At 40.9% G+C, this 121280-nt stretch overlaps 20 protein-coding genes, 1 long non-coding RNA gene and 2 pseudogenes across 33 annotated transcripts; 16 read left to right on the plus strand and 7 right to left on the minus strand.

Moving 5' to 3' along the window:
• Positions 1 to 2063: 2063 nt before the first annotated feature.
• On the plus strand, positions 2064 to 2876 carry LOC103991787 (early nodulin-like protein 17). Its single transcript, XM_009411332.3, has 2 exons — positions 2064 to 2353; positions 2429 to 2876. The coding sequence occupies exons 1-2, from the start codon at positions 2176 to 2178 to the stop codon at positions 2773 to 2775; spliced, it is 525 nt and encodes a 174-aa protein (XP_009409607.3). The 5' UTR covers positions 2064 to 2175; the 3' UTR covers positions 2776 to 2876.
• Positions 2877 to 2924: 48 nt separating this feature from the next.
• LOC135679887 (uncharacterized) lies at positions 2925 to 3780 on the minus strand. Its single transcript, XM_065193874.1, has one exon. It carries the CDS (start codon positions 3745 to 3747, stop codon positions 3169 to 3171), a length of 579 nt encoding a protein of 192 aa, XP_065049946.1. The 5' UTR covers positions 3748 to 3780; the 3' UTR covers positions 2925 to 3168.
• A 3418-nt stretch (positions 3781 to 7198) lies between these two features.
• LOC135679888 (uncharacterized) lies at positions 7199 to 8167 on the plus strand. The gene has a single exon (XM_065193875.1). The coding sequence runs from the start codon at positions 7338 to 7340 to the stop codon at positions 7995 to 7997; it is 660 nt and encodes a 219-aa protein (XP_065049947.1). The 5' UTR covers positions 7199 to 7337; the 3' UTR covers positions 7998 to 8167.
• Positions 8168 to 14283: 6116 nt separating this feature from the next.
• Positions 14284 to 16323, plus strand: LOC135680117 (receptor-like protein 52; the record flags this gene model as incomplete). The annotated part of the gene is made up of 2 exons (XM_065194102.1): positions 14284 to 15023; positions 15093 to 16323. Coding segments are annotated over exons 1-2 (1971 nt in total), but the record flags the coding sequence as incomplete, so codon positions are not given.
• LOC135680118 (receptor-like protein kinase 5) lies at positions 16324 to 17481 on the plus strand. The gene has a single exon (XM_065194103.1). It carries the CDS (start codon positions 16396 to 16398, stop codon positions 17479 to 17481), a length of 1086 nt encoding a protein of 361 aa, XP_065050175.1. The 5' UTR covers positions 16324 to 16395.
• Positions 17482 to 19139: 1658 nt separating this feature from the next.
• On the minus strand, positions 19140 to 23248 carry LOC135582795 (NAC domain-containing protein 75-like). 3 transcript variants are annotated; one of them, XM_065191462.1, is made up of 7 exons: positions 23001 to 23248; positions 22059 to 22261; positions 21775 to 21952; positions 21099 to 21637; positions 20523 to 20783; positions 20365 to 20451; positions 19140 to 19616 (listed from the first exon to the last, which is right to left on the minus strand). In XM_065191462.1, the coding sequence occupies exons 2-7, from the start codon at positions 22173 to 22175 to the stop codon at positions 19533 to 19535; spliced, it is 1266 nt and encodes a 421-aa protein (XP_065047534.1). In that variant the 5' UTR covers positions 22176 to 22261; positions 23001 to 23248; the 3' UTR covers positions 19140 to 19532. The 3 variants fall into 3 exon arrangements, with proteins under 3 accessions (XP_065047534.1, XP_065047536.1, XP_065047533.1); XM_065191464.1 differs by lacking the exon at positions 23001 to 23248 and adding an exon at positions 22372 to 22967; XM_065191461.1 differs by lacking the exon at positions 23001 to 23248 and adding an exon at positions 22360 to 22966.
• A 2656-nt stretch (positions 23249 to 25904) lies between these two features.
• Positions 25905 to 34126, plus strand: LOC135678540 (putative leucine-rich repeat receptor-like serine/threonine-protein kinase At2g19230). Its single transcript, XM_065191465.1, has 13 exons — positions 25905 to 26093; positions 26904 to 27447; positions 27711 to 28198; positions 29117 to 29255; positions 29344 to 29415; positions 30370 to 30441; positions 30526 to 30606; positions 31391 to 31545; positions 31922 to 32169; positions 32314 to 32440; positions 32646 to 32714; positions 32803 to 32989; positions 33246 to 34126. The coding sequence occupies exons 1-13, from the start codon at positions 26030 to 26032 to the stop codon at positions 33844 to 33846; spliced, it is 2847 nt and encodes a 948-aa protein (XP_065047537.1). The 5' UTR covers positions 25905 to 26029; the 3' UTR covers positions 33847 to 34126.
• Positions 34127 to 35917: 1791 nt separating this feature from the next.
• LOC135679889 (probable inositol oxygenase) lies at positions 35918 to 37982 on the plus strand. Its single transcript, XM_065193876.1, has 10 exons — positions 35918 to 36015; positions 36209 to 36290; positions 36377 to 36581; positions 36771 to 36830; positions 36904 to 36962; positions 37054 to 37176; positions 37285 to 37354; positions 37442 to 37520; positions 37637 to 37718; positions 37801 to 37982. Exons 1-10 carry the CDS (start codon positions 35963 to 35965, stop codon positions 37825 to 37827), a joined length of 840 nt encoding a protein of 279 aa, XP_065049948.1. The 5' UTR covers positions 35918 to 35962; the 3' UTR covers positions 37828 to 37982.
• A 1539-nt stretch (positions 37983 to 39521) lies between these two features.
• On the plus strand, positions 39522 to 40766 carry LOC135680119 (probable F-box protein At4g22030). The gene has a single exon (XM_065194105.1). The coding sequence runs from the start codon at positions 39522 to 39524 to the stop codon at positions 40764 to 40766; it is 1245 nt and encodes a 414-aa protein (XP_065050177.1).
• A 4558-nt stretch (positions 40767 to 45324) lies between these two features.
• Positions 45325 to 46569, plus strand: LOC135680120 (probable F-box protein At4g22030). Its single transcript, XM_065194106.1, has one exon. It carries the CDS (start codon positions 45325 to 45327, stop codon positions 46567 to 46569), a length of 1245 nt encoding a protein of 414 aa, XP_065050178.1.
• Positions 46570 to 49134: 2565 nt separating this feature from the next.
• Positions 49135 to 50514, plus strand: LOC135679890 (probable inositol oxygenase; annotated as a pseudogene).
• Positions 50515 to 51809: 1295 nt separating this feature from the next.
• LOC135679891 (probable F-box protein At4g22030) lies at positions 51810 to 53215 on the plus strand. Its single transcript, XM_065193877.1, has one exon. It carries the CDS (start codon positions 51895 to 51897, stop codon positions 53137 to 53139), a length of 1245 nt encoding a protein of 414 aa, XP_065049949.1. The 5' UTR covers positions 51810 to 51894; the 3' UTR covers positions 53140 to 53215.
• A 2230-nt stretch (positions 53216 to 55445) lies between these two features.
• LOC135678541 (protein NDL3-like) lies at positions 55446 to 59793 on the plus strand. Of its 2 annotated transcripts, none has more exons than XM_065191466.1 (11): positions 55446 to 55601; positions 57293 to 57392; positions 57835 to 57932; positions 58062 to 58150; positions 58268 to 58328; positions 58441 to 58527; positions 58609 to 58686; positions 58767 to 58823; positions 58934 to 58989; positions 59084 to 59230; positions 59323 to 59793. In XM_065191466.1, exons 1-11 carry the CDS (start codon positions 55575 to 55577, stop codon positions 59426 to 59428), a joined length of 906 nt encoding a protein of 301 aa, XP_065047538.1. In that variant the 5' UTR covers positions 55446 to 55574; the 3' UTR covers positions 59429 to 59793. The 2 variants fall into 2 exon arrangements, with proteins under 2 accessions (XP_065047538.1, XP_065047539.1); XM_065191467.1 differs by having other exon boundaries at positions 55548 to 55601; positions 59084 to 59219; positions 59323 to 59792.
• Positions 59794 to 61854: 2061 nt separating this feature from the next.
• LOC135678542 (serine/threonine protein phosphatase 2A 55 kDa regulatory subunit B beta isoform-like) lies at positions 61855 to 76370 on the minus strand. 2 transcript variants are annotated; one of them, XM_065191469.1, is made up of 15 exons: positions 76063 to 76370; positions 72769 to 72872; positions 72579 to 72674; positions 72368 to 72487; positions 71017 to 71220; positions 70636 to 70727; positions 67582 to 67700; positions 66154 to 66277; positions 65919 to 66042; positions 63792 to 63860; positions 63598 to 63689; positions 63429 to 63506; positions 62767 to 62834; positions 62512 to 62653; positions 61855 to 62434 (listed from the first exon to the last, which is right to left on the minus strand). In XM_065191469.1, the coding sequence occupies exons 1-14, from the start codon at positions 76187 to 76189 to the stop codon at positions 62517 to 62519; spliced, it is 1554 nt and encodes a 517-aa protein (XP_065047541.1). In that variant the 5' UTR covers positions 76190 to 76370; the 3' UTR covers positions 61855 to 62434; positions 62512 to 62516. The 2 variants fall into 2 exon arrangements, with proteins under 2 accessions (XP_065047541.1, XP_065047540.1); XM_065191468.1 differs by having other exon boundaries at positions 71014 to 71220.
• Positions 76371 to 78752: 2382 nt separating this feature from the next.
• LOC103991790 (dof zinc finger protein DOF3.1-like) lies at positions 78753 to 80027 on the plus strand. Its single transcript, XM_018828927.2, has one exon. The coding sequence runs from the start codon at positions 79234 to 79236 to the stop codon at positions 79822 to 79824; it is 591 nt and encodes a 196-aa protein (XP_018684472.2). The 5' UTR covers positions 78753 to 79233; the 3' UTR covers positions 79825 to 80027.
• Positions 80028 to 81896: 1869 nt separating this feature from the next.
• Positions 81897 to 86725, minus strand: LOC103991258 (uncharacterized). Of its 5 annotated transcripts, none has more exons than XR_001978913.2 (4): positions 85191 to 86725; positions 84510 to 84617; positions 84261 to 84429; positions 81897 to 84121 (listed from the first exon to the last, which is right to left on the minus strand). XR_001978913.2 is itself a non-coding variant. In XM_065191470.1 (2 exons), exon 1 carries the CDS (start codon positions 86634 to 86636, stop codon positions 85191 to 85193), a length of 1446 nt encoding a protein of 481 aa, XP_065047542.1. In that variant the 5' UTR covers positions 86637 to 86725; the 3' UTR covers positions 81897 to 84617. The 5 variants fall into 5 exon arrangements, 1 of the variants encoding a protein (XP_065047542.1); XR_010514998.1 differs by having other exon boundaries at positions 81897 to 83374; positions 83513 to 84121; positions 84261 to 84617; XR_010514997.1 differs by lacking the exon at positions 84510 to 84617.
• Positions 82460 to 84267, plus strand: LOC135678543 (protein CHUP1, chloroplastic-like; annotated as a pseudogene).
• Positions 86726 to 86834: 109 nt separating the features above from the next.
• On the minus strand, positions 86835 to 92165 carry LOC135678544 (uncharacterized). Its single transcript, XM_065191473.1, has 6 exons — positions 91517 to 92165; positions 87786 to 87838; positions 87623 to 87710; positions 87437 to 87535; positions 87259 to 87371; positions 86835 to 87183 (listed from the first exon to the last, which is right to left on the minus strand). The coding sequence occupies exons 1-6, from the start codon at positions 92003 to 92005 to the stop codon at positions 87159 to 87161; spliced, it is 867 nt and encodes a 288-aa protein (XP_065047545.1). The 5' UTR covers positions 92006 to 92165; the 3' UTR covers positions 86835 to 87158.
• Positions 92166 to 93974: 1809 nt separating this feature from the next.
• Positions 93975 to 96381, plus strand: LOC135678545 (uncharacterized). Of its 2 annotated transcripts, XR_010514999.1 has the most exons (3): positions 93975 to 94656; positions 95274 to 95389; positions 95821 to 96381. It is a non-coding gene; the product is annotated as an uncharacterized LOC135678545 (long non-coding RNA). The 2 variants fall into 2 exon arrangements; XR_010515000.1 differs by lacking the exon at positions 95274 to 95389.
• Positions 96382 to 97258: 877 nt separating this feature from the next.
• LOC103991264 (cytochrome P450 90D2) lies at positions 97259 to 100299 on the minus strand. 2 transcript variants are annotated; one of them, XM_009410646.3, is made up of 8 exons: positions 99966 to 100299; positions 99559 to 99883; positions 99213 to 99362; positions 98891 to 99136; positions 98707 to 98796; positions 98443 to 98628; positions 98121 to 98245; positions 97259 to 97958 (listed from the first exon to the last, which is right to left on the minus strand). In XM_009410646.3, exons 1-8 carry the CDS (start codon positions 100175 to 100177, stop codon positions 97871 to 97873), a joined length of 1422 nt encoding a protein of 473 aa, XP_009408921.2. In that variant the 5' UTR covers positions 100178 to 100299; the 3' UTR covers positions 97259 to 97870. The 2 variants fall into 2 exon arrangements, with proteins under 2 accessions (XP_009408921.2, XP_065047544.1); XM_065191472.1 differs by having other exon boundaries at positions 99962 to 100096.
• A 1562-nt stretch (positions 100300 to 101861) lies between these two features.
• On the plus strand, positions 101862 to 104511 carry LOC103991263 (protein IQ-DOMAIN 6-like). Of its 2 annotated transcripts, none has more exons than XM_018828990.2 (6): positions 101862 to 102300; positions 102381 to 102538; positions 102642 to 102908; positions 102996 to 103223; positions 103408 to 103521; positions 103598 to 104511. In XM_018828990.2, the coding sequence occupies exons 2-6, from the start codon at positions 102470 to 102472 to the stop codon at positions 104297 to 104299; spliced, it is 1380 nt and encodes a 459-aa protein (XP_018684535.2). In that variant the 5' UTR covers positions 101862 to 102300; positions 102381 to 102469; the 3' UTR covers positions 104300 to 104511. The 2 variants fall into 2 exon arrangements, with proteins under 2 accessions (XP_018684535.2, XP_009408919.2); XM_009410644.3 differs by having other exon boundaries at positions 102398 to 102538.
• A 1077-nt stretch (positions 104512 to 105588) lies between these two features.
• LOC103991261 (U-box domain-containing protein 34) lies at positions 105589 to 110098 on the minus strand. Of its 2 annotated transcripts, none has more exons than XM_009410642.3 (10): positions 109834 to 110098; positions 109628 to 109749; positions 109410 to 109522; positions 108560 to 108678; positions 108415 to 108471; positions 108158 to 108333; positions 107895 to 107996; positions 106942 to 107328; positions 106014 to 106763; positions 105589 to 105930 (listed from the first exon to the last, which is right to left on the minus strand). In XM_009410642.3, exons 1-10 carry the CDS (start codon positions 110015 to 110017, stop codon positions 105730 to 105732), a joined length of 2211 nt encoding a protein of 736 aa, XP_009408917.2. In that variant the 5' UTR covers positions 110018 to 110098; the 3' UTR covers positions 105589 to 105729. The 2 variants fall into 2 exon arrangements, with proteins under 2 accessions (XP_009408917.2, XP_009408916.2); XM_009410641.3 differs by having other exon boundaries at positions 107895 to 108005.
• Positions 110099 to 110992: 894 nt separating this feature from the next.
• Positions 110993 to 116507, plus strand: LOC135678547 (mitogen-activated protein kinase kinase SIPKK-like). Its single transcript, XM_065191474.1, has 8 exons — positions 110993 to 111300; positions 111414 to 111498; positions 113009 to 113143; positions 114441 to 114665; positions 114770 to 114952; positions 115101 to 115306; positions 116060 to 116105; positions 116189 to 116507. Exons 1-8 carry the CDS (start codon positions 111224 to 111226, stop codon positions 116276 to 116278), a joined length of 1047 nt encoding a protein of 348 aa, XP_065047546.1. The 5' UTR covers positions 110993 to 111223; the 3' UTR covers positions 116279 to 116507.
• Positions 116508 to 121280: the final 4773 nt, after the last annotated feature.

Consider the following 121280-nt stretch of genomic DNA (forward strand, 5'->3'; position numbering starts at 1 on the left):
TGAATAGATTTTTGGGTAAAACTTAAGAACATGCTCGGAGAAAGATCAAAAATAAAAATTCAAAAACTATATCTTAAGGAAGAGGTCAAAATGATAGATAAAGATAACAAATAAAAGTCGATCAAATAAAAGTCAAAGGAACTCCAATAAAGATAACAAAGAAATCTATCAATGTTTTTATTACAAAAAGATTAGACATATTTGAGAAAACCTACTAACACAAAAAAAAATCCAAATGTTCATCTATGTTCTCATTTTAAAATATATAGCCATGAAAAAGATTATTGGAATAAAAATCAAATATATTATCATGAAAAAAATAATAAAAAATAAAAATATTTTTTATAACATGTGATAAAAAATATTTTAGATTTGTTTGGTTTCTAGATAGTGAATATAGTAATCATATGATTTGGGATAAAATTTTATTTCAAAAGTTTGATAATTCGATCATATCTACCATGCATATGAGAAATGATAGTAGGTGTAAGAAAAATAAATAGTTATTGTGAACACCAAACATGGTAAAAAATTTATTGAAGATGTAATGTTTATTCTTAGTTTAAAATAAAATCTCATTAGTATTAAACAACTAATTATAAAAGGATATTATGTTATTTTTTAGATAAAAATAAAAATAATAGTAATTATGAGGATGATAAAAAAAAATAAATTTTTTAAATTATTTTTAAATTTCTCTTTATATGTATTTATTACTGTTGTTATTGATAAATAGATATTATGGTAAAGAAGATATGAAATTATGATGGACGTAGTATAAAACACTCATGCTCAGCCATTCGCCGCCACAATTGAGATCATGCATGTCCTTCCAACGCAACATCCAAATCGATCTCCACGTCAACATCTTGCATTAACATCGAATTAAGAAACCATCAAGGTTGGTTGGTGATGCTTCATTTCTAGAGGACCTACGTGTTCCCCGGTATCATCAAGCCGGCCCAGAGAGAGAGAGAGAGAGAGAGCAGTGAAAAGGACCCATGAGGTATGTGGAAAAAGATATATATAAGATGAATAATGACGACAAGTCATGGGACAATGCGTAAGAAAACGTCGGCAACGAGGGGGAGGTCGAAGGAAGGTTTCACAGAAAGGCCGAAACCCTAGAATGTGATCGGCCCTACCAAGATTTTGCCTAAATGTTCCCACTGATTGAGATGTTGACCTCTTGATTTGCTTGACATTGCTTAATAGGTGAAATAATTATGCGGTGGTTGTCAACATGTGTTCTCTCTCTCTCTTGAGAGAGAGAGAGAGAGAGAGAGAGAGAGAGAGAGAGAGAGAGAGAGGGAGAGAGGGAGAGGGAGAGAGAGAAGTGAAGTTTGTTCCTACCTGACCTAAGAAATAGAGGTACAGATGAGACTTTGTTTTGCGTTGGGAGCATTTCTTGATACAGGTCTTTTGTTCTGAGGTGTGGTCAAACTCGACATCGATATGATTGAAAGATCCAAATAGTAGTTGGATAAGATTCTGCAATCCAAGAGCCTACTCTAGTTGTTCGTCGATCTTTATCTGTCGAAGCTTGTTTACTATCAGTGGCACCTTCCTCTATTATTTTATGTGTCAGTTATATGTCATCTACAGCATTGCATTCCTGCATGATTTCAGCTTCGAGTATTATTTTCCATGCTTAATTCATGATTGATGTAGCTATTGCAGCAAGTTAACTGGACGACACTTGCATCGACACTGGCTTTGCATCAAAATCCGATGGTGACTACGAACACCCGAGATAAGCCTACCCCACTTCAGAGTTTGCATCGAAATCAAATCAGAAAACAAGGATGAGACGTTTCGATCCCTGAACGACGTCAGCAGATGTCCAGGTCATGAAGGGCGGACAAAATCAATAGATTTTGTCGGATGATGGATTCGTGCCACCTGTTACACGATCTATGGATGCTTGCGGGCCGTCCAACGTCCATTTTGGGCCGATCAGATTCGGCTTGCTTCGGAACGGTTATGATGATCAGACGCCACGTTCTCCGCTAATTAAGCCGCCAAAACGGAACGGAACGGACACGTCCCGTCGCTTCCCGTTATTTTCCTTCATGCTGTCGCTTCTCCGCCATCAAACCTTCTCGACTTCTCCCTCCCTGAAAACCTTCCCGAGTCTTTGTGCCGGTCACCGAAGAAAGGAGAAGAAGAGAGACGATGGCTTCGTCTTCCGCCCTGTGCATCATCATGATGACCACCATGTGCTCCCTCGTCGGAGCCACCAACCTTTACAGGGTTGGCGACGCCGAGGGATGGCGGGAGCCGGACAAGAACGACGCCGGCATGTACGACACTTGGGCTGGCAAGTACGCGTTCCGCGTCGGCGATTCGCTCGGTGAGTGCTTCGTGCGTGCTCTGCCAGTGCAGTAACAGTAAGTGACGGCGCTTGAATTGCTTGACTCACTTGCAGCGTTCGACTACAAGAACGACTCTGTCGTTAGGGTCAGTAAACGAGGATACTACCATTGCAATGAGACCGGAGGTGGGTCGGCGTCCAAGGACGGCAGCACAGTCTTTCTCCTGGACCAGCCCGGATTCTACTACTTCGTCAGCGGCGACGTCGACCACTGCAAGAGGGGACAGAGAGTGATGATAGAGGCATTGGATGCTCAGCGACCTCCTGCGGCTGCCGGGCCGGCGCCATCTCCGCTTCCGAGTTCTGCAGTCTCATGGACAGCAACAGCTGCGTCTCTTCGTGACATGGTGGCGCTTGGTTCCCTTCTATTCGTGGCTTCTTACTGCTCATATCTATCATAGATAGTGTCTCTGTTTCGTTTAGGCTTACCAAACGAGGGATTATAGTTGAGATCTTTGGTGTCTGCTATATTAGTCTGCAACTTCTTCAAGTGTTTTCTTAATCTTCGTGTTGAATGTGATGTTTGTAGTCAATGTTATGAAACCAGAAATGCTTCTACTTGTTCTTCATGTTGTAACTATATTCAGCCAACATTACAGAATGGACAGACAATGGCAGGGTTGAATACTAACCCCTGCACGAAAGTCAACTTTGATGATAGACAGAGAAGGTTCATTGACAAAGGAAGAAAAGTCAACAACCAAGGTCAAGGGTCACAATTACGAGAGATCACTCCCTGCACCAAAAAAAAACCCTCGAGCTAGGAACATAATCTGGCCATCCATGTAAAACACTCATGGCTTGAGTCGATCGGTCAGGGCTGTGCACTTGTTGATCTCCTTGGTTATGGCTGGAATGCAACTTGAGCTCCTCGTGATCCCCCCTTTCTTGACCCCTTCCCTGTCCCTGGGGCTGCTAGACTGCGCCCTTCCCGCTCTCGACGACTTCCTCAGGAGCTCTCTCATGGCGTCCGCCTGGTAGAGCACAGGGTGCGTCCGCCCGATCCTGTTGAACCTCACGCACACGCTCATGTGTGCCTCGAGAGCCTTCTGCTGCTTCCCTCCGTTCTTCACCATCTCCTCCTTAACCGCCTCCGAGCACAAGCCACATATCCACTTCCCGGAGAACTTCTCGCGCACGCGACCGATGTACTCGGGCGTACACTCCTCGGACATGCCGCAGCACTCGCACTTGGCGTCCTCCACCTCGGATATGGGCGGCAGTGCTGTTTCCACAGCCTCTTTGCCGAGCTGGAAGGAGAGGTCGGATATCGCCCTCTGAAGGCCCTCCATTGAGATCCTCCGAGGCCTCTGGGGAACGTCGGGCTTGTTTCTTGGGTAGGAAGCGATTAGCGTCTCTCCATTGGTTGCCATTGGTGAATGGTGGTATCTATCAGCATGACTTGGGGACTCCAACCTACACCTCTATTTATAGCAGTGGCTGAGACCAAGACCTGAAAGAGAAGGACCTGAAAACCCTAGACTTTTCGTGAACATACATAGCAGTAGTTTATGGCTATGAATGCATAAACAATTCTTTAATTCCTAACCTCAATCTTCTGAGTGGCTTTAAACCACTTTGGTAATCCTTTTTGTTTACTTACTCACATGAAAAATCTTTCGTTGGTTGGCTGTCATTAATTAAGAAAACCCATAATCTTCATCGTGACACGATTATTCGTCAAAGCAAGCAGACTTGTCGATGGAACAACTCGATTTCGAGTGGGTAATAATTACAGAAAAATGTTGATGCCAAAAAGCTTCACATGCAGATCAATCCCGGCCATGTATGCGACGCTGCATGACGGACATCATACGTAGCTAGATCAGCATGGTGACTTGGTTCCTTTCAGGCCATGGATTGGCACATCAGGCATTCACGAGAACCCTGGCGAAAGCGGGAAGATGAAGGAAGTCTCCAAGAAGTCACAGAAAGTTTGAGCAAGTGAGGTTTGTTTCCCTGCTGCGAACTTGGACTCCTTGGTCATCATCAGTGCTTTTAGATACTCATGGATGCATGCCACTTAGAAGGCTGTTTTAGGGTTAAGTTGACGAAGAGAACACGCTCCGCATGCTTGGCGAGGAGAAAGAAGGTTTTGAGTTCTTGTGTGGGCAAGATGGACAAGCTCCACTCCATGCTTATCTCAAGCTTGGTATGTACGAAAAGATTATCGTATAGATATGTTATCTCAACACTCTATGGTTGACACATAGTACTATAAAATTGATACTCTAGCATCATATGGTTGGCATCTCATCGTTACATGATCGACACTTTAACACTATGAGACTAATATCTTAGTATCACGTGATTGATACCTCGACTCAATGGACTAAATATTATCATATCTCGTATTTGGTGCACCACGATGGTAATTAATTTCAGATGAGACACATCATCTTCCTCGTACTCTATGTCTACTACAAGAGTAATAGTATTAGGAGTTCTCTATAAAATTATTCCTTTCGTACGTCTCGAGATACAAACCTCTCTATCAAAAATATAAATAAAAAATATAAGGTTCGATATAATCGGAATCGGGCAATGATTGTGTTGATTGAAATCAACTCAGGACAAGTATGAAAGGACCTTTGATTGACTCTCCGTTAGAGACTGACAATCAAAAATCAACTTAACAATACTTATATGGAGAAAAGCATGCAAATATTATTGTGGCAGATCTAACTATTACATGTACATGAGGATTCATATTCGGCATTTCGGGTCGGATTGGACATCTGGTTCGTGATATCTGATCCATTTATACGTATAGCATAATCACCGAGTTCATAAGATACCGTCTTTGGAAGCTACTTAGGAGAGTGCCATAGAGCACGAAAAGATCTTATCACCATTAATGGTGCGGACCTTAGCATATACACCAAAGAACAGCCAGTAGGTGATGGCAACGTCACAGTCACAATCACAATCTGTGGCTGGCAAATGTACCATCACCCAAATGGTCAGATGTCACCGTTTCAGCTTGCAAATGATTGCTTGTATGATATGATTGATTAATTATGTTGCATTTGTGTCTTATGGCTTAAACATTTCCTGATCATAGCTTTGTTCATCCTTGTCCTCCTCAAGCTCTGTGTTTTCTTGTTGAGAACTATAGAAATGGATATATGTCTACCATATGTCCATGTTAAGATGTGAGAAGGATTAGAAATATATCTGCAATAATTGAGCTATAAGCTCATGCATGCTCATTAATTTTGTTTTCTTCACTTGCCTAATTAATGATTAGGCCTTTCTCTGTCACACTATAACTTTTTCTTTTCTCGCTCTTATCTCCTCTTTTAGACCAGCCATTGCTGGATCTCAATCGTCTCCACCTCTACAAAGGCAAAGTTCACATACTTTAGGAAATGAATAATTGATTTGGGCCACTTTGTTTTATAATGTAATGTAGAAAAGTATATGGGTTAGATGGATATGCATGCAACTTTGCTTACACAGAAGACAGCATCTCCAACTTAACAAGTTGTACAGCTACAGTAAACATCTTTTAGTAAAGGCTTTGTGCAACTCTGAAGGAAATGGAAGAAGCTTTTGATTCAGACTACGTACTTTTTATGTATACCAAGCAAAGAGAATGTCATTTGCAGACCACAGTACGCATAGAAGCAATCCTCGGGTTTTGGCTAAAAGGAAAAGACGACAACAGTCACTACTTTTGTAAAGTTGGGTGAGTATGATCAATTCCTTAACATAGTCTACAGATGCTCATCAAGTTTAGCTCCTTAGTTTAGAGTGAACGATGAACTGCCTGACTTCCTAGTTTTGGCTCTTAGAAGCATTAAGGTTATCTATGATGGGTGTCCTGAAAAGGAGTAGAACTCTAATCCTCTAACATCATTCAAAGTTAGGACACAGGGCAATGTTCAGTTCTAAGAAATCCAGTTCAACAGAGCTAATTCTCTTTATTCAGATGGAGAATGTGTTCGACAACATGGAAAACTCCTTTGCCTATGCTTCCTTCTGCTTTCCCAGTGGATAAGATCTTGGAATACAGTAGATTCCTACCAGCACAGATTAGCATTAAGGTATGTTTGTGAGTAGCACATGAATCAGCAGCAGGCTCTACCAGTGCGGTGACTGTGACTCCTTGGTGCTGGGCTTCTGTGAGAGCTTCATGACAAGCAATTATTGGTGGCTCTACCAGTGTCATGAAAGTAGAAGAGTCTCGGTATACGTTGCTACTTCGTCCTGTCAGCTGTATCCTACTGTGATGGTTCACTGTACAGATGCACTTGTGTTCTTCAGACACAAGCTGTTAGGTTCCAAGCCTGCAGATCTCTTCCACAAAGAAACATGCAAGTTTCCACACATCACAATTAACATTCCATTACATTCTTCACTACTTCAGCTGTTGCTGCTTCAGCACACACACACGCACACAGTTCTTACAGTGAAGGCTAAACAGCAGTAACGCAGTAAGGCGACACTGTTTCGTTCGGAGACGGTGACCGGGAGACTGTGGCGTACACGCCAACATTTATGAGCAGGCCCACCTCGACGAGACGTGGCATGATAGGTGCCATCCATTTCCTTCTCGCCACCCATCCGGTGATGGAGGCTTTTCGCCCTTTACCATGCCAAATTACCATGAAGTCCTCACACCACCTTTTAATTTTCTCTGATTACCCCCCCCCCCCCAAACCCTTTAGAGACTTTGAGTACTTTCTAGTAATTTCCGCACCAATAATTGAAGAAAAACCCTCACCATCTGTTCTATGTATTGACACAATTCTTTATTGTTTATGATTTCATGATTTTTCTTCAGCCTTTAATTGCCCTTTAAATAGCCTCCCATGCTTCCACCACCCTCTCGCTCTCTCATTCCAAAGCCACTCCTCCCAATTCCCACCTTAGCTCGCGCTCTCTCTCTCTCTCTCTCTCTTTATTTGCATAAGGACCTTCCAAAAAGGGTAAACGGACATTGCCTGACAAGGTCCAAATGGAGTCGTCGAGCGCAGCCAAGAGGCTATGGCACATAGCGAGGGTGGTGTTCTACATGCTCCGGAAAGGCCTCGCCAAGGACAAACTCATGATGGATCTCCACCTCCTCCTCAAGCGCGGCAAGATCGCCGGAAAAGCCATCGGTAACCTCGTGACCTTCCACCACCACCACCACCATCATGGCGTCACCTCCATGAGCTCGGCCTTCTCGTGCCGGTCCATGGACCCCAACCGCTCCTTCTACAGCCCCAAGGCGGTGGAGTTCAGCTGCAGCAACACTCCCTCACGCCCGTCCTTCCATGCCATCAAGCGAAAGAACCGCCACCGCCGCTACGACTACGACTATGACGCCGTGGCGGTAGCGAAGGCGTTTGAGATACTCAACTCCCAAGTGTCCGATGCCGAGTCGGTCATGGCATCGCCATCTCCATCCCCGATGAACTGGAGCTTTGGGAAGAGCCCGGCTGGGGCGCGCCAGCTAAGGATCACGGACTCGCCCTTCCCATTGAACGAGGAGGGTGAGGAGGTGGGCACCCATATCGATCAGGAGGCGGAAGAGTTCATCAAGAGGTTCTACCAGCAGCTTCGTCTACAGCAGTGGACACCGATGACACCGGAATACAAACAGTACAGGAATGAGTTACTGGGACGAGCCTGAGATTGTCTTCTTACTTTATATAAAAGGTGAATCTATGCTGCTTACTTCTGCTTTGCTTTCGGTATATCCTTTGGCCATCATAAAGGGAGTGGTAATCTTCGTAGGCCTTACAGGATAAACTCTTTGTCACACCTCAACTATGGACGTTCTAAATGGTTTATCTTTTCATACTTCTCTTCCCTCTCTCTCTCTCTCTCTCTCTCTCTCTCTCTCTCTCTCTGTACTAAATCAAGGCATATGAGATTGACACAGCCCTGCAAATTTAAGATGACTCGGTAGAAATCAGTTTAAATTTGGAAACTAAAAGACCAATTCACCATGATGAAAATGGCTTAGTAATTACCGATTGTCATGTCAAAAATAATGTCATATAAAATGACACTCAATCGCAATATACTTTATGCCTTTATGATAGATATTGTTGTGAGCGATCTGAATACGTTAGAGTTGAGTTGTGTTGAAGATTGAAATAAGACCCATAAATGGTAAAGTAATCTATTGTACTATCAACAACAGCACCATATTTTGACTCGGGACTTAGAATAAGCAACAACACTTTGTTTCTTACTCCTCTAAAAAAATCAAAAATCCAAAAAAAATATAGTAGCAAAACATTTATTCGTGGGATAAAGAATTGAAGCCCATTAAAAATTATTCTGTTTATACAAAAGATTTAATTATTCTGTAGATAAAGAGTTATATATTTTAATGGATCTCTGTACATAATCTAATATTTGATTCAATACATGTAGATAATATTTGGCTCAAGTCATAAGTTCTGAGGCATATGTTAATCATAAGAAGAAGATACTTCAATCCCAAAAATATGTAAGAGAGTCAAGATCATTAATTTTAAATTATTAAGTAAAGAAGCTTTGATTAAATCATTAATTTTAAATATGTAAGGCATATTTTGCCGAGGAACGAAGCAATATCATAAACACTCAATTGAAAATTTGATGATAACAGAGCATAATTAAACTTGTTTGGCAATTGAGAAATATATTTTTGATATCCATTTGATAGAGTTTCCAATGACACATAGCTAAAAGAGCAATATGGGTTATAACTATAGTCAATCCCGCTGAAGTAAGTATTTCCTCATAATAAATATCATATTCTTGAATAAATCCCGTAGGACTTTGTTTATTATTACTATTATTCTCATAAGCATAATAAGTTACAATCTTCATCAAGATTGTGTTTTTTACAAGCATAATAAGTTATGAGACTCAATCGGTGAAGACTGAAGGTGGAGGGTGATTCGACGATGGTCTTCTTCCAAAAAGTAGTGGCATCGACCTATGGTGTGCAATGGAGTTAAACCTTTTGATATGACGATAGTGGAGGCATTAGGGCACTAGTCAATACACTAGTCAGAGTGGTGATAGCTCACCGAGGCTGACCTTTAGTTAGAGGAAGACTCGATGGTCACAAGGATGGTAGATGAAGATCAAAGTGATAGAAGATAAGATTTCTTCAACTATATGAGAAAATCTCTCTACTCTGTTGAGGAAATCCTCTATTCTGTTGAGGGATATGTTAATATATTCAAGCTAAAGTTATTTATCTATGTTCATGATATGTCATAGTGAAGTCTATGGAGAAGAATCCGAGGATAATTATAATGACAGGGGAATCACATGAGAAGAAGACTCACAATATAGATAGAAGTGAAACGAGAAAAACAAAAAACTTAAGAACTTTATTGTATATTTTGTATATGTCACAATCCTATTCGTAGGATTGAAGACAATCAAATCAATCACATACATAAGAAGAGATCCCTTTACCAACTTCAAAAACAAGTCCCATCAAAACTTATATATCAACAGCATGGGCAATACATAAAATCACAAAATCAGTATGATATGTAATTAATGATAGCATGATAATAAATTTGACTTCACTGTCAATGTATCACAGAACTAGCGCAACCTGATTCCGAATATAATAGATAAATGCTAATCATGCATATATCATTAAGTTAGATGTTGACTTTCCATTTAATTTCTTCCAAATGACTTGATTGTTGTTCAAACCCACCCACTCGTAGCACTGTAGAGAAAGCAAATCTTCACTTGTTTTCAGTCCATTTCTTACGGTCAACAAAAGTCTACTCTCACTATGGCCCACCGACCACTTTGACGTGTCTTCTCTAGCTAGCTCTTCGAGAACCCTAATTGCCATCTCAACATGTTTTAGAAGTTTCTTGTCATAAAACATAAGAAAGTCGTTCAAAACCAGCTCTTCATCAATCAATCATGGTGGTGTTCGAGGGGATTGTATGAGGGAGAATGCTAACACGACTCATTAGGTGCCAAGAAGGAAGAAGCTACAAGCACGAAGTCCCTGTTTCCACATTAAAACCTTGTGCCCCACCAAGAAAAAGACATGGTGTCCATCAATAACAATGATTGAGGGCAATGACTAGTGCTCTACTGGCTCCGATTTGATGCAATCTCTTTGAATAGCCTAAACATAATTGGAATCTGACCTGTAAAGTGCTTGCCAATGAGAAGTTAGATATCATCTTTGGAATCGCATGTCTTTGTACACCCATAACTAGGCCTTGTAGCCACACATGAAGATATGTAAGACCTTGGTGCAAATTGTGAGAGAAACGAATGCACGCCATATGCGACTGAATCATTCAACCATGTTTTGAGACCTAATGGTTTACATGGCCATCACTGCTTTATGGTATTATTATTGGTGTGGGTGATGGAACAGATAGGTGGGGAAGAGAGTGACCTCATTAAAGAGTGGTTTGGAAACTAAGGTGGCAACAATGGCGGTGTATTATTGGGAGGAGGTCTCCCTCAAAGCATTTAAGCCTGGTTGACGCAACCCCACAAGGGAATTTGATCGAACACCTAAAGCCTCCTTCGATGAGCTCAGTCTTCTCTCAGCATTTTCTCAAACAAACGACTCTTAATTGTGACTGAATTGATTATGCATTTCCTATTGACTTACGTAAGAAGTTGTGGCATAATGCCACAATTAATGAAGTCTCAATACGTTTTAATATGTCCTTTGGAAAATAATAAAAGAAGAAAAAATAACTCTGTCAGTAATTTGAAATCTTTATCCTAATTAATGTTTTCAACTCTAATACAATATAAGGTGTGATTTTCGATAGGAAATATTTTGACAATCAATCATATCCCTTGAGATATATTATCATTACAAAGGCATTAACATAAAAAAAATAAGAGCTTTGTCATCCTGATAGTCCATAGGGAGTTATTTGGGCTAACTCAGTTAGCCTATGTAGATAGTAATATACAGATCGTAGGAAATTTTGGGGTTGACATTAGTGGAAGAACATAAAAATAAATTTTTTTAAATTTTTCATAAAATTTGTTCATCATCATGCAAAGATTAGTACACAAAATCTGTAAAACAAAAAACTATGTATATGAAAGATTGTATTACCTAGGAAGATTGTATATCCCTAAATCCCTATAGATCCAAGGGTGAATGAGATCTATAGGAGAGGGTGAATAAGATTTATAAGAGAGGGTGAATGAGGTCAAATGTCCTCATTTCTAACGGTGATCCATGTAGTGATGATACTCCTCAAATCTCCAAGCCCGCTATCTAAGGAGAAAAACGAGAGAAGAGAATAGGAGATGACAACTAAAAACCTTTGGCCTATAAGCTTTTGGTTCCCTACTATTTATAGAGATCCCCTGTCAACTTAACCCTAATAGATCCTATCCTATTGGGTATTGAATCTTCATCCAACTACTAAAGCCTTTTAGATTAGTGGATCTCTATCTAATAATCTCTCATTGGCTCTTATTGGATCTCATAGGATCTCATCCATAGGATCCAATAATTCATGAGCTCATTAAATATCAAATAAGATAGGAGTATTGACGAATATCTCATATTCGAACCTTTACTCGTCGCAATGCTTACTATATGTGCGTGACCTTCTAGGCCCAATATCAAAGTTGTAAGTCATATCTGTCAAAACTCATTCTAACTCAGTGAATTATTATCTCTATAATAATTCACTCGATTTATCAATTACGAACGTATTAGGTCACTACGTCGTAGTCCCTAGATGATACAAGGGAATCCAATTCATCGGACTTATCTGTCTTCAGTTACTATATGGTTTCTACTCGAATCTCGCTCTAATCGGAGTCTCCCAGAGAACTCTTTCTCTCTCAATTCGAATGACCCTAACTAGGGATTTATTTGTGCAAGAACATATGAGATATTCTTCTCATAACACTGAGAGTGGATGATCCTCTATCAACACTCAATAATCCTCATAAGGTTGACTATCACTTCCGATAGCCAACTGTGCTAGATCTGAAACTTCTAAACTATAAGTTCGGTATCAAATAGTGGACTACTCATACAGGACATCCTTGGTGTCTCAAGTTTAAAGATAATGTACACCATTGCGACAATGGTATCGTTATATGTATCATTAACCATTTAGCATTCCGTGAGCATATCAATCTAAAAACTCATTCTCTAATGAGCACTTGCACTATAGCCCTAGTTTCCCCACATGAGCAGCTATGAGATTAACTGCCTCCATCATATGTACTGGTATATAATATACCAGTTTGTCCAGTTATCTCGATGTCTTTCTCGAGTAACCTATAACCAGGATTATTTATGACATGTTTTTAAAGGCGAATCAGTTTCATTATCATGATCTCATCACGATTCGATTCTCATTGCACAGATATATGGATATCACAATAATAACAATATAAAGTAATAAAATATTAAATAATAATAATAAGTAAAAAGACTGTGTGTCAAGTCACATGTGTCATCACTTATGTGATTAGCTTGTTGGGCACATGTGACTAGCATGAGTGACCAATTGGATCTACCCTCCTCAGATCGATCCCCGCGAGCAAAATGTTAGGGGAAAGATATTATGATCGTTACATGCTTGTTGCCCCCATGGACGAAATGCCAAAGTAGAGGCATTACGATCATTACAGACTTATTGCCTCATTGATAGTGTCAGAGGGAAGATGTTACGATCATTATAAATCTACCACCCCCTGTTAACGGAATTCTAAAGGGAAGACGTTATGGTTATTATAAGCCTACTACCCCTATTGATGGAACATCAGTGGGAAGCTATTACAATCATTATAAGTTATTCATCTGACTGAATAAGCGCAAAAGCTAACCTGTAACACTAGTTGAGGGAGTCAGATCCTTCTCCAATTGATCCTTTTTACATTATAAAACTATCATAAAGTTAATTTGGGAGTCCAAGAGGTTATATCGAGAAACACTCTTTTGTATAGAAAATCATCGATAAGTTGGAATCCACCTTAGTCCATTCTCGAGCCTACCTTAGATACTTCAACTACATTCGAAACACCATCTCGATATCACCTTATCTACTTTAAGGCTCGATCAATTACCACAAAGAACTATCACGTGAATTTCTCGAACGCCCTATGTCTTTAGATCCAAGCTGACTCACGATCGACAGTGTGAAACCATAACAATTGTAAACTTCTTAATATATTTAAAAAAAGTGATATATATGTAAACTATTTAATATATTTAAAAAATATATCGAATACAATTTTAGACCCTCGATCATTAGTAAATCCATATAGTGCATTACGATTATGATCATACCAACATCTTACATGTAAACTTTGTCGAACAAGACTTCTAAGTTAATTTGATAGATACACAAGTAAATGAACATATCATCCTATATACACTCAATTAAATATGTTACTTCGGCCATAATGTTTTATTTTTTGTCCGAGAAAACATGAGATGTCGGAGCTTTTAAGTCACGTAAGGCCCAATTTTACTGTGAGGACGGCCCAATTCTGTATTCGTTTCTCTTTTCCTGGGCTTTAAACCTTTCTCATGAATTGGGCTTAAGAAGATACCACACAATACTATATAATTAGCCGATCCTGAGAATTAGGCAAGATTAGGTCTAGCTTTACTTGATCCACTATATCTTGTATGAAGCTACGCTAAGATTTGATTCTCATTTACACTCGTAATGAATCGTAGACTGTTTATTAGTCTTAGTTCGGTGGGATTGTCAAAGATCCATAGCAATAGATTTGGGTGGTCTTTATAGGACACCTTCGTTAGATTAAACGTGACATGATCACCCGATTTCTTTTCCTGTGCTTTTTAGATTCGGGATCGAGTTTACTCAATAGTCAATTTTGTATATTCGGTTAGGTGTCTTTTTGTTGTTGACTCGAGGTCAAGTCGAGTCAACGATCCCCACAATTTGGGCCGTTCCTATGACAGCATGCGTGCGCCGCGTGGGAGTCATGTTGCTCGGGTCAACCACCCTTCCACCTATGCCATCATGAGATCCGTCTCAGGTACTTTATCCGTTACTGATTTAGTCGGATCAGTTCATGTCGCCATTGTCCCACGCAATCCATCGGTGCTCAAGAAGCTTCAGATGGGCGCAGAACCATACAAAGCTGCCTTCTTCTTCTTCTCTCCCTCGGCGCATCTCCTGCGCAGCTCGATTCTTCTATGGCTTCCCCTCCTCTTCATCTCCGAAGCCGCCGTAGCCCACGGCGATGACCAGGAGAGGCTCGTCCTCTTCGACATAAGAAGTCATTGGAGCAACGCTCCTGCGCTGAGCTCGTGGGACGTCTCCTCCCCCTACTGCAACTGGCCAGGAATCCGCTGCAGCAATGGCTCGGTCACTTCCATGTCTCTCCCCAATATAAACATCACTGAACCCATCCCACCCTTCTTCTGCAACCTCACCAGCCTCGCTCACCTCGACCTCTCTTACAATGAAATCCCTGGCGGCTTCCCGACTTGTCTCTACAGCTGCTCCAACCTCCAGTACCTCGACCTCTCTCAGAACTTTCTCGTTGGGGAGCTGCCTTCTGATATCCATAAGCTGTCGTCGCAGCTCCTTCACCTTGATCTCTCTTATAACAACTTCACCGGCGACATCCCTCCTTCCATCGGCCGGCTCCTCTCACTCCACACCCTCAATCTTCACTGCAATTTCTTCGATGGCTCGTTCCCGGCCGAGCTCGGTAACCTTTCCATGCTCGAAAGCCTCACTCTCGCTTACAATCCTTTCGCCAGTCAGCGCATCCCGGTCGAGTTCGGGAACATGACGAGACTGACGTACCTGTGGATGACCCATGCCAACCTGGTCGGCGAGATCCCGGAGGATCTCGGGCGGCTGGCAGAGCTTGACCACCTCGACCTCGCGCGGAACGGTTTAAGTGGCTCGATTCCTGCAGCCATATGGTCGCTGGAGAAGCTGACGACGCTCTACTTGTTCGATAACAAGCTGACGGGAGAGATTTCCGGCAAGATCGCGGCTTTGAACTTGGAGGAGATCGATGTCTCGATGAACCGGCTGACGGGATCGATACCGGAGGAATTCGTAAATCTCCGCAATCTCCGCATTCTGTTCATGTATAACAATAGCCTGTCCGGTGAGATCCCCAGAGGCATCGGCCTCCTTCGCGATCTCCGGGACATCAGGCTCTTCGACAACCATCTAGTCGGTGTCTTGCCGCCGGAGCTCGGGCAGCAGTCCCATCTGACCAATCTTGAGGTGTCCAACAACAGAATCTCCGGCAGCTTGCCCCAAGGCCTCTGTGCAAACAGAGCACTTAAGTCGGTGGTGGTCTTCAACAACAACCTCACCGGGGAGCTGCCGGCTTCTCTCGCCGACTGCTACGGGTTGAATGACATTCAGCTCTACAACAACAACTTCTCCGGCGAGTTCCCCCGACGAATTTGGTCGACATCAGTGAACTTGACCACCGTGCTGATCGACCGCAACCACTTCACCGGCGTTCTGCCGGACAAGTTGCAGCCGAACCTGACTCGGCTGGTGATGAACGACAATAGGTTTTCGGGAAGGATCCCCACACGGGCGTCGAGACTATTGGTGTTTCGGGGAAGCAACAACATGTTCTCCGGCGAAATTCCGGCGGAACTCACAGGAATGTCGAGGCTCCAGGTTCTTTTGCTCCAGGGAAATCGGATCTCTGGTTCGATACCGACAAGCATTTCCAATTTGAAGTTCCTCACCCAGCTTGATCTCAGCGACAACCACCTCTCAGGAGGTATCCCGGCCAAGCTGGGGTTGCTCGAGGTGCTCACCGAGCTCGACCTCTCGAACAACCGGCTGTCGGGATCGATACCGCCTGAAATCGGCAACCTTAAGCTCAACCTCCTTAACCTGACCTACAACAAGCTCACCGGAGAGGTACCTCTGCAGTTGCAGAACCGAGCTTACGAGCGGAGCTTTCTATCCAATCCTGGCCTCTGCTCATCCAAGCGTATAGAAAATCTCAATATCTGTGCACATGCCGGCCCAAACAAGCTATCAGGGAGACTGATCCCAATCTCTTTGGTGCTCGGTGGGGTTATGTTCTTGATGCTAGTTGTGACCGGAATGTTGATTTGCCGGCGAAGATCCGACGCCGCTGACCTTCCAGCATGCAAGCTGACTTCGTTTCATCAGCTGGACTTCACACAACGTCATATAATACGTGGACTCACAGAGGCAAGCCTCATCGGCAGCGGAGGATCAGGTCAGGTGTACAGGGTCAACCTCGAGAACCGCGCCGGCGACGCTGTGGTGGCCGTGAAGAAGATTCGGAATAGTGGACAGCTGGATTGGAAGATGGAGAAGGCCTTCGAGGCGGAGGTCAAGGTACTGAGCTCGATACGGCATTGCAGCATCGTGAAGCTCCTGTGTTGCATCTCGAGCGCAGACTCTAAGCTCCTGGTCTACGAGTACATGGAGAAGGGGAGTCTGGACCAGTGGCTTTACGGGAGGCGAAGGACAAGGACGGGTTCAGGGCATTTCCAGCCACCGCTGGATTGGCGGAAGAGGCTCGGGATCGCGATCGACGCCGCCAAGGGATTGTGCTACATGCACCACCACTGCACTCCGCCGGTCATCCATCGCGACGTGAAGTCCAGCAACATACTCCTGGACTCGAACTTCGGAGCAAAGATCGCCGACTTCGGCTTGGCACGGATGCTGATGAAGGCCAGCGAGCCGGAGTCTGCGTCGGCCATAGCAGGAACCTTTGGCTACATGGCTCCAGGTGAGGTCCTAATTGAGCACCTACTCCATCACCACTCCGGTTCATTGACAGAGGCCGTAATCGTGGTTGCAGAGTGTGGACACTCGAAGAAGATCAACGAGAAGGTGGACGTGTATAGCTTCGGGGTAGTGCTTCTGGAGTTGACCACAGGAAGGAAAGCGCAAGATGGTGGTGAGCACGAAGGCTTAGCAGGGTGGGCTGCTCGCCGCCTGAGAGAGAAGGGTGGCTTCATGGAGATGATAGATGAGGAGTTAAGTGACGAGGTCAACTATACGGATGACATCGGGACGGTGGTAAGACTGGGAATAGAGTGCACGAGGAGGAATGCTGTGGTGAGGCCATCCATGAAGGAGGTGCTGCGAAAGCTGACGGAGATAGTTGGACTGGGCCGTTATTAACGTGTGCGCCATGCAGACTCACACACGAGGATCCAATCACCAAACTATACATAGACTCACTCCAAGCAAATAGGTTGGAATTGGTGAGATACACAACCCACGGAGCTAAGACACAACACAGTTCGCCATAGTCAATCTTCATCTCAAAAGAAGCCATGCTTTAGACTTATAACCCTCTCGACAACATATGTACGATAATAATCTACAAGATGAGACTGATTCGATAAGTATGTTTCTTCAATATTGTGATACCTCCTTGAGAGTAAAGTCATTTGGAGTAGAAAAATCTTAAAAATTACATCGAGGCACATCCAATAAAATCTATTCGATACTTAAATTAGAAAAGAGCACAAATTATAATGGCTTTTGAAAGACTGGGTGGACAAGAATCCCCAGAATTCATCTTCCTCTATCTTGTTCCACCACTTCTTTTAATGCCTATATATTCCTTGGTGTAAAAGAAGGTGCCCATCATTAGCATTATCAAATCTTTATGCCTAAATCCTACAGGTATATGCATGTGTATGGTAGGTTGGAGTTGCACACAGGAGGCATCAAAGGAAAGAGAACCTTCCTAAAAAGCAGTTCATTTGGAGCATCCACAAAGGAACCCCATGTTCGAATAATTCTTCTTGCAATTTCTTTATGGGACCGAATCTGGCGAGCCCTGACATGGATAACCCCAGGCATGTCCTTTGTAGAGCATCCAACATCTCCCACAAAGAGAAAGAGATGAGCATTGCCTTTATGAGGGAGGCCAAGAAAAGGATACACACAGATGCATTCTCTCCTTCTTGGATCCAAATCTGCATGCACATACATATAAAGGCATCCATTGTCTCAGGACAAGAATTCTCCAAATGATTGCAACGATGATTCGGGATTAATTACTTTGATGAGCTCTTAGTTACTGCGTGGAGGACCGAGCAAGTTAATCCAACAAGCTGTTCATTTCAAGTGCTGCTGAGAAACTATGAAGAAGCTTCGACAAAGCTCTCTTCATGCACGTCCAAAGAAATAGAAATTTCTAGGAAAGAGACCACCATGCAACGTTACACACACACACACACACTCTCTCTCTCTCGTGAGGTAACAAAGCCATCGACTAAAGTTGGGCAGCAGCATCTCGGAGAACAAGCAGAATAGGATTCTGCTTAAAGCAGTCATTGAAGAGGCGCTTTTCTAAGCATAGAGAATTTGAGGAGGGTATTAGGGTTAGGTTTAGCTTATTTCTATCATCTCCTTATTACTACTTATAGTAAATATGCATTTAAGTTAATGCTGCATGATGTATTCTTTTACCTGAAAATAAAAAGAAATGAGTCATAAATATCTGGAAATTGGTATATATGTCAATGACTCACTTGTCAGCATTAAGTGCAGAGTATTAACTTCATAAAATATGAGTAGAAACAGGCCTTTGTCAGCTTTTATTTAACAAAGAAAAGAAAAAGATATATAAATATTTTCATATATAATGTCTCAAAAGAATCATACAGCACCAGTGGAAGCAGCACAGGTGTTGGGAGTGTGCAGGCACAAAATCTACCATCGGGGGGCAACAAACATCATATTTGTTTATGAGAAGTTCAGACTAAAAGAAATTGGAATATTTTAAAGACAGATTTAAAAAAAGTGATTTATATTTTCAGCACGCAAGTCAGTATTGATGAGCAACAATTACAAGAACAAGTAGTTCTTTCACATACCATAATTCTTGTTGTTTTCTGCCTTCTTCCCTTTTGATATACTAGGAAGAAGAAAAACACATGAACAACAAGGCAAAAGAAGAAGATATTAGTAATAGTTACACTTAAAACAATCAAAATAGTAACATTAGTTGAGATGAAATGGGTAGGATGGGAGGTGTTGAGTTTCTCTGGTCATTTTTACCCCTTCTGTCAGCTAGCAAACAGCATAAGCTTTCTCTTCTGTCTCTTTCTTCTCTTAATCTCTTCATTCTCTCTCTTTTATTCTCAACCTGGTTCTGCTCCTTGATATATAAGAACTGATACTGATGGTAGTAGTAAAGGATAATTTTCTCTTTTTCCTTATCCCCCATGATGATTTGGATTGTCAGATTGCCAGAAGGGAAAGTGCCATTCCGTCTCTTGGGAGTGTGGAATTGATGTTTCCTGCCAGAGAAAGATAGAGAGAATGCAAAGGTTAGAAGACATGCAAAATTTGATTTCCAATTTTCTATAAAAGATAAAAGCGAAGAAATACAATAGATAAGCATGAATTATTTGTCATAATCATATATTTTTATCTTATGAAAAGTTGCTACATTTTCTCATCTTCATTTTGGAAAAGGAAAAGAGAGAAGAAATAACAACAGACATAGAATACAATGTCTTGGATATTTCAGAACTATGAGAAGATGCACAGAAATGAAGTCGAGACACAAAAGAGTAGAAAAGAGTCTCTTGTTTCCTTTGCCTTTCTCTTTCTAAACTAAATGCAAAGAATAATATACTTTAAGACTATTAAGGGTCTAAGCAAGAAAGAAAGGCAGCCAACAAAACCAAGCTTGTCTTTTTGACCTGCATTGCACCAAAGCAAGCAAGGAAGTCTCTGTTTCTTATATGAAACCATATGATCCAAGTAAAAGAGAAATGATGCAACCTGCCATCTTCATATGAAACCATATGATCCCTATCCTTTGATTTTGTGTTGACTACAAGAACTAGAATTTGCTCCCAAAGGAGAAAAATATTTAGCACATCTCCATCTTCATTGTTAATGCTAGACTTTCTATCTTTGCATAGTGAATTGGCATTGACTTTGTTTTTAGCTGCAGGTAGTCATGATAGATCAACCTGAGAAGAAAACATGATACGGAAAAAAGAAAGGAAGTTTTAGGTGGTTGATGATTTCACTTACGTTAGTTCTAGCTGAAGTGCAACTCATGACCAGTTCTTCCAGGCCGGAAGTAGATCTATGGTCCAGCTTTTGTTGCAATTCCAGTTGCTGCTGTCTCACAATGAAGTTAATTTCCAACAAGATTAAACTATCGGTCTTTCCAAATTGCACTGCCGTACCTGAAATTTATCGGATTGAAGAAGTATCCTTGAGACTTGATATGGGTCTTCGAGAACCATTGACGTCTGCCGGTGTGGATGAGTCGAGACAATGGCCGGGATAGGGTGCATAGGCCTGGTAATGTGGAATGCTGCGGTCGGCACCACCTGCAGTTGCTGCAGCTGCTGATGCTCCTGAGCCACTTGATGATGTGGTGATCCAACGAGGTGCTCGTGCTCTGAGTGCTCATCTCGTGCCTTCGGTTCCTCTCCCACGGCCACCTGTTCAACACTCACAAAACAAGTTCCAACTCAAATCCTTCTCTTCTGCCCTAGATTCTCTTCCCCGGTTTTGGTAGGGAAGTTGCACCAAATGAAGCTACCATGCACTGTGCTGTAATAGTCGCAAGGGTTCTTAGGGTTGCTTGTGTTTTGTGCAAACTGATGTGACATTGCTTTCGTTTTTCATGCGCTATCGACTGAGAGTTGATTGCAGAAAGAATCTAGCTTGAACATGCATGCACTGAGACGCATTCAACATTCACGGATTGAAGAATTGGAAAGTAGGCAAGAATTTGAAGTCGAGAAATTAATTACCTCATTGAAGCTTTCTCTAAAAGGAGCAAAGCTAAAGTTGTCAGGCTTCATCAGGTGCTGATGCATCTCCATGCTACTGTAAGAATGCTCATCCCTCTTGCTAACTAAATCAGAGGAACTACTTGCACCGCCACTGTCCCTTCTTTGATCCATCCCCTCCGCAGTTGCTGCCGCTGTTGTGCTGCTCTTATCGGACCAAGTGCACTGCCTTGGCTGGGTCTGGAAGAAGATCTTGGACACCACAAGCTCACCTTCCTTCTCCTCCTCCGACTCCCCCAGGTGGTACTGGTGCATGACCCAGTTGGTCTTCTCGGGCTTCCTGTGCTTCCCAAAGTTGGTGTACAGGACTAGTATCTTCTTGCACCCCTTCTGCTTCCCATTGACCATCACAGGTCTCGTCTTCCCTGTCTTGTGCCACCTGGTTTCGCCTCTCTGAAGGTCGCACGTCGACTGGATTTTCCTTCTTTTCCTTGTGCCGGTGGTGTAGGCCTTGGATGGCCTGTGGAAGAAGTGCTTGCTCAGGCCATCCCTTCTCACACCTGCAGCCAAAGGCAGAGGTTTTTCTTTGCAGATCAGCTTCCTAGAGAGGTAATCCAACCGACTCACGAGAAGTAAACAAACTCAAGCATAGAATTCAGAGAATTAACGAGTCGAGGGTGGGTGTAACTCCTCTAACCTGGGAGCTTCTCAGGATGGGTGTAGCAGATGCCATCGTCGCCTTCGATCGTCGGGATGAACTCATCTATCAGAGGATGGGATCTCAAATCTTCTGCCTTTACCTTCGCTTCCAGGTGCTCTACCAATTCTTGATCTGTCGGATCGAACTTCACTCCTGCGGGCAACCCCACCCAATCCTGCAAGCATCAACCATTAACTACACCAAGTCTTGCTTTCGTCCGAGATTGGTCACTGCGACTTTGAAGAGAGTATCAGTAGTACAATTTGGTTGTGTTTCCTTACCGGCTTGCGATCGAGCTTGTGGCCACACCCAGGGCACTGTTTGGAAACACTCACACGATGCTGTACCAGCTTGGCGTCGATGAGAGACGAAGTGCTGACCTTGGGACTTGTGTTCATGGCTGCTTCATGGGCATCAAGATCTTAGGTTCGTAAACATATATGTTCACTTTGTGGCTACTCGATCTTGCTTTCAGAATGGAGAGCTGAAATCGGAACCAAAATTAGAGGAGGTCTCAGACAAACCAGCAAGAAAATAGGAATCGGCTAAACGACAACAACTACAAGTAATGCCATATCGAACCAATTCAGGAACCTCAGCTGAAGCATAATGCTGCAGATGGAACGGAGGAGAGAAAGAGTGGAAGAAGGAAGAAGGGGAGTTGAAAAAGGAGAAATTGAGAACGTGTTCTTGATCTATAAACAACCTCTTTGGGAGGACAATATACTGCGATACCTTCTACTTTAATTGAAGCCCGTGGCCATTAGAAAAAGGAAAAGGTTCTCAACATGAATACTCCTTCACTCACCAATACCTCCAAACCTACAGCTAAAACAAGCTGCCTCATACCCCGAAGAGAGAGAGCGAGAGAGAGAGAGAGAGAGGTTTTGGATTACAGCGGTCGAGTGACTAAAGCAAAAGCTGGGAACGGTGCCTTCACAGCTGTTACTGCACATCCCCAAGAACCCAACCTGAATACTAATAAACAAAATAAAAGCATTAACCATAGTACATGGAATTTAGTGATGCAGAAAGGAAAAGACAATTCTGATCTGTCCCCCCGAGAAAAGACCACCGACTCCATCAAGAACTAATATTGACATGCAGGTGTATACCGACTCCATTACCGAACATATATTCGCAGGAAATGATGAAACATGTTATTTTCCTTCCCCCGATAATTATGGAACACTAGAAGAGAGGAAAGAAATGAAGAGGCTCACTTGGATATTGGAGATGTGCTTCTGATATGATGATGATCTATTCCGTCATGAAGGAAGAAGTTGTGCACTTTGCAGAGAAGACGGGTGAGGAGGTGAATCTACAGGTTGCTTCACACCCAAGGCAAATGAGCAGTAGGACACTTGATGGACCCCCAATACAATAAAGCTATAGTACGCACCAGTAGCCCCAGCAGCAGCCTTCAACCACAAGCAGCTGGACCATATGTTACTATAGCACACTATTCCTATGTTACAGTATCATTTGGCAGTACAACTACAACTTCTGAAACATATATATAGAAGCATGGAGCATAAGAGCCACGCCTGTTTGGCTTTATCCTGTTAGGCATGACTCCGGCGTTCATGTTCCTTGCAAGAAATAGTGATGGAACTCCTCTTAAGTAGTATTGGGGGACCTGAAAGAAGAGAACATCCCATGGGGGGGAGGAGTGCAGGGGAAAGTAAAGGTTGGATGTAGGTTTGTCAATAGAAAACGTTCGTCATAGAGTGGGTATGACAGCTGAGGAAAGGATGATAATGGTAGGTTCATCTAAGTGGAAACGTTTGGTTTCATTCTAAGACACTCAATTCTTGAACGATCTTGACAGTTCTTCTCCCCTTCAAGAATAACACTCTCTTCTTGAAGGAACTTGATCGTTCTTCTCCCCTTCGTTTCTTGAAAGTTTGGTGTTGCCCAACATCTCCACTGACAGTTCCGCATTGCATGATATACTCATCATCTCATTTCCTATTTAGACGAGACGGAAACCTGTGGGATCTTCGTTTTTCTATAAAAGAATTATTTTTTTTAATTTTTTAAAAATAAAACTACTATCAGACTTAATTAATAATATTAAATTTTTATTCATAATAAAAAATAAATATATTCAGATATAAATAAAATCAAAATTATCATAACCCATCGGAAAAGATGCGGAGGAGAGGATGAGACGAGGTCACGAATTAGGCTACGTCGAATATAATAAGAAATCGAGGGTATTACGATGAAAGAAAAAATTAAGACGAAGAAGAGGGAGAAGAGAGTGTACGATGAAAAGAAGAGAAGAAGAAAGATAGAAGAATATCAAAATCATTGTCGTCATTCACATTTTACTCGTTATGAATCATTGAAGAAATTATCGTTTGTCGATGGAAAAAGAAGGAAGACAAAAAAAAAACAAAGTCAAACTGTTATGTCCGAATAAAAATATTTTATTTGATTCAATTGAACATTTTTAATTGAATTATGATCGATTCAATTAAGATTTAAAGTATAATAAGGGATAAATGTTTGGGATTTAACATCTCAGTCCAAATATTAATAAGCCGCCCATCACATTATATATATATATATATATATATATATATATATATATATATATATATATGCGAGTAATATAAAAATAATATGCCCCCTTCCCCGTATAGTTCATGGATCCTCAATGGATTCGGATTCCGTTATTGGGCACCCATCGGGTCCGGTTCATGGACTCGTATATTAATGGGTCATGGATTGTCATCTAGCCAAACCCACAAAAGTTAACGGGTTTAAATCCGATCCAGAAACAAAGCTCGACCCGGAGAACAGGTCCATCTCTTTCGCTATTGTCTTCTTCCGCGCGTACCCCCACCCGCCGTCCATCTCCGACCGAAAGCCTCCAATCGGGCGACGGGCGGCTCCGTGTATGCTCCATGGCCATCTAGTGAAGTCCGCGGAAGGCGGTCGCGGCCTGTTGCCGTCCTCTCCCGCCGTGGTTGGCGGCCACGGCAACGTCGTGCTTGTGCCGTGGAACAATTCAGAGCAGTCTATCGCAAATGTGAGAACCCTAAAGAAAGATAAGAATTTTCTTCTTGTGACACAACTACAACTTCTGGAATCATTGAATGCTCATGTAATGACATCAAGAGACGTAAAAAATTACCAGCAATATTTGTTACATTCTGCGCTTTTCTTTTAGAAACGATCAAATTCATGACCAATCGGTTAATGAGTGGTTTGATTTCAATTCATGTCGCTATTGGTTGTTGAGTTATTATCTCGGCCTCTGGACCACAAATGGACGTTTCTAAGGCTTCATCTTCGCCCCCTATGATTATGGATGTAAATCCTTCAGTTAATTTCACTTCAAGTCCCTGTCGGTAGTTTTACGTTTGACTTGTGCCAACTTTTCTGATCATCCAAGTGCAAACAAGAGGGTGTCATTATTTTGACGTTTGACTTTGTGCCAACTTTTAGAATGACCCATCTAATAAAATAGGGTATCAGTGTGTCAATGCTATATCCTATGCTATGCATGTGAAGGATAATGATACAGTTTTTAGCAGCGTGTCTAAAAATTATCTTCTACACTACATAGATAAAGGAAGACTTGATGTAGAAGAAGTGGGTATGTCTACATAAAAACAATTTGCAGGCCGAAAAATAATTAATGAACTTTTCAAAGGACAAATCACAAAGTCAACTATGGGAGATTAGTGTGAAATTAATGAATTTAGATGAAAAATGTTTACCTTTGTTGACTTTGTATCACATAATATAAAAGTACTTCTAGACAAAGTTGGTCATATCTTCTGCTTAGTTGCCATACCTTGTCCAAGTTATAGCTTTGTTTGGAAGGCTTCCATGTAATTTTCTGCTAATAACTGTTGAATTATATGATATCTCATATGACCCGAAATTGTGTCCAATCACACATTTGTTCCTTCTGGTTATAGTTTCAAAGAAGAGTCTCCTTCACTTATCCTTGTTCGTTGTACCATCAGAAATTGATACCTCCTTGAGAAAGCTTAACATAGAAAAGTAAACAAGCTGGTGATCTTTGACTTCAAACAAGACAAATAGGCCAACTTCTAATTAATCTTAACATGCACTATTTAGGGGGAAGATTTTCCTGTCAAAGTCAATCTTGATCTGCCCTCTTGCTTCTTGAAAACAAATGCACTTTAAGAGACGACTAATGCAATGCAGCAAAGAACGTATTACCATCTAAGGTTTCCTCTGATGAGAAGTCTGTGAATAAGCCAAGGCAATGACAATAATTTTCTATTTCTGGTGTATCTCTGCAGCAGCAATCTTCGTTCAAGGCCAACCAGGTATGACAGCTTCAGGAGTCCTTTTGAAACATTTTCTAGTAAGTTTTGGAGGATAATTCAGATATTTTTAAAGGCTTATATTTTAATGAAAGTTCTTGGCCTTCATGGATAGTTCCATGTAAGGAGAAGTCCTTTCTTTTGAGGATACTTGAGCATATTTGAAGTTGGAACTTTCAAGTTCTCATTTACAGCAACCTTGTGGCATGGATCGAGTGAAATTTTTTGACTGCTTCTTTAGTTTGGCCAGCTGATGCTCTGGCCTTGCCTAACACTGAGGTTGTTCTAGCAGAAATTTGGCTTTAGATTGAAGGTTGCACTTTATGCAATTAATATAAAGAGGTTATCAACAGTATCTTATCTTCTCTATCTGCTTCTCATATTTGGCACTAACCAGCTTAAGGTCTTGATATATCCAACGAACCTTGCTCCAAGGAGGATTTTTTAAACTTCTTGGATTAACAAACATACCTCTTATAATTTTGGATTTCTGTGGAATTGTTTTTACCTTTATGAATTATCTAGAGGAGTAATTGGGGAATCTTTAATCTTCAATAAGGTGGAAAGATGTATGGTCAGATGTGGGTAGTGATTCTCTGAGACCTTTATCCCTTTGACCAAATTCTTCTCTCCTTTGGTTCACTTGTTTTTCTGCTCTCCAATCTTTTTTGTCTGATAAGTGCTGCTCTGTTACTAGGAACAGATGCATGTAAACATAATCCCTCTTTTCTACGGAGATAGAAGATACAACTGCTGTCTCTGCATTGTTTTTCAGTGTTGCAGCAATAACACAATGACAAACCCTGGTTGCAGGTTTCATCAGCATTGACTGTGGACTTGCTGCAAATACCAGCTACAATAATCTCACAGGGATAGAGTACGCCTCCGATGCAAGATATGTCGATACTGGAGAGATTCACACTATCTCCAGTGCTTATCAGACCAGTTCACTAGCACCTCAAAACATACACCTGAGGAGCTTTCCTGATGGCAGTAGAAACTGCTATACTCTAAAACCTGTACAAAGGGGCAACAAGTATCTCATTAGAGCTGGTTTCTTGTATGGAAACTACGATGGCCGAAATCACATACCACGGTTCGACATATATATTGGGGTTAATCACTGGGATTCCTTCAAATTCTCGAACTCAGCATTTGTGTATGGGACAGAGACTATGATTGTTGCCTCAGCTGATTTCATATCAGTTTGTCTTGTCAACACTGGAGATGGAACACCATTCATATCATCAATGGAGCTAAGGCCTCTCACTGGACTGTACAGTGCCCTGAATGAATCAAATTATTTTCTCAACCTTCAACGGTATGACCTGGGGTCAACCAGCAATCGATCAACCAGGTAAGTGGTAGGTTTACTTTTTCACTTGCTGAAGAAATCATAGTCACAGGTCTAACACTTAAGTATATTCAGGTATAACATATTAAGCTACAAGCTTAACGAAAGAAAGAAAATTTATCAGTATTAGTTAATTGATTCAGAAAAAATTGAGTTTGCTCAAAACTTCAAATTAAAAAAAAGTTACAAAATATAAAAAATAACAATAATTTCATAGGTACATGATAAATAAACAATTATAAAGTGACAAGATTATGATCCATCAGGTTCCCATATGATGTCTACGATCGCATGTGGACTGCTGACAAGAACTTACCTCCAAATTCATTTGTTCCAATGAATACCTCCTTAAATATTAGTACTTCGTCAGACGATGACTTTAAAGTTTCATCAACCATCATGAGGACTTATGTCACTCCATCTGATGGCTCCAACATCAATTACAACTGGGAGATGCCTATGGAAACTCCAACTGTCCAACAACACATTGTTCTACACTTTGCAGAGATCGAATTGCTTTTGAGCAATGAGTCACGGATATTTGACATATATTTGAATGGAAAATTGTGGCATGAAGCATTCAGCCCTCGTTACTTGCAGACAGATCATGTATTCACTACAGAACTTTTGGATTCAGTTCCCAACAATATTAATATCTTGAAGGCAGCCAATTCCACCCATCCTCCGATTCTGAATGCAATAGAAGTCTTCAAAGTTAGGAGCCTCTTAGAGTTGTCTACAGATAGTGGAGATGGTATGTCGATGCCTATATCATTTTGATAAATTTCTTTCTTATGCTCATGTTTGGTGGCTGGTTTATCATATTATAACCTACAGAATACAAGGTTACTTTTGTTCAAGAAGATATATTAGCCTCCTACTTTGAATAACAAAGATCACATAGCTCTTGAGATGCAAAAATAATTTCTTTGGCATGGACTAATTTTAGTGAAGGTGCTCAAATATACCATCCCAAGATGTGAAGAACATGTATGAGTTATGACCTTCAAAATGTTAGTTTGTGTTGTCTACCTTTAAACTGCTTTGGAGTTCACAGTAGTATATATGTCAGCAAAGAAATGAACAGAATGCTCATCAACCTCTGTAAATCCAGTTTCGCATAGGATGACAGGTCAAAGCTAAGTCTCTATATGCAGCAGCAGATCATTGACGGTGTGGTGTAAGAGTTGGATGCTTGTGGCCTTTGAAATCAAATCTTTACCTTCTTTTGCAGTCATCTAAACCTTTTTTTTTCATAATAGTAATTAGTTGGCACATGATAAATATAGGACATGATGCCTGTACTGAACAAGCAACTGGGGTGATTCTTCTTAAACAATAGCAAATCAATAGTTCTAACTATTGGGGTTAGCTTACATGCAATCTTTCCAATCATTGAATTCTGTGAAGAATGATATCCTTAAAGTCTTAAGACCGCCATATCCTTGCTAACGTTTCTGGTAATGTCTGTTTGTTAACATCAAATCCTAATGAAGCTGAGTGGGTCATAAATGAATTAGTTGTGGCACCATAGTAAGAAAAAAATTTAGTGAAAATTGGGCTCTTTGTTTTATGAATGTATTTGTTGTTCCTACTAAAGCTCATTAGTTTTTGCATCCAGATTGAGAGTGTACTCATCATCATACAACTTTTTTTTTCCTTGTGGGATCAGTTGATGCAATCATGGGAGTGAAGGCAGCATACCGGATAAAGAGAAATTGGATAGGTGATCCCTGTAGTCCAAGAATTTACTCATGGGAAGGACTGCGTTGTAGTTCCAGTGGCTCCATGTCACAAAGAATCACATATCTGTATGTGCCACGGATGATAGTTATCACATATATGAGAAACTCCAAAGTATTACTTATGTATACGATACCTGCACTGAATGTTCTGCAGAAACCTAGCTGATGGTGGATTGTTTGGGGATATTGCTACCTCTTTTGCCAAGCTTGGTGCTCTGGAACACTTGTAAGTAGATAATGTTGTGATGGAACAAACAGAACAATATGTCTTTGCTCAAAGATGGCCTTTCTGCTATGAGCCTTTCATTAAGTTTATGATTTTGCCATTGACAATTTGTTGTTGCATGCTTAGCAGTCTGATATTGGATCTTATTGATGCTTCCTTTGCCATTACTGGGCAAAGGAACTTCTATGGATGTCACTGCTTTGTGTACTACTTAATTTCTATAGATTGATCTTTAATAATATTTCTTTTCTTTTATCTTCAAGAAACATATATTGCATGTGCCTCTCTCTTACATACATCACTAGTGGAGTTAGTTACTCACCTATTGACATGCATAAAAAATTGTTAAAGCAATTTACAAACTCCATACAAGGTGCTTTAAGTTGTTATTACACTGTAGTACTTAGAACTTAATTGACAATCTCATAATTTGGCTGAACAAATTTCAACTTTGTTCATGTGCCCTTGTAAAATTGCCAAATTACAGGAGCTATAAGCAATAAATTTAGACTTTAGAGGCCACTAATTCTTTAGATAAAAAATAAATGGCCTGGGAACCAGATTTAAAGCCTTATAATATGCATCTTTTCTTAGAACTGCCTGATTGGAAGAAAATATTCTATGCTCTAGGTTATGTGACATGCTTATCCTTTATTTACATTAAATAATGTCTCCATCCTCTGAGAAGGTAAATATGTAAATTTACGTTTGCTATTTATTACTCTAATGGAGTGGAGGTTTTTCTTTTGGCCTCCAAAGCATGACCAGAACTATCATGTCATTGAAATTAAGAGCTGATATAATTTCTCAGGCATAGGCTGATTGTATTATCTGGTTGCGTCTCACTGTAAAATTTTGAACTTCTTTCCTGATGCTGTAACAGTATGAAAAGTCAAGCTGCAGCTAGCATAAGCTGTGTAGACAAATATCATGATGTCTGAACTTCTTTTGCAGGAACTTATCAAGCAATAGTTTGTCAGGAGCTATACCTGATGCTCTCGGAGAACTACCTTTTCTACGATTACTGTAAGTGGTGAAAACTGGCTTTAAAATGCTAATAATCTGATAATCTAATCATCTTATGGTGCAACACTGTTTTGTTTTTACAAGGGACTTGTCGAACAACCAATTGCAAGGGTTGATTCCTACTCTTCTTCAAAAAAGATCAGAAAACCATTCTCTTACATTAAGGTTTGTTATCTTTTCTGGAACCTTGAACTTATTCTTAGATGTTACATTGATGAACACATTCACCATCAACTTTTAAGAGATTCTTTGTCATAATTTTGGGAGGGTACATCTCAAGTTTGCAATGTAAGAGGGCATTTCTAGTCTAACATTGGTAAAGTTTAGTCTGGCACAACTTTTAGTCTGTGTACGAGTAATCCCTATGCAAGAGGTTCTCTGTAAGTCCTGGCATCTTGGATAAGGTTTAAACTAAAGATGTAAATAAGGAAGGTATGTGTCTAGCAACCACAACCTGGCCTTTCCAAACATATCTAGGTTTGTGTGCTTATACTCCTGTTACTTTCTCCTACTGTGGCTCATGAGTAGATTGTAAAATCTGCTCGAATACTGAAAACTATTGCCAATTGAACGGTGCTTTAGAATCAGTTATCATAGGAGGGCCCATCACATCCTACTTTGTGGACTTTCTATGTACACTGCTGGGCTTAGTACATTGTTCTGCAACAAAAGATCCACTTTTCAGTGAACTGTTCATAGGATAAGCTATTGGAGCTCATGTTTGCATCTGCTTATAGACATTTGGATTTCTTTTGTGCTTTGACATGCAATGATCTAGCTCAAAGATTAAATCTGTGAAGCCTATTAAGGTGGAAAAAGTTAGTCCTCATAGTCTGCACTCTACTAAAATGTTGGTATGTTTATGTTGATATTCATTATTGATTACATGCCAAGCTCAACATTTTCTTTTCCAAATTTCATTTTAAGTTTGCAATTCTCGTAATGCTAGATATGAGGGCAATCCTGATCTTTGTTATGGAAGCAATTCATGTAAGCAGCGGAAGATGTCAATTGCCATCATCATAGTTATAGTAGCGATTGCAGCAGTATTTCTTCTAATGGTGGCAGCATGTATATGGAAAGTAAAGAGGTCAAAGCAAGCAGGTAGGTGACAATAGGTTATGCAACCATGGCATACATGCTAATTAACAGTTCACATGCATAAGATCAATTCTAGCACAGTCAGATATAACTTTCAAGTCCAAGCTCCAAGAACTTTCTATTCTTAACAGAGATTATAATTGACTCGAACTTGTTTGCGATGCTTTTTCCAATTTGTGGCATGTTTTGTATCCTGCATTTGTTTTGCTACACAGGCAATACAAGCTTCTTTTTTTTCCATTTAATTTTTGTCATGTCCAATTTGCACTATGCATTCTCAACCATAAAACACTAATAAGAGTCATTGCTAAAAATATCACTAATCAAGTTGAATTTATTAATTGCATTCTCCAATTTATCTTAGTTGTTATGACCTCAGGTTGTTTGAAGCCACAGAAAGAAGATGGCTTTTCAGGACATCGAAAAGATAAAAATAAGCAATTTCAATTGAAAAATCAAGAATTTACGCACGAAGATATTGTTTATATAACCAAAAATTTCCAGCACACCATTGGTAAAGGGGGATTTGGGACAGTTTACCTTGGTGAGTTACAAGATGGAACTCAAGTTGCTGTCAAGGTGAATTCTCAATCATCATCACAAGGGATAAATGAGTTTCAAGCGGAGGTTAACTTCTTCCCCCTGAAAATTCTACAGATTGATCACTGAGTCTGTAAAATACATGCAATTATTATGGGTAGTAACTGATAGGCTTTCTGGAATATAAAATTATAATCCTATATAACAATGTAAATTGATCGTGGTTTTCAGGCTGAGCTCTTGACAAAGATACATCATAAGAATCTGATGTCTTTGGTTGGATACTGTGAGGATGAGAATTTTCTAGCACTTGTGTACGAATATATGGCTCAAGGAAGTCTTGAGCAGCATCTTCGAGGTAACTTGAAATATTAATAATCCAAATGTTACTTTAGCAACCACTTTCAACTTGTGAAGCACAACTATTCAGTTATCTAATTTGCTGCTTGTTTAAGCACCGAGGACAGCTTTTGATGATTTGAGTTGGTTGATTGCAAACCTTGACCACCTCAAATGAATGTTATCTTTCTCATGCATCAACCTCTTTTCAATATTTCTTATAGGTAAGACTAGTTTCTCTAGAATTTTACAATGGATCGAGAGGCTCCAAATTGCAATTGAAGCTGCCCAAGGTTTGTTTTAGATGCACTCATATGGAGTATTCACTTCATATTGCCGATTTTTCTTTATCTTATTGATTTTGGAGCTTTTTTTTTACAGGCTTGGAGTATCTTCATAGTGGATGCAAGCCTCCTATAATCCATAGAGATGTGAAGCCTACCAACATCCTCCTAAACCACAAAGGAGAGGCCAAAATATCAGACTTTGGGGTTTCCAGGATTTTCCAAAATGACCAAACTCATGTATCTACTGCTGTTGTTGGCACTATGGGATACCTTGATCCAGAGTATGATTCTATTTCGCTTGACAAGTCTGAGCAGCTTGAATTGTGTAAACTGGATTCTTAATTTACAGGAACAATATTGTAGTAGTGGGATGAAGTACTAGTTGTTTCATGTCTTTTACAGTTATCAAGGATAGTGATGAATTCTGGAAACCTACCACACAAGTGGACACATGAATAGTCCAATTTCCTTAGTAATTCCATTTTATAAGCATTTTAAGCAATCAGAAAGAATCTCAATGTATTTTTGTTTTTGTAGGTACTTCTTCAGTTGCAAGCTGACTGAGAAAAGTGATGTCTATAGTTTTGGGGTTGTTCTCTTAGAATTGATCACCGGCCTTCCTGCTATATTGAGAAATCCAGACAGGGGAATATTAGTTCACTGGGTTTCTCCAATACTTGCAAGGGGAGACATAGATACTGTGACTGATGACAGGATGCAAAGGGAGAATGGCACTAGCTCAGTTTGGAAGGCTGCAGAAATCGCATTGAGGTGTGTTCTGCCTACCTCAATTGAGAGGCCAACCATGAGTGAAGTGGTGATCCAGTTGAAGGAGTGCATGGCACTGGAGGTTTCTTCTCGATCTTCTGGAAGGACCCAGATACAATACGCATCTGAAGTTGATATAGACAATTGTGATGCAATTGGGTTGTCCTCTGCAGGAACCACCGTTAACCATTATGAAGATCGCAGTTCAGTTGAATTTTCTTCTTCTGGAATGAGTACTGACCATCATCAAAATGAATTTGTTGTGTCCCCAAGTGCAGCTTTGCTTGGCTACATATCCAGTGACACTTCTCAATCACATGGCACCGAGAAGGAAGTGGAACCAAAGAGATGTACTTTTTCAGTGGCGTGACATGCATTGAGAGATCGGATGGCGGTCACATAACTTCCAACCGGAGCAGTGCTATTGGTGCAGTGAGTTCCTTTAATTGAACTGGTGGTTGTAGCTGCATTTGTTAGTTATTCTAGGTAAAAGTCACTGAGAAAAGTCAATTTTCTGTCTTCATGTGAATGTATAAGGATTCAGATTTTTTTGCCAATTTGCTTTTCTTCCATCATTCTTTTCAGTCCATAGTCTGCATGTTCAGATGATCAAGCCTTACATTTAGCCAATAAATGATCTTCTGTACAAACATGGCATTGCATATCCTAGCAGAGCTGAGTCAGGACTTCTGCCAACAAAACCCGAATAAGGTTTACCAGGTTCGAAGATCTCAGTTTACAAGTAATTCAACATTGAAACACAGGACCAATGTGGTGATCATCTGTGTATCCAGTCCTCCTTGTGTATGGATATAAATCACAATAGCATATATTCAATCACCGTTTGAATCTCTTGCAGCAGTAGTCCTTGGACTTGTGTGGTTCTATCTTTGGTGAGCTGCAGGTAGCTTCTGGGGTTGTAATTTTTGTTGTTCCTGCTGTTAACATCCAGTTCTGTACCAGGCAACTCAATGTGAATGAATCATGTGGTGGATGTATTGAATGTTTGTTGGTTCTTGGCTGTGTTGAACCTACTTATTATTCTTTCACGAAAAGAAACTTGTTAAGCATTTGACTTTGCCAGAAGCACATCTTGGAGTCTCAAGCACATTGCTGGAGGGTCTTACTATTCATCTCTCCATGGATTTCACATCTTTAGGAAATAATTATTGTACATGTAACCAGTTGCATTCATTATCCTGTGGTCTTATTGCAATTGTCGTTCCTGTAACAGGAGATCTATGAGCTGGCATGATGTGGCTTGTTCTAGAAAAATGTCACTAATTCAGAGAGAACTTGGTAGACCAAACAAACGTTGACTTTGATAGACGACCAAAAACAAGAATGTACATGCTGCGGTCTGATCTCAGGAGCTGGAATACTTTCTGGGGAAGATGATGGACATGATGCCTGTTCCTTCTCCTTTGGTATGTGTGGTGGACAGCAATCCTGTGCTACAACCTGCAAAGCTCCGCCCCGCTTGTCTTCTCACGCGTCGACAACCTAGAGAGCAAGAGCTTTAACTTTTGACTGTGTGAGGTATGTAGGGCCACATGGGTGAAACCAGGCCAGTTCAAACTAGTAGAGATACGATCGATGGATCGCTCTATGATCTGTGTCGGTTTGGATGATGAGCAACCCAATCACGATGATCGTTACCCACACCATCCACAACAAGCTTAAACTATGACATCTTTTGTATCATCTTCCTTTGCCATCGTAATTGCATAATGGTACTGACGTAGATGCATCATCTATAATATTGAAATTATCTTTTGCTTATCGTTTTTGTGTCATTCTTGTATTTGCATGGTTTTTATCTTTCGTCGACAAGATAACGACGTTATGATAAATATAATTAAATATTTTATTTTTATAATTAAAAACGTATAACTACCTCCTCCTGTAATCTTCGATGCAGTAATATGTGACAGACGTGCATCATCTTCCTCCGTGTTGTCGTCCAATCTCCATCTCCGACCGCCTCCCCTTAACTCGGTGCCTGTTCTCCAATGAATCCAACCACGTCTGTGGTTGTCGAACCATACACACTTCCCTCGCCATCGCTGACTCGTTCACGCACTTCCCTGCGGCTATCCTTCCGCCGCGGCCGCGGGCGTCGAGTTAATCACCCAATCCAAATACAGATGGCCTTTTCCCTCCATCCCTCCTTCCTATAAGTATCCCTCTTTTCTAACCCAGGCCTCGCAACGTTCCAACATCAGGCGAAGCCTGGCCAGAATACAACACTTGCTGTTGGAGTTCTTTGCATATCGTGTGTCGCGTTCCTGGAAAGTTGACTCTCGTCGTTGAGCAGCCTCGACCTGGTATGTTCTTCTGCTGATGGATTGGCTCGCTAGGGTTTTCATCCATTGTGGTATGCTGGTGTTGGATAGTCTTGTTGATTTATGTTGTGCTCTGTTCCTTTGGTGGCAGCAGTGACAGGAGAAGTCAAGAGGACTCAATCCGACCCAAAGGAGTTGTTGATGGATGGAGGATTTGTGGTTCCCGATGCCAATTCATTTGGTCATACTTTCAGGTGCAATCTTACCAAATCTAGAGAAACGAACATCTTTTTGGTACAGAATGTAGAATCTTTGCTGTAGATTTCCAGGTCTTTGGGTTCTATTGGCTCTTGCACAACAAGGATGAATAGTGAATACATTTGGAATTGTACTGTTTGCAAGGATTATAAATCACTAGAATGCTGAATTGTATTTGATTGTTTGCAGAGATTACAATGCAGAATCTGAGAGGCAGAAGACAGTGGAAGAGTTCTATCGAATGAATCATATTCACCAAACCTGTGATTTTGTATGTCTAGGTTCTGTTGTTTGGTTATAACAATTGCTTTCAAGTGTCGACCTTGGTACTGATCGAGCTGTGTTTTTGTTGTTTAGGTGAAGAGACTGAGAGAGGAGTATGGAAAGTTGGATAGGGTGGAGATGAGCATTTGGGAGTGCATTGAATTGCTCAATGAGTTCGTCGACGAGAGCGATCCCGATCTTGATGAACCCCAGATCGAGCACTTGTTGCAGACTGCTGAAGCGATTAGGAAGGACTACCCTGAAGAAGATTGGCTTCACTTGACAGGCTTAATTCATGGTTAGCTAAACTCATGAAGTTACAATCTTTCTACTGCTTGTGTCAAATTATTGCTTGCCACTTCCCCATTTGGCTCCCTTGATGAGTATATGCCTTTGAAATATTATTGCTTATGTGCATTTCCTTGATAAGATACAATTCCGGAATAAGAGCAGGATCTGATAAAAGGTATGTCTTAATGGTGATCAGATCTTGGGAAGGTGCTTCTCCATCCTAGCTTTGGGCAACTTCCACAATGGGCTGTTGTTGGTATGCATCATAAACCTTATTTACTCAAAATTACTTATATGATTATGAATACAAATAACAATACATCTTTCAGGTGACACATTTCCTGTTGGATGTGATTTCGATGAATGCAATGTTCACCACAAGGAATTGGCCTAAACTAAGCTACTCAAGTATTTTTCTTTGATTGGCTAAAAGAAGCTATTCAACTCTTCTTTTCTGAAAATTATACTGACTCCAACAGTATTTTGCGGAAAACCCTGATCACCTCAATCCTAAATACAATACCAAGCTCGGAGTTTATTCGGAGGGGTGTGGACTTGACAATGTACTGATGTCATGGGGGCATGATGATTTTATGTACTTGGTATGTTCTTGAGAATACTTGCCCTTCTTTTATAGATCACATAATTCAAGTAGAAGTTAAGAAGAAAAATGTATTATGGTCTTAAATTAATTAATTCATCAATTTCAGGTTGCTAAGGAGAACAAAACTTCATTGCCCTTGGCCGGTTTGTTTATAATCCGTTACCATTCATTTTACCGTAAGTTTATGAACTTTTGACTTGGTGTTTCACAACATGATTCTTCGGCTCGCTTATGTCGTGCCAAATTCTGAATTATTTTCTCAGCTCTGCACAAGCATGGTGCCTATCAGTACCTCATGAACGAGGAGGATAAAGAGAATCTCAAGTGGCTTCATGTGTTCAAGTAAGATTTAAGATTTGTCATCCTCAAGCAATCAATTGGATTAATTCTCATTCATCTTGATTTCTCATCGAGTTTCTGCAGCATTAGATGCTTATATTATCTCCACTCTGTTGCAGCAAATATGACCTTTATAGCAAGAGCAAGGTGAGAATAGATGTGGAGAAGGTGAAGCCATACTACCTTTCACTCATCGAAAAGGTTTGCATGTCCATCTAGCTTTCTTAGACCTCAACTTATCCTTTTATCTCTTCATACCAAGACATCCCAATGTCTGTTGCAGTACTTCCCTGCTAAGCTGAAATGGTGAGGTTTCTTGATGGTGATTCATTTCCTGTGGTCTTCATGGAGCAGCGAGCATGACAACCTATTCTTTTAAGCATACGATCGATCATATGAGAAGTTGTCTTGTTGTGTTATTGGATTCATGACACAGGTTTGCAGCTTGTTATGTAAAACTTACTGATGCAGTGCATAGTATACTGTCAATGAATGTTATTATGTAAAACTTATTGTGAAGTTCTACACATCCTTAGTTTAAGGTTAATCTGCAATGATTGATTGCAATATTGTCACCATGTTGACTTTGTTCTGATACAAGCAGGTAAAACCTACCAGAGCTGCTAGCATTTGAGCTTGAAATATGGCTTCTTAAAGAAAAATCTAATGGATATGTTATCATTAACTTAGAGTTTTAAGGGTTTTTTTATCAGTGGTTTAGGCTCAACTTAATGAGTTAGCTACTTATCATATTTGATCTAGCATTGAATATGGAGAGAGATGCTCAAGCAGAAACTGGCATGGATGGTGTAACAGTGACTTGATCTGTAGTGTTTAATGTAGTAATTTTGAGTAGATGTTGCTTTGAATATAGTGAGAGATCCAAGTAGAAAAACTCGATCTATGTGAATAACAAATGCGATTTCCTCAACTGCATAGCAGATGAGATTTTTCATTCTTCGTTCTATCATTATGGAGGTATCATTAACTTACACTTAAAAAAATATTTTTAGGCAATGGTGACAAGTGGAAAAGAATAACTCATTAACTTGTTAATTAGTTATCACTAAATTTAAAGAATCTTTATAAACAAGATTTATATGGGGATTCCAAAACTTTGGTATGAACTGTTAAACCAACATGGATGTTGACCGGGGATTGACATTTGAGGTCCTTTTTCTTAGAATTGTATGCCTCCATAGGTATATGGACGAGAGGTCAACGTAGACTCAACCATACTGACAATTCAATTCATTTGTCCATTAATTTCTATCTCAATTTTAAATATTTTTTTATTATTTTTTACATTAATCTCAATTTCAAGCATAGTCACAAAATACAAGAAATCTTCATTAATTACATCATTTGAGCCTTAAAAAGATCTGAATGCTCTCATTTTTAATTTATTATTAAATGTATTTGAATTCTGAGGGACATTTAAATCATTTTTAGAATATGATATTTTATTTATTATTTTTTCCTCCTCTCAGTATGTTTCTCTCCCACTATATTATAAAAAATATGTTATTATTAGTATAATTTATATTTGATAACATATGATTCAGTCTGCATACTCATTGGTTCAACCAATGACCAAATAAAGACTTGACTGAGTCAATACCCGACTAATAATTCTGTATTTATCGGACTGAATCACCCATGAAAAACTTGTCAGGGTGGCATAATTAATCCACCTAATTATACCTCTAAACTCACTAATCTTAATCATTCATTACCGATATGGCGACAAAGTCTACCATTTCAACTATTTGAAAGTCCAACGCACTGACATTGACGCCTTCTTCCATTATACTGATTCAAATAGCCTTACTTGGTCAACTATTCAACCTCCCACCACAACTATATATACAGACCACATAACACCCCTCCTCTTCATCTCATTACAATACCTTGAAAGACTCAGATTGATATAGCAGCTTAACTCCATCGCCTCTTCGGCAAGCGATCTGACAGAGCCAACAGAAGACAAGGATCTCTGTGATCATGGCAACTCTACAAGCCCAAAACCTCTTCTTTTCATCATCCTCTTCCTCCCCTTCGGGTCACCGGAAACTACGTGCCAGTCTCCATGTTCCTGCCAATCTGAGAACCAAGGGCGTCTCTCTTCCGAAGCTGAATTTGGGAGGGCTGAGCCTGAGACAAGATGACACAGCCACCAGCTTCACTCAACCTCCTCGGCCAACGACAGCTTCCGAGGACGAGCACTTGGTCTCCAAGATTCACGCGATTCTCGACGCCGTCGCCGATAGAGCGGAGATGCATGCCATCATCGGAGCTCAAAGGAACGACTGGAACCACCTCTTCACCAACTCCATCAACGCCATCTCTCTCACTGCCCCGCTGATGGCCGGCATCTCGTCCATCCCGGTGGGCGAAGCGGCACCGCACTTGCTGGCCTTCAAGCTGTCGTCCGTGATCTTGTTCACCGCGGCGACGGGGATGATGCTGATCACAAGCAAGATCCAGCCTTCTCAGCTGGCAGAAGAGCAAAGAAACGCGACCCGCTTGTGGAAGCAGCTCGGGAGATCGATCGAGACGACTCTCGTCCTCCGAGCCCCGACCCAGCGAGACGTCGACGAGGTCATGGAGAAGGTGCTCGCACTCGACAAGGCTTACCCGCTTCCCCTACTCCCGGGGATGCTCGAGAAGTTCCCCGAGATCGTGGAGCCTACTCGTTGGTGGCCTAAAAGTCAACCAAAGCAATCACCGCAGGCAGGAAGCAATGGTTGGAGCCACGAACTGGAAGAGGAGATGAGAGGGATCCTTAGAGCACTGAAAGCTAAAGATGAGCAGCAGTACATTACACTGGGGAAGTTGGTGCTCAACATGAACAAGACCTTAGCCATCTCAGGGCCTCTTCTCGCCGGCCTGGCTGCAATAAGCTCCGGTTTGATAGGCTCACCGGCTCTCGGTCCGATGCCGGCATTTCTCGGTGTCATCGGAGGCGTGCTTGCCACCGCAGTGCACACCTTGGAGCACGGTGGACAGGTCGGGATGGTGTTCGAGCTGTTCCGCAACTGCGCTGGGTACTACCGGCGGTTGCAAGAGGAGATCGAATCCAACTTGGGGGAGACGGATGTACAGAAGAGGGAGAACGGAGAGTTAATTGAGATGAAGGCGGCTTTGCAGCTTGGAAGAAGCCTTTCTGATCTCAAAGGTCTCGCGACGTATGCTTCTCCTTCGTGTGAAGATGAAGACATGAAGGAGTTCGCCGGGAAGCTCTTTTGATGGCACTAACCGACTGTTGATATCTTATAGAATCAGTAGAGTGTATAAACCTACTAACTATTCTTTTGTGGATTACATCAACGACAAAAAGAGATTTTTTTTTTCATTTATATCAAACTTTTTTGGTACCTCGCAATGCAACTTACAGGAATGAACAGATGTTGACTCTGCCTATATTATCTGTGTCCAAGGTGAACCATTCAACGATTCTGAAGTCAAAATCAGTGCCGTTGACACATTCGTCTTCCACGTTACTGATTCAAACAGCGTCCACTTCCTCGAACGATCTACATATACATTAGAAGCCAATATTGGAAATCATGGCAACTCTTCCAACTCAGAGTCTCTTCTTCTTCTCATCCTCTTCCTCCAATTCATATCACGCTCGAAAGCTTCGTGCCAGTCTCCATTTTCCCTCCAGCCTAAGAACAAAAGGCATATCCTTTCCCGAGGCTAGAAGAACTGAGTCTGAGAGAAGAGCTGAGACGAGCCCGAGAAGATAACATAGCCATTGCGCAAAGGATAGTGGAATGAAGCACCAGTTGTTTCATGTGTTCTACAGTAATCAGGGATAGTGATGAATTCTGGAAACCTGCCACACAAGTGGACACATGAATAGTCCAACTTCCTTAGTAATTTCGTTTTGTAAGCATTTTAAGCAATCAGAAAGAATACCAATGCAATTTTGTGTTTGTAGGTACTTCTTCAGTTGCAAGCTGACTGAGAAAAGTGATGACTATAGTTTTTGGGGTTGTTCTCTTAGAATTGATCACTGGCTTTCCTGCTGTATTGAGAAATCCATAGAAGAGTCGACACAAGCAACAGCTGTTCAATCGATATGCCTCCTTCAGGAATGACCGACGACGTCGGTCCATCAGCAAGATGAGCTTGCAATATTGTCCCCAAGTGATTGAGCTGACGCAGATCTCCATTCTACTAAGGAGGCTGGATCTTAATTATTATCACTAAGGGGATGGTTTGTAATCTGGTTTGTCATACTTTTCATCCTGTGTTGATGTTTATGTGAGGAGAATCTATTCCAATGTCCTATGAATGCTTCACTTGATTGTTCCCATAGTCGATGATGCTAGTTTTTAGACGAATAACAGCTACTGGAAATTTTTTTAGATGAGCATACAACAAAGCTGCACACCTCTCACTTAATTGAAGGACCAGCAAAAAAGCAAACCATGTCACTTTAATTACATATTACTCTTTATAGTTAGACTTATTTGATATTTTGATCCTAGATGTAAATTTTTTTTCTTGAAATCCTTATAATTATGAAAGTGAAATATTTAATTCTATTTATTTTAATACCGTCGACTTTATTGACAGAAGATGTAAAGACATTTGCATCAGCGTCGCTGTGCAACTACGTCGGCAAGAGGTGAGGCAAATGCCTTGCATCCCACTGACAAATGCAGAGCGACATGACGTCGATAGTGATGCCTCACCTTCCGTCGATGCTAACGGACGCAGATGCAGAGTTGCGCAGATGCAGAATGACACTGGAGAAGGAAGTTGAAGGAGAGCGACAACGAAATGTGTGACAAAAAAAGATAGCATTTATGCCGTCCCTCGGAGGGGCAAGGTCTGTATGCTATGCAACAATGGAGACGATGGCGGCGTGATGCGAGGGATACTCCCAGGAAAGGCCCTCCCATACCTCGAGCAGGCCCTTAGATCCAAGTCCGACAACCTCGACACCAGGGACTTTGACTACTTTAACGTTGTTATTGGCATTGGCGTTGGGGGTGTCTTCATGTCATGCTTTTCGCCACTTGTGATGGCACTCGCCTACTCTTTCGTCCTAATGACACCTGCTACTTCTTTGCCGATCACAACAAGAACCTCTTTCAAAAGGTGTATACTTCTTCTCTGTCCTCCCACATGCCGTCTCATGGGTTCTTGTGCTGAGTGTGAAGCCAGTGCTGATCCCGTGCTATGACTTACAAAGCTTCTTCCCACTCATCTTCTCATGTGCCAATGAATGAGAGCTTTGACTTTCGATTTTGGGAGGTATGCAGGGCCACATGGGCGAAACCAAGCCGAATCGAATTGACAAAAATATAATTGGTTGACCACTCCACGACTTATGCCGGCATGGACGACGGGCTAACTATGAGCAACCAAACCATGGCAGGCATCACCCATATCCTCTACAACAAGCTTAACTACTACATTTCTTTCATCTTCTTTCTTTCTCCATATAATTGCAGCGGTATCGATATGGTTACAGAGTAGCACCGACACATATGCTTCACCTGTGATGTTGAAATTATATTTGTGTTTATTGTTTTCGTGTTATTCCTATCATGTATTATATCTTCCGTCGGTAAAACTGATATTATGAAGGTAAATATTTTATTTTTATAATTATAAGGATTTTAATTTAAATTAGCCATATTCTATTATAATCTAGGGATCCATATGTTGCTAAAGATGTCTAAACGCTAATATGTAATTAGCCACATTCTACTCTAATCTTCGATGCAGTAATATGTGACGTACAGAGACGTGCATCATCTTCGTCCGTGTCGTCGTCGAATCTGCATCTCCGACCGCCTCCCATTAACTCGGTGCCCGTTCTCCCCTGAATCCAACCACGCCCTTTCAAATGTAGCTGTCGATGTCGAACCATACACACTTACCTCGCCATCGCTGACTCGTTGACGCACTTCCATGCGGCTATCCTTCCGCCGCGGCCGCTGGCGTCGAGTTATTCACCGAATCCAAATACAGAGAGCCTTTTCCCTCACTCCTTCCTTCCTGTAAATACCCGTCTTTTCTACCCCAAGCCTCGCAACGTTCCAACAGCAGGCGAAGCTTGGCCAGAATACAACCCTTTCTGTTGGAGTTCTTTGAGAAGGCCTCGACCTGATATGATCTTCTGCTGATGGATTGGCTGGCTAGGGTTTTCATCCATTGTGGTATGCTGGTGTTGGATGGTCTTGTTGATTGATGTTGTGCTCTGTTCCTTTGGTGGCAGTAGTGACAGGAGAAGTCGAGGACTCCATTCGACCTAAAGGAGTTGTTGATGGATGGAGGATTTGTGGTTCCCGATGCCAATTCATTTGGTCATACTTTCAGGTGCAATCTCACCAAATCTAGAGAAACGAACATCTTTTTGGTACAGAATGTAGAATCTTTGCTGTAGATTTCCAGGTCTTTGGGGTCTACTGGCTCTTGCACAACAAGGATGAATAGTGAATACATTTGGAATTGTACTGTTTGCCAGGATTATAAATCACTAGAATGCTGAGGGGTCATGAGAGTAGGGTGGAGCAGAAAGTAGACCCGACTGACGGCGATCCAAAGCTTTATCGTCCTAAGGTGCGCTCGCCAGGGAATGTTCTCGACCTGACATATCTAGTAGTAAAGTTAGTTGAAAAAAAATGATAGAACTCTCTTTCTTTTAAGGCTTTTGGAGGGTTGATTTTTATACCTTAATGATCGATAAAGTGAGACCGTCAAGGTGCCTCTTATGTCCTCCATGGGCTCATTTATGTCGACGGTTAGTGAGCACACCTCTCTGTTAATGGCGTTAGCGAAGGAGAGCTATGGGGGTGCCATTTGTTAGGGTTGGAGCCCGTTTGTTTATGAGCAAAGGATGATTCCCTGTGTCGGGCACCTAGAAAGAGAGAAAAAGATAATTGAGCCATGTCGCCTAAGATTAATGCCCTTTATCATTGGGCGTACAGGCCTTTCCGAAATCATGATTGACGAGGGGGGACATGTCACTTGCAATAGGAGACTCAAAAAGGTTAAACGATAGATGGGCCATGCTGTCGGGGATTACTGCACTCTGCGACCGACTTGTGTAACCCTCCCAAAGATCTTGATGGGTAGGGGTTAATAAGTCATGCTTCCGCCAACAATCACAAGAGAGCATGGGTTCTTCCGCTTACATAATCACCTAAGTGATAGTCCTTAGTTGGATAGATCGATAATGTAATGCATATGTCATTACTTTCCCTATCAATTTATAATTAAATATATCTAAATTCTAAGGAGTATTTAAATTATTTTTAGAATATGATGTATTATTTATTACCTTTTCCTCCTCTCAATGTGTTTCTCTCCCATTAATTATAAATAATAATAATATTATTAGCATATTATATATTTTTTAACATATGATTCAATCTGTATACTCATTGGTTCAACCAATGACCAAATGAAGACCTGACCGAGCCAATATCCGACAAATAATTCAGTATTTATCGGACTGAATCACCCATAAAAACTGTCAGGGTGACATAATTAATCCACCTAATAATTCATTACCGATATGGCGACAAAGTCTACCATTTCAACTATTTGAAAGTCCAACGCACTGACATTGACGCCTTCTTCCATTATACCGATTCAAAAAGCCTTACTTGGTCAACTATTCAACCTCCCACCACAACTATATATACAGACCACATAACTCCGATCCTCTTCATCTCATTACAATACCTTGCAAGACTCGGATACATATAGCAGCTTAACTCCATCGCCTCTTCGGCAAGCGATCTGACAGAGCCAACAGAATACAAGGATATCTGTGATCATGGCAACTCTACAAGCCCAAAACCTCTTCTTTTCATCATCCTCTTCCTCCCCTTCGGGTCACCGGAAACTACGTGCCAGTCTCCATGTTCCTGCCAATCTGAGAACCAAGGGCGTCTCTCTTCCGAAGCTAAATTTGGGAGGGCTGAGCCTGAGACAAGATGACACAGCCACCAGCATCACTCAACCTCCTCGGCCAACGACAGCTTCCGAGGACGAGCACTTGGTCTCCAAGATTCACGCGATTCTCGACGCCGTCGCCGATAGAGCGGAGATTCATGCCATCATCGGAGCTCAAAGGAACGACTGGAACCACCTCTTCACCAACTCCATCAACGCCATCTCTCTCACTGCCTCGCTGATGGCCGGCATCTCGTCCATCCCGGTGGGCGAAGCGGCACCGCACTTGCTGGCCTTCAAGCTGTCGTCCGTGATCTTGTTCACCGCGGCGACGGGGATGATGCTGATCACAAGCAAGATCCAGCCTTCTCAGCTGGCAGAAGAGCAAAGAAACGCGACCCGCTTGTGGAAGCAGCTCGGGAGATCGATCGAGACGACTCTCGCCCTCCGAGCCCCGATCCAGCGAGACGTCCACGAGGTCATGGAGAAGGTGCTCGCACTCGACAAGGCTTACCCGCTTCCCCTACTCCCGGGGATGCTCGAGAAGTTCCCCGAGATCGTGGAGCCTACTCGTTGGTGGCCTAAAAGTCAACCAAAGCAATCACCGCAGGCAGGAAGCAATGGTTGGAGCCACGAACTGGAAGAGGAGATGAGAGGGATCCTTAGAGTACTGAAAGCTAAAGATGAGCAGCAGTACATTACACTGGGGAAGTTGGTGCTCAACATGAACAAGACCTTAGCCATCTCAGGACCTCTTCTCGCCGGCCTGGCTGCAATAGGCTCCGGTTTGATAGGCGCACCGGCTCTCGGTCCGATGCCGGCATTTCTCGGTGTCATCGGAGGCGTGCTTGCCACCGCAGTGCACACCTTGGAGCACGGTGGACAGGTCGGGATGGTGTTCGAGCTGTTCCGCAACTGCGCTGGGTACTACCGGCGGTTGCAAGAGGAGATCGAATCCAACTTGGGGGAGACGGATGTGCAGAAGAGGGAGAACGGAGAGTTAATTGAGATGAAGGCGGCTTTGCAGCTTGGAAGAAGCCTTTCTGATCTCAAAGGCCTCGCGACGTATGCTTCCCATTCGTGTGAAGATGAAGACATGAAGGAGTTCGCCGGGAAGCTCTTTTGATGGCACTGACCGACTGTTCATATCTTATAGAATCGGTAGAGTGTATAAACCTACTAACTATTCTTTTGTGGATTACATCAACGACAAAAAGAGATTATTTTTTTCATTTATATCACACTTTTTTGGTACCTCGCAGTGCAACTTACAGGAATGAACAGATGTTGACTCTGCCTAATATCTCTGTCCAAGGTGAACCATTCAACGATTCTGAAGTCAAAGTCAGTGCCATTGACACATTCGTCTTCCACGTTACTGATTCAAACAGCTTCGACTTCCTCAAACGATCTACGTATACATTAGAAGCCAATATTGGAGATCATGGCAACTCTTCCAACTCAGAGTCTTTTCTTCTTCTCTTCCTCTTCCTCCAATTCATATCACGCTCGAAAGCTTCGTGCCAGTCTCCATTTTCCCTCCAGCCTAAGAACAAAAGGCATATCCTTTCCCGAGGCTAGAAGAACTGAGTCTGAGAGAAGAGCTGAGACGAGCCCGAGAAGATAACATAGCCATTGCGCAAAGGATAGTGGGATGAAGTACCAGTTGTTTCATGTGTTTTACAGTTACCAGGGATAGTGATGAATTCTGGAAACCTACCACACAAGTGGACACATGAATTGTCCAACTTTATTAGCAATTGCATTTTGTAAGCATTTTAAGCAATCGGAGAGAATACCAATGCATTTTTGTGTTTGTAGGTACTTCTTCAGTTGCAAGCTGACCGAGAAAAGTGATGACTATAGTTTTTGGGGTTGTTCTCTTAGAATTGATCACAGGCCTTCCTGCTGTTTTGAGAAATCTATAGAAGAGTCAGACACAAGCAACGGCGGTTCAATCAAACCTATTTAATTATATTTAAAAAAATTTGATCTCTAGATTTAAAAAATTTATATTGAAATCCCTATAATTATGAATGTGAATTATTTAATCATATTTATTTTAACACCGTCGACTTTAAAATAACATGAAAATGATAAGGAACAAAGTAATTTCAATTATATGAATGACATGAAAATGATAAGTAATAAAGATATAACATGTGAGACATCTACATCAATGTTGTCACAAAGATGTAACACGTGACACGTATAGGAATTACATGAAAATGATAAACAACAAAGTAATTTCAACATTCCAATTAAGACATCTTTATTAGTGTCGATGTGCAACTATGTTCGCGGGAGGTGAGGCAAAGGGCTTGCATCCCACTGACAAATGCAGAATGACACGACGCCGATGGTGATGCCTCACCTCCCGTCAATGCTCACGAACGTAGATGCAGAGTGGCGTCGATGCTGAACGACGCCGGAGAAGGAAGATGAGAAAGAGCAACAATGGAAGGTAAGGCAAAGGGAAGCAACGTCTATACTGCCCCTCGTCAAAAGCGAGAGGGGCAAGGTTTGTGTGCTATGCAACAAGGTTTGTATGAAAAGCATCATCTCGCTCATCTTCTCACTCGCCAATGCCTTGGAGAGTGAGAGATTCGACTTCCGACCGTGAGAGGTATGCAGGGCCACGTGGGCGAAACCAAGCTGATTCGAACCGATGAAGACATGGTTGGTGGATCATTCCTCGACTTGTGCCAGTGTGGACGACAGGTTAACTATGGGCAACCAAATCACGATGGGCATCACCCACGTCCTCCGCAATAAGCTTAACTACGACATCTTTTCCATTCTCTCCCTTTATTCTTTGTAGTTGCAGAGTGACACCAACGTAGTTGCAGAGCAATGTCGATGCATATACCTCACTTGTGATTAGGAAATTGTAATTTTTTTATTATTTTCGTATTATTCCTGCATGTGTTATCATGTGTTATATTTTACGTCGATAAAACTGACAATGTCATGATAAATAAAATAAAATATTTTTTTATAAATATAAAAATTCTAATTTAAATTAGCCCTATTCTATTATAATATAGCGATCGAGATGTTGCTAAAGATGTCTAAAGGCTAATATGTAATTAGCACATTCTACTATAATCTTCGATGCAGTAATATGCGACATACAGAGACGTTCATCGTCTTCGTCCGTGTCATCGTCCAATCTTCATCTCCAACCGCCTCCCATTTAACTCAGTGCCCGTTCTCCCTTGAATCCAACCACCTCCTTTCTAATGTACCTGTCGATGTCGAACCATACACACTTCCCTCGCCATCGCGGACTCGTTCACGCACTTCCCTGCGGCTATCCTTCCGCCGCGACCGCGGGCGTCGAGTTAATCACCCAATCCAAATACAGATAGCCTTTTCCCTCCCTCCTTCCTTCCTGCAAATACCCCTCTTTTCTACCCCAAGCCTCGCATCGTTCCAACGGCAGGCGAAGCCTGGCCAGAATACAACCCTTGCTGTTCGAGTTCTTTGCATTTCGTGTGTCGCGTTGCTGGAAAGATGACTCTCGTCGTTGAGCAGCCTCGACCTGGTATGTTCTTCTGCTGATGGATTGGCTGGCTAGGGTTTTCATCCATTGTGGTATGCTGGTGTTGGATGGTCTTGTTGATTGATGTTGTGCTCTGTTCCTTTGGTGGCAGCAGTGACAGGAGAAGTCAAGTGGATTCCATCCGACCCAAAGGAGTTGTTGATGGATGGAGGATTTGTGGTTCCCGATGCCAATTCATTTGGTCATACTTTCAGGTGCAATCTCACCAAATCTAGAGAAACGAACATCTTTTTGGTACAGAATGTAGAATCTTTGCTGTAGATTTCCAGGTCTTTGGGTTCTATTGGCTCTTGCACAACAAGGATGAATAGTGAATACATTTGGAATTGTACTGTTTGCAAGGATTATAAATCACTAGAATGCTGAATAGTATTTGATTGTTTGCAGGGATTACAATGCAGAATCGGAGAGGCAGAAGACAGTGGAAGAGTTCTATCGAATGAATCATATTCACCAAACCTGTGATTTTGTATGTCTAGGTTCTGTTGTTTGGTTATAACAATTGCTTTCATGTGTTGGCCTTGGTACTGATCGAGCTGTGTTTTTGTTGTTTAGATGAAGAGAATGAGAGAGGAGTATGGAAAGTTGGATAGGGTGGAGATGAGCATTTGGGGGTGCATTGAATTGCTCAATGAGTTCGTCGATGAGAGCGATCCCGATCTCGACGAACCCTAGATCGAGCACTTGTTGCAGACTGCTGAAACGATTAGGAAGGATTATCCTGAAGAAGATTGGCTCCACTTGACAGCCTTAATTTATGGTTAGCTAAACTTGAAGTTACAATCTTTCTACTGCTTGTGTCAAATTATTGCTTGCCACTTCCCCATTTGGCTCCCTTGATGAGTATATATGCCTTTGAAATATTATTGCTTATGTGCATTTCCTTGATAAGATAGAATTCCAGAATAAGAGCAGGATCTGATAATAGGTATGTCTTAATGGTGATCAGATCTTGGGAGGTGCTTCTCCATCCTAGCTTTTGGCAACTTCCACAATGGGCTGTTGTTGGTATGCATCATAAACCTTATCTACTCAAAATTACCCATATGATTCTAATACAAATAACAATACATTATCAGGTGACACATTTCCTGTTGGATGTGCTTTCGATGAATGCAATGTTCACCACAAGGTATTGGCCTAAACTAAGCTACTCAAGTATTTTTCTTTGATTGGCTAAAAGAAGCCACTCAACTCTTCTTTTCTGAAAATTATATTGACTCCACCAGTATTTTGCAGAAAACCCTGATCACATTAATCCTAAATACAATACTATGCTTGGAGTTTATTGAGGGGTGTGGACGTAACATTGTACCGATGTCATGGGGGGATGATGATTGTATGTACTTGGTATGTTCTTGAGAATACATGCCATTCTTTTATGGATCATGCAAATTAAGAAGAAAGTGTCTTATGGTCTTAAATTAATTGATTCATCAATTTCAGGTTGCTAAGGAGAACAAAACTTGTTTGCCCTTGGCTGGTTTGTTTATAATCCGTTATTAGTTTTACTGTAAGTTTATGAACTTTTGACTTGGTGTTTCACAATCTGATCCTTTTTGTTGCCTTGATGTCATTGACCGTGAAGTCGATACAGCTTGGTTCGGTCCCGAAGATATAAGATCATCCTAGGGGCTCACGAGGGGTCACGAGAGGAGGATGGTGCGGGGAGCAGACCTGACTAACAGCGATCTCGAGGCATTGCTTGTTTGCTAGAGGCAGATATGGTGTCATCCCGAGGTGCGCCTTAGTCTCACTGAGGTCCTTGCACAAGTAATCAATTTCAATGGGGATGTTCCTGACTCGACCCATCCGATGGTAAAGTTAGTTAGGAGATGAAAAATGATAAAACTCTTTTCCCTTTTAGGCTTTTGGGGAGCTGGCTTTTATACTTAAGCGACCATTGGAGTGAGGTCGACGATTAGTCAGGATACCCCTTACGCCCTCCAAGAGCTTATTTATGTTGATGGTTGGTGGGTACACTTCTTTGTTGGTGGCGGACCTTCATAAAATCATGGCTGATTGGGGGCAATAAGTCGCTTGTGATAGGTGACCCAAAAAAGGAAAAGGAGAGATGGGCCTAGCTGTCAGGGATTAATGTACCTTGCGACTGGCTTGTGTGGCTCTCCCGAAGATCTTGATGGGTAGGGGTCAATGGATCATGCTCCTATCAACAACCACAAGGGAGGGGCGTGGGTTCTTCTGTCTATATCATCGCCAAGGTGATAGTCTCTGGTTGGATGAGTCAAGATAGTGTAGTGCTTACATCGTTACTTTCTCTATCAATTTACTATTAAATACTCTCATTTTTAACTTATTATTAAATATATCTAAATTCTGAGGGGCATTTAAATCATTTTTAGAATATGATATTTTATTTATTACCTTTTCCTCCTCTCAATGTGTTTCTCTCCCATTAATTATAAATAATAATAATATTATCAGCATATTATATATTTTTTAACATATGATTCAATCTGTATACTCATTGGTTCAACCAATGACCAAATGAAGACCTGACCGAGCCAATATCCGACAAATAATTCAGTATTTATCGGACTGAATCACCCATAAAAACTGCCAGGGTGACATAATTAATCCACCTAATAATTCATTACCGATATGGCGACAAAGTCTACCATTTCAACTATTTGAAAGTCCAACGCACTGACATTGACGCCTTCTTCCATTCTACCGATTCAAATAGCCTTACTTGGTCAACTATTCAACCTCCCACCACAACTATATATACAGACCAAACAACTCCCATCCTCTTCATCTCATTACAATACCTTGCAAGACTCAGATAGATATAGCAGCTTAACTCCATCGCCTCTTCTGCAAGCGATCTGACAGAGCCAACAGAAGACAAGGATCTCTGTGATCATGGCAACTCTACAAGCCCAAAACCTCTTCTTTTCATCATTCTCTTCCTCCCCTTCGGGTCACCGGAAACTACGTGCCAGTCTCCATGTTCCTGCCAATCTGAGAACCAAGGGCGTCTCTCTTCCGAAGCTGAATTTGGGAGGGCTGAGCCTGAGACAAGATGACACAGCCACCAGCTTCACTCAACCTCCTCGGCCAACGACAGCTTCCGAGGACGAGCACTTGGTCTCCAAGATTCACGCGATTCTCGACGCCGTCGCCGATAGAGCGGAGATGCATTCCATCATCGGAGCTCAAAGGAACGACTGGAACCACCTCTTCACCAACTCCATCAACGCCATCTCTCTCACTGCCTCGCTGATGGCCGGCATCTCGTCCATCCCGGTGGGCGAAGCGGCACCGCACTTGCTGGCCTTCAAGCTGTCGTCCGTGATCTTGTTCACCGCGGCGACGGGGATGATGCTGATCACAAGCAAGATCCAGCCTTCTCAGCTGGCAGAAGAGCAAAGAAACGCGACCCGCTTGTGGAAGCAGCTCGGGAGATCGATCGAGACGACTCTCGCCCTCCGAGCCCCGATCCAGCGAGACGTCCACGAGGTCATGGAGAAGGTGCTCGCACTCGACAAGGCTTACCCGCTTCCCCTACTCCCGGGGATGCTCGAGAAGTTCCCCGAGATCGTGGAGCCTACTCGTTGGTGGCCTAAAAGTCAACCAAAGCAATCACCGCAGGCAGGAAGCAATGGTTGGAGCCACGAACTGGAAGAGGAGATGAGAGGGATCCTTAGAGTACTGAAAGCTAAAGATGAGCAGCAGTACATTACACTGGGGAAGTTGGTGCTCAACATGAACAAGACCTTAGCCATCTCAGGGCCTCTTCTCGCCGGCCTGGCTGCAATAAGCTCCGGTTTGATAGGCTCACCTGCTCTCGGTTCGATGCCGGCATTTCTCGGTGTCATCGGAGGCGTGCTTGCCACCGCAGTGCACACCTTGGAGCACGGTGGACAGGTCGGGATGGTGTTCGAGCTGTTCCGCAACTGCGCTGGGTACTACCGGCGGTTACAAGAGGAGATCGAATCCAACTTGGGGGAGACGGATGTGCAGAAGAGGGAGAACGGAGAGTTATTTGAGATGAAGGCGGCTTTGCAGCTTGGAAGAAGCCTTTCTGATCTCAAAGGCCTCGTGACGTATGCTTCTCCTTCGTGTGAAGATGAAGACATGAAGGAGTTCGCCGGGAAGCTCTTTTGATGGCACTAACCGACTGTTCATATCTCATAGAATCAGTAGAGTGTATAAACCAACTAACTATTCTTTTGTGGATTACATCAACGACAAAAAGAGATTCTTCTTTCATTTATATCACACAGTGTTGGTACCTCGCAATGCAAATGATGTTGACTCCGCCTAATATCTGTGTCCAAGGTGAACCATTCAACGATTCTGAAGTCAAAATCAGTGCCGTTGACACATTCGTCTTCCACGTTACTGATTCAAATAGCTTCGACTTCCTCGAACGATCTACATATACATTAGAAGCCAATATTTGAGATCATGGCAACTCTTCCAACTCAGAGTCTCTTCTTCTCATCCTCTTCCTCCTATTCATATCAAGCTCGAAACCTTCGTGCCAGTCTCCATGTTCCCTCCAGCCTAAGAACAAAAGGCATATCCTTTCCCAAGGCTAGAAGAACTGAGTCTGAGAGAAGAGCTGAGACGAGCCCGAGAAGATAACATAGCCATTAATCAAAGTCTCCTTCGTTGAATGCACAAAGATGCATTTTGAATCGGAGTTCAACCATCTCTTGATCAAACCCCATCATTCTCACTGTGGAATCGATGCTGATCACACCGCCTGTGGAAAGAGCTAGACCTTTTATAACACTCTACTTCTAATTTCACTTATTTCATGCATAGGATGTCATCTTATAATTTAATTATAATATCAATAATAATGTAGTAGAAAAATAGACAAACATCACGTCTATCAATTCTAAATCATAAGTTGGATAGTTCTTCTTACTTTCATTTGGGCAAGACATCAAGGAAGCCATGGTGAATGTGTTTGCACTCGAGAAGGCTTACCTGCTTCCTTTGTTCGCGGGGATGCAGAGATTTTACACAACCAGTATTTAGAATCTTAAATTCTTTAAAGAGATTCAGAAATCTTTCACACTTCTCTCAAAGGCTGGTAGATATGGCAAATGTTTGAACTAGGTGGAATTTGGGCACTCCTAAATCCCAAGAGCCTTTTGGACTTTGAGAATACCTTCCAGACCTCTAAATCAGTCCAAGAAGTGTTTGAAATGAATTGTTTATCATAGAAATTCTGATTGAGATCATAATAAATGGAATATTGATTATATTTCTACTGTGTGATTGGGCTCACACTGATTCTACCTCTGAAGAGGTGCAACTAATCCTGTCTAATTCTCACCTACACAAGTAAAAAGACAAATGATAAGGTAGTTGATGAAGGTTTTAGATGAGCTACAAATGTTGATGTGGTTGGGAAGCACTGTTCCATTACCTACTTTCTCATGAGCAGAACAAGAACACTGACAATTTTCTTGCTTTCCTTCTTGTAACATTTTAGACACCAAATATATTGCTCTCATCAAGCTGACTTGTATAAATCTACTGATTTCATTGCCACTTTTTCCAATCATGCAATGTGACACATCTGTACTGCTTTCTTGTGAAACTGCCGGTCAGAGAGAATAAAGAAGCAATCTGCAGGCATTGAGGTCATTAATGTCCCAATCAAAATGGCCTCATGAAGACTTTGCTCATTATTTGTGGTGAAGACTTACCAACAAAGATTCTACTTCATATCTCATGTATCATTCTGTATAAAGCAGAATAAAGAACACAAATTACCAGTGAGGTGATGATAAAGCATTGATGTCATGTGACAAATGTTTCACCAGGATTGCATGTATATGAGAAAGAAGAAGAGATTTTGGTTGTTAAATCATGTTAATGACTTTGCCTTGGCCTAACATTCCACTTCTTGAGTAGAAGTGGACTGTTAAGTGCAAGGAACAGTTCTCCTACCATGGGTGTATTATTGTTGTATTTGGACAAACATGACTTCTTTTGCTTGTTTGGTTACTTGACAGAATATTTGGTTGCTTCCTTCGCATCTAACATCGATTACCTACGAAAAAGCATCAAAGAAAATTTCGTCTTTACCCCTGGAGATGTGGGCCCATCTCCTCTTCGGGCCCACTGTCAGGTTGCCAGGCGGGTTTCGTTCAACCGTCGTTCTACTCCTACGTATTACCTTCCTGATGATTGGAGGCACATCCGGTCCCACAAGCGGGCCCCGCCTCCACCACCGGGAAGGTAGTTGAACGGGTAAGCCATCGGGTCGGGGACCACCAAGAGGACAGCAGAACTGCTCTCCCTTCCTCACCTGGGATCGCTGGTGGACACTTGGCCTCACCTGACGAGGTCAAGCCTCTGTTTGACCGATGATGGACGGCTGAGATCCACCCAGCCCACGGAAGGTAAAAGTCGGCGATTCCGCGGGCGTTGGTGGGCTGCATCGCGATTGAAAACAAATACATGTATCTGGGAGAGGGAGGGACGGAAGGAGAGAGAGGAGGGCGTGTTCGGTTCGTCGCGGGAGAGGCTGCCTTGGGAGCGCACTGGGGTGATCGAACGGCTCTGTCTCGGGGTATATGGAGAGGTTATCGTTCGGAGGGCAGGTTAGGGTTACCCCTGGTTGCGCGGTTGAGCGCGTCTCTCTGCTTGTGCAGTTCGTCACTTTCTTCGAGTCTTGGTTGTTCTTTAAGGGTTTTATTTGCGTGTTTTACGGTGTTGGGTGTTGAGATAGTGGGTTTTGGTATGTGATCGATTGATGATGTACGGAGTGGTGATATCGTCCGCTTGCGAGCTTTTCTTGTTTCCTTACTGCGAATGGTTGAGCGTAGGGACGTCAAAATGGAATTTTTTGAACTGGTTTGTTGTTTGCGCTGATTCAATTCTTTCGTGTTCTGAACTTGATTGCTTGTTTCTTGGAACTTCTTCGTGGCAATTGTTTAGCTGGAGATATGGCTCAGTGGATTGCTTCTGGAATCATCTGTTGGGTCCAGTTATGTTAGTAACATTGTACTTCTTATATACTGAAAGTAAGTTGAAAAGCGGAATTGTTCTTGCAGTGAAGTTATGTCGGAATTTGTGATGACTGATGACGTCCGAGTTTTAGACCATAAATGATGTTTAATGCTTGAGAGTGCGGTTATTTTAACTTCTTGCCTCAGCAGCATGTTACTTTTGGATTAGGAAGGGAAAAGTTATAAATTGTTGCTTCATTGTCAAAGTTGTCTTCTTTAATGTTCTTATAGAGATATAGTAGCTCATTTAGGGCCATAGGGGATTTAAACAAGGGATCTTGAATTCATCGGTGTAGATATGGATATTTACATTTGTAACTTCATTTGCTTGAAAGTGGAATTTAAGATGGCTTTGAACACTTAAAATAGACCTACAGCCTTGAGATGTTTGTGTTGTAATTTTAGAGGCAACAGATATGCTTCTTGTTAGTATATGGGACCTATATGTCGTAAGAACATTAAATTCTGATTAAATCATTTGACTACCACCTGTTCCCTATTTATAACCCAGTGTCTAGACCTCCTGGGTATCGTGTTGAGGATGTTTTTCTTTTTAAATTTTGACTATATAAAATCTTTTAATCACTTAAATTTTCATGGTGTTAGCCAAGTTTAGTGATGCTCATAATTTGTATATTTTTAATGTGAAGTAAAAAGTTACTGCAACTCTGTGGTTATTAGGTTAATTCCACTTTGTCTAACTGTATACTTTCATCAAGCATAGTCATTTTTTTGTCTCAATGATATTTTTTTCTCTTTTCTTGACAACTGCCTAATGAACAACTGTGTTGCTAGCAATTCTTTTGCCATTTCCTGTAAAGTGAATAATAGTCTCACTCTCTGTTACTTTATGATGTTATATTTTCCTTCTAGTTCTTTAGTTTGTTACCCTTCCCTTCTGTACATGGATGAAGTACCGAAAATGCTCTTTCCAAATTCTGTAACCTTATTTTCTGTATTTTCATATTCTGTTTCCTCGCTGCTGTCAAGGAGCCAATTTGATATGCATACTATCTTTTGGAAGGTAAGGTACTGTGCATTTAGTCCCTGTTACTGTTAAAAGTTTGACAATTTTCAATGCAATTCTGATCATTAAATTTCACTCAACCAACTCCATATGAATTCACATAGAACTATTAGTGCAGTCCAGGTTCATCTTGTATTTTTGTTTTTTCATTTTAATGCTTTTGATTTACGTTAATTTTTTTTTTAATTTTACATATTGATCTTTTTTCTCTTTCTTCATTGATGCTCAATCATATAAATATCCTTGCCATTCTCAGGAACATCATGTGCTAACCAACCATGGTTCCTTATCAGTTTCTTTCTATGGAGATCCGGAAAAGCCTGCGCTTGTTACTTACCCAGATGTTGCTTTAAACCGTAAGTTGGGTGATATACAAAATGAGCACTTTGTATTCTGTTTCTATCTATAAAAAATAGATATCATGAGATTTCAACACATATATCTCAAAGTTCTTATAGCAGTTGCTCTTAATCTCTTTTTTTGCATTTTTTTAAAATAACCTAATCATGTTTTATTCAACCCATGGTTAAAAAGCCTCTGTGTGTATGATCATCCATGGCACCTCTTTTGACATTGTACTATTTTTTGAGACATTGATTGCTTAAAACATCATTATTTTATTTTTAAGTAGCCCAATAATACATGCTTACTTGTACTTGGCCTATCCTGTTCCTTACAGAAGAGCTTATTATCTGTTGCAAAAAATTGATAGAATGGGTTGCACATTTTCGTTGCTAAGTTCTCACTAGAATGGAGAAGTTTTTGTGCCTAACTTACTGTTTTTATTGATTTATTCAGATATGTCCTGCTTTCAAGGATTATTTTTATGTCCTGAAGTTGCTTCTTTGCTTCTTTATAATTTCTGCATCTATCACATTAGTCCTCCAGGACATGAGGTCAGCAACTAGATTGCAGCTAAAGTATGATTTGTGCTTATTAAAAGGAACTAGTGGATTATCAACATTTTGCAATTTGAACTCATGTGAACATGATATTTTTGGTCCTCTTCCTAAAAAATCCTGCAGTTAGGTGCTGTTCCTATAACTTCGGATGTCCCGGTACTCTCTGTTGATCAGTTAGCAGAGCAGGTGGCAGATGTGCTTGATTTTTTTGGGTAACTAAATCATATAATACTGAAGTTATTTTTTCCCTCAAATGTGCAGTATTGTGTCTGGAAGTGGCTTTTCCTTTGTTTTCAACATTTTAATTTTTCATGACTTGTTCTTTGCAGGTTGGATTCCGTCATGTGCTTGGGAGTCACCGCAGGAGCTTATATTCTTACCCTTTTAGCAGTAAGTGATTCTGCAACCAAGATCCTCCGTTTTTTTGTGAAAACGAAGGTTCTTTTAGTATTTGCTTATTTCTTATCTTTATTGATTTAATTTTTTTTCTGTGTTTGTAAAGTTGAAGTATAGCAAACGTGTTGTCGGATTGATACTTGTTTCACCTTTATGTAAGGCTCCCTCATGGAAAGAATGGATATGTAACAAGGTAAAGTTTTTAGTTACTGATGTTTCTGTTCCCAGTTGGCGAAGTATACTGCTTCTAATTAGGGAAAATCTGAATCTTTAGGTAGTGTCAAATTTTCTCTACTTCTATGGAATGTGTGACTTAATTAAGGAATGGTTGATTCAGCGATATTTCGGTGAGGTATGTTAGCATCAGTTGTCTCGAGCCTAATAACTCACCTCTATGCATCATTCATTTCATGTCTTAGTCTATTTTGGCAGGAAGTTCGTGGAACTTCGCAGGATCCTGAATCAGATATCGTACAAGCATGCAGACGTGTTAGTATTTGCTCCTCTTGTGGCTTCACATCTGATCTGGGAGGAACATTTAAGCAACATTTTGCTATATCCAAGGTTTCTTTGCAAATGTTATCATTTTCTTTTTGCAGTTGCTAGACGAAAGGCGGAATGCCAACATCTGGTGGTTTCTGCAGTCGATAAATGAGTATGTTTTTAATTCTTACTGTTTTGCTCCTTGAAATGTTAATCTGCGGACGAAAGATAATGAAGAATTCTTTAACCCTTTTATGCTAAAACAGACGTCATGACTTAACAGAAGCATTGAAGGAACTTCAATGTAGGATGCTAATTTTTGTCGGTGAGAACTCTCCCTTCCGCTCAGATGCCCTCGACATGGCCACAAAACTTGACAGAGAAAACAGTGTGTTGGTTGAGGTACTTCATCAGTAAGATTTATTGTCTTCCACTACATTTGCATTATTTTCTTCATTAGTAAGATTGATGGTTGATTTATGATGCAATTAATTTGTCTCTGCAGGTTAAAAAATGTGGATCGCTCGTCACAGAAGAGCAGCCACATGCAATGCTGTCACCAATGGAGTATTTTCTTGCAGGATTTAACCTGTACAGGCCCAAGGAACTAAGTTGCAGTCCAAGGAGTCCACTTAGTCCATCATGCATCTCCCCGGAACTGCTCTCGCCTGAGAGCATGGGCGTAAAGCTGAAACCCATCAAGACTCGCAAGTCATTCGAAAGTATCAATTTTTAACGCAGAGGGGATTCAGACCTTCAGCTAGGTGAAAATTCACCCTTTAAATGATCAGTTTTGTGAAAACCATAGAATTTGATGTAATGATTACATCTGCTATAGGCCGTTTGACATAGACCAGGTTATTAGATATAGATTGAGACAAGAGAGGACAAGCTTCGGAAAGCTGAGATTATTAGTAAATGAGATCCTATTGCATTCATTTTCAGTCATAGCCTGTAAACCTTGTCTTGTTTACTTTGGACATCAATAATATAAACTGTTCTTTTCAGTCAACTTATATTCGTGATGCCGATCATATTTTGGCAGTAGTATGTGCTGTTCACTTTTGAGGGGAAAAAAATGATTAGCTGCCTTATTTCAGTCACTACCGTTGGGTCTTTCTTCTTACGATGTGCATGTCAAACAGCTCCGTATGAGTGCGTTACTTTTGTGGGAGAGGTTGCTGTCGTTTCTTGTACTGCTTTCCATGGTGGGTGCTGAATAGAGCTGTGACGTGATATGTAGTGTTGTTAGTGTATATAAACAGAGCTGTGATGTGATGGATGAAACATCTTTTGTTTCTTGAGAACAGTGGCCGAAGGGCTAATCCAATTACTGGGCGGTAGTCTCTCGTTGCCGGATACAGGTAGGGTAATGTTGGGAAGAAAGATGATGTCCGAATTCATTATTGGCCTCTCTTGTTCTTTCTGTGCACGCGTGATGTTTTTTTGCTTTCTTCTGGTCCTCCAAACTCATTCCCTTACAGCCGAGTGTATAAGCATGGATAAAAAGAACCAGCTGTTAGCTAATCTCTCTCTCTCTCTCTCTCTCAGTCTCTCTCTAAAGACACTGGGGATAATGTATAAGAATTTTGATCTAAGAACTCCTCTTGCTCATCATACAACTATGTGTGATCACAAAAGCGAATCAGGTTCAAGTATTCAGCCAGTGGTCTCCATCCAACCTACTTTTAAGTGTGATGATTGCTTAGGATAATGGAGTTTTTGTTGCAGGAGTTCATCATCTCGCAAGTGACTCGCCGTTCTGAAACCAGCTGTACTGTCGTGCAATGCAGAGTGTCATGCGCTAAAATTAATAAGACCAAGAAGAACTGTTCTGCCACGATCGGAAGAAATCATAGCAGTACTATCTCCTTCATCAACCATTATGATGACCCACCACCACTATCATTACCAGCCTCACAACCATTATCGCTGCAGATATGCTACACTACACTCCTATAGCTGCCATCGTCACAGTTTCCTATTAAGACACCATCGGCATTTCAACCATTCGCATGGAAGTAATATATTTAGGACGATTTCTCTCTCTCAAAAAAAAAAAAAATCCTTTTTCGCTTTCTTCCGAGAAGGTGCTCCTTATTTTTGTTTTTCGTATATTCATTTGCAACAATTTCATAAATGTCTTTTTCTTTTTCATCCATTACCTATATGGCCTTGGCTCATCGTCTCATCCCTTTTTTCATCCATTCTCATCCATCACCTTGACCTTTATGCGCTCTTCTCTTCTCGTTTCGTCTATCATGTCCGTTCTTCCTTCTCTTCTCGTTACGTCTATCATATCCGTTCTTCCTCTACGGACAAGAGAAAGGTGACAGGAACGATGGGCACGACCTCACGATGATGGACAAGAGACACAAGCAACGAATAGAGAAAGACACAAGGCCTCATAATGAGAGCAAAAAAAAAAAAAAAAGACAAGCAAGAAAGACCTTACAAAAACATAAAGCCTCGCAACGAGAACGAGAACAAGGGACAACAGCGGTGACGAAGGCCACAAGCAAGCGACACCGACAAGGCAAAGGTGATAGGTGAGAGGCATCGTACATTAGGCCACAAGCAAGCAACATCGATAAAGCAAAGGCAATCAGCGAAAAAGACATTTATGAAATTACAACAAATAAGGACACTATAAAAAAAAATGAAAACAGGGGATGCCTACTAAAAAAATGAAAAAGAAAAAATTTTCAGGCAAATCGCACAGTACATTAGGCACTTTTTGACTCAACCATTTGTTGGAACTAAAAGTGCTTTATGACCAAATGCCTCATGAGCACACTTGTCTAATATTAGGGGTCGAGAAAGAATAAGCAATCCCATACCAACCATTGAATTCATATGCATAAGCACTCCTCTCTCAATTAAAAGTGATAAATAGACAAACAGTAATCTGAGATCACATATGCAGCTTCCTTGATCAGATTAGCAATCAAATCAATATCAGATACAAAATGATCCAGTTCAAGGAACCTCATTTTCAGTGTCGCTTTCAAATCGAATCATAAGGGGACCAAGAATCTGAAACTTGAATTCCAGAATCAATAAATGGTAGAAACATCAGATTACTACTAATATCACAATGTTTTTCTCTCATGGATTTACCAAAAAACATTATATCTGTGAATTCAGGGATAAAACAGAACAAGCGATCATACAAGAAGGCAACCAAGCCTGTTTATTTGACAGCTTAACAAATTAATTACCGATGGAGATTGACATTAAGTCGTTTGAGCAATTTCTAAACTGCAAGGCTATCATGATCGAACAATCAAGAAGCTGACACATCTCGGTGTGTACATACACGTTAACAATAATCATGATTGGAGCTTTCACAAGCACTGACATGAAAACCCAACGTCACAAGCTCCCATGCCCTTTCATCCCCGCTCCTGAACAGCTCTTTGGAGACTGGAGTATGGAATGAGAGAGCTACAGTTTACTTGGGACCCCGAAATAGAACATTACTAGTCAATCTTTTTCCAAAGAATCAATCAAAAGCAGCCGCCCTGCAAATGGAAGATCTGAATTGCCTCATGAATTTGCATACCATCTTCTGGAGACGATGTGAACGCGTAAAAATCATCTACACATCCTCCTCACTGCACATTGCATATGTCAGCCATCAGAAGCAAACTATTTTTAAAAATCAGCAAATTGAGACCTTCCCTTCCAGTACCATCTTCATGCATAATACAAGTACAAGCTGTTCATAGCAGCACAGGCAATCAGATTTTCAGTTGGGTGCCAAGCTAAATGGAGTAATTTGGTTGTGAAATCATATGTATTTCCATTGGCATCGACTGCAGGGCTTTCTGATCCTGTGGCAATTAAACACAAGATGAGACAGCATAAAGAAGAAGAAAGGCACTTAAAAAGACTTCCATTTATCAAATAAAATAGAGAGGAAAAACTCTAGTCCATAAGGACTAACCTCGTCTAACGACACGTGTCAAGGTGCTCAGAGATCTTGCAGGCCTTGAAGGGGTTTGCACTTGTTGCCTGTACAATTTTAACACAAAAAAGACAGCCATACTGAATGCCCCAATAATAATGCAAAAGGAAAATGATACCAGCCAGTCAAAGCTCTATTTCACTAATGCAAAAACATGGACAATGTTAGTTTCAAAACAAATTGAAGAAAAGGTACCAAAGTGTCATCTGCTACTCTTAGTTCTAAAAAGAGAGAGAGAGAGAGAGAGAGAGAGAGAGAGAGAGAGAAGATAAGGAGATGATTTAACTTTTTGAAATGCAGCAAAGTTCCATTTTGCATGAGTTACCAAACCTATTCATAGCAAGACAACATCAGCATGAAATGCTGGCACTTAATAACACACATAGATAATGCACTAACAGAAACAGTATTCCCCTATGCCAAATACTCTCTTTGATACATAATGTTATTGAACTTCAAGCCATAGAGTTTATTCATTGATTCTACAAATGCTTACTATACAGAGGTAATACTAGAATGTGTTTTATCAATCTGATTATGACCTCAATCAATAGTTCTTTCACTACAAATCTTCTAACTACATGTAAATGCACCCTACACCGTTAAGAACCAAGTTTCTAAATTTACAGTAGCTAACATACCTCATTGGATTTTTACTAGCCTCCAACGTAGTTGCTTCATTGCTTCCAGTCATACAGCCAAAAACACGAAAAAGATTGCTGAAATTGAATTAGCGGTATTATGTTAATAAATACAAGTCCGAGAAGTGTAACACCATAGGACTATCACTCGATGATTGTGAAAATATACCTGTAAGAACCAGTTGCCACACGCAACCCATCTCCACTTTGGCAGCAATCAAATTTGTCAAAGATCGAATCATTCTCATATAGATCACATAGCTGCAGAGCAATAGTATAATTATCAAACTCCATCCATGGTATTATATGCAATACTGTCCATCCAGGTTATGGGTATTATGGAAATTGAGAAAACACACTCGCCTTGGGCCTCAAATACTCATGGACTTGAAAAGTTGCAACTGGACCTGACTCCATATTTATGTCCCATAGCTGATAGTAAAGAACAAAACTATATGAGAGGCACAGAACAATTTGCAAAAGGAACAGGAAAACAAAATTGAAAATTGTGATATTTTATCAGACAAAAATTTGGAAGGATATTCCATCATCGCTAAACAGATGTAGGACAACATAATAAGATAATGCAAGCACATGATCAAGAAAAATCAGAGTAGCATTTGCAAAGAACATGATGATATAGAGCAATACCTTTTCTGCGGTCTGTGCCTTACACCTCACCTATGCCTGTAACGATTGAAGGAGCAACACAACAGTGCCCGACCCAACTTGATCATTGAGAGAGTAGGGTTGGAATTTTGAAAGTTTTGATAAAGAAATATTTCTACCTGATCTCCGGTTAGGTTGGACTGGGAACAACCTGACTTAAACCTGAACCTAGCCTAACCACCAATTTGGAAAATTATGGTGTATATTATTTATAATACAGATTATATTTCAGTATCATCTTTTTACCTAAAATTTCTTATCTTGTGTATTTTAGGTTCCATGAAATGTTCCTAAATATCATATAGTTTCGCATGTTCTCAGCTTAAACTGATTTCTTGAGTTGTATTGATAAGCTCAAACCATATTCCACCTTTCACTTATAAGGTACAAAAATATTGACTATGTCTAAAGACTCTAAACGAGCTGCATTCTTAGATTCAAAAAACTTCACTTTATTCAAAAAACTTGACGAACCCAAACCATATTCAATCATTTCTTTTGTTTTTCTTTTTTTCCAAAATAAATATGACAATAAGTACTATGAAAAAATGGTGATGTAGGATACTTTTAAAGGGTCTTAATATTACACAACATATTTATACAAGTAAATGTACAATCTTACCCAGCTAGTTCATAGAGGCAATGTTAGTTTACAAAAGGCTTGATTAAGAAGACCATAAGCTTCTTTGTGGGATCACTTCAATATATTTATAATTTGAATACAGTTGACTAGTTTCGGGGGCATTTTGCAAAATATCATCAGTTGCCACTTGGCATCATCTCCCATATTTCTACTTTACTTTCCTATGCTGTTTAAGGAGAAGAAAAAGGATGTCAATTGAGTACAAATTTAAGAAGTTAAAATCTGATTTGATTTGAAGATTTCATCTCTACAAAAGAGTTTATCTAACCACAAAGACAAATGTGTCAAGACCTAATTCTTTTCTCTTCTGGTTATTTCTTGGAAGTGTCTAATGTCTTTGTAAAACAACCAATTAGAGAATAACATCAGACAATACAATGGAACTAAGGACAATGAACAAGCCAGAATCCAAAATATGTACATCAAACTCTCTTCTCCATCACTTTTAACTGGAAGAAAACCCAAGTACTTTTCCTAAATCAATCAAGGGAAAAAACTGTCAACGCCCTTTGGTATGCACAATACACACTTAAACATGAGTATAAATACATATATCTGAGTGTACTAGTTAAATACCCCATGCCATACATGGTAAACTAAGTATGAGAGAAGTACAGTATTAGCAATTAGAATAAATTGAAGTTATCAGGAAAATAATAACACAGCAAATTGTTCTTGCATAAGACTAAGATCATGGGAACACTTCTCTCATCATCATTGACATAGTTTAGCCAAATTAAACAAGACAATGATAGAACCACAAAAAGAAAAAAAATGGTTCTCGAAGTGGCATAAGCAATATTGTAATATTTGAACTCCACACAACATGCAATTATCTGGATTGGTGAATTATTCTATATGTTGCTCATTCAACAAAACAAACCTTTCAAAACCATGAACTATGGCAAGAAGAATAGCTCACATGAGGGAACATTTTTGTGAACATAATGGAGCAGTCATGAAAAAACAAATGTGATATGGAAGTCACAAGAAAAAATTCTAAGAAACAGTCCATGTGACTATAGATTAATCATTTGTCAAAGGAAGTGGAAAAAAAAACTGCATATTTAAGGTTTATACAAGTTGTTCTTGTTTTAGGTTATTCTATGATTTTACATGAACAAAGGGAGAAAACAAACAAAAAGCAAAGACGAGGTACAAGAACAAAAAGGAGGAACCTTAAGAGTCATATAATCACGACTAAGGATGTGCCTTTCATCCTTTGCAAATTTAATATCTGAAATCGAAGCAATGATTTCCGTGAAAAATGATCTTGAACCAGGTGTGTCACGTTCCTCAAACCTGTCGGTAAAGTCTCTCACTAGCCATATCAAATGATATCAAGACAATGAGGTTTATTTTAATATTCATTTTAAATAGATGGAACTCAATATGCAAGAAGGAATCACTTACATCTTAGAATGGTTATCGCATAATGCCGATTGCCGCAAATCAATAAGCCGGATTGATCCTTTTGAGCTACTATATGCCAGCATGTTACAATGGGTTGGATGGAATTCTGCAGATGTAATCACCTCTGAAATGTAACAAAACTTACGGTTCAGAAATAATTATCACAACTCAAACACTAGAAGCTATGGTAATAATGCATCAAAAGACTGCAACTCCAAACCAAAAGCAGATAGACATGAAAGGCAACAGAATGAATTAGCAGAGACAAAAAACAGTTAAACACAATGCGGGAGGTACATTAAACATGCCATGAGCTGACATACTCATCACCCATCAAAATGACATATCCACCAATATTCCCAGGCGACAAATTCCCAGAATGGCATTCACAAGAATGCAGAAGCTGAAGCTAAGCAAAGGCCTTAGCTTATAACTACAGCAAGGAGAACCTTGATTCCTTGACTCATTGCGACATAACCATTAGATATGGTTCATTGTACTATTCACAAGAACCAAAAAGGACTGCAAATTAATGTCAAGCAGAGGAAAAGTTCTTTTGCACAGATCAAATTCTCAACATTAGCATATTTAATTTGATCCATAACGACCAATTATAACTTCATGCTGAATCTGGTTGCAAGTTCAGGTTAACCACTTAGAATTAGGATTTTCTTCTTTTCTGGCTGTTAAGGCCTTACACCAATTGACTATTAAGACCTTAGACGAAATAAATATTATTTGGGGCCAGAATTTATTATAACAAATAATCCAACTAGTGAAGCAGTTTCTTGTTTTAAGACAGCAGATTCAAAAGAGTATGTTGGATATAGTGAAGTCAATTGACAGTACAGTAACCCAAGGATTCCAACCCCAACCATACCAGTGAGTACATACCAATATATACTGATCCGACCAAGCATCGGTATTAAAATATATAAACAAATCGATACTGGTTCAAGATTGTTCATTTTTACTATTTATATTATTTTATTAAATAATATCAGGTTTTACAAGTCAGTTTACATCCAGGCATGTCAGTTCCGTACTGGTCTGGTGGTTTCCTTGGACAGCTACTGATCCACATTTAAATTCTTAGAATAACAATTGTTCTTATGTCTCTTTCCATAAAAAAGCAGCTCCCACATCGAACTATTCCTGAAGACACAAAAATTAGAAGAGACTGCACGTGAAATCAAAGGTCCCACACACTTTGATTAAACATTTCATGGAAGGCAACCACAGTAGCATCTTAAGTAGGAAAACATATTTAAGATTCACAGCATGGTAAGAAATAACCTGAAAGTGCAAACCCTTAAATCATGAATGAAATATGATTTAAGAATCAGAAGATTGCTGATAATAAACCGAAGTGACTACTCAAGCCCTAAATACTTAACAATTAGTGCAATTTCAATCACGATGAAGTACCAGTTAGATCCTCCATATTTGCAGGCTTCACATCAACAATATTGAAGCTCTGATTGCTGATCTCTAAATTCCAAAGATTTATTCGTAGGTCGTCTGCTGATATAAACGTCTCACCATCACTGAGTGGAGAAAAGGAATCAGCAGTTTGTTTAATTGAAGCTGAAAACACACAAGTAGACAATCAACCATATCTAGCCACTAATAACAATTTTGCAGTATGTTATGTGCTGATATAATAATCATATGACACAGATCCATTGTCAAATTACAGAAGTACAGATGTAAGTATAGAGGAAACAAAGTCGCCAACGTAAAGCAACTAAAATATTCCAAAGTTTCTGAGAAAAGGAAAGAGAAGTTGTGCCTAAAGCATACAAACAAATTCAACACCTACTATTTTCTCTTGATCTCATGTATGGTTGTCCATGAAAAAATAACCAGTCGGTAGAAATTTTAACTTACAGTAAAGGAGTGCAAAGTGTTATCGAGTAAAATAAAAAGAACTGTCAGTGCAAATGCAACACAGAAATCAGAAGTATACAAAGGTGCTTGTAACTAGGCCAGGTTACATGCCTAAGGATCCTCTGGTATGCCAGCACAAATGCAAAGATGATGTCAAGTAACGGTTGTCTCTATCAAGCATCAAGGAATACTATTTCATTCGGACCGGTCTGTATCGACTAATATTTACCAATCAGAGCATGGACTGGAGCAAGGACTGTCCCTTTTGAATGGTCTGGTTTATATCTAATTGCTTAGGTTTTCTCATGGGTGTTTCTTACACATCACAGACCATGACTCAAGAGTTGCCCACATGCCCACCCGCTTCGCAAGCCCTGGCTGCCAAACCAATGCTCCTACTCTCCTGCAAACGAAGCACTCTTTTCTAAATTCTTTCTAAAGCTATATTTCATGATTTCGATTTTATAATTATAAAAAAAAAGAACATATCCAGTACACAAAGCTCCCACCAATGCAGAGTCTAGGAAGGGTCAATGTATGCAGCCTACATTTCATATCTTCAATTTTATAATTACAGAATCTAAAATCTTTAATTTCTAAAAATTATCTCCATAACTCAAGTTTAAAATTTAATCCCAACTAAATTTTCATCAATAAAATCAACATTGTTAGCAAAATGAATAAAATAAATCATGAAAGTTTGTCCTATATGGCTTGTGGGTTCATCCCTTACCAATGTGAAAAGGTAATTATTTAAGTGGATCATTAATGAAATTCTTTAGTGTTAAGGAAACTTGATTGACATACTCCTTATACTACTTACACTAGTAACTACTTTATTATACATATCTTTACACATTAATATTATAACTAGATATTTCATTCTTGTCTTAAATCTATCATAATAAATCTCCTAGAACTTCATCATAATTTTTTTGTAAATAAAAACTTCTCCCTATTTTTTCATTAATTGTATCAATAAAATTTATGATCACAAAAATACTTGTTTCACAAATTATTCTTCCTTCAACCATCATTTCCCGAAGTTTCAAAGTGTGACTCATTTATTCCTCTATAATTAAAGCATCTTTGAACAACCCTTTATTCCCATAAGTTGGTACAAAAAACTCTTCATTCATTCATCAAACTGACTATCAAAATTTTGTTACATAAATTAGCCAACCAAATTCTTAGTTGGCCTCTTCAGTTCTTCCAAACCTTAATAAAAATACCATCAACATCAAATCATATTCTCTTATCTATTTCATTCTTTTTAAAGTGTCTTGTATAAGATGTCTTTTATCCTTTGCTTTGTTCTAGATTTGTAAACAAATCTATGAATTCTATGATTATTCTATGCTCCCACTATTGTCTATCTCTAAGGATAAGTTATCAGTAGAATATTCATCAAATAACTTAGAAAATAATATTCATATCATTAACAAACACATTTTGATCTCCTTCACTTACACATTCAATGTTACACAAAGCTATCTTCAGCAATCTAATGAATATTCATTTCCACATTCTTAGAATCTAACTTACTATGAAAACTACTGTGGGCTTGTGTTTTGCCAAACTTCCCTTTTTTTTCTCTATTGGAGATACAATATATCTTGTAAATTACTTCTCATTTTATGTTTTTTGAAATCCTTAATATATAAATTTTTGTAGTGATTGCTTTTTTGAACTTGCTCATGCCACCACTAACTCTTTGCTCACATAAACATTATTAATCAGCAACCCGTAATGTTCTTGACAAGGCGATCTCATAATTGAATCTTTACTTCTTAGATAATGTTTGACCACATTGTCCAAGAACTACAAGCATAATCCAAATGCCAAATTCAAACAATAGCTCTTGATAATTGACAATACATTCCAACAGGCTACCACGCAATGGAAATTAAGAGAGACTTCCAACCAAGTTATCAAACTCAAACTTACATGCAGCAACTGCCACAACTCCATTACCTCAAAAGGCACGTGAAGTAGTCAAGTGATTCCTCATGTCATCAGATGCAATATCAGAACCAACTTGAACAACCATTTGCTCATACTAGGAATCTGAGTGTCTGTAATCTTCATTGTAAGCTTTGCTTGTAGATATTTACACATCCACCAACTAGAAAGAGGATGAGTCAGGTAAGAGCAGCATATTAACTAGTTCATGTTAGACAATTTAAATTTTCTAGTTTCATTGCTGAACTTTGTACACAGAGTTCAGTCATTTCCACATCCCTGATAGCTCTTCCTGTAAAACATCAAAAATTTCCTACAATAAAACAGTCATTTACAAGTGACTAACTCCATAGGTAGTGTGGTTAAGCATAATGTAGAATCCATAAAGGAGTAGGTTGAGTTGCTGAAGTAGCAGGTGGCATTGCTAAGTCCATTAGTGGCACCAGAATCAGCTCATAAAAACTTATCCATGACAACAAAAGAAACAATGTAAGGACAATTACTCAGCTTATAAGATGAAAAAAATGCATCAAAAGAGCATTTGCACAATAAAAACTGAAACATGTATGAAATGAAGCAAGGCAGGAACTAGCACATTGGAAAACAAATATATACATATATATAACTCACCTGTTATTTGAAATGGAATTTATGTGGTAATCATGAGCATGAGCATATATCCTTCGACATCTGGCAATGGGATTGGTATCTTGGCTTGTCACCTGTGTATATAAGTAAAACATACACAAGGACCATTATTCATTGATTCAACAGCAAAACCTGCACTTCAAAACAATAACATGATAGAAAGTAGTGCAAATAAAAGAAGTCATCACTGCATTAAATGTCGTGAAAAATGCAAACATGTACAACTGAGATGTCCCAGTTATTTATAGAAACACAGTCAATCGTTGAATGGATGTACTTCTTTTGAACGGCTTTTCTTTATCCATGCGTCTATGTTGTAAATCACGGTTTGTATGACAATAAGGATGGGTTAAGCACAACTACCATGGGCAGACGTAGTGATGGAAGCCTTCCAGGGGGAAACGACAACTCGTTGTTGAGGTGATTGTATGGCCTCTCAGAACATCCACCATTTGGAAGATATCCACCAGGACAATTCACGCTTGAACTAGCAATGTTGCCATTTTGTTCAGCTATTGAAGCATCCACATTCATCTCAGAAATTTTCTTGACTTTTCTTTCTTGCACCTGTATGGATCCAAAAGCAATAAATATTATCAGAGCACCTAAAAGAGAAACAGCATAACAGGGTATTATTCCAAAAGAACAAAAGGAAATTGAATAGACATAGCTTCAAACAACTGCAAACAAAAAGGTACAAAGACAACAATAACAAGGTGATATGACAAGCATTTAAAAGCAATGTGCTTCAAATTCAAATCTGCTTTCATCGTTGGTCCTAACCTCACAATTTCAAATTTTATTATCACAAGTATTAAATATTTCATACAAAATTCTCTGAAATTCCATAGAAGTTCCAGAAAGTCACAATTTTTTTTACTGAAATCATGACAATTTATATTTCTTTTTATAACTTTGTGCATATGTATTTTTTGTAAAACAATCAAAGTGGTGCTTTTAATATCCTACAATTGTATGAACAGATTTGTTTCAGCATATTTACTTCTCTTTTAAAAAATATTTTTTTAGTAAAAATGACTAGAGAAATTCCGAACATTGTAAATACAATCAATGAAAGGAAGTGACCCATAGATATTATATCAGAAAGAAAGACACGTAAAAAGTATAACTCCTAAAAAAAAACATAGTCAAACCTGTTTAAGAACCAAAACTTTAGAAGCAAATTTTAAATTGAATCTTTGAATGACTACAGAAGCATCACCATTATGAGACAACATTGTACTCAAATAAACAATAGCCATGAAGCACAAATCAGAAAATCTCAATTTTTTTCTATATATTTTAAATTAAATACAGATTAAGAGTACAAGAAATTCTGGAGAGACCACTTGCAGACTACAGTTTTCAATAGCCATAAACAGAAAAATATTCCAGAACAATCTAAAGCACTATAAAGAGAATATTTATTTGAGTTGAGATTCATGATAATGAATTTACATATCATTAATATGGAACAGAAAAAACTGCAACTTAGTCAAAAACCAAGTATACATGATTAGGTATATAAACATATAAAAATCCTCTGGAAGAGCAAGAAATAGATGAGTGCATTGTTCATATACAATCAGAAAACTAACAAACATATCCAGTGGTTGACTTTAAAGAAAAACATAACTTTTCAAAAGAAATGTTGCTATTTTCAGTGGCATAGTAAGAAGGATGATAACATATGCATGTTGAAGATGGCACCTACCTTCCAATATTTAATTGTCTTGTCATTCGTAGAAAGGAGAAAAAGAGCATGATTGGCTGGTTGACACCATTTAATTTTGTTGATCTTCTCCTCTATTTCCAAGCTTTTGAGATAGTCAAACTGAATAAGAACATGAAAAATCCATATCAAAGGTCTATTTAACAAAATCAGAGGTTCATAATTTTAACAGTTTGAATTCAGAAATAAGTACCTCAGGTTCATGACTTTGAAACTCAGTTTTGTAGCGGAACTCAGGGTGTCTGCTAATTGGATAATCTTGCTTCTCCAGATCCTTCCTCAAACCATGCTGAACACAAAATTCACAGAAGAGATCAATAATAAATAATTAGCACAATGAAACAGAAATAGGCAGCAGCTTGAAGACAAGCCATTTAACATACATTTGTAACATCTGTCCTCTCAAATAAAACAACACGTCCTCCTCGATCTCCAGTAGCAAGATGGTCTCCAGATTTATCAAATTCAATGGCTGAGATAATATCAACTGCAAAGAAAAGGACATCAAGTTAGAGATAAATGCACATAAACTGAAGCTTGGAATAAAGTAGAATCACATCGAGAAAAATGTTAAAAAAATCATGAATCATGTTATAGGCAAAAAGAGCCAGCCTGTACAATATTTCAATTTGTAACAGATAATAAAGGACAAAGGGAACTATGATTCAATTATGAATGAGAAGCTAATATCCCCCCACTTGTTCCCTGAATCTGGAAGGTCTTGACAAAAAGAAAAACAGACAAGCACTAATACAAATAAAGCGTTCCTTCAACTAACAAAGAGAGAAAGCCAATAATAGTAAATTTCTGATTAATTCCTTGATTAATACTAATTCACTTGCATGTTAATTTACAACCTATCAAAAAAGCTTGAAAGATCCAATTATATATACAGTAGGTAATAGTAAAACAAGTAACATTTAAAATTGCATAATCTACAGATTAACACAAAACTCACAGGACATACTCCCGCCAACATAGAGACTGTGGAGGGTCAAAATTGCAGTCTTATGCTGCAATCAAATGGGACGTTTCCATGACACCCTAGTTGTAAAGAAGCAAAATTACCTAGGTGCCAAGGCTCATTGTCATGCATTAAGAGCAAAGGATACAAAATAATTACAAAGATAAAACGACTCTTAGCAGCAATTTAGTTTGAAATCAAGTGGTATACAAAACAAATATCTATTCTTACAACCAGCAGAAAATAAATTAATTGAGATCATTACATTGCTTTAACGCATTAGCGTAAAGCTTATTTAGAGCACAACTTACAACAGTTACAACGCCAATCTAATGAACGTGATTCCAACAAAGATGTTACAATCGAACAACTCACAAGGAGAGAGTTTTGGCTGTACAAGCATAAACATCAAGTAAAAGGACAAAAGGACAGATAAATGAAACTCTAAAAAAGGAAAGGATATAAATCAATCATAGCATTACATGTGTGATACATGGTATTATGTAATTGTGATGGAAAGTCAAGAACCTCAAATTGTTTCATATTCTTAGTATTGCTAATTTGCCAACAATTCGCACATGGGCCTAGGGGTATGATTATACCTTGGTTCAACCTTCCGTTTCCCGGGCATGCTTTTGAGCTCTGATATATCCAGAGCATTTTGTACGCATTTTGAAAATTTAAATATTATCTTTTACCAAAAAAATATAAGAAAACAAGAAAACCAAGAAACACTTCATAACTTTGTTGGAGGATGAACAGAATTAACTTGGTATATCCACTAAATTTTAATCATTATAAATATTTATTTATAACAAAAAATTATCAAAATCAAAGTTTTACAACAGGACTGTTGTAGGATTCTTTGAAAAAAGAAAGTTTTGTAAGGCCTTAATCAAAATCAAAGTTTTACAACAACACTTCATAACATTGTGACCAGGTCAAAGAGCAAATAACAGAGAAACTCCACATTGTGCTGATCATGAAAATCTTTTCTTTAGGCATTTTAATTTATTAATTAATTGGTTAAGTAAATCATTTCAAAGACCAGGACCAGTTCACATCTCCCAAGAGATATGGATTTTTAAGGTTGAGCAGCTTTACATATATGATTAGATATTTATATGTATTTTCGATGGAACACATAAGATGTTTACAAACTTTTTTCTTTCCACTTCCTTCTTTTCTTTACTCATTATTATTATTGCTTCCTTTTAACTATGGGAATGCTCTGATGTTGCATAGTGGCATGTGCCAGTGACAGATACCAGCTTTCAGATAGCCACGAGAAGGCAATTGAAATATTAAGTTAATTCATTTTGTTAATAGTATTTAAAATATAACATCATGTACCAAACCCTCCCTGCAAAAGTATGGCTCCAGCTCATGAGTGACATTGCTGGATCAGCTGGTCATTAAATAATACTATGTAAATAACAATATCATTAACAAAAACTTACTAGTGACCTATTATACAAATATTAACAAGAAGAAGATACACTCATATTTTTAGAAATAAGCTCCATTTTACAATAAGCTTCACACCACGGTCCAAGTTAATAATCTCGACATGGAAAAATAGGTTATTCTAACCTTCCACAAGACATGTCAAGCCCTTGCAGTCTATCAACTTGTAAACCAAGATCGAGCAGTTAACTATGATATAAAATAGCAACACAACAATGAGTTCTTGAAATTTTGGTTCAGTCAACACTATCTCAAATGAGCAGTTCACAAGAAATTCATGCAGATTGTCCGTTTATTATGTTCATAAAAATGATAACTCAAATAAGATTGTATATTACCTGTGAATTAAGCTGCGACACATGTCCTAGAGTACGGTCAAAGATATAAGTTCGAAATTAGGAGTAAGCAGCCAGGTACCAACTTTCTATTTGGTAAGGAACTAAGTCATTTCACTTGGAGAAGGTATACGAAATCAATGCTAATACTTAAGCAATGTCCAGCGGCCAAGAAGAACTGAAAAACATAATTTCTTGTCTTGTCCGATAACTGATGTTAAACTAGAAGAAGTGATAAAAGGACATAGCTATATCCACTGTGTGGGCAAAAGGTTGTGTAATATATCATGCTTAACACGAAATTGCAACTGAGAAACTTTTACTTTCACTGGTGGGCAAAAGTTTTCTTCAGTACAATATCCACTGTTTAATTATGCTTGAGTTCCAAGTGAGACACATCAGGTTGCTTTTCTGGTAACATAGCAACAGTAGCAATCCAAAAAGAACTAGTGGCAAGTTAACATAGATCAGCTAATACCTAAAACTCGCCCAAAGAGTGTACACGGAATGACTAATCCGTGAATGAAGCCACAGAAGTTGCAACACAAGCCTCCAATAAAAAAACACAGTGACAATCAAGAAGTTCATCTTCCTCTGTCGAACAATTACCAAGACTCTTAAAAGTTCATAAACAAGGACTAAAGTGGTAAAATAATCAACCCAAAAGAAGAATAATATTTTTACGCTCCAGAAAAATTAACAAGTCCCGATCTTTTCCTTGAGAATATGAGTAAACCTCAATTAGGTCACATTCCTTCCGGTAATTCCACAGACGAGGCACTTGCGATGTTCCAAAAGCAAATCCATCGGCAACCAAGACAAAAGAAGGAACATAACATCCAGTCGAAACCCTAAACTGTCCCGGCACCACCAAGAACCGATCAGGCAAAGGGGGAAGATAAAGATCGTACCTTCGTGGACCTCTTCCCCCGCCATCCGCTCCCCGAACACCTGCGAGAATTTCCACTCGAGAGATGGAGGCGGGGGGGCCGGCGAGCCCGCCGGCCTTCCGCCGTCCTCGGCGCCGCTCGCCTTCATTGTCCAACCAGAATTCCGACTCGATAGGGCGGCCCCTACTCCCGCGGCATCGGCAGCTCAATACGACGGAGAGAGGAAGAATCGACACATCTACTTTGCCTATCGCGCTCTCGCTCGTGTACTCCTCTCGCCCTAATGCAGCGAAGCATTCCTGCATTCACCCGTTTTCTTGGCACCTCCCTTTAACGATCAATAATTACCACTCCGGAGAGAGGCATCCACTTATACTTAAGGGATTAAAGCCCAGCCCTTATCATCAGTTGGGCCGGGCCTGTACTATTTGGGCATCTAATGTGGGCTGGCCTTGCACGTGTTAACCTTTTATTCTATTTTTCTTTTTTTATAAAATAAATATATATATATATATAATTGTATTTTTTTTAATTTTAAAATTATATATATATATATATATATATATATATATATATACTTTTATTTTTAAAAGAGAGTATTCATGTCGCACTACTGATGATGAAATCTCTTATTTTTTATCATGTCTCCATGTTAGGTCATATATCAATAATCATGATTCTAACTCAATAAGAATTGAATTGTTAAGATTATTGAAGTTGAATTACTTATTATAATGCTTAATGCTTAAGCACAAGTTTTTTTTTAAGCCTAATACAAGATATGTTGTTAATCATTTTGAAAAGCTTAATATGCTTTGCAGGAATCCAAAGACGAAAAAGAATTATGTTAGACCACTTATATAATAGAATTATGGATTTGACTCTTCCTTAGAGATTGTCAAGTATTTTTAGAATTGAAGTTACTTAGATAACAGGATTCATAAGAAATTTAGGTATGGGAAAAAAAATAAAATAAAGAGTTGATGTTCTATAAATATTATATATATTTTAAGGTCTTAGTGAAAAATGAAGCATTAGCAAAGAATATTCTGGTTCCAATTTTTTTAAAAACAAAATCTAAGGGTATTGAAAGAAAGATTGTGAGAGGATGTGAGTTTGAATTAACTCAAAAAAAGGAGAAATTTATTGTTTATTCTTATGTACTCAGGATATATTTTTCTGGTGATTTTTTTTTTCTAAATTTTTATTTGACTGTTGATCTTCTGATCCTGATGAACTTAATGGATGTTTGACAAATTGATTTAATGCCACATTAGACATGTTAGGAATCATTTCTCCATGACTGATAAGAATCATCAAAAGATATTTGGAGCAATTCTTTTGTTGTTGTTGACAAGGAATCATACCTGAGCATCACAACACCAAGTCTGGAATTTACTGGGCAAGCTATATGAATCTCTCTATCTATCTGTCTCTTCTTGCAGAAGCAATTGCAGGAGGAAGCTGCTTGGCCTTGTATCAGAGAAAGCCAAGTAACTTGTAGGCTTCAGGAGACAGGTAAAAGAAGGCCATGTCCCCAGGATGCATTCAGAGTTCCTCAGCCATCCCTTCCCCTGCTGGTGAATGGAACACAACCCAATGCACAGATGCATGCATGGTTGGCCAGCTCAAGGACAGGAACCCTAATCCGTAGGTACGCAGGTTCAGCTAGTCTTCTTCCCCCACCATTAAAAAGTGTGCCATCACCATGGCAGGCGTTGGTGGAATCTGCAGCAACTCCTCTCTCCATGGCCAAGCAAAAGTATCGGCTTCTGGACTTGGCTCTGCGCATTACCAGCATTTCAACTGTTAGAGAACCTACAATTGTTCTTCCAGCAACAGCTGCTGCACAAGCAAGGTGTGTGCCGAGTACTCGAGTCACTCGATCAGAGCACTTGTGGGAAATCATAGGCACCAACCATCACAGTTTACTGAATTCAACAATGAATTATGATCAAAGTGATGGGTATGTTCTCAATTAATGATCCAAGGAATCATCTATTTGCAAGCTAATATAGTCATAATCTGATGAAGTTGTGGAGACTGAAATGATAATAACTCTGCTAATGGAAGAGAAGTGAAGTGAGTCCAAGGATGCAGGTTACTGCTCTGGTTTGGAGCTGCTGCAGGTCATCTGAGATATGGGGAATGGTCATGTCAAGCAGACTGAGGGGAATCACAAGCTACTCTGTTTCATTTGTCGCAATTGCTGTTGGTCAGAGGGTGGGAGGGAGGGTACAAAATCTCTCTCTCTCTCTCTCTCTCCTTGCAGAACTTACAGCGTCTGCACGTCTGCCCCCACTGCCATGCAGCTGATGCACTGCTTTGACTGTTCGGGCAGCAGCGTTTCCTTCTCCGTGAGAAGTATGGAAGAAGGGGAAGCACAAAACATTATTTGCTTGCACTAAATATATATACAGAGAGAGAGAGAGAATTATATGGCGGTAAAAAGATGATTTTAGCTGTATTAATATACATGGCTCAATCGAAGAGAGATTGTGTTAAGCAATAAGCTTCTGTAGCAGTGGACAGTGGATTAGCAGTCAGCAATGGAATTCTCTCGTGTTGTGTTCCAATGGGCCTGCGGGACCTGTGTAATATATTCCAATGGATCATATCAAAATGCACATTATATACATATATATATATATATATATATATATATATATATATAGAGAGAGAGAGAGAGAGAGAGGAAGGAGGAAGAGGAAGAAGGGTTGGTTGGCTCTGTTTGCTCTCTTCGTCTCCGTTTCTGATCTCAGTACATTTCCTGTCTTGTTCTTCTGAAGCTGTCTTTTTTCTTGGGGAAGACATAAGGAATCATGGATTGAAGTAATGAAAGGCTTCTTCTTCTTCTTCTTCTTTATTGTGTGATGAAAAAGTTCGACATTTTTGCTTTGGGTTTGAATAATCTCTTTTCGTTCATTTCTGCTGAGGTCTTTGTTTCCTCTGCAGAAGGTGATCTCTCTCTCTCTCTCTCTCTCTCTCTGTTGTTTTCATGCTTAAACGTTCAGAATTCAAACAATTGATAAGATTCTGTCAGCTTGGCTTCTAAACATTCCTCAAACTCCCGCCTTTACATACTGCGACACCACAAACACTTCCAAACACAAGAAAAGGAGAGAATACAGCATCAAAATCTCCCCTTTTCTGAGAAGACACTCTCTGTAGCTTTTCTTCTTCCTCCGAACAATGCAGGATTCGTCGGCGGCGGCGTTTCAGGCGGCAAAGCCTCAGTTCCCAGAGCAAGAACAGAACCTGAGGTGTCCCCGCTGCGACTCCACCAACACCAAGTTCTGCTACTACAACAACTACAACCTCTCGCAGCCACGCCACTTCTGCAAGAGCTGCCGCCGCTACTGGACCAAAGGCGGCGCCCTCCGCAACATCCCCGTGGGCGGCGGCACCCGGAAGAACTCCAAGCGCTCCAACTCGTATTCGACCTCTGCGGCTTCCAATTCCAAGCGTCCCAATCCGCCTAAGCCCCCCTCTTCCCTCCCTGACCTCCCCAAGCCCGATCCCGTCTCTCTTACCTACCCGCCGCTCGACCCCGACCGCCACCTGCTTGACATGACTGGAAGCTTTAGCTCGCTGTTGGCATCTGATGGGCACTTCGAGAGCTTCTTGGGGAGCTTCCATCCGGTGAACGGTGGCGCCACCGCATTGCAGAACTCGAGTAACAGCGGCAATGCGATTACGCCAATGCCGGCGATCGAGAACTTTGAGAGACTGGAAGGTGATTCGGGATGCTGGGATGCGGGGTGGACTGATCTTGCCATCTAAAATCCAGGATCGAGCACGCAGCTAAAGAAGAAATCTTGGAGACGAAATCCGACGAAGATCACATTTTTCTTCCATCTCTAAGCATTTACTTTACTGTAGTCTAATAGAACTGTTTCTAAGAGATGGTTTTATGGATATAGGCACAGATAGACACATGGTTTTGCCAATGTGATGATGATGAGATGGATTTTGATAGACTTCCAAGCCAGACTTATATTTTGATTTCTCTTTGTTTAATCGATCCAAACTTTATGTCCTATTCGATGATATCTCTGGGTTGCTATTCTCAATATGTTTTCTTATTTGATTACTTCCTTTTCCTTCACCATTTCTATGATATGGATGTCTTAAAATCGAAATTTTAGTTCATGCATTGTCTTGTCTTTCTTATGCGAAGCTAATGGCCACCAGCATTCCTCCTATCCTATGGAATGATTTTTGCCAGCCTGTTTCTGAAGGGTTGATCCAATTTTGCTTCAAGAATTCATTCTTCTCTCGTCTCTTTTCTACTATTTGTCAGCTTGCTTTGATCTAATTTTGCTTCATGAACTAGTCAATTTGTGATGAATAGTTGCATCAAAATGATGATCCTTGAATCCAAAACTAGAGGCATTTTAGGATTAGTCTGTAGGGACATGCTGGTGAATTAACTTAGTATCTAATTAATTTTGACATGCAAAAACTTTAGCTGCTGCATTTTAAATCATACCAATCTGTCCCTTGGATACTGAACACACAACACAACAGCAGGAGATGCAATACCAGCAATGTGCTGCAAGTGATCAGCTTGCAGCAGCACAATGGAGATCTGGCATGGAAGCTGCCTAAAACATGCTGCAGCTGTTTGTGCCCATGCTTTGTCTCCAGAATGAGCTTCATGAAATATCCTCAACAACTGGATGGTTCAATGTATCCTTCAAGCAACCTCTGTAACAAGTAGTGCAACTTGCTGCATTTTCCATGTGTTTCAAGTTTGATCACTCAGAACTGTATTAGACCTGATTGTCATCTCCAATATCATCATGCCATAGCCAAGTATGTGGTTAGCAAGCCTACAACATCATCATGGAGCTGCATCCAGGACTGCATCATTTGGTCTGCTTGGACCATATCATGAGCAGGGGGGGTGTTCCTGAAGTGCTTGCTTTACTTTGAAGACTACTCACCCACAATGATGGCCTTACAGAATTAGATCCTCGAGTTCTACTTTGCATCATTGCAAAGGCATGCTGCTGCACTGGAATTATTGATGTCTCTTTTCTGCAGCTTAAGAACTCATGAGGAGAACTTGTCTGTCGTGTGCCCTTGAAGGCAATAATGATTCAGGCAAACTGTGTTGTTGTTGTGTTTTTTGCAATTACTTGAACTGGGGGTGGGTGAGTTCTACAGCTCCCCCATTGTTGGAATGTAGCATCAATCTGTGAGTGCATCGATTGAGATTGAAGCTAGTTAGATTAGGTGCAATTTTGCTGCCCTTAATTTGGACACTTCAGTGGAATTTTTCCCACACACCCACAAGGCTTTCTTCTACTTCTCCTGCCTCTTTAGGGTCTTGAGAAGCTTCCAACTCAACTCTACAGGAAAGGCATGCTTGTCTTTTATTCGTTTAGCTGCATTAGCTTGAGTGTTCTGTGATCTGCTTGCAAGCCTGTCTCAATCTACATGTAAATTAAACAGATTTGTTGTCTTGTTGAACTCACTAAATCTTCTTTCTTGCTCTCATGTCTGTCTGAGCTTAGAATTTTAGAGACTGTGACTCCTATTTTAGAAATAATTTGTTTTTTGTTGATGTTTTAATTTTGTTATTTGCAAAGCAAGATTTGTTGGTCTCCAGTTTTAGTGATCAGAAGAGTTAGTTTATTAACCGCAGAAGAAAACCGATAAATTGGTTTTCGGTTTTTGCTTGTGAATATTTTTATATATAAAAAAAAGAAAAATATATTTTGCTTCCAGAAATTTCAGGAATGTTGGAAATATATCGATAAAACAAGTAAAAAGAACACAATCATCTCATGCCTCACCTTCAAGTTTCTTTCAGATTAAAAGCTTATAAGTAAATAAAAGAGAATGCGAAGCTAATGATTCCAATTTGCTGCCACATTAACAAGTAGCAACATTGATTGAGTTTAGCATTCAGACTCTTTTAAATCTATAGGAATTTGTATATATTTGGCTGATTCATTTGTTGGCATCTATTCTTAAACCATGTGGTTGCCCCGTTAACAGTTAATGACGTTTTAGTGCATGCTCAACAATATATGCCAAAAGTGTAATGAAGTTTTAACAAGGTTAAGGTTGCGAACCAAAAGTGAAGCGAGCTCTCCGCGCCACCTTCCGTTCTTCTCTCTGGATCACCTCCGCCCTCACGAGATCAAAAGGTGCAGAAGACGATGCCGAGCCTCGACAACGAGCGGCAGCGGAAGAAGGCCACCCGGCGGATTCGCCTTTTGCGTGTTCCCCCTTGCATTGCGTTCGTCCTCTTCTTTAGAGCAGGAAAGCTCGACAGAGTTCTGGTCGGCTGCTTTCTCCATTGTCGTCTCGGCTTCTTCTTCTTCTTCTTCTTCTTCTTGGCGAAAGGTGTCGGCTTTGGCGGCGGATTGGTAGATAGGACGGCGGAAGATAGATTAGCGGAGTAATGGAGTCGATGGTGAGAAGCAGGGGCGTGAACCCCATCATCATCAAGCTTGGCGTCCCAATCGGTCTCACCTTCGCAGGTTTCATCGTCGCCCAGCTCTCGTCTCGCGCCCGACCGCGCGTTCCCTCTCCTGCTGCTTCCACCCATCGTTATTCTTCAGGTGTTCTTCATCTGCCCATTCCCCGATTCATTAAAGCTCCATCTTTACCGACGCCAAACATCAAAATTCGATCTTGACTGCATTTGGTGCTGATTTCCATGTGTTTCCTGATCGCAGGTGCCCTGTCGCAAGCCACCGGGAGGTCAAGCGTTGGTCTCAAAGAACTTCGACTTCTAAAAGGCGTAAGAATCAAAGCCCTGCTCGTGATCGAGCCCTCTTTATATCAATCGGTTTCTGGCTAATCTTCTGTCTTTCATCTCAAGAAAGCGGCTTTGGCGACGATCGTCAACGGCACTTCGACCACCACCGCGCTGCGTTTGGCTCCGACCAAGACGAGCTCCGGCGACGACGAGTGCGATCACACGGTGAAAGATCTGGAAGCCTCCCGGCCCAAGAACCCGGCGATCGAAGAGGACAGTGCGACGGAGCAAGAGATAGCAAGCCTTCGGAGCTTGGTTTGCTCCCTCCAAGAGAACGAGAGGAGCCTGGAGCTCCAACTGCTGGAGTATTACGGAATGCAAGAGCAGGCGGCCGCCGTGAGAGATCTCGAGCGCCAACTGCAGATGAGCTCGACTGAAGCAAGGTTGTCCTCTTTAAGGATCGAGTCGTTGCAGTCCGACAACCAGAGGCTCGAAGCTCAGCTCGCGGATCTTCCGAGAGTGATGAACGAGCTCGAGTCTGCGAGAGCGACGATCAGGCTTCTGAAGAAGAAGTCGCGATCGGATGCAGAGCAGGCGGCGGAGAGAACAGCTTCCCTTCATCAAAGGATCAGCCAATTGCAGCGTCAGAACAACGAGGAGACGGAGGGAAAGCTGAAGAGGCTGGCGGAGCTGGAAGATGAAGCCGCACAACTCAAACTGGTCAACTCGAGTCTAACGGAGCAGAACTCTGACCTGACGAGAAAGCTGGAGTCAGAACAAGCTTCTGCATCATCTGCACTTGAGGCTCAAGAGGTAGCGTTTTCTACATGCTTCCTTCTTCTTGCTTCTTACTTCCATCAAAGCTCATATCAAAGCCAAGAGACATCGTCCACTCCAGTTGCAGGCAGATGCATTGGCGAAAGCCAACTTCTTGAAGGTAGCAAACGAGAAACTGGTGAAGGACATCGAACAGCTCAAAACCGAAAAGGCCGCCGACGTCGAAGAACTGGTGTACCTTCGATGGGTCAATGCATGCCTTAGGTACGAGCTGAAGAACTACAAGCAGAAATCAGCGGCGAAGGATCTCAGCAAGAGCTCGAGTCCCGAGTCCGAGGAGAAACCAAAGCTGCACATGATGGAGTACGCAGACTCCGGTATCGATGAGAAAACCTCGAGTTTCGTAGACTTTGACTCGGAGCATTCTTTTTCTTCACAAACATCCACTGAAGAATCTGAAGACGCTGCGATCGAAGTCATCTCCTCAACCAGACATGGAAATTCCAAGAAAATGAAGTTTATCGGCAAGCTTAAGAAGCTGGTGTTGGGAAAACAAACCCATAGTAGCAGATCTTTCGCATAATTCTGAAGAAAGAGCATCGATCTCAACATGTTCGATCTCATTTGGAAGCTATAACCTGGACCTCCAACATTACAAAGACTGGATGTCCAAGCATTATAACAAAAATATTAGATGTATAAAAGAGAAGCTGGAACAGCTTACGATGTGAGACAATGGTCTCTGGATTGAGAAGCTGTAGCTGCATTGAAGAGACCAAGAGGATTGTCTACGTCCGATAGAAGATCAGCATCCTTAGCAACTGATCCCCTCTATGCCAATAGGTCGAATTAGTGGCTTAATCATACACAACCAGCTGTTTGGCTGTCCTCACCTGCAAAGACAGGCAACTAGCATGGTAGAAAGTTGTAATTTGCTAGTATTTGAATCATAAATACAAGATGGATATGGTACAAGTTCTTGTAGCTGGCTATTTCTGCATTTTGGTTGTTCTTCATTGAGGTTCCTGCATAGCTTTTTTTTTTCGATAAAAGAAATGGAGTTTCCTAATTCCGTCTTTACCTAATTATGCAAAAAAAATTATATACAATAATATTAATAAATTATAATAATAACAGAGCATCACACTAAAACATTAAACAGTTAAGAAATAACATATATAAAACATCACACTCAAATGTTAATCATTAAGAATGTTGAGATGGATGTACGGAGTTAACAAGAAATATAGCAAGAAATGTTCTCATTGATAAACAATCATTTTGATATCAACATATGTTAAGGAGATATTGTCGTTAGACAATGAAAGATGATACTAAAAGTGGTAGAAGAAGTTCTAGAAAGATTTTATTAGAAACTATAAGCAAAGATTTAAATACTCTTAATTTGACTAAAAGTATAAGATTTTGCATGTCTCAATGGTGACAAAAGATTAACCAACACCAATTAGTTGAGAAATTATGGCTCGTTGTTGTTGTTTACCGATACACTAAAATATTCTGGTTTCAAATTTCCTTCAGGAAACATGAAAGAGTTCATAACTTGTCAATCTGAACTATCAATATCTAAAGAGAATTCTTCAGTTTGTAAGAGAAGAATTAAACGCATAAGAAAGAGAAGAACATGTAAATTTACCTAAACGCTCAACTTTGATAGTATGGATTTGGTCACGAAAGTTCCTGTCCTCGTAGCAGCTCTCTCCAACGAAACCTTGTGCAGGCTGGAAGCTCTAGCGCATTTGGAGACGAAACACAACATGAAATTCCCAAACTTTAGAGATTTAGAGAACTTGTGTGCCTTCTCATCGATCACGGACACAAGATGGTCTGCAGTGTCGGGTGTCAAACAAACATTGTGATTGAGGACATGGTTGAATAGCATGAACAGCGATTCTGTCCACACCAGCTCATCAGATAGCAACTCCTCATGCCATGGCAAGCACACAGGCCTCCTGTCCCCCGCATTCCCGCAAAGCAATCTCTGGCAGAAGGCCGAAACATGCACCGGGTGCAAGCACTCTCTGATGACCCTCGCCAGCGCATCACAGAGAACCACATTGAGCCCTTCCTTGCGAAGTGACAAGGGTAGGAGTAGAGCTTCGACGGCCGCCACAGGATGGAGCTGGCAGAACCGTGTCGTGGCGGATAGCAGCACCCTCGACGCCGGCTTTTGGAGCGTCAGCAGCTTGGGGAGGACGAGCGAGCAGAGAACGTGGGCATGCCATCCCACGAAACTCAAGCCATACTCTCCCGACAAGTTGGAAAGGAGAACCGAAGCCATCTCATCGTCGGCCTCCCAAGGTTGGATCAAGCCAAGAACCATAAGCTGGCTGCCAGTTCCAGAGTCCAAGCAGAGCTGTCGGATGTCTTTGGCCAAGCGAATGGCTTTAGGTGCTGCCTCTGATGCCAACAGCTCCGCTTTCAAAACCGAAGCACGCTCGATTATCTGTGGATCAAGAACAGGAGGAGGAGGAAGAGGAGAATATGTCGCAGGCTCATCATCTCGAAAAGCGACTAATTCCATTGATTGGGGTTCGGCAGCAAAATATCGATCGTTGCTTCTGGGCAATGAGCCCGCAGGGAGAGGAAGCCAAGGAAGAAGCGGAGCAGCAGCAAAGACGGGATCGTTAAGCCATTGAGGCAACGCATAGAGATCGACATCGTTCTCATTCGTTCTACGGTGAAGATGATCAAGTGTATGTCCACAGGCAACGGGAGGAGCCGAAGAGGACACTGCATCGAGCAGGTGGTGGGCGGCCTTACGCGCCCAAAGAGCAGAGCTATCGGTGAAGGCGGAGGAGTCGAGGAAGTGGGCGGCAAGGGAGAGGAGGCAGGCGCGAGGGAAGCGGTGGTGGTGGACGGTGAGGAAGGAGAGGATGCGGGACTGAAGGGCGGGGGGAAGGGTTTGGAGGAGGATGGGCGGCGGGGAACCAGAAGCGGAGACGGCAGAGAGGAGTAGGGAGAGGAAGGCGGTGGTGGGATGGTGGTGGTTATCGAACCAGAGGGAAGCGTCGCCCTCCGGCGCGGCGGAGTTGAGGAAGATCTCGAAGAGGGGAAGCCACCGCTCCAATCTGTCGGCCATTCTCTCTCGTGCTCCCGCTCTCGCTCCCGCCTTCCCACTTGCAGCCCTTGTCAAGACTTACTGTAGGCCGACTCCTCCCTACAATTGGGCCGATGCCCATATAATAATGGGCAATGTATCATTCATTGTTAAAGTAATTACACGTAAAATGTGCTAATCATCGAAATCTTAGCATAAATAATGGCATCCAACATCAAATAACTCTAAACAATTTGTAACTTCATACATTTGTAGTTTTACATATATCAAAAACAGCCCAAATCTCTTAGTATGGATTCAGCAAATATGTTTACAATGTAACATCACAGACCTAAATTTGAGGACCAACAAATAACACATCAGACCTGTAAGCAATTAGTATCCACTCTTCTATGCTTGATAGCAGTCCACAAGTTCTACAGCCAGTTAAAAGAGCACTTGAAGACAACACTGAGAGATGCACATGGACATCCCAAAAGAAAAAAGAAAACAGTCCTACTGTGGTTGAATAAACTCTTTGGACAGCAAATGTACACCAGATAATTATCTCAGCTTGCGGTTTCTTTGCCTGCAAAAGATCCAGAGAGTATATGAATGTGACACCAAATACCCAGGAGTAGCTAGTTAACAGTATGCTACTGACCAGAACAAATCCTTCTTTTCCTGAGCTAAGAACTCCTCGAATGAGATATCAGGCAGTTCGGCAGCTTGGTCTGATTCAGCCTTCTGCTCCATGTTTGTGCTAACCTCAAGCATCTGCCAATAGCATGTCAGATGGGCATTACAATCACATGATCAATATGGTGTGGGTGTGTTATTACTGTTTTATATGCTGGTGAGAGCTTGAGCTGCTCCTGAAGTAGATTATAAACAGTTGCATCTTCCTCCACTCTCTTGTGCTCAGCTTCTAGTTTGTATATCTGCAGGAACATACAAAGAATTATCTTAGGGGAAATGCATGAAATATATACTAGCTGCTGTGGTCAAGCAACGATTCTTAATATAACCTGTTGGCAAAGACGATCAAAAGAAGATCTGTCAGCTTTATACAATAATGCTTTCTTTATTTTGAAACTCCTTTGAATAATCTCTGACCTGAAAAGGGTGGATGCATAATTTTTCTGGCATGATAACAATAAATAACAGCAAGAGTGTAAATTGGCTACATACTTGCGCTGCAATTCATTTCTTGCATCAACCAGACAGTTGATGAACTGACCAACCTGAACAAGAGAATGCTCATTATATGCTCCAACAACTCCAACCAAGCTTATCAGATACATGGGGTTTCTTTCACAAAATCAGTTTGAAATGAAATAGAAACTAAGCATCCTCAAATTTAAAGGACAGTTGCAGAAAGGGTCTGTTGATGTAGAGCGAGTTGTATGATAAAAAAAAGTGTTCTGTATGCAAAAGCCAATAAGATTCAGTCAAAAATATTGAATATAAAAGCATCCAACAAATCCACTTCATTCATTGAAATGGGAAGTTGAAGAATTGCTGTGTTGGTGATGAAAGAAAGATTCAAACGAAATACATAAAGGACAGATTCATTCAACTTTACAATGGACACGTAGCCTATTATTTAGCTACAATGAATGCATCAGTTGCTCAGTTGTTGGATTAAAATGGTGAATAAAAAAATCTCTCCTTTTCCAACTTAGATCAACCTTCTAATTAAACATCAATAAATGATTGCAGGCTAAAGATTGTGAATCTAGATTTTTTTATTCAAAATTAGCTTTCTTGTAATGTCTATTTGGTAAGGTGGTCTTTGTCTAACAGAGATACTTTTCTCTTCTTTTTTTTTTTTTTGATAAGGACTTTTCTCATTTTACTTTCGCCTTTTACTTTTCTCATTTTCTATGCTTCACAATGAGGTATCACTAGCTTTTATGAGATCATGACTAATATAGTTATTGTGTTTGACTTTTAACAGACTTATCCTGCCAGATATTCACAATCAGAAATTGTCTCTATCCAAAGTTATCCATATGTTATTATTATCTATAAACTGAGTTTTTAGCACAAATTTAGAAAGTATCCTGGGTATGTCTTTGTACTAGGCTTCCAATAAGAATGTGGTGTGGATCCTGATTTATGGCTAAAGACTTAAGAAGTCAGATCCAATGCAGGATGCAAATGTTGAGTTCTTTTTTCCTGCAAAAAGAAAGATAATTGTTTTTCCTTTAATAAGATGCCACGGCAATGGCTATATATTTGTCACAAAAGCAACCAATCATTGTGATTTGGTTCCAAATTATATGCTTTTCTACATCAGAACCATAATAGGAATGTGATCTCCAGAATATTAACGAGCCTTTATAAAAAACAACAGCAATATATATATATATATATATATATATATTGGAACTGGTATTTTAAAAACCATGTTTCACCTCCAAACTAAAATTTGAGAATCGCATTTTAAATGTATAAAGATATAAACCACTTATATTAATTAAAAGTGTGTTTTCTCATCGAACATCTATAGCATGAAAGTTCTTGCTCTCAACCTCAAGGCATCATGCACATTAGAGAAAGAACTTCACATAGTTTCATAGCTGAGTCAAACATCTATTTTCTTAATATTTATTATATGAAACTGCTATTCTTAAGAGAAACACAAATGCCACAGAATCAAAGTAAATAATAAAGGCACGTCTTTAGATGAATAAACTAAGCTCCTCTATGTCTCCAATCCGTGGGGCTATCAACAATTTCTAGTATATTCTGTAACTGGACTATATCAAATGCCTATACAACAGTTTTGGTGCCCATAGCTAACTTCTAATACCAGTTTCCACAGCTTCCAGGATTATCATGAATTTACTGGGAAATGGTTAACCAAAAAGTGGTCATTCTTTCAAAGCATTTCAAATAACAAAATAAAATAACTTCCACATGCAAGTTAGTCATTCTTAAGTGGTTTCTTCATTGATGTCACTTCCAATCTTGCAGGCTAAAAATAAAAGTTCTTCAAGCCTCCAAATGAAAACAAGAGTTTTCTTTTTTTTTTTAATGAAGTGATCAATTTGTAAGGACACCTCTCAACTTTTGCTGTTTACTTCTAGATGCAGACAATTCCACTTTGCGTGTGTGAAATATCCTAGTTGTTCTTCATAATACACAAAAAGAGAACCAGATGTCCTATTTGAATGGGTTGCTCGATCGATTGCAATATATCCGTGAGGAGGGCAACAGAAATGCTATATGAATATAAAAAGTTGAAAATTAGCAACAACCTGGTTTTGTAAGCCACATGCCTTCAGTACCAAAGTCATTATAATTCAGAAAAGTATACACGTGCAATAAACAGGCAGTCAAATTTATGCAATCAAAGATGAGATATATATCTAAAAGTTCCTCCTTTTGCTACTTATTCTATTTCAGGAACTACATATTATATGTATATATATGGATATAATTGATTAACAAATATCTAAAGTAACAGGGAAGTCTTGATTTATCCTCCTAAAGTAAAATACATGATTGAGGTTCAAGATATCTGAACTGGAAAGTTTTCTTGGCATTGTTAGGATAACTGAAACGGCTAACAAGAATGTCATTCATGACCTTGAATGCACAATTCAAGATCCCTAGATGGAATTACAGATTGATGATAACACAGAGCTATATTTTACATGTTGACTGTAAACAGATGAAATTAAAAGAACGATGCATTAAAATTGAAGACAAGGATATCATCAGATGTTCCATGACAAGCAAGGCATATGTTGCCTATTATGCCCATTACAAACATGGATAAAGAAGGGTGACAAAACCAACTTGTTTTGGTGACATAAATATTTCATGTCATCCTAAAAAGGATGAACCTACTAAAAAATCAATTGGAATTCGATAAACTATGACCAATGATGACCCGGATTTGCTAAGCCTAAAATATAAAAATATATTGGAAAATGTAGAAGTGCAAATTGAATAGTAGAGATAAAGAGAAATGCATGATTGAAATGATCAGTTCTTTAATTTTGTCTTCGTGGACTGTGAAATTTAAGTATCCTATTGGTAGAAGATGAATAACAAGAGCTCCGCTTAGGTATAAGATGGCAAAATTCTGATGTTAATCCTATGATTTCCCAGAATGCCTCCAAAACCAAAGAATGAAACGGAAATCCTATTCCAATCTCCAGGCATATAGCAAAAGGTCTCCTTCACTGGCATCCACATCGCCCATTCTGCAGTACTCTAGAATATGATGTAAGTAAACAGGTTGAGTAAATATCATCCACATAACATTTTCCCATCTGATTGATCTTTAACAATAAAAATTACGATTGTGATTTGTGTTTAGTAATCAACATATATGAAAATAATTATTGCTGAGTGTGATAAGTTTTCATGAATCATGTGATGGATAAATCTATGCTCCTTGACATATTTTCCATATTTGGCTGACTGTTAAGTGGGAAAAGTTAGCCTATATTGCAACTTTTTATGGTTAAGATTACGTACTCTGCGACATCAATTCTGATTGATTTTCCAAATACCAGCTTCCTATATGTTCTTTATGATCCCTTCTCGTAGTCCGATTAAGAGTCACAAGATAACTACACCAAGTTCAAAACCCTAAGAATAAGTAAGAAGTTAGGGTTAAGATGTTCTAACAAATGACCCGATCACCACATGGAATCGATCAATATCATAGTGGGAGGAAACCTCACACGGCATGACATCAATAAAATCTCCAACTTTTCTTTTCACGACTGCAAAATCTCAAATCTCAAAATCTCAAAATCTCAAATCTTTGTATCTTATAAAATCTCCTCCAAGTATAAGATAAATCAGGGATAGCAAGAAAGAAAAATCAACCGCAGCTACAAAACTTCGTCAAAGACACGAACGCCAAAAGCTAAAAGTTCGAGGGAGAGCAAGAAAACCTGAGCGACTGTCAAGGTCTTGGCTTTATTGGACTCGACGATCTCATCATACTGTAGCTTGATCCTCCTCTGCGTCGAGCTCGCAAACGAGGAGAACGGGTAGATGCGGTCCATCCTCCGGTTCCCCACCTCTCCCATTCCATACGCCGCCGCCGCGTTCCCATCGTTATCTCCCCCTTCCAATCCCCCTCGACAAATCCCCCTCTTCTTCCTCGCCTTCTTTCTCCTGCCCTTGTCCTCACCGCCCGCCGGCTCCGCCGCGTCCTTCTCCCCGCCGTCCTTGGGCGGCTGCGGAGGTGGGTCCCACGCGGAGAGGTCACGGCGGAGGTGATGGTGCTCCTTTTCTCGGCATCCGAGCCACGGATGCCCACGCTTCTTGTTCCTGAGGTAGAGGAGGAGGAGGAGGAAGAGGAGGGAGAGAGAAAGGGAGGAGATGAATAGGAGGAAGGAGGAGGAGGAGTGCGCAACTACAGATGGTGGCACCGCCATGGGCGGAGGCTCGACATCCCACAAGAATAGAATAGAGAGGATCAGAGAGAACCCCTACTCACTTCTTTCTGCCCCTCCTGCTCCGGCTTTGGGTTCCAATGTTCTGTACAAGCCTTCTTTTTTGTTGAGGCGGAGGTGGCAATTTGGGTACGGAGTTGGAATACTTGCGGTGAAGGAAAGGGGTAAGCAAGCAATAATAATAATAATAATAATAATAAAGAAAAGAAACGGTAAAAAAACAAAAAAAAAGAAAAATTGAAGTGGAGTGACAAAAGATAAAGCAGTGCTATTCTTTTTCATGGCATATATATATATATATATATATATATATATATATATAAATATAAAATTTAATTATATCTTTTTTGAATTTAAAATTTTATATTAATTTTTTTATAATTTTGAAGTAAAATATTTAAATTTATTTATCTTAATATCATCGATTTTACTGATAAAAATATGAAAATAATGAGTAAAAAAATAATTTTAATGTTAGGCCAAGTGACTGTTGTGGATGAGAAAAGTAACGGCAAGAGATAGAATCGCTAGGCAACTATATTCACGTCGATATAATTGTCGAGTAAAGAAAGTGCCATTAATGCAGATACCAAGTGACACTTTTACCATTGGACAACTACATCAACGCTAACGTAAATGTAAAGCAACGAAATGATAACTCAATATTTACGTCGATATCGACGTAAATATAAAGCAGCACGATACAAAGCAAGTCCTCTCGCCACCATTTTCCTCCTCCACAATAACTACATGTGGTCCTAGCAACATCAACGTTTGCCACCACAATTTGAAACATTAAAATTATTTTTTTTATTATTATTTTTTTATATTTTTATTAGTAAAATCAATAACTTTATAATAAATAAATTAAATATTTTATTTTCATGATTATATAGATTTTAATATAACTTTTTAAAGTCTACTTGTTAAAAATGTCTAACTAAAGAAGATGTCATTGGTCGTCACATAAAAACAACATATGCGAATCATTAACATATTTGATTATGTTATGTACATAATACTAGTACAACATAATATTTTTACTTATTTTTAATATAGTATGGAACGCTCTCGTCGGAAAATTATAGTATACATGATACATAAATTTTCTTTCAATTTATCTTCCATATGATAAATAATATAATATGAGACTACTATTGGTTTCCTTCCCATTTATCATCCTTATTAGAAATTACATGGTGAGGGATTATAGCATTAATACCACACAAGTTTTGTTTCTGTGTTGGGAAAAATACAGCATGAGATTGTAGTGTTAATGGTGTACAAGTTTTCTTCCTTCTATTTGTCATCCATACGAGGAACAATATAATATGAGATTGTAGTGTTAGTGCTATGCAAGTTTTCTTCCTATTTATCATCCATCTCAAGGGAATAAATGTAATATAAGATTGTAATATTCATGCTGCACAATTTTTCATCCAGACAAGACCTAATTTGTATATCTCATCAACAACATACTATATCATTTATGGATTCCTTAAACAAAATAAGAATCAAAGATAAAAATATTTACATGTTATGGTAAAACTACAAATAGTATGTGATGAAGATGAGATCAGATCATAATATTTTATTGTCCATAAAAAAGAATCATTGATAGAATTGAGTCAACATCAAAGCATTTTAGAAATTCAAACCATGAAAGACCCAAGAAAATTCTAAAAATATCTTTTAAGAACAGTCCATTAATGTATATAAAGGATAAATGACAGCATAATGAGCATACAATGAAGAACTTGACACAGAACCAAAGGTGACAATCTCGGTTCGAACCGGTCCGGTCCGAGTCAAGATAATTTCAAGCCAATCCAGGGTCCGTCAACTGAGCCGGTTCTCTTAGATGTGCGCCAACTGACCCGATCCGCTATTCGAATTTGGATCCAAGTCAGTATATATAAACCCGCCGCACTACGGTCCGGATTCTGGCCATTATTGTGACGCCCATGTCGCCCATCTCAACCCGACCCGTTGTTACCACCCCTCAAAACGTCTCACCGGAGTCGAATGCCCCTCTCTCTTCGATGGGCCGACGTTAGCAGCAGCCGACGATGAGAAACCAACCCTAACGCGAAGGTGACACCTGAAACCCTAATCCATAAAACCCTTACCCCTACCCAAATCAAGAAAAGCGCATGGTGTCGCTGAGTCGGGCGGCCTGGAGGGCTCTGGGCCGCTCCCGACGGCCATGGCCGAGGCGACGACCGAGGTCTACCGCCACGGGAGGGATATCGGAGCCGAGGTCTGGGAGCCCGTCAGAGAGTGCCGATGTCTCGTTTTTAAGTTCGGCACTAATAGTGTTCCAAAAATGACGTTTTGTGTCCCAAACGCGCCATTACTGTACGGAATTGGACAGGGATGGGAGAGGGCGAGCCGGTGTAAGTATAGACTACCATGGCTAGTTTTCTTGGATCTTTGGTGACTCTCTTAGGTCAGATGGCAGATTGGCTGCGATCAGCTTCCTATTCGATTTCCAGCCAGTAGCCGAAGAATTGAGGGTTTGAGATATAATTCTGTTGATTATGATTCAATTTGGTTGACTCAGACAAACGTTGATCGAGAACATTGTAGATATACAGGTTGAGACAGGGCTGCAGGTGCTGCTTGTGCTTTAGGTAAGACATCGGTGATGAAATGTCGTAACTATGTCTATCTCTTAATTGGAACTGCATGCTTTCCGCTATTGACTTTTTTAATTACTGGATGCCCAGCATATGAAATATTTGATCAATTATGATTTTGTTGGATCCTTAGAGGATTATGTATGCCACATTGGTCAAACAGGCTGGCTCAAGCAACTGGAACAGCCCATATCTTTTCCTGCAGCTAATATAGTCGAAAAGGATTGGCTAAAATGTCTCAAAAGTGTCCACCTGCAGTTTATTCTACAGTTCTCTTTTGTTTCACCATCATATGGGTTATTATGAAGTGCTGTTTCTTTTATATCTAATCATCTTTTGCTTTCCCCCTTTACTTCTGCTTGCTGATGCAACCGTCTTTTTTTTTTTTAGTATGATCTTATGGTACTCAAATATGCTATCAAGTTACTCAAGTGTGAAGCTGTGATATATATGAAATGTAGAACACATGTCCTAGTTGCTCAACCACCTCGGGCAGTCAATGGGACTGTCAGGTGCTGTGTCGAGCAAAATCACGAATATATTTTTTTGGAATGCTCATTGTGTTTTGCAGTGCTATGCATGACAAAGTCATATGACCACAATCTTAACAGGTCATTGACATTTGTGATCGCGGGAGAGGCTATGGCAGTGGTTGCCCATGGAACTAACATATGATTGACTGTTTGGTTGCTCAAATGTTTGAGGCAACGAATTGCCAGTTAGTGAGGTCAGTCTACCTGTTGGTTTGGTATTGTTGACTTATAGCAGGCAAACATATAATAATCATAGTTAGACAATTATAAATGTAGAACAACATGATTTACTTCTTAAGGGTCTTTTGTCACTAATAGTTTTGAATTTAGATTTTTCGATATTATGTTAACCTGATTTAGATCATCGTAACTTAGGTGCTATGTCAGCATTAAGGTTTGATGATTTAATAAACTCGTTTGAGGTAGAGTGTAGCTCGTTCTTGTGCCATACTTTGGATTGGATTTTATGTTGCCTGTCCGCCTTGAACATGGAGATTTTGCTTCATGTTTCTTTCTAAGATCTATGACCGGTATTCAATAATTAATGTCATATTTGGTTTTCTTTCCTCTTTACTTCAATATGTTGGAATCGTGCAAACTAATTTAACAAATTTCTTTGAAACAGGTGCTCTCGATGGTTGATTGAGATTTTGACTTGGAGACAATTCACTGCAAGCAGTGAGACATTTGGCACCAATAACACAGTGTTGAAGTTTATCCGTCTTTTAACGGTATTCATCAGCTATTATTTTAATCTTCCAAGAGTGGAATTTTCTCATGTTTGGAAGGCAATCTACAAGATCAAGACGAATTGGGACAGCTGGAGGATATCGCTACATTTTGGTACGCAGAGCATTAGTAATGACAAGTCTTACGCATCTCTAAAGGCTATAGATCCCAAACAAGATCTGATCATGTAATTGTAGTGCCTTTTGGACCATATTATCTAAGCTATTACCAGTGTTTTTTCTGTCATGCTCAGAACATATACATACCAAATGTTTGACATCGAACAAACAGAAAATGAACTTTGTGGTATTTTGGCTAGTTTTCTTACTACCGGCCAGCAAAAACGAAATGTAATATTTGAATTTACCACCACACTGTATTGGGTTGTTCGCCAGACACTTTCATGTAATTGAGAAACGATTGGAATCCAAGTTATGATGCCAAAAGTTCAGTGTCATTCAAGTTGCATCTTCTGAATATGATGAATCACCTACTTGGAAGAATCTAATCATTGATTATGGCTGAGACAGCAACTGTCTATTTTATTGAGTAGCAGCATTATTAAGTTTCTGGGCCCCTGATCTCATTTTCCCTGTCCATGTTTAGGTCTCCATTATCTCATCATTGTTCTTGCTAGGTATATCTTTGAAGCAGCAGGCATGATTCAGTCGATATCTAATCACAGTAAGTTCGAATTCTTGCACAAAAAATGGAAATCAGATATACACCATTACACCAACTGGTTGGGTGAGTTTATCGATCCATGGAGCTGCAGAAATCTCAACTTTAACCTCGAGACAGACATTGTGGACAGAGTTATCGACTCTGCCATTGGTGATCTCTTCACCCAGGTAACTTTTACACTTACTGATCAATGTTGGTCTCACTATAGCTCGTTTTACCTTCTCCCTCCCTTTCTAATGCTTTCTTTCGTAGGGAAGACCTCTGGAAAGGCACAATAACTCCCATATCTTTTGCCTCGATAACTCCTCTTGCAACTTGCACCGCCGTGGGGGTCCAGTGCAGGACTATGGCCACCTCTCTCTCTCTCTCTCTCTGTCTTGGTTTAGTGAGTTGGAAATGGCCAGTGCGACTCTTGGTGGAGAATCTAGCGCAGTTCTGCGGTTTCAGGAACCAAATGCCAATGGCTCAGTACAAGTACATAACTGTGCCACGTACGTGATCTCAGACGCATAAATGCGTGTATAGACACGTACATGCACATGGAATTGGATTAACCTCAGCTGCGCAATGCTGATCTACGTAACTGTACGTAATGTAGAGGTACTCACCAATGGAGTCTATCTACTACACATCCAAAAAGTCCCCATATATGTGGTGTATGAACTTTAGTTTTCAGGAGAGTCATTACAAATCCCACCAGATCTTGGTGAGGCTGCTGCAAGTCTCAGACGATCTATGTATCTTGTTGTATTCTACTACATCTCACCGTGGAGCCCAGTCTCCCTTGTCACATTTGGTGCAGGATGCCTAGACCTGATAGGGAAACGATGGGAAGACACCAGTGGTCTCGGAGGAGACACTGCTTGCATATTGAGACCATGGAAGCCTTTGGACCTCTCCTCGAAGCTAAGCCACACCAAGATGGAAGAGAGTCCTTGCTACGGTCCCCAGTGCATGAAAGCAACCCCACTTCGGTGTCCTCTCCACTCCCACTTTGTCAGCAGCATGCGGCAGCACAAGCCAAGAGTTGGAATTGCCGATGAAGCTATGCTAGCTTTGGCAGCCTTCTCTAGGCCCTGCATACGCACCCCCCCACCCCCCACAACATCCCAAAGCAGCTTTCACTGGTCAAAGTCTCAGACCTCATCGCATTCACCACATTTATTTCTCTTGTTGGGGGTTGTGATCCTCCTGCGACCGTGTTTCCCTTTCCTCTTCTCCTCCTCCTGAGTTCATCATGCTCCTGTTGCTGTGTGGTATAATCAGCTCTTCCTCCTTACCCTGATGGGCAATCCCCTCTTCAGTCTCACGGTGGGAAAGTTCACTATCTGGTCCTCCTCTGCCGCCCACCTGTGGTCACACAAAGCCAATCCGACTCCATCACGCATGATGATGAAACGAAGACAGTGATACCAGCACACGTGTGATCCGTGATGGATGCACCAAAAGCAGCAACAAGAAGAAGCAAAGGAGTGGAGAGATCTGGAGAGGAGGGGGGATGGCAATCCTTACGTGAAGTTGGTGACCAAGTGGTGAAGAAAGATGGCAGCCTCCAGCCTGGCCAGGTCCAGCCCAGGGCACAGCCTTTGCCCACCTCCAAAAGGAGTAAAGCTACAAGAAGAACTCATGTCCCTGTCCTGTGGGGGCGCCCCATGGCGGAGAAGAACGCACTCAGATCAGATAAGCAGAGGAGGGAGATGATGTAGCAAAACAGCAACTCGCATGAGGTCGACCAACACCCCAACTCTCCCCACCCTCCCCCTCCTCCTCCCCCTTTGCGTGTGTTGTGCAAAGGAGGGGCAGGTGGGGTGATGGCTCACCAACCCCTACTCACCTTCCACCTCCATGGATCGAACCTGTAGGCCTCGCCGTAGTGGTTCTCGTCGAGGTGGACCGACCGGAAGTACGTGAGCACGCACCACCCTTTGGGTATCAAGTGTCCCCTGATCTCCACATCCTTCACGGCCTTGCGCATGATCCCACTAATTATGTTCCCCATACGTAGGGTCTCCGTTATGACCTGCGCAATCATTCATGTACGTGAATTGATGCCGCAAAATAATCGAACTCGATAGCACCGGATTGACACCCAACTCACGTCTTGCGTAAAGGACAAAGACATGTAATCTGTCCATCGCAGATCCTCACCTACCAGCGATCTCCTCTTCTTCAGCTGCGTATTCTCTTCCTGAGATCAATTTACAGTGAAATGTCATCTTGACATGCATGAACAAGTAGAAGACCTCCCTGTTCTTAGAGTTCAAACCAGAACGATTTGGTACCTGCAGATGCTGGAGAGCAAGAGGGCATTCGCTGAGGTACTTGACTGCTAGTGTGACAAGAACAGGGACGGAATCTTCAGCCGGAATCATCAGATCGATCATGTTGTCCGATATCAGATCGTCGGTAAGTTGATCACTGGCGTCGTTGATCAACACGTCGACAACATCGCGCGTGGCGCATCCCGAGTTGTTCTTCCTCTTCTCTTCGATGATGCTCTCTATCAACATCCCCATCCTCTTCTTTGCCTGGTCAAGTAGAACACTGGGTTGAATGAATGCCCAACCAAACCAACCATTAGCGTCACCGTATCGGTAGACTTGCCTGTAGCGATCTGTAGAGTCTACTTCCGGGCAGCTTCACGGGCAAAGACATCAACCCGGCAATAAATTCTTTGAATTGTTGCTTCAAGAACGCCATCTCCTTCTCTTTCTCCAGCCCTATCAATGCTTTTACTAGTATTTGGAAGACTACCTGATCGACACAAACTAGACATTATTGATGATAACAACATTACAGGTGCAGCTCATTAAATCCACGGCCACTGAGCCCATTCTTAGGCCTCTCATGTGGTGCCACGGGTGTGCACGTGTGCACGGAATTAATGAGGGGGCGGGCGGGGGGGGGGGGTGGGTGGAGGGGGGGGAGGGCCGATCGAGAGAGGACTAACATTCTTGGTCTCGTCTTGGATGTGGATGAGCTGATGGTCCTTCCACTTGGCCATGGACTTCCGCACGTACCTCTGCATGTCACCGGTGATCTGAGCCTTGAGGTCGGGGGACTTGAAGAAGGCGCCGATGAGGCCGTGAACTCTTCGCTGGAGGTTCCCATTGATCAACAGGATGGAGGACTTCCCCATCAGTTCGGTGAGGGATTTGGGATACCACGGCACGAAGGAGCTCGCGTCGCTCTGCAGTATGCGCCTGCTGACCTCCGCGTCGGTGGACACGATCGTCGGGCTACCGAACAGGTGAGACCTGAACACCTTCCCGTACCTGTACAGCGTCGCGGGCGTCATGCAGGGACGGGTGATGTACGTATGTATGAGGAGTTATCGATTGGTATTCACGTACGTACATGAGCCTACGCTTGTCCATGAATCTCTCGGGGCGAGGCGAGTAGGCGGAGGACACGAAGTGGAGGGTCTCGCCGACTAGAGGCCAACCACGGGAGCCTGCAGGGAGCTGCGCTCGTTGGTTGTTCGTCTTCTTCGTCCTCCAAGTCCGGGCGATGGTCGCTGTCACAAGGAGTGCAAGCGACGCCACCCATAGCATCAACAGTTCGTCCATCTTGATCCGGCGATGCTACATGAACCCTTTGCCAGGTTACATACCGATGATGATGAGGAGGCGGAGGAGGAGAAGCAGATGGGAGAGGGAATGGGGTGTGAGGTGAGGCGAGGAGTTTGGTGTTCGAGAAGGTAGAAGTACAAGGCCCAATTGGAGGGGCTCCGGCTGTCCCCACACAATTTAATGGTGGTGTCGCCCCCACGTCTATGATTGAGATTGCAAGCGCAGCTGCACGCCTCGTGCCCACATGTGAAGTCCATCACCCCCCTCTCTCTTTCTCTCATGTTTATTAGATGTAAAGCATGCGATGATCTGTGCAAATCTTAAGTTATGAGTCACATATTTATATAAACTAAAAGAAACAATCCCATATTTAATGCAATAATAATAATAATAATATAAAATTGAATAGTTATGATGTTTTATATTTCTAATTTATTTATTAATATTTCCAAAAAAAAGGAAGCATTTCAATTCTCTCTCTTAATTATTAGATCCAATTGAATAGTGATTTTGACAAGCTTTGAGTCACCAAGTCACATTAATTGGACACAGACTCACTGCCCCACCCAATTATACAAACAATTTGGATCAAATTAAGGTCTGGCCACTTTCTTGCTTGGCAAATTGATATCACTTGCTTTGCCCACATGCATCCCTCCTTACATCATTGGATGTGGGTGAGGATGGCACTCCCTTTTTCTTGTGGATTGCATTAACTTGATCTGATCCTTGATGTCACCTGAACCCTAAAGCTTAGGATCAAAAGAAGCCACATCATGTGAGGTGGCATGATGGAGTCTCACCAACATATGATAAGACATATAAATCTAAATATTTAATACATTACCATGATATTCAAAGTAAAATTTTATTCAGATCTTTCTAATTTAAGATATTATTTTGATGGTGATATACTACACACACTTGTAAAAGGTTGATCATTCAAATATATCAATAAAATATATAAATTGATCATTCAAATATATCAATAAAAATATAAATTTACTTATCAAAGTAAAAAAATATTAAAAAGTCTTTATTTCTTAATTTTTATTATTTACGAATGATTATTTATCTTTAAAAAAAGAGATAAAAAGTTTAAAATTTTATTCGATTTAAGCATGGATTCTGATACGGTCAATTAGTCCTGCATTATTTAAGGAGTATGAAAATCAGTGACTCGTAAGTCTCTCGGATCTCTTTTACTTTCAAAAGTGTCTTTTAGAGTTTACTTGTTTCGAAAGGATAAAACCGATCAAATGATTTCTTTCCTATTGTAAAAATGATATAAAACTAAAAAAAAAAACATAATTTTGAATCCATGCATGATAAATTTTGAGGATGGAGAAGACTGTGTTTTGCTTAGGGAGGGAGAGACGAGGACAAACGGAACACTCGTACGCCTTGGCATCACCGTAGAAGGCATGCAAACCACGGCACCGCCATGGTCGCCGATCTCCTCCACCCGCCCGCGCAACCCATCGCTGTCACAACAGGAGGCGATACAATTAAAACAGGCGAGAGGTGAGCAGTGGTTGGGGAGATCAAACCATGACGGTGACCACAGGAGTTCTCCCTTCAATGATCCGACACAGAAAGATGGTCGTTCTTCTTTCCTTTTTATTGGTAAGATATCCGACCGTAGAGAGTCTATTCAGGTCTTCTTCTACCAAGATCATGCACTACATACCAACTCCATCTTAATGTACTTCACTAGATACATGTATGCATGTAGATATCTTGTGTTAAAACTCCTCATTCGCTTCTTCGTGCCTGTGGCCAATTATTGGTCGCTCTCTCTCTCTCTCTCTCATGTTTGTGTCAGAACTCCACATCTCAGCCAGCCACCCTGCTGTGGTACCTGCACTGATCCCACCCTCTCTTCGTTCACATTTCATTATCTTTGGTTCATTAGATCGTTAAGCAATGGCGGATGATGAATTAGTGGCCCGATGAATAGACCATCAGGTCTTTAGCTCTGTCCTTTCCCAAGAAAGAGGCTTCGTAAAGATCACTCTCTTTATGCATAAAGAACAAGAGGAAAGATGAACTATACAGCTTTGGGAGTTAACCCAAGCCAACTGCACCTGCTTTCCCGACAAAGTGAAAGAGAATCCAAGGTTTAGATTTGTTAGATCCTCTCTCTCTCTTAATCCAAATCCCTCCATGTTATTTTGAATTTGAAATGCTATACAAGCAGCTACACCGTCTTCTCAGAGTCTGTAGCTCCATTTCCGAAGCTGCCACCTTTCGCTCTCTCCTTCCGCTGGAGTGGAAGCCTGTCAAGAAATGGGTGGTTCGGGGAAGTGGATCAAGTCGTTGGTCGTTGTCCTCAAGAAGCAAGAGCAGGATAGCTGTGTAATCGCTGCAGTCTCTGTCGTTTTCCTGTTCAATCTCTTCTCTCATGGCTGGGTCTTTAGAGACTCATTGCGGTTGCGTTGTTGGTTTCCCCTTCTTGAAGGAAAAGAGTGGCGATGGCGATAACGCGAGGAGCAGGAAGTGGAAGAAGCTGTGGAGGAGCTCCTCGTGGGACCACCTGTCGCTGCGGCGGGGATCGAGGGGCAGCAGCCGCCGGTCGGCGGCGTCCGAGGAGTCCGATGCCTCCTCGGTCTGTGACGCGTTCGCCGCCGCCGCCGCGGCCGTCGTCCGCGCCCCTCCCAAGGACTTCAGGGCGGTCAGGCAGGAGTGGGCGGCCATCCGCATCCAGACCGCCTTCCGCGCTTTCCTGGTAACGGAGGAGGACTACACGTCCAGATCAATCTTGCACGAGATGCCTCCAACAAAAATGAGAGCTTGTTGTGGATTGGGATTGCAGGCGAGGAGGGCGCTGCGGGCGCTGCGAGGGATCGTGAGGCTGCAGGCCATAGTGCGGGGGCGGCAGGTTAGGAAGCAGGCGGCGGTGACGCTGAGGTGCATGCAGGCCCTGGTGCGTGTGCAGGCGCGCATCCGGGCGCGGCGGGTGCGCATGTCCACCGAGGGGCAGGTCGTGCAAAGGCTGCTCGAAGCCCGCCGCGGCACACTGGATCCTCTAAAAGAAGCAGAGGTAGCAGACTTGCGTTCTTATCCTTCCATCACAGGCTTTTCCTCGTTCCTTCCTCCAGAATCCCCATCCATAGTTTAGTTTAATGTGACATCAGAAAGAAGTAATAAATGCTTCGAGATTAGCTACGAATGCTTTGTGAATCTTCCTTGTATCATGCTGTTGTGCATCATCTCGTCGTTCTTAGGAAGGATGGTGTGACAGTCCGGGCACAGTAGAAGAAGTAAGAGCAAAGCTACAGATGAGGCACCGAGGAGCTGTCAAGAGGGAAAGAGCCATTGCTTATGCTCTTTCTCAACAGGTGAATGCAATAAGCATAGTTTTCTTTCAGCCTCTTGCCCGATTGCGTAGCAAAGTTCTTTCCCTTCTTCTTTCAGCAATCTAAGTCAACCCTCGGTGGAAGATCAAAGCAGAGTTCGGTCTCTTCAAAGCATAGTGGTTTTGATCAGAGCAATGGGAGCTGGAGCTGGAGCTGGTTAGAGAGGTGGATGGCTGCAAAACCATGGGAGAGCAGGTTGATGGAACACAAAGTCCACAACAATCCTTCCGACGCTGAATCCAAAGAAGACATTTTTGGCATCTACTCAACATGTAGTGAGCCTAGTTCAGTGAGGATAAAGAAGACCAACATCACGACCAGGGTTTCTGCAAGACCCCCAACCATCACTTACAACCACTGCTGCATAACTCGTTCTGCCTCATCCCCAAGCACCGAACTATACTTCAACGAGAGCTCTGCATCGTCGTCGTCTATCTTCATGTCAACACCGTTCTCGAGCAGCACTCTTCTAGCTTCAGAAAGGACAGAGGACAGCAGCAGCAGTAGGCCCAACTACATGAGCTTGACTGAATCGATCAAGGCGAAGCAGAAAGCTCTGAATGCGCAAAACTCCACACCGCAGGGGCATTCATACGTGGCTGTTCGCTCTCATCGCAAGACTTTATCTGGTATCGACACAGATTCTTCCATCTTCTCTTGCGATCTGGAGAATCAACCACCACAAAGGGAGAAGAGTTCTGTAAGAAAAATGGAGAAAGTAAATGGTTACCATGGCAAACTACACACTTATGGATCTTAGTGTTCCTGAACGATTGGCTTCGAAGCCTTGGCATGCATGACATGACTCCTTCGCATGTGTGTTCAACATCTTGTTGTAACGTGTGTTTATAGCTTCTGAGGAACTAAAAATTCTTACTGCTAAGAGACTGCATTGTTTTTTTGAAGGATGCATGTGTTCTGCAATTTGACAGTCATTTGTGTGAAGATCTGATAGCTTAGATATCTATTTTACATATGAATGCAATGTGAAACAATAGTTGCTGAAATATTCACAAGCACAAACATACAGTGCATTTCAAGATGTTTCTGATTTGAAGTATACACACATGAATACCTGCTTGGAGCTTCATTGTACATCTGATTCCAGGTATAGCACCATTGTTTGGTTCTTTGCATGCCACTAAGGTCTTGACATATATTTCCTCAACAACAAAATACTTCTGCAGGTTTTTTATTCTATGAGTCTCAACAGATAAGATTTGTGCATTTTTCATCATATTTTTACTCAATTTTCTCTTCTCCATATGCTTTAGCATATTTATGGAGTAACAAAGAATTATCAAAATGATAGCCAAAGATCCATATAGTCAATCCTGAATAGTTCAAATATTACAGCTTGTGATAATATGAAATTGCCCAAATCTTGTTGCAAATATTAGATCATGAGATAGCCTTCCTGTGTCATGAGCTAGAAACAGGTTTGACTTCCATGTGGATCCAAGACAAGAGGTGCAGGAGACTTCAAATGTTTCATTTTCCAAATTGGAATTAGCAACTTGTTTGAAACTGTATTTGGGAATGCAACACAAGTTGTTGATTTGATTTACTTAATCCACAAATTAGCATCCATTGCCATCTCTCTTTGATCAACAAAATCTCATACTAAGTATAATATGCAAACAGGCAGAGTTTCCAACCGATACAGTTGTATTCTGAAGTGTCGAGGCTCCAAACCTCAACTGGTCAACAACTTTGCAGAGGACATCTTTGGTTATTTTACTGATCATTTATTAACTTCTGTTCTAAGGAATCTTTCTATTAATCTCCAAACTTCAATTGATTATGCCTGTTTACTTTCTTAATGTCTTTGTTGGTGAAATTTCACACTCCAACTTGCCAAATTGGTGATCACTAGGTCTTTTTATGTCTCTCTGTTTCATGATTAAGAGAAAGATTCCTTAGAACAGAAGTTAATGGCAATAAACATTATGTCCATGTAATTAGCCAAAACATCTGCGGTGCATAATTCTATCAGCCAATTAATGACAATAAAATAAGCAAAATAAACAGCTCCAGGACACTTCTCCATGACAGCATAAAGAATTATGACTACTGTCATAAAATGCACACTATTTTACATACACCAAAGATTTCGAGAACAAGGGACCTCCAGTCAGGCATCCTTTAAACAAAAACAAAACCGAACAAAAATGGACACAGCACAATCACTCAATTCCAAGAGGTTGAGAATGCTACATGAGACTTCCATTCTTGTATTGCTAATCGCAACGAATGGTTCGGGATTATGGAGGTATGAGGAAGTCTAATTTTGTTCACAGGAGATGTATCATATTTCTCAAGCCATGCCCTGATAGCTTTATGCTCATATGTATAACCATCAGCAGCAACATAGGGGTCATCCATTATTTCCTGCATGCAGACAACAAATGCCTCTATCATGAAAAATAGAGCCGAAAGAATTTAGAAGACTTGAACATGTATTTGAGTTTTACCATTAGAATGGGACAGAAATAATGTTTCGGTGCATCGATGTTGTGTTTCTTCAGATTAATAATAGCATTTCCCTTGTTTAATATATCTTCGAGTTCTGGCAAAACCTCTGAATCAAGATCAGGCCGTTCCCTGCATGTCAGTCGAGAACATTGCAAAGCAAGTTTCGCTAATCTCTCTGCCTCAGCAAGTGGCCAATCTTTTACTGATTGGTCAAGTACAGCAGAAAATGTTCCTCCTCTAATTGCATTTTCCATACTTACTATCAGACCATTTGGGTTCTTCCCTGTCAACAACTGAAGCGCAATCACCCCCCAGGCATACAAATCGGACTTCGGCCGAACGGTGCCAGTTCGTTGATATTCAGGATCCATGTAAAAGAATGTACCAGCAAGAATGGTTTCTCTGTATTCTGTGAGACCATCAGGCACCACATCAGAGAGGAGCTTTGCTAGTCCAACATCTCCAATCTTGCTAACATAATTCCTATTTAACAAAATGTTCGCAGGTTTCAGATCACGGTGAACAATGGGCTCAGGCTTGTTGCCATGCAAAAAAGTAAGTCCACAAGCTACTTCATAGAGAATTCGGAATCGAATTATCCATGGGAGTGGCCTTTTGCCATCCCTATTGAATAGATGATCATCTAAACTTCCATTTTCCATGTACTCGTATACAAGACAACCGCTCTCAAGGCAGACCCCAAGCAATAAGACCAAGTGAGGATGATGAATTTGGCTAAGAATTTTGACCTGCATAAGATCAGAATCAGTTATCTTTCTTCCCCTCTCTAGCAGAATGATAAGGAAATAAATGACCGAGATGACTCGGATCTAGTAAGTTGTGTTTTAGCAAAAAGGAAAATGCCCCTAAAATCCAACAAATATATTAAACTTCAAGAAAGAAAAATAATGTGGGTTTCGTGCAGACCTCTCTAAGAAACTCCGCTTCCTTGTCACGTGCATCTTGTCGGAGAACCTTGACAGCTACCAGGGTATGATCAAGGTTGCACTTGTAGACATACCCACAACCCCCCTCTCCTATTTTCTTGGCTTCGGAGAAGTTATCAGTGGCAACCTCTATTTCATTCTTTGAATATCTTCGGCACCATTTGCTGTTTAAGAAATAACCATCTATTGTTTTTGATAATTCAGAGGATATCCTTACAAGTTCGGCTTTATGTCTATGTTGGGCCTCCTTCACAGACACTTGTTTTGCTTCCTCAACTTCTTTAATTGCTTCCAACACTTTCTCTCTCTCCAACCCATTCTTCAATTTCTTTTCAACTTCAGAGTATTCAGAAGAAAGTGATTGAAACTGTAAGAAGCCACAAAATGGATCAGATATGAGCAGTAGGGAAATTGAGGTAGATCAGCAAAAAGGGGAGATACAAACAACTGAAAGATGTATGTTATGTGGAATGATGAGGAAAAGTCATGAATTGATGGAAAAGAAATAATGAACATTACTATTCTTGAGAACAACGAGCCACAATGATTTAAGTATTACCTTAATTCGATACAATGCAAAGTCTGCTTAAGCACAAACATTTTAGGAAAAATCCAAGACAAATAGGATAATCTGATATTCATGTTGAAGAGTCCAAAAGGAACAGATCAAGAAAAAATATTTTGAAATGAAGGGAACTAAACACGCTTTCTAAAAGAAAATTAACAAAGAACAAAATCCTACAATGCTATCCAAAAATGCCAGCTTCATGAAGTAGAATTGGACATTTGCCTATAAAAACATAAAACCATATACATCTACAAAAAGCACAAAGGTAAGTTTTAGGCCTTTTCGGGTATGTAATGCAAACATATGAAGCACATTTCTCAATTCCAGCTTGATTTTGCAAAGCAAGAATTTTTTGTTTTTCAAACCTTCTTCTTTGCATGAACCAGATCATCACAAACTTGATCATACATAGCAAGAATGTTCTGGGACTCCTTCCTCGAGTTTGAAACTTCAGCTGGAGACACATCCTGAAGGTTCTTTTAGGCAACAAACATCAGTGTCAATATTACAATAAAATTATACATTTTACTATGTACTGTACTAATTACTAGCTAGTCAATCATTTTGAGGATCTAACCACACACACACACACACACACACAGCGCAAGGGAGGGAGAGATTTGTTGACCTTTCTTGAAGAGTGAAACATAAAAGAAGATTTGTATTTAATAGAGGCCAGAAAGCCATAATTCTTGTTATTTAGTTCTCCTTCCTCGTGTCCTCCAATAGAAGGTAAAGTTTCAAAACTTCTAACAGAAATTGACGAACTTGGTTCGCTGAGGGCTCGAGAATGCAATGTACCACCTGTCAATAATGATAATATGGGTGAATTACCGGCTTCCAATCCATACAATGAAAAAACTGCATCAAAGAGAGGGTTCCTACGTCTTTGAACAAATAGCTTGCCTTTGATTGTTTGTATATGGGTGCTAATGCTGGGATCTGCCAAAAGCAAGATTACAAGAATGACAATGTACTGAAATCAAAATTATAGTAAAATAGAAATTAGTCAATAGGATTTTGCACAAACCATCAGAGACTTGGTTAGCAAATTTCATGATGAGCTTGCGCCGTGACACAGCAAAAATGTTGCAATAATCCGGAGAAAATTTCAGAACAGTAGTTGGCACATCTGGGCCCTTCAATATCCTAGGAAATTGGAATTAGTAAGGATAGAAGCTCATTGAAGACAGTAAACTAGATTGTCCAAAGCTGCAGATAAACATAATGTTTTTCCTTATGACATCTACTCAAGTAGAATTTGGCTCCAAAAGCTCAATTGAATCCACCACAACCATGACTTGCTAAATTCACACAAATCTGTTCAGCAGCAAAGTGAAAACAACACCGAGCAAAAAATCAAGAAAAATAAAATGTTGCGTCCAAAATATTATGAGGAATGTTGCTAACAAGCTTGAGAATGAGTGCCACACCAACTTCTGAAGTAAAAAAAAAAAAAAAAAGCAAATAATGAAAAAGAGGGAGCAAATATGAGAAAGGATGTAGAAAAGCCAAAAATCCCCCCTGAGCAAAACAAACATAATCACAATGATCCGACCATCCAAATCATATAATAAGATTCTGAACAATCATGCACCGCATGATCCATCCACAAAATGGATTAATTGCTATTGTTCAAGCAGATTAGGAGGATACAATGTTAGTCAAAACAAACTCATGGCCTACGATGATCAAGTTCGACCGAAGATGATTGGCCAAAATAAGTGTCATCATTACTGAACTTTCAAAGAATGCAGAAAATCTAAGATCTATTACCTACATATAAAATCTCAAAAAATACACACAAAAATCGCTTGTCTAAGCAGATTTGATAACTCTACTAAGGATTAATTGCAACATCATGGTACTACATAGTTAACCTTCGAAACCGAAATGATGAATATCCCAAAACCAAGTTCTTAGTTCCCGAAATCGAAACATATTCCAACAGAGCAGCAGCAGGATTCTCCCCTTCCAGTACCAAAGTTTCCACCTACAGAAAACTTCCAATTTTTATGCTAATCTCGTCGAATTCCAACCTAAAAGAACATTTCCAAGGGGGAATAGAAGGGGGGATGAGATACAGTAAAGATCTCACGTTTCTAGTGCCGCAGAGTTCTCTGAACGGGAACAACACCTGCTGAGCCTTCGACTTCAGGTCCTGCACGTACATCTCAACCACGTCTTTTCCCAGGCGGTCCACCGGAACACGCTCCCCGGCTGCAGAAACAAGCAAAATTTCTCACGTTTCGATCACAGCAGTAGGGTTCGAAGGAGAGGAGAAAAGAGGATCGGAGGGCACACATGGAGAGGGGATGGAGGTGACGGCTCGGATGACGTGGACGAGGACGACGCGGTGAGCGTGGGGGACGAGGTGCTCCGCGGCCCACCGGACCGCGCGGCGGCTCCGGCCGGCGCCCCTTCCGCCGCACACAGCCACCGTCACCGCTGCCGCTGCAGTTTCATCGCCGGTGAAGACCGCCATCATCCGTCGGCGGGTGGAAGAGGAGGAGGAGGAGGAGAAGGGGCGCTTGCGCACACTGTGCCCGTTCGTGGACGAAATATCCCGTCAGAGTCAACGCATTGAAAGCGGACAAAACTACCTCAACTAATGCGACGACTTAAGAAACGAAGGGAGATAAGAATCTCCGTACATTCTTTTTTCTTTTGTATTTTGTCTCTACACTCCAACTGTCTATGGGACTAAATAATATATGTTTATTTATCTAATAAAATGCAAAATTGCATATAGATTTTCCTTTATTTTAAATTTTATTTTAACACATAAATTCTCATAATTTTTTTTAAAAAATATATAATCATAATCTTCATCATTTGACCTTTAGAGGAGACACAAGGGCCATAATTATCATTTTATCCTTTTAAAAGTACTATTTAAATCCATAGTGAGAGCACAAAAAGTGTTCTAAATATCTTATTTTAAAAATATTTTTAATCTCAATTTTTTTATTTATTATATTTCATGTGAACTCCAACATCTAACTAATCAAGCGAATTGAAGGAATATATATATATATATATATATATATATATATAATTAGAAAAAAAAAGATATTATATTTCAAGATAATTATGATTAATTATATATATTAATATATCAGCCAGTAAAGACTCATGAATTATGTCGGTTCACATGAAGTCAGTCAATTGAGGCTGCTCCACAACTCACCATCAGCCAACCACACACATCAATAAACGTTGGGAGATGTTTTTGTTGTCATGATCATTTAATTTCGACTTCAAACGTGTTCGACCTTTTGCTCCCATTCATTGTCTGGAGGACCAGAGGCAGATCGTGGAGTCATCAGCACTCGTCATTTTGGTTCGATATTCTAAATTCATTTGCATTTTATGCTGAATAATTCAATCCAACACATCCAAATTGTTTCTTTCCCACTTTAATCGCTTATATATATATATATATATAGAGAGAGAGAGAGAGAGAGAGAGAGGGATTGCAATTGGGGGCAAAGACGAGCAGCCGAGTGGGCCGCAGGAACGCCTCACCGTCCGGGCTTTAGAGTCTGTGAAGAAACGGATCGATCTCGTGGGATCGATTCTTTGACCCGCACACCATACGAGAAAGTCTTGCCCAATTCCCGCAGCTCTTCTTCGCCGTCGTTGTCCAAGGACGAAGCAACCAGAGGAGAAGAGAAAGCCGAGCGCATCCCCGATGAGGAAGGCCGGACCTGGTAACTCAAAGCTCAAGCTGTCCGTCCCCGGCCACGAAGCTTCTATCGGCAAATTCCTGTAATGATATATCCTTCTCTGCCGGCTTCCCGTTCAATTTCTTCGTTTGCCTTTTCTTGATTTTTTTCCGGTGTTTTTTGGCATCTTTTTGCGATCTCTGTGGAGGAGTGTAGGACTCAGAGTGGTACGTTCAAGGATGGGAATCTTCTGGTCAATAAGGACGGGCTCCGGATCGTCTCTCACAGTGAAGAAGGCGGGGTAACATATCAATTTCCTTCCCTGTCCCCTTTCCCCCTTTTCCTTTCCTCTCTGCTATCTCAAATATTCCTTTTTGGTTTCAGCTTCTGTTGTTTTTTCTCTTAGTAAGGAATACCATCAATCGACTCGTTGTTAGATCGAATGATAGGAGCTAAAAATCATCAACCCTAAAGCCAGCCAGTCAAGGCAACCAAAGCCACACATGCGCATACATATACGCCCACAAAAATGATTTCTTGGAACAAAAGAAAGTTCAATGCTATATTAGTTTCTGATCAATATGTTGAGGCAGTTCCTCCTATTATCCAATAGAAAAGTAGTTAAGAACACTGTCACGATAAGGTGGCTTCTCCTCCGGAGGAAATTGTAGGCACCAAGCATTGGAAGGAATTTAGATTGAAGATGTGTGTATAATCGAAGTCTCTCCTTTCTGGTATTGATCTTGTTCACAGGCCCCAAGAGTTATTAGCTTCATGAGAATACTCGTTCAAGTTCAACTGGAGCCTTTTGACCTCTTCTCTTTTCGTGCTCTCTGTAACAAAAATGAAAGTATGTCATCTGCTTACTTGTTGATTTTTATGGTTATGTTGACAAATATGTAACTGAAATTCAGAAGTTTGATGGAGCTTAGTTTTTTTTTTTTCTAGTATCAATTTAAAATTAATTTTGGAGCTTTTTTTTAAGCCCACTAATCTACATAGTGATCAAGCTGGAGGTGTAGAATTGAGCCAACTTGAGCTAATTTGGGCAGCTTGATTAATGGTAAGTTTTAAATTTGCATCATGACTTAGATAAATGGTAAGTTTTAAATTTGCAGCGTGACTTATTCACGCAGATAAGTATTGAGCCCGTGAAGTCTAAAAGTATTTTATTGTTGAAAAGGTAGGATCAAGATTTAGTTTATGCAGTTTCAGTGTATGTAATTAAGAAGTTCTAATAGTATTGTGTGGTAGTACTTCATTGCATGATTCACAACCCAACACGATAGGTCCATTAGCTCAATTACTTGAATAGAGTGGGTCATAATCGCATGGCCTAAAGTTCTTATGTTTGAAATTACTATTAGTCATTATCTGGCCTTATACATCCTCACCATAGATCTGTTGTAGTTTGTTTTCTCGTTACGTTCCGGTCCAATAAGTCGGTCCATCAACCTAGTAATCTGGATATAGCTGATCTTTAACTACTTGGTCCCAAGTGAAAGCCTATCATTAGTAGTTGACCTAGCTGCTCTAATATACTCTCATAATTCCCGTCCAACTTTTGACATGGGATTAATTAGGGTATCATATGTCATGTGTGATAGATGGAAAGTTTTGTTCATCATGGCGACACATGTCAATATAGACCTTTGCATCCTCACAACAAGAACTTGCTTGTACCATTTTCTTGCTTCTATTAAAGTTATACCAGTATACAATTGTCATTTTTGTGCCTTTTCGAAGTACATGGCATGTTGAATTCTGGTCATTATCGGGCTACTCACAATATTGCTTGTGTCTTGATGCAGCCACCTCTTATAAAACCGTTGGACAACCAACTGAGTCTGGCTGATTTAGATGCCATTAAAGTAGTTGGAACAGGTGGTGGTGGAATCGTGCAACTGGTTCGTCACAAATGGACCAGTCAATTTTTTGCTCTCAAGGTATCGCATCAGTTATATGGCATTTGTTTTGAGTCAGATATTGTTGCTTTTGAGCTTTACTTCTACCAACATGTTGAATTGTCTTTTTCTTTTTCCTAATTTAAATGGCCATGATTGATCTATCTTAACAAATGTGGGTGAAAGGTGTGCACTGAAATTTGGGAGTCCCGAGAAGGAGTCTCGTCCACATGGGTTTGTTCGAGTTATTGACAAAGCTCTTTCTGCTATTTAATTTTCGTCTATTGTACAAAATACAGAAAGCTTCTTCTTCCTTGTTTCATTTGCCATAGATTGAAAACTCTACATATGGTCTTTGACTTGCAAACGCAGCTTTGCTCCTATATAAGCAACCTTCTGAGTATTCACCCAACAATTCAGTTCCTTGGATTGAGAATCTTGTCTGAATTGTAGGATGGTCTTCTTTAATTTAGACTACATCCCTCATGCCCTATGGCCTGAAGCTTAGCTTTGGGAGTATATTAGTCAACATACATTTCAGTGAGTTTCATCAGAACAGAAATGAAGAAAGAACACAACTAGGCTGAAAAAAAAGATAGTTTGAGATGATGATCCAACAATATGAATATATAATCATACTATTTGAAGTAATATTTAACCAAGACTTAAGAGTCTGAGGGTTCATTCCAAGTCAATATAAGTCATTCGAGCCATATCATACATATCGCAACTTCAAGATCCCAGTGCTCCAAATCAACTTTTTTTCTGTTGCTTCATCTGTCTGATTTTAGTTTTCAATTAAGTGTTTCTTTCTTTTTGGAACCTAAAGAACAAAACCTCAGAGTTTCATGTCACTGCTTCTAGGTTATAAACCATTCTACACAATGCATGGCAAACCATCATGGTTATCATGTAAGAAGTTGCTTGATGTTTCTAGGTAATAAGAGGAAATATGGAGGAAGACGAAGATGTATATCTATGCCATACTTCTGCCTAGCAGACTTAATTTTTTGCCAAAGCTGGACTAGAGAATGTTTGACATTGTTTGACAAATTTTTTTGTGTTAGAGAATGTTTTATGTCCTTGTTTGCTTCTATGGCTTCTATTAGGAGATTAACTTTTCATAGCCAGTTTTAGTTCTCTTCATTAGGTTGTCTAAGCCACTTGTAGTATCTGCACAATATTTAATTCTTTTCACATCTTATCAGACAGTTTCTCATTTATTACCTTCATGACTTATAAATGAAATGTAAAATTATGTACTCTACCTGCTCTATAAGTTCAATCAGAAGCATCAAATCCTTGAATGGAAGTTTCTAAAATAGCTTTTAATATTCAGGTTATACAAATGAACATTCAAGAGGATATACGGAAGCAGATTGCTCAGGAACTTAGGATAAGCCTATCAACCCAGTGCCCCTTTGTAGTCCTATGCTATCAGTGTTTTTATGACAATGGTGTTATCTCTATAGTCTTGGAGTATATGGATGGGGGCTCACTTGCAAATTTTCTGAAGGATGTCAAAACAATTCCGGAGCCATATCTTGCCGCAATCTGTAAGCAGGCCAGTGTTGAACGGCATCGATGGTCATGGTTATTTGACCTATTATAGTATATCAGTAAACTAGCTGTCATCATATTCCTGAACATTTTTCGTTATTCTTGCAGGTGCTAAATGGTCTAATTTATCTGCACCATGAAAAGCACATTATTCATCGGGACTTGAAACCATCAAACATTTTAATCAATCATAGTGGGGAAGTCAAGATATCTGATTTTGGTGTGAGTGGAATAATTGCAAGCTCTTCAGGTCAGCGTGACACCTTTACTGGTACCTATAACTACATGTCTGTAAGTATTCGTCCCTGAAACTGCTTGTGATTTGCTTGTTTCAAGATTTTCTTTCCTCTCATTTTGATTTTGTTAGCAAAATTTTCTATATACTAATATCCTTGATGTGTTGAAGCCATAATCATGCTAGAACCTTTTTGATTTGTAGCCAGAAAGAATCACCGGACAGAAACATGGTTATATAAGTGATATTTGGAGCTTGGGTTTAGTTATGCTGGAGTGTGCTACTGGTCAATTTCCTTACCCACCTCATGATAGCTTCTATGAACTGCTTGAAGAAGTCGTCGAACAACCACCTCCATTCGCACCTTCTGATCAGTTCTCTGTGGAGTTTACATCATTTGTTTCTGAATGGTAAATATACTGCTAATATTTGCCAAGAAATGTGCTTCCGTACTCATAAAATTTAAAATTTTCCATTTTTTCCGAAAAATATAATTGCTTATAGTGCTAAATCATTTTGTATTCTTGCTTCAACCCCCCCAACTCATTCAAATAGCCAAGAACTTTATTATTTATTTAATATGTATGTTAATTCCATTAGTTCCCTCGGCAAAAAGCAAGATTATTATTTAGGCCAAATAATTGAACGTAACAAAGTTGGTTGTTACATTGTCTGAATGATACACTCCTTCAAAGGCAAAATTATGAGGCATCAATGTTGCTTGACTCAATTACTGAACTAAGATTGACTTGATATAGATACTTCTTAGAACCATGCATCGGAGCTCGAAGGACATGGTTGAACATGAAAGACATCATGGTATGATAGGCATTCAAGTTTTATATATCTCTTGTCAGATTTCAATATATCTGATGCACCTAATGCAAACCATTTGGCCTCTTCTGTTTAGACATCTGCAACCTCTTGAAAATTTCAGAATTTGTAATGAAACTCTCAGGCTTTTTAATGTTTTTATCATTTGTGGTTTGCAAAAAATAAACAATTCATTGTGCTCATCATTCAGATCAGGTGACTATGGCTGTACGGTTTTCTTGCATCACGCTAATTTTTCCTTTTTGTTTCTGTTTATGCTCTACAAGTCTTCTAACTTGATCCCATACTTATTTCTCAACTAAGATATTTTTTTTGTACTCCATATCCAGTTTACAGAAAAATCCCACGGATAGAAAAACTGCGCAGGTTCTTTTGGTAAGTTAATATTCTTATCCTCGGTTCATTTTTTTTTTCCCCATAAATGAGGCCATTGCTTGATACTACACTTGAATATCCAGAACCATCCCTTCTTGAGCATGTACGATGACCTGAAGGTTGATCTTGCTTCATATTTCACCTCGGCTGGGTCGCCACTGGCTACGTTTTAAAGGATCGAGTCGTATCCCGAGTTTGTTTTTCCATTACATTTCTGCTTTTGGATCACTTTGTGATGTTGTATGAATTGACATAACGGGTGGAGAGCATGCTTTTGATGTTGGCTCGTGTAACTTTGATGTGGAATAAGTGTAATCTTATATCATCTGATGATGTACCATTAAGTACAAGTTGTATAATCGACAGTGAGATGCAATGAAAAGTGTAGTCGTCTCTTGGTCAGTAGTTGTCACCTAATCCCCGTACTGATCTGCTGATTCTTAGCATTCATGAACGAGTTATGTGCCTTCATTTACTAACCTGCGGTGGTATCATTCGGTTCATCGTAAGAAACACATTTATCACAAAATAGAGCTGGAATGTGGAGACTCAGAGCACGAAACTGATACGATGGGATCATTTTGCATTGGTGTTCTTTGTGGTATCTCTTGAATTGAAAGCTTATGGCAGCATATCATATGCAAGTTTCTTTGGAAGAAAGAACAGGATGCAGGTTTGTGGTGGTATGTTATTCTGACTCCAACCAACCCAAACACTTCGGAGTGAAGCCTTGAGGACTACACATCTCCCGAAAAGGGTTCATACTAAAATTGTTCTGAAGAGCGAAGAGTCTTATGTTGTTGCATTTGGAAGAGGAAAGGAAGTTTGATTGGATGGCGATGAATTTTGCTCCATCTCCCACTTCGGCTCAATCATAGAAAACATCTTTTTATCTTGATGTAGGATGTTTAGAAAACTAGTCTGGCATATAACAATCGATATAGGTGTCGATATTGAGTCTCAATTAACTAGAATTAATGATCATATCATATGAATCATTCACTATCATTCAACTGCATTAAAAAAAATCTTAATTAAAAAATATATATTTAAATATTTATTTTGTAGTATATATATATATATATATATATATATATATGTATATATAATCCAAGTTATATTTTTTTTGTTAAGATATTTATTTTTCAGTCGGCAGTGAAATATCACTGCCTAATACTCATGTAGATAAATAGAATAAAAGAAATGACACTGTTCTTTGGCAGATCATTCTCTGCATGTCTCGTGCGAAGCCCGTCGCAGATTTGGTCGGCCACGATGAGACGGAAACTTTCGCTCATTCGCCGAATCAGGAATGTCACGTGAGGGAACCGACGTCATCGCTGACGACAAGCTCGTCGGCGGCGATGGCTTTCTTGGAGGGGAAGGGTTGACGCAATCGCTGACGTCTCGCTCTCATCGATGCGTGAGTGCATGGGAACGAGAAATCCATCTAATGCGCGAGTATAAATGCGACGTGAAGTGACGGATGAGGACCTCCGTTTCATGATGAGAATGCCTTTGATCCTACACACATGAAGTTTGCTGTTGCTAAAAACATGGCGAGGAAGAAGAGCGCTCGCAACTCGATGCCGCAAGCGAATATGACAAGAATATATATATATATATATATATATATATATATATATATATATATATATATATATATATATATATATATAATGAGAATATTAAAAATTATTAGAATGAGATTGTAAATAGTAAAAAAAAATATTGATATAAATCTCTATAAAGAAAAAACCCATTACATATTTTCGATTGCACCGTGGTTTTCGCTACCACGCTCGATCTCATAATTTCTATATTCCTCTTTCTTATGTTAATATCATAATAACTAAATAAATCATGTGATGAGGGCAATAATGGCGATGGGACGTCAGCAACGCCCGGATGACACATCGCGCCTTGGTTGACCTGACAGCACCTGGCCGAGGCAGACCAAGACGATGACCAGGGCACGCCACATCCTGTGCAAGCCCGGTTCTTCACGTCACGCCAGCCAACACCGGTGTCAGACATCACCAGGAGTATGATCCTGCTCCCCGCCAACGGGCACATCAGGCAACGGTAACCTTCCCTATAAATACCCTCATGCTCATGGTGAGACGGGAGGGGAGAAAAAAAGGAGGTAAGGTAAGGAGAGGGTAAGGAGAAGAGGAAACAAAGATAAAACCCCCTGTGACTATCAACTGACTTGATCGTTGGAGAGGTCGGGTCGAGCTTCCCGACCCAACCTATCTGCAGGGACGAAGACGGAGCGCCTCCCGTCGCATGCCCAGGCGAGGAGTTCCCTTCCAGAGGAAATGGTTGCCTCGTCGTGATCGGACCACCGCAGTCGGCCACCTCAACGGTCTCAAGGGTCACTCAAGAAGATCCCCGATCATTCGGACTCAAACCCAATCATGTCGGGCCCGAGGCCACGGCTCAAAGTTGTTGACACCCAACATATTAACGCTAGAAGGAGGGCTGAATGTCGAGGGATCGGCAGATCGACTCAGACGAACCCCCAACTGAGGGGTCACACCCGATCGGGGCTGCGGGGAAATACCCGCCTCCCCCCCCTCGCATGGAGAACCTCGAGATGAACACCTTGCCACGACCTCAAAGCGCTATTGGTGGATACTCAACGACCCGGGCTTGTCGCCACCCGACGGTGACCCAGCCGACCCGTCGCTCGTGCGGTCTGAGGCCTTTCAGGACCTCGCTCATCAAGTCTATGCTCTGACGGGTACGGTGCAATCCATTATCCCACTCGTTTCTCATCCGACGCACCCGTCTGCGATCCAACCACTGCGGCAACAGGAGCCGCCCGTTCGGGCTCACACGCTACCTCAGGAGCTCCCCCACTTCGCCTCGGGTCCAATCGACCCCACTCGGGGATCGGGTGATGGTAAACCCGAGCGGGCGCCCGAAACCCGAGGCATTATCTTCGGATTCAGCGAACTCCCTAAGAGCCCAATTACGCTTTGTTAGTCAGCGGCTCAACAAAGTGCAGAATGAGGTTTGCATGTAAAAGGGAGAACTATGGGAGGACGCGCACCAAGGGTGTCCGTTCGCACCTGAGATACAAGATCAGGCAGTCCCCCCAAACTTTCGCCTCCCCTCTCTCAACACGTACGACGACACCATCAACCCAGCGGACCATGTAGCCTCCTTTCGTGCCCAAATGACGCTTTACGGAACCTCAAACGCCCTGATGTGTAGGGCGTTCCCCACGACTCTAAGGGGGCCAACCCATGCATGGTATAGCAGTCTGAAGCCCGGGGCGATCACTTCCTTCGATCAGCTCGCCAGGGACTTTGAGCTTAGCTTCCTAGCCTACGCCCGGCCGGAGCCATCCGTTGCACTGCTCCTCAGACTCAACCAAAGGGAGGACGAGTCCCTCTCACATTTTTTGGATCGCTTTGCCACGTAAATCTGGGGTTTGCCGGACACTCATCCCTCTTTGTTAATACAGGCGTTTATGATAGGCTTGCGACCTTTCAGATTTTCCTGGTCCCTCGCGGAACGACCCCCCACCACGGTACCAAAGATTCTACAGCGGGCTAACCAGTACATCGCGGTGGAGGCATGGATGGACGTGAGGAGGTGGAGCGACTTTTAGCAACGAGCTTCATAGAAGAGGAGGGCGCCCGAGGACCAAGAGCACATGACCTTCCTCATCAAACAGCCTGCCCGCCTGAGTCTTGCACCTCGGTTGCATGTTGCCTGAGACCACCTCTGCGCGGCCTGCCCGCTTGAGTCTTGCTCCTCGACTGCATGTTGCCCGAGACCACCTCTGCGCGGCCTGCCCGCCTGAGTCTTGCTCCTCGGCCGCATGTTGCCCGAGACCACGCCTGGGCGGCCTACCCGCCTGAGTCTTGCTCCTCGGTCGCATGTTGCCCGAGACCACTTCCGTGCAGCCTACCCGCCTGAGTCGTGCTCCTCGGCCGCATGTTGCCCGAGACCACCTCTGCTCAGCCTGCCCAATTGAGTTGTGCTCCTCGGTCGCATATTGCCCGAGACTACCTCTGCGCGGCTTGCCCGCCTGAGTCTTGCTCCTCGGCTGCATGACCACCTCTGCGCGCCTGCCCGCTTGAGTCTTGCTCCTCAGTCGCGTGTTGCCCGAGATCACGCTTGCGCAGCCTGCCCGCCTGAGTCGTGCTCCTCGGGCGCGTGTTGCTCGAGACCACGCTTGCGCGGCCTGCCTGCCTGAGCCGTGCTCCTCGGTCGCGTGTTGCCCGAGACCACGCCTGCACGGCCTGCCCGCCTGAGCTGTGCTCCTCGGCCGCATGTTGCCCGAGACCACCTCTGTGCGCCCTGCCCGCTTGAGTCTTGCTCCTTGGCCGCATGTTGCCCGAGACCACCTTTGCTCGGCCTGCCCGCCTGAGTCGTGCTCCTCGGTTGCATGTTGCCCGAGACCACTTCTGCGCGGCTTGCCCGCCTGAGCCGTGCTCCTCGACCACATGTTGCCCGATACCACCTCTACTCGGCCTGTCTGATTGAGTTGTGCTCCTCGACCGCATATTGCCCGAGACCACCTCTGCGCGGCTTGCCTGCCTGAGTCTTGCTCCTCGACTGCATGTTGCCCAAGACCACCTCTGTGTGGCATGTCCGCATGAGTCGTGCTCCTCGGCTGCATGTTGCCCGAGACCACCTCTGCACGGCCTGGCCGCCTGAGTCGTGCTCCTTGGGTGCATGTTGCCCAAGACCACCTCTGCTCGGCCTGCCCGACTGAGTCGTGCTCCTCGACTGTGTGTTGCCCGAGACCACCTCTGCTTGGCCTACCCGACTAAGTCGTGCTCCTCGATTGAATGTTGCCCGAGACCACCGCTGCACGACCAACCCTCCTCAATTGCTAAACTCCACGATTCCTACACCCTTGGTAACAGACCGACTACCGACCGACATGGATAATTTCTTAAAGCTGAAGCCATGCCTCAGACCCCCCTAACAACAACCGACGCCTTCCTTCGGAGGGGGAATATGATGAGGGCAATAATGGCGATGGAATGTCAGCTGCGCCTGGATGACGCCTCGCGCCTTGGTTGACCTGATAGCGCACGACCGAGGTAGACCAGGACGACGACCAGGGCACGCCACGTCCTGCGCAAGCCCGGTTCTTCACGCCACGCCAACACCGATGTCAAACGTTACCAGGAGTACGATCCTGCTCCC

This window comes from Musa acuminata, chromosome BXJ1-7 (genome assembly GCF_036884655.1).
Source record: "Musa acuminata AAA Group cultivar baxijiao chromosome BXJ1-7, Cavendish_Baxijiao_AAA, whole genome shotgun sequence".
Classification (NCBI taxonomy): domain Eukaryota; kingdom Viridiplantae; phylum Streptophyta; class Magnoliopsida; order Zingiberales; family Musaceae; genus Musa; species Musa acuminata.

Excerpts from the sequence above, each read along its gene's own strand:
- LOC135679889 (XM_065193876.1), top strand. The coding sequence starts at position 35,963 with ATGGATGGAGGATTTGTGGTTCCCGATGCCAATTCATTTGGTCATACT. Across the intron at positions 36,291-36,376 it reads TTCACCAAACCTGTGATTTT|GTGAAGAGACTGAGAGAGGA; the intron begins GTATGTCTAGGT and ends TTTGTTGTTTAG. Across the intron at positions 37,177-37,284 it reads ATGATGATTTTATGTACTTG|GTTGCTAAGGAGAACAAAAC; the intron begins GTATGTTCTTGA and ends CATCAATTTCAG.
- LOC135678540 (XM_065191465.1), top strand. The coding sequence starts at position 26,030 with ATGACAATAATTTTCTATTTCTGGTGTATCTCTGCAGCAGCAATCTTC. Across the intron at positions 29,416-30,369 it reads CTTGGTGCTCTGGAACACTT|GAACTTATCAAGCAATAGTT; the intron begins GTAAGTAGATAA and ends CTTCTTTTGCAG. Across the intron at positions 30,607-31,390 it reads AACCATTCTCTTACATTAAG|ATATGAGGGCAATCCTGATC; the intron begins GTTTGTTATCTT and ends TCGTAATGCTAG.
- LOC135680120 (XM_065194106.1), top strand. The coding sequence starts at position 45,325 with ATGGCAACTCTACAAGCCCAAAACCTCTTCTTTTCATCATCCTCTTCC.
- LOC103991261 (XM_009410641.3), bottom strand. The coding sequence starts at position 110,017 with ATGATGGCGGTCTTCACCGGCGATGAAACTGCAGCGGCAGCGGTGACG. Across the intron at positions 108,334-108,414 it reads CAAGCTATTTGTTCAAAGAC|GTGGTACATTGCATTCTCGA; the intron begins GTAGGAACCCTC and ends CATTATTGACAG. Across the intron at positions 106,764-106,941 it reads AAGCGGAGTTTCTTAGAGAG|GTCAAAATTCTTAGCCAAAT; the intron begins GTCTGCACGAAA and ends GATCTTATGCAG.
- LOC103991787 (XM_009411332.3), top strand. The coding sequence starts at position 2,176 with ATGGCTTCGTCTTCCGCCCTGTGCATCATCATGATGACCACCATGTGC. Across the intron at positions 2,354-2,428 it reads CCGCGTCGGCGATTCGCTCG|CGTTCGACTACAAGAACGAC; the intron begins GTGAGTGCTTCG and ends ACTCACTTGCAG.
- LOC103991264 (XM_009410646.3), bottom strand. The coding sequence starts at position 100,177 with ATGGACGAACTGTTGATGCTATGGGTGGCGTCGCTTGCACTCCTTGTG. Across the intron at positions 98,629-98,706 it reads CTTTGTCCTTTACGCAAGAC|GTCATAACGGAGACCCTACG; the intron begins GTGAGTTGGGTG and ends ATGATTGCGCAG. Across the intron at positions 97,959-98,120 it reads CACTTGGTCACCAACTTCAC|GTGGGCGGCAGAGGAGGACC; the intron begins GTAAGGATTGCC and ends GTGTGACCACAG.
- LOC135679891 (XM_065193877.1), top strand. The coding sequence starts at position 51,895 with ATGGCAACTCTACAAGCCCAAAACCTCTTCTTTTCATCATTCTCTTCC.
- LOC103991790 (XM_018828927.2), top strand. The coding sequence starts at position 79,234 with ATGCAGGATTCGTCGGCGGCGGCGTTTCAGGCGGCAAAGCCTCAGTTC.
- LOC103991263 (XM_018828990.2), top strand. The coding sequence starts at position 102,470 with ATGGGTGGTTCGGGGAAGTGGATCAAGTCGTTGGTCGTTGTCCTCAAG. Across the intron at positions 102,539-102,641 it reads AGCAAGAGCAGGATAGCTGT|GAAAAGAGTGGCGATGGCGA; the intron begins GTAATCGCTGCA and ends CCCTTCTTGAAG. Across the intron at positions 102,909-102,995 it reads CCGCCTTCCGCGCTTTCCTG|GCGAGGAGGGCGCTGCGGGC; the intron begins GTAACGGAGGAG and ends TTGGGATTGCAG.
- LOC135679888 (XM_065193875.1), top strand. The coding sequence starts at position 7,338 with ATGGAGTCGTCGAGCGCAGCCAAGAGGCTATGGCACATAGCGAGGGTG.
- LOC135678541 (XM_065191467.1), top strand. The coding sequence starts at position 55,575 with ATGGAGAGGTTATCGTTCGGAGGGCAG. Across the intron at positions 58,151-58,267 it reads GATGTGCTTGATTTTTTTGG|GTTGGATTCCGTCATGTGCT; the intron begins GTAACTAAATCA and ends TGTTCTTTGCAG. Across the intron at positions 58,528-58,608 it reads AAGAATGGATATGTAACAAG|GTAGTGTCAAATTTTCTCTA; the intron begins GTAAAGTTTTTA and ends CTGAATCTTTAG.
- LOC135582795 (XM_065191462.1), bottom strand. The coding sequence starts at position 22,175 with ATGAACACAAGTCCCAAGGTCAGCACTTCGTCTCTCATCGACGCCAAG. Across the intron at positions 21,953-22,058 it reads ACAAGCTCGATCGCAAGCCG|GATTGGGTGGGGTTGCCCGC; the intron begins GTAAGGAAACAC and ends TGATGCTTGCAG. Across the intron at positions 20,784-21,098 it reads TTAGAGAAAGCTTCAATGAG|GTGGCCGTGGGAGAGGAACC; the intron begins GTAATTAATTTC and ends AGTGTTGAACAG.
- LOC135678547 (XM_065191474.1), top strand. The coding sequence starts at position 111,224 with ATGAGGAAGGCCGGACCTGGTAACTCAAAGCTCAAGCTGTCCGTCCCC. Across the intron at positions 113,144-114,440 it reads GTCAATTTTTTGCTCTCAAG|GTTATACAAATGAACATTCA; the intron begins GTATCGCATCAG and ends TTTAATATTCAG. Across the intron at positions 115,307-116,059 it reads ACATCATTTGTTTCTGAATG|TTTACAGAAAAATCCCACGG; the intron begins GTAAATATACTG and ends CTCCATATCCAG.
- LOC135678542 (XM_065191468.1), bottom strand. The coding sequence starts at position 76,189 with ATGAAGGCGAGCGGCGCCGAGGACGGCGGAAGGCCGGCGGGCTCGCCG. Across the intron at positions 72,675-72,768 it reads AGAGGACAGATGTTACAAAT|CATGGTTTGAGGAAGGATCT; the intron begins GTATGTTAAATG and ends TTTTGTGTTCAG. Across the intron at positions 67,701-70,635 it reads AATTCCATTTCAAATAACAG|TGATGGTGAGACGTTTATAT; the intron begins GTGAGTTATATA and ends TTCTCCACTCAG.
- LOC135679887 (XM_065193874.1), bottom strand. The coding sequence starts at position 3,747 with ATGGCAACCAATGGAGAGACGCTAATCGCTTCCTACCCAAGAAACAAG.
- LOC135680118 (XM_065194103.1), top strand. The coding sequence starts at position 16,396 with ATGTTCTTGATGCTAGTTGTGACCGGAATGTTGATTTGCCGGCGAAGA.
- LOC103991258 (XM_065191470.1), bottom strand. The coding sequence starts at position 86,636 with ATGGCCGACAGATTGGAGCGGTGGCTTCCCCTCTTCGAGATCTTCCTC.
- LOC135678544 (XM_065191473.1), bottom strand. The coding sequence starts at position 92,005 with ATGGCGGTGCCACCATCTGTAGTTGCGCACTCCTCCTCCTCCTTCCTC. Across the intron at positions 87,839-91,516 it reads AGACCTTGACAGTCGCTCAG|GTTGGTCAGTTCATCAACTG; the intron begins GTTTTCTTGCTC and ends TCTCTTGTTCAG. Across the intron at positions 87,372-87,436 it reads TCTCACCAGCATATAAAACA|ATGCTTGAGGTTAGCACAAA; the intron begins GTAATAACACAC and ends TGCTATTGGCAG.
- LOC135680119 (XM_065194105.1), top strand. The coding sequence starts at position 39,522 with ATGGCAACTCTACAAGCCCAAAACCTCTTCTTTTCATCATCCTCTTCC.